The following is a 144,179-nucleotide window of genomic DNA, read 5'->3' as shown; positions in this document are numbered from 1 at the left end:
TAAATTTGAATCATTCACTGAGAACCGACCATGTATCACTGTTACATTTTCAACGCCATTCCTCTGGTGTCTTTTAGAGCATTTTGTCTTGTGATGCAGATCATAGCCTTCTTCCAGAAACATGCGACAGGTGACATTGCTGAGAATGAGTGAAAATGACTGTGTCTAAACTTAAAGCAAGTAGACAGTGTGTCCACAATCTCCATCTAGGAAAGTCACTTCAACAAAGGATCTTTTTTTTTTTTTTTAAAGATTTTATTTATTTATTTGACAGAGAGAGATCACAAGTAGGCAGAGAGGCAGACAGAGAGAGAGAGAGGGAGGGAAGCAGGCTCCCTGCTGAGCAGAGAGCCTGATGCAGGACTCGATCCCAGGACCCTGAGATCATGACCCGAGCCGAAGGCAATGGCTTAACCCACTGAGCCACCCAGGCATCCCAACAAAGGATCTTTTATGAAGAATGTAATCTGATGAGATTTTGAGAGTCTAGTGGAGCCTCTGGAAAAAATGGTCTTGGCATATTTCTTTTGTTCTGCTTGACTTGAGGCTTCCATCTTGATTTTGTGATTCCATATTTAATGTGTGAAAGGAAGCTGATTGGAGGTTGAAGGCTGATGCAAGTGGCTAAATCTTTGACTTCATTTCCCAGCATTTCCTTCTTCCTCTCCCTCCCTTCCTACCTATTGAGAAGGCAAAATAGAGAGGGTCTCCAGACTCCTCAGCGGTCACTTCCGCCAGGCAGCTCTTCCTCTGTTCCTCACGCAGTGTAAATCACGTGCCCTCCCACCTGCTTCCACAGTATCCTCTAAACATTGAGGTGCACTGCACTGTGCCTCTAGCTTAGCTGTCTGTGTGTTCGAACTTCTGTGAGGACAGAAAGTGTGCTGTTTCCTTGCTAAACCTAGGGTCTAGCTTGTGGCATATGATATTTATTAAATAAAAATATATCAAATAGGTCATGGGAGTGGTCATTTTGTTTGCAAAGATGGCTGTGATCATTTTTCCCATTCTTTGCACCTCCCATCAAGGGGTGGAGAATAATCCCTCATCCCTTGAAGCTGGGCTCAGCCAGTGGGACTTTCACAAATGTGATGCAAGCAGAGGCTTGAAAGGTGCTTGCACAAAAGTCTAGCCCCTTTTTGGCTGTGGCTGTATCCCTGAGACTGACATATGAACAAACCTGGGCTAGTTCAATTGAGAGGCCCTATGCAGGGGAACTGAGGATGCCCAGCGGGCAGCCTGCCTATATATAACTGGCCAACTGCCAGGCACGTGAATGAGGCCACCTTAGACCATCCAGCCCCATATAAGACCCCAGATGATTACAGACAGAGGAATGAGTCCAGATAAGACCAGCAGAAGAACTGCCCAGATGTCACTAGCCCAAAATACTGACCCGCCGAATCATGTACAAGCTGGTAAGTTTAGGGGTGGTTTACAATGCAGCGACAGTAACTGACATGCAAGTGATTTTATAAGGATGGTTCCTTTATACAGTTTCTCTTCCTACTTTACCCTTAATGGCTACATCTTGGTTTTGCTGTCCAGACTCTTCACTTTCTTCTTGTAAGCAAATGGATGTTTTCAGGAGGAAAAATTCTTAGAGATGAAAATTCTGAATCAAAGAGTAGTAGACAGGGGTGCCTGGGTGGCTCAGTGGGTTAAGCCGCTGCCTTCAGCTCAGGTCATGATCTCAGGGTCCTGGGATCGAGTCCCGCATCAGGCTTTCTGCTCAGCAGGGAGCCTGCTTCCTCCTCTCTCTCTGCCTGCCTCTCTGCCTACTTGTGATCTCTCTCTGTCAAATAAATAAATAAAATCTTAAAAAAAAAAAAAAAGAGTAGTAGACATTCAGATTTTCTTTCCAGCTCAAAGTTTGATAGGTTTGATGGTGGTCATATTTTCAGACACATATGTCAAAACTTACAAATACTGTATACTTTACATATGTGTATCTTATGAATGCCATTTATACCTCAATAAAACTGTCAAAATGGGAAATAAGTGTAAGCTTGGATTTTTCCAATTTGGGGCACTGGTGTGCTGGGACTGGCTTGTCCAGTTTTGGTATATAATGTAATAATTATTACATTCTTAATTATAGATTAAATATGTAATGGTGTGTTGTTGCACCTGTCTTCCCAAATCCATGTTCAGTGATGTCATGTTAGAAACCTAAAATTGGCCTTGATAGGAGTATTTACATCATGGATATTGGAAAATACTACAAGAGAGGCCTTTTTCTCCCCCAGAGAACCAACTGGAAAATATTTGCCAGCACTGTGCTGTTTAAGAGTAACCACAAGGAGAAAAAAAAGAGATGTATCTTTCAAATCAACAATAGAGAATTTAATCTATCCAACATAAGGCACGAAAGAAGAAGAAAGAAAGAAATATGATAAGAAGAAAACACAAATTAAGAGGCAGGAATAATTACAATAAATATAAATGTATTGGACTTATCTAGAGACTCTAGCTGTATTGAAAAACAAATCAAGTGAATGTTATCTACAAAGGACTTTTTTTTGAAAAACAAAAACGATACAGTAAAATTTAAAATAGAGGATTAGGAAAAGTTAACCATGGAAATATGAACCAAAGGGAAGCCATGGTAACAATTTTAACGTTAGAATAGACAAAACAGAGTTCGAGGGAAAAAATGATCATAAGAGGCAAAGAAGAACAGGAAGGGATAACAGATCCAGAAGGTACAATAACTACTAACATACACGTGCCTAATTATATAGTCTCAAGTTCTATAAAGTAATAACTGGCAGAACTACACTCACAAATAGATACATCACCACTTAGAAACTTTTAACTCAAAAGACAAGGATAAGCAAAGATACAAATGATTTGAATAACATAATTAATCAACTTAAACTAATACATGGGTTAAATGAATAAATAAGTGTGGTAATATATGCATTAATGCACAGCCTCTTCCCAAAATCCCCACAAAAGTACACATTGTTGTTTTAAAAGATTTTATTTATTTATTTATTTATTTCAAGAGTAGGGGGAGGGGCAGAGGGAGAAAGAGATACAGAGTCTCAAGGAGATTCTGCTGTGTGCAGAGCCCAGCTTCGGGTTCAGTCTCACACCCACAAGATCATGATCTGAGCTAAAAATTGAGAGTTGGGGGCGCCTGGGTGGCTCAGTGGGTTAAAGCCTCTGCCTTCGGCTCAGGTCATGATCTCAGGGTCCTGGGATCGAGCCCCGCATGGGGCTCTCTGCTCAGCGGGGAGCCTGCTTCCTCCTCTCTCTCTGTCTGCCTTTCTGCCTACTTGTGATCTCTGTCTGTAAAATGAATAAATAAAATCTTTAAAAAAAAATTTAAAAAAAAATCGAGAGTTGGAGTCTCAACCAACCGAGCCACCCAGTATATATTGTTTTTAAGCACATTAGGAACATTGAATACATTAATCGTGTATCATGTCTCTAAGAAAACTTCGATATTATATATACTAGGCTTTCTGGCCAGAATGCAATAAAAAGAAAATCAGCAAAAAGATACTATAAAAGGTGCTCATGTCTGAAAACTAGAATTTATGCTACTAAATACCTCTTGAGTCAAAGGGAAATTATAATGCATATTTATGAAATACTTCAATGCAATGCAAGTGGCTAGATCTTTGGGTCTAGAATGAAATGATCTAAAATGAAAAAGATCTTTGGATCTGGAATAAAAAAATATATATACATCAAAATACACAGTCATTGAGCCTCTGCCTTCGGCTCAGGTCATGATCCTAGAGTCCTGGGATGGAGTCTTGCATCAGGCTCCCTGCTTGGCGGGAAGCCTGATTCTCCCTCTCCCACTTCCCCTGCTGTGTTCCCTCTCTCGCTGTGTCTCTCACTGTCAAATAAATAAATAAAATCTTCAAAAAAAATAGGATAAAATCCTAGAAACAGGTTGTTCCAGAAATTAGAAAACAGATTGAAAGCTTCTTACCTCCTTTTAGAGTTAAATATCACTATGTGGGTGTGGGGTTTTTGTTTGTTTGTTTTTTAAGTAAACTCTACACTCAATGTGGGGCTCAAACTCATGACCCTGAGATCAAGAGTTGCATGTTCCACTGACTGAGCCAGCCAGGTGTCCACACTAAGCCCAGATGATGACAATAAAACAAACAAAAACCCCTTATTTATGTCACTTACAAACATAGATGTGAAACTCTTAGATAAAATATTAACTAATTGAATCCAATTATATATAAAGTAATAATACATCATGATCAAATAGGAATGTAAGTAAAGATGATTTGACATCAGAAAATCTAGCAAGGTAATTCATTAACAAACTAAAGAAAATAAAACATGGGATTATCTAAATAATGCAGAAAATAATTTGATAAACTTCAGTACCTATTATCAGAAGAATTCCCAGAGAATATAGAACAGAACTTCTGTAAATTTGATTATCCATCAAACATCTATTATGTATAAACATAATATTTAACAGAGAAACTTCAGGTAACTTTCCCCTTAAGATCAGGAATAAAACAAGGATAACTACTAATGCTATTGTTGTTCAACATTTATGTCATCACCAAAAAAACAGGGCAAATTTAAAAATTAGAAGTGTTGGGGTGCCTGGGTGGCTCAGTAGGTGAAGCCACTGCCTTCGGCTCAGGTCATGATCTCAGACTCCTGGGATTGAGCCCCGCATGGGGCTCTCTGCTCAGCGGGGAGCCTGCTTCCTCCTCTCTCTCTGCCTGCCTCTCTGCCTGCTTGTGATCTCTGTCTGTCAAATAAATAAATAAAATCTTTAAAAAAATAAAATAAAATAAAATAAATAAAAATAAAAATTAGAAGTGTAGGGGGTACCTGGGTGGCTCAGTCAGTTGGGCATCCAACTCTTTTTTTAAAAGATTTTATTTATTTATTTATTTATTCATTCATTCAACAGAGAATTAGAGAACACAAGTAGGCAGAGCAGCAGGCAGAGAGAGATAGGGGAAAGCAGGCTCCCCGCCTGACTCAGTCAGTCACCCAGGCGCTCTGGGTGTCCAACTCTTGATTTTTGGCTCAGGTCATGATCTCAGGGTCATGAGATCAAGGTCCCCATCAGGTTCAGGGTGTGCATGAAGTCCGCTTAAGAATCCTTCTCTCCTGGGGCGCCTGGGTGGCTCAGTGGGTTAAGCCGCTGCCTTCGGCTCAGGTCATGATCTCAGAGTCCTGGGATCAAGTCCCGCATCGGGTTCTCTGCTCAGCAGAGAGCCTGCTTCCCTCTCTCTCTCTCTGCCTGCCTCTCCATCTACTTGTGATTTCTCTCTGTCAAATAAATAAATAAAATCTTTAAAAAAAAAAAAAAAAAAAAAAAAAAAAAAGAATCCTTCTCTCCTCCCTCTGTTCCTCCCAGCCCCTTTCTCTGAAGAAGAAGAAAGAAGAAGAAGAAGAAAGAAGAAGAAGAAGAAGAAGAAGAAGAAGGAGAAGAAGGAGAAGAAGAAGTTGTTTAAGGATTTGAAAATGTGGTAGACAGAAGTATGACCCCCAAAGATGCCCATGCACTAATCCCCAGAATTCCGGACTGTTACCTTTCATGCCAAAGGGGACTTTGCAGACGTGATTACCAGAGGATTTTGAGATGAAACTATTCTGGATTATCTTGTAATCACAAGAGTACTTACAAGTCAAAGAAAAGGGGGGGTCAGAGTGATGGTATGTGTGAAAGGCTTGTTGATTTTGGAGATGAAAGGGACCACCAGCCAAGGAATGCAGGCAGCCACTAGAAAGCATAAAAGGCAAGGAAGGTCTCTTAGAGACCCTAGAAAAGAATGTAGGTTTGCCAGCACTTTGATTTTAGCCCAGTGAGAATAATTTTGGATTTCTTTTTCTTTTTTTTAAATATTAAAAAAAATATTTTTACTTATTTATTTGACACAGAGAGAGATCACAAGTAGGCAGAGAGGCAGGCAGAGGGGTAGGGGGAAGCAGGCTCCCTGCTGAGCAGGACTCCATCCCAGGACCCTGAGATCATGACCTGAGCCAAAGCCAGAGACTTAACCGACTGAGCCACCCAGGCACCACCCTTTTTTAAAAAGATTATTTATTTATTTATTTGACAGAGGGAGACAATAAGAGAGGGAACACAAAAAGGAGGAGTGGGAGAAGAAGAAGCAGGCTTCCTGCTGAACAGGGAGCCCAATGTGGGGCTCGATCCCAGGATCCTGAGCCAAAGGCAGATGCCTAACGACTCAGCCATGCAGGCACCCCATGGATTTCTGAGTAGTTGTAATAAGGTAATAAGTTTGTATTGTTCTGAACACTTAATCTGTAGTACTTTGTTACAGCAGCAACAGGAAATTAATACAGAAGGGAAAAGACAAAATTATCATTATTTATTGATGATATAAGTATCTACAGGTAAACCCCACAGATTTAGCAAGTTTCTAGAGATAAATAGAATTTAGCAATAGGGCCAGATAGAAGATCAATATATGGAACTCGGTAATAATAGAGAGATGTAGAGTTAAACAAAATGTGTTGTACACATAGAATGGGCTAATATCTAGCCTTGAAAAAGAGTGAAATTCTGACACACGCTACAACATGAATGAACCCTGAAAACAGTATGCAAAGTGAAATAAGCCAGACACAAAAAAGACAAATATTGTATGATATCACTTATATTAACTGCCTAGAATAGGCAATTTCACAGAAACAGAAGGTAGAATAGAGGTTATGGGGATCAGGAGGTGGAAGCAGACATGGAAACTTGTTGTTTAATGGATACAAAGTTTCTGTTTGGAATGATAAAAGTTCTGGAAATGAATAGTGGTGATGGTTGAACAACATTGTAAATATACTTAATGCCTCTGAATTACACACTTTAAAATGGTAAAAATCATAAGTTTTATGTATATTTTAACACATTTTAAAAAATAGAGTAAAAGGGGCACATGGGTGGCTCAGTGGGTTGAGCCTCTGCCTTCGGCTCTGGTGGTGATCTCAGGGTCCTGGGATCAGCCCCGTGTCGGGCTCTCTACTCAGCGGGGAGCCTGCTTTCCCCTCTTTCTCTGCCTGCCTCTCTGGCTACTTGTGATTTCTCTTTCCCTCTCTCTCTGTCAAATAAATAAATAAAATCTTTAAAAAAAAATAGAGTAAAAAACTCAGTCACCACTATTTGATTAATCATGCCAGCTGTTGGGACGCCTGGGTGGCTCAGTGGGTTGGGCCGCTGCCTTCGGCTCCGGTCATGATTCCAGGGTCCTGGGATCGAGTCCCACATCGGGCTCTCTGCTCAGCAGGGGGCCTGCTTCCCTTCCTCTCTCTCTGCCTGCCTCTCTGCCTACTTGTGATTTCTCTCTGTCAAATGAATAAATAAAATCTTAAAAAAAAAAATCATGCCAGCTGTATCTAAATGTGTGTTTAGTCTCTCCTGTTACCCAGTTAGAGTCAGAGTAAAAGACTACAAATATGATAAGCCCACAGATCAAAGGGAACAATGGGAAGAAAAACATATAAATGATGTCAACCTCATTTTGAAAGATGGAAAGAGGATGGATTAATGATTACTGATTTTGGTTTCAGCTGTTTCTTTTCTACTAAATCCTCTGGAGAAATAAGGCCCTGAGAAGGAAGACACAGTACACTTACTTTGAAGAATGTCTGTAGAAAGCCACAGTAGTTGGAAGATTGAATACCCCTCAGGGTAGGAGTGAAACTAATGTGAAAAACACAGGAGCATTAGCTGAAAGTTTGTGTAAGAAGTAGTTCTCTCGGGGCGCCTGGGTGGCTCAGTGGGTTAAGCTGCTGCCTTCGGCTCAGGTCATGATCCCAGGGTTCTGGGATCGAGTCCCGCATCGGGCTCTCTGCTCAGCAGGGAGCCTGCTTCCTCCTCTCTCTCTCTCTCTGCCTGTCTCTCTGCCTACTTGTGATCTCTCTCTGTCAAATGAATAATAAAAAATCTTAAAAAAAAAAAAAAAGAAGTAGTTCTCTCTCCAAGCCTGAAAAAGCAGGTAATTTCTCCAAGTAGGAGATGGGAGGTTCATTACCTGGAAAGAATGAAGAGGCTCTGGACCAGGAAAACCAAGCATAGCTATATTTTGGTACTTGACCAAAAGGAGGAAGAGAGCACAGAGGTCCGGTAACTCAAGACACACCTCCTTCTTTCTCTTGGATTCAGGAACACTGATTGCCAGGATGATTATTGCTTCTTACTAATCTCCAGTCTGGAATCAGAGGATTCTCTGTGGAGAAACTGACCACATGCATGAAAAGGTCTACAGATATTAGCGTGTGTGGGTCATTCAACCAAATGACAGAGTCACTCATCGACAGTGAGACTACAGATAATGAGCCTCACCATGCAGAGTTTCCAATTACCTTTTCTCTACCTTGCTCTTAAAAATAAATGGACAGGGGCGCCTGGGTGGCTCAGTGGGTTAAAGCCACTGCCTTCCGCTCAGGTCATGATCTCAGGGTCCTGGAATCGAGTCCCACATCGGGCTCTCTGCTCAGCAGGGAGCCTGCTTCCTCCTCTCTCTCTGCCTGCCTCTCTGCCTACTTGAGATCGATCTGTCAAATAAATAAATAAATAATCTTTAAAAAAAATAAATGAACAGATGAGGAACAGACATTCGATGGTGCTCAGGTGAAATATAGACAATGCAGACAAGAGAATATTAAAAAAAAAAAACAACAACTGTGATTAATATTCCCAGAGCACTCTGAGAGGTGTCATATTTATGAAATAACACAGGTTGATTAAAAAAAAATTAGCAAGGAAGAAGTACTCGTTTGACATAAAAGAATAAAAAGAGAGAAAGTTGGAAGATAAGGAAGATAAGGTTGATAAGGTTGAAGAAATCTCCTAAGATGTAGAATAAGAAAGAGAGAACGAAAGGGGCGCCTGGGCGGCTCAGTGGGTTAAGCCTCAGCCTTCGGCTCAGGTCATGATCCCGAGTGCTGGGATTGAGCCCCACATCGGGCTCTCTGCTCAGCGGGGAGCCTGCTTCCTCCTCTTTCTCTGCCTGCCTCTCTGCCTATTTGTGATCTCTCTCTCTCTGTCCAATAAATAAATAAAATCTTAAAAAAAAAAAAGAATCAGAATGACACTGGATTTCTCATCATAAATGTTGGCAGTTAATATACAAACATCAAATCATTATGCTGTTCACCTGAAACCTGTCCCATACCAATTATACTTTAAATAAATAAATAAATAAAATTTATATAAGCACAAAATAAAAACTTATAAGTATATACTGGCAGCTAGTAGACAATGGAGAAATGCCTCCAAATTCAGAGGAAAAACTTACTTCCAACCTAAAAATCTAGTCAAACTATAATTCAAGTTTGAAAGGTTAGTAAATACATATTTGAACACGTATGGTCTCCCAAAATTTATCTCCCTTGCAAATAAATTTCTCAGTAAGCTCCAGCAGTACAATTTCCACCACAATGAAGACATTAGAGGTCAATGAAACAGGAGCTCCAGCCTACATTAGGGATCAAGGGTGGACATGTGAGGAAGTCTGGGGTACTAGTGCTTCCTCAGGTCTTAGGAGTAATGGGCTTATGCTGGAGCAAGAGGATAGAAAGCTTCAGAGGCAGAGTTACAAAGACAGCTGTGTTTGACGAGATTGAGAGCAGTTTTAGAGGTATTCTGCAGACTTGGGAGTATGAGATGGGTACATAGAACAACAATCCAATATCATTTTTTAAAAAAAGATTTTATTTATTTGACAGAGAGAGACACAGTGAAAGAGGGAACACAAGCTGGGGGAGTGCGAAAGGGAGAAGCAGGCTTCCCATGGAGCAGGGAGCCCAATGCAGGTCTTGATCCCAGGACCCTGGGATCATGACCTGAGCTGAAGGCAGATGTTTAATCATCTGAACCACCCAGGTGCCCCAATGCAATGTCATTTTTAATGCCAGGGAAAGTAGAAAGTTGCCAAAGAAAGGACATAGGCTACTATATGGTTCAGCTGTGAATAATCTTACATGGTTATAACAAGAAAAGCGTTAAGTGTCAATTTTGTTAAAAGATCTTCTTTATTTCTTTATTTATTTATGAGAAAGCACATATGCATGGTGTGGGGAGGGGCAGAGGAGGAGGGAGAGAATCTCAAGCAGACTCTGTGCAGGGTGTGGAGCTGGACACAGGGCTCAGCTCACAACCCTGAGGTCATGACCTGAGCTGAAACTAAAAGTTGGATGCTTAAACAACTACACCATCCTGTTGCTGCCTGAGTGTCCTTTTTAAAAAAATGGTAATAATACTATATTGGGAAGATGAAAGATGTGTATGTGAGTGTGTTTCTGTATGTCTATGTCAGCTATAAAAGAGAGTAAAATGTTATTTCTATAGTAAGGGGGGGTCAGTAGATAATATCTAAAATAAGAATACATAAAAATGACAGTGTAAAGATTTTGTTTAGAGACATACCAGAAGAAAGCGCTAAGGGTACAAGCGAGGTGGCTTCTGCGGAGTGGGACTCGGGGTCAGGGAAGGATAGAGTGAAGGGCAGCTGAACTGTATTAGAAACCTCATCCTTTTATTTTACTTCAAATTTTATGGACTTTTACTACTTTAAAAAGTCAATTTCCCCAAAATTTAAATGTAAACTAAATGCAATTCCAACCACACCAAATGCCATTAGAATTTTTTGAGAAATTGAACAAACTTGCTCTTGCTAGAATACCTAAATTAATTTTGGAAACAAAAAGCAACAAGAGGGGACTGGCTCAACTAGATTTTATGATGTAATATGAAGCCATAGTCATAAAACCAGAATGGTGATGCTACAGGAATAGAAAGATCAACCAAAGGAATAGAGTAGAGAGCTCAGGAATAGGTCCATACATCTATAGAAATTTGATATAGGACAAAAATGACACCACAGGTCAATATGGAAAGGATGAATTATTCAGTAGATGTTGTCAGGAAAACTGTCTCACTTTTTGGAGGAAAATAAAGTATGATTCCCTATCACCTACTACTCCAAGGAATTGAATATGTGACAGATGAAAGAACACAAAAAAAGACAGGAAACCCACTACAAACTTGGACAAAGGCTATAAATAGGTTAACTTACAGCTGGGGAAATGCAAATGATTCCCAAGAATAAGAAGAGATGTTCAAACTCCCCGGTAATCAATAAAATGCAAATGAAAACAATGAGATGTCATTTTATACATTTCAGGGGCAAAAATTAGAGAGTTAGAAAGCAGTAAATGATGGGCAGATTCAGAGAAATGAACATCCTCTTATGTCATTCTGGGAGTGCAAACTGGTATGGATGTTCTGGAAGGAAATCTGGCAGAAATGAGGGCGTCAAGGATGCAGACTCATCAACCAGCAGCCCCAGTCTGGGCTGGCTCTATACTCCAGAGAGTTCTCAGGTGCATAAGAAACCACGTGCAAGGGGATTCGCTGCAGCTCTATTGTGAAAATGAGGAGCTGGGGATATCTGAGGTGTCTGTCACCAGTGAAACACTTGGGTGCGTCCTGTGCTTCTCCACAATGGACCTGTGAGCAGCACCAAGATGTCCTCAACACAGTCTTGAGCAACGAAAGAAAACAAAAAGATCCTTAGACCATTACTATCATGTAAATTTAAAACTTTTGCACAGAACAGCAGTATTATTTTACAAGAACACATACACATCCAAGGGTGCATTTCAAGCACGTGACTGTGGGTGTCTGTGTGGGAGGGGAAGGAGAATGTAGATCAAGAAGAAGGGAGGGCTAAAACATGCAGAAGCCCTTACACAGGAACTGAGGAATCTGATGAACTCTACTTTCAGCATGCCAGGCATCTCTAGCCCCCAATATTGTCAGCAAAAATCTCAGTGGAATTTCTTGGGGACTTAACCACATAATTCTAAAATTTTTCTGGAAGGATTAACAGTGAAGAAAAGATCAGAAAACTTTGGAAAAGAAGAGCGTCTAGCGATGACTTGGCCTACCAGATAGGAGAAGGTATGAATAATGCATCAGTCACTTGAACAGTAGGTTACTGGCGCAGGGATAGAAGGAAGAATCAATAGAACAAAAAATAAAGGGAAGAAATGGCCCCAAGAACTGAACAAGAACTACTTCCCATCAGTGAGGGAAATCCTGAATTTTACAACAAAATATATTTGAAAAATTGACTAAGGATTTTGAGGGGAAGTTAGAAAATACATACAGCGATAATTAAAACCTGGACTTACGATTTCTAAATGTCAGTTTTGGGGGTGCCTGGGTGGCTCAGTGTGTTAAGCCACTGCCTTCGGCTCAGGTCATGATCCCAGGGTCCTGGGATCGAGCCCCACATTGGGCTCTCTGGTTGGCAGGGAGCCTGCTTCCTCCTCCTCTCTCTCTCTCTCTGCCTACTTGTGATCTCTGTCAAATAAATAAATAAATCTTTTAAGAAATGTCAGTTTTGCCACTGTTTAGCTGTGTAATTGCAGACAAGATACTTAACCTCCCTAAGCTTCGTTCCTCCCATATTTAAAAACAAGGTAATAAAAATGACCATGTGATTGTGAGGACTGAAAAAGGTAATGGGTGGGGTGCCTGGGTGGCTCAGTTGGTTGAGCATCTGCCTTCAGCTCAGGTCGTGTTCCCAGAGTCCGGGGATTGAATCCTGCTTTGGGCTCCTTGCTCAGTGGGGAAACTGCTTCTCCCTCTCCCTCTGACCCTCTCCCCTGCTCATGCTCACACACTCTCTCTCTCTCAAATAAATAAATAAGATCTTTAAAAAAAATAAGTAGTGTGGGGGGGGTGCCTGGGTAGCTCAGTGAGTTAAAGCCTCTGCATTCAGCTCAGGTCATGATCCTGGGGTCCTGGGATTGAGCCCCGCATCGGGCTCTCTGCTCAGCAGGGAGCCTGCTTCCCCCTCCCTCTCTGCCTCCCTCTCTGCCTACTTGTGATCTCTGTCAAGTAAATAAATAAAATCTCTAAAAAATAGGTAGCAGGTGTTAAAAAATATTCTTTCTAAAAAAGAATAAAATAAAATAAGAGGAGCACCTGGGTGGCTCAGTCAGTTCAGCATCCAGCTCTTAATTTTGGCTCAGGTCATGATCTCAGGGTCATGGAGTTGAGGCCCATGTCAGGCTCTGTGCTCAACAGCGAGTCTTTCTCTCTCCCTTTTCCTCTGTCCACCCCACCTTGTTTGCACACACTCTGTCTCCCTCTTTCTAAATAAATAAATAAATAAATAAATAAAATTTAAAAAATGGTTTTTATCACACAAAATGTGCCTCATAAATGTTAGCTATTATTATTTCTACTCCATGCAGAGTAATGTACAAAATGAAACCATAAACATTCCAGAAAGAAAATAAATGAGTACTATTATTATCTTAGGGAGCAAGAAGACTTATTTTTTTAAGAATAGATATAAAGAGAGAAAGAGTGCAGGGAAAGGAACAGAGGGAGAGGGAGTCAGTTTTAATCAGGCTCCAAGCTAAGTGTGGACCCTGCCTTACGGCTCCATCTCCCAACCTTGAGGTCATGATCTGAGACCAAGCAAAGAGTCAGATGGTCAACTCACTGTGCCCCATCCAGGTGCACCAGGAAGACTTTCTAAATAAGACTCTAAGGGTAGAAAGAATGAAGGAAAAGATAACAGCTCTTTACAAAAAAAAAAAACCAAAAGATAAAACCAAAACCCAAAATGTAAAACTTCTTTATGCCAACTCCTACCACATACAAAGTTAATATATAAATGACGAACTGGGGGAAATATTTGCAATAGACGCAATAGACAAATGGTTAACAGCCTTTTACTAATAGATAAGGAAAAGGTAGAGGGGTGCCTGGGTGGCTCATTTGGTTAAACATCCCGCTCTTGATTTCAGCTCAGGTCATGATCTCAGTGTCCGGAGATAGAGCCCCGCCCCAGGAATCTCTACACCCAGCGGGGTGTCTGCTTGAGATTCTTTCTGTCTCCTTCTCCCTCTGCCCTTTCCCCTGTCTGCCCACACACATGCTCTCTAGGTTTAAGATAAGTAAATCTTAAAAAAAATTTTTTTTTTAGGGGCGCCCAGGTGGCTCAGTTGGTTAAGCGGCTGCCTTCCGCTCGGGTCTTGATTCCGGGGTCCTGGGATCCAGCCCCGCATCAGGCTCTCAGTGGAGAGCCTGCTTCTCTCTCTCCCCCTCTCCCTGCCACTCTGCTTACTTGTGCTCTCTCTCTAGCTCTCTGTCAAATAAACAAATAAAATATTAAAAAAGACTTTTTTTAAACAAAGAAAAGGTAGAAACAGCAGTAGAAAAATGCACCAAGAACATAGGCAAATAAACGGAAAAGAGATTACAAATAAAGGGGGAAATGTTCAGCTTCCCTAATAAAGAATGCAAATTAAAATGGAATACCATTTTTCATGTACTAAATTCACATGATAGATTTTTATGATAATATTCACTTTTTAAAAAAGATTTTATTTATTTATTTGACAGACAGAGATCACAGGTAGGCAGAGAATCAGGCAGAGAGAGAGGAGGAAGCAGGCTCCCCGCTGAGCAGAGAGCCCAATGTGGGGCTCCATCCCAGGATTCCGGGATCGTGACCTGAGCCGAAGGCAGAGGCTTTAATCCACTGAGCCACCCAGGCACCCCGATAATATTCACTTTCTAAAAGAAGATTTATTTATTCACCGGAGAGAGAGAGAATGCACGTGCAGGCACAAACAAGGCGGCGGTGCCCAGAGACAGAAGGAAAGAACTTCAAGCCCATTCCCCACTGAGTGCAGAGCCCTACACCAAGCTCCATTCCGTCACTGTGAGATCAGGACCCCAGCCGAAACCAAGAGTTGGATGCCCAACCAGCTGAGCCACCTGGGGGCCCTGATAATATTCACTTTTTACTAAGCATATTTTTGGATGCCTGTCTCACTCACCTCCTGTTTACAGATAGCCTTCCCCAATCATCAGTCTGCAAGCCACCTGACAGAACCGGGAAATGGGAAGAACCAAAGTTGATTTGTCAAGAGATAGAGACCTTATCTAAAGGGAGCCAGTTGGGGCGCCTGGGTGGCTCAGTGGGTTAAGCCGCTGCCTTCGGCTCAGGTCATGATCTCAGGGTCCTGGGATCGAGTCCCGCATCGGGCTCTCTGCTCAGCAGGGAGCCTGCTTCCTCCTCTCTCTCTGCCTGCCTCTCTGCCTACTTGTGATCTCTCTCTGTCAAATAAATAAATAAAAATCTTTAAAAAAAAACAAAAATAATAAAAAAATATAAAAACAAAACAAAAAAAACTAAGTTTTAAAAAAAAAATAAATAAAGGGAGCCAGTTCACCATAGGGTTAACTATTTGTGGTTTTCATGATCAAGTTGGAAAAGGTGAGTTTGACCTCACATGTTCCTCTCTCAGGAAATAACATAGAGGGAAGTAGCCAGTCCAAAGAAGCCAAATGAACGGAAACGCCAAGAAGAATCAAGGATGGGGTAGCAAGTTTGCGAGCATGCACGAACTAGAGTCAGGGAGAAATAAGACCCAGAGGAAGACAGTGGGGAGGGAGTTAGAGAAAAGCTAAGCAGGTAAACCAGAACACAGAGATTGAGAGGGTGGTTGGTTCCAGAATGATGACCTCCAGCCCTCCATGAGGCTCCTAGTTCGTTTTTGCTTTTCTCTGATTTCTTTATCTTTATCCTAACCTTCACTTTACTTGAGCTATCTGTCTCCATCAGGTTTCTTTTCCTTAAAACCCAAAGAGCTCTCAGTAGAGCACACACTGGTGAGAGAAGCAAATGGTTGCCTACAAACTTGTGGAGGCCAATAGCAGACACTTTATCAAGCAGATCCAGTAGTTCCACACCTTGCTCTTGAGCCTCAGGGTAAAATTATAAAGCTAGATGGAACATTAAATTTTTTATTTTTTATTTTATTTTTATTTTTATTTATTTTTTAAAAAGATTTTATTTATTTATTTGACAGACAAAGATCACAAGTAGGCAGAGAGGCAGGCAGAGAGAGAGGGGGAAGCAGGCTCCCCGCCAAGCAGGGAGCCCAATGTGGGGCTCGATCCCAAGACCCTGAGATCATGATGAGCCGAAGGCAGTGGCTTAACCCACTGAGCCACCCAGGTACCCTTATTTTTATTTTTATTTTTTTTAAAGATTTTATTTATTTATTTCACAGACAGAGATCACAAGTAGGCAGAGAGGCAGGCAGAGAGAGAGGGGGAAGCAGGCTCTCTGTTCAGCAGGGATGCTGAGGCAGATGCGGGGCTCTATCCCAAGACCCTGAGATCATGACCTGAACCGAAGGCAGCAGCTTAATCCACTGAGCCATCCATGCGCCCCGGAACATTACATTTTTTAAATTGAGATATAATTGACCTATAACATTGTGTAAGTTTAAGGTACACAACATACTTATTTTCATACATTTATAATGAAATGATTGCCATCATCGACTAACACTTCTATTGTGTGTAATTATTGTTTCCTCTAGTGGTGGAGACATTAAGATCTAGGCTCTTAGCAAATTTAGTGTTGATAATACAGTTTTGTGTATTTTACTGTATATTAGATCTCTGGGATTTATTTATCTGCTAATTGCAAGTATGTACCCTTAAACAACATCTCTCCCTTTTTGCTACTCCCGTCTTTGGTAATCACCATTCTATTCTGGGATTTGTTTTTGTTTTGGAGGGTTTTTTTGAGGGCTTTTGTTGTTTATATTTCCACAAGTAAAGGATATAATGCAGTACTTGTCTTTGTTTGGCATAATGTTCTTCTTTTTTTAAGATTTTATTTATTTATTTGAGAGAGAGAGAGAATGAGCAGTGGGGAGGGGCTGAGGGAGAGAGAGAGATAGAAGCAGACTCCCTGCTGAGCAGGAAGCCCCTTGAGGGTCTTGATCCCAGCACCCAGAGATCATGACCTGAGCTGGAGGGAGATGCTTAATCTATTGAACCACCCAGGTTCCCTGTTCTTTTTTTTTTTTTTTAAGATTATTTATTTATTTATTTGTCAAAGAGAGAGAGAGTGCACGCGCGCGTGCACACAAGCAGGGGGAGGGGCAGGCAGAGGGAGAAGCAGGCTCCCTGTTGAGCCAGGAGCCCAACTTGATCCTAGGATCCTGGGATCATGACCTGAGCCACAGGCAAATGCTTAACTGACTGAGCCATCCAGATGTCCCTGGTATAACATTCTTAAGCTTTCTCCTTCTCCATGTTGCTGCTGGTTTATCAAGATTTCTTTTTTTCTCATGGCTCAATAGTATGTCATTGTATAAATACACACCACATCTTTATCCATTCATCTGTAGATGGACACTCAAGTTGTTTGCAAATCTTGGCTATTGAGAATAATGCTGCAATGAACATGGGTGTGCAGATATCGTTTTGAATACCTGTTTTCATTTCCTTTAGATATATAGCCAGAAGTGGGAATCCTGGATTGTATGGTAGTTCTATTTCTTTTTTCTTTTTTTAAAGTAGGCTCCATGCCCAGTGTGGAGACCAACATGGGACCTGAACTCACGGCCCTAAGATCAAGACTTGAGCTGAGATCAAGAGTCGGATGCTTGACCGACTGAAGCACTCCGGAGCCCTGGTAGTTTTATTTTCAGTTTTTTTTTTTTAAACATAACATTTTAATGAATGTTCACTCCATGTACTAGGTGCTTTTAAACATATCATTTTATCCTCATGACAACCGGAGATTGGAAAGTTTCCTGTGGTTATACAAATATTGAGTCATTGTGTTGTTGTTTACCTGAAACTAATATAATATTGTGTGTCAATTATACCTCAATTTTTTTTTAAAAGATTCTATTTATTTACTTGACAGAGATCACAAGTAGACAGAGAGGCAGGCAGAGAGAGAGTGAGAGGAGGAAGCACGCTCCCTGCTGAGCAGAGAGCCCAATGCGGGGCTCTATCCCAGGACCCTGAGATCATGACCTGAGCCGAAGGCAGCGGCTTAACCCACTGAGCCACCCAGGCACCCCAGTTATACCTCAATTTTTAAAATTCCTATGCTTGTTTTTTGTTTTTTTTTTTTAAAGATTTTATTTATTTATTTGAGAGAGAGACAGTGAGAGAGAGCATGAGCGAGGAGAAGGTCAGAGGGAGAAGCAGACTCCCCATGGAGCTGGGAGCCCGATGCGGGACTCCATCCCAGGACTCCGGGATCATGACCTGAGCCAAAGGCAGTCGTCCAACCAACTGAGCCACCCAGGCGTCCCTCCTATGCTTGTTTTATAGATGAAGAAACTGAAGCCCCAAGTAGTATGGCAGAGACAGAGTGGCTCATCCAAAGTTCTACCCGCTCTCCCACATTTCCCAGCCCCTTGTAGTTGAGTGGAGACAGGAGTGCTGGCAAAGTAAAGCCTGTGGCTGACTCGCTCGCTCTTCTTCCCTGCATGTTGTCCAAAGGGCGGTGTCCAGAAGGGGTTAACGTACAGGGTGGTAAGAACCTCCATCAATCTGGTACTTTGAGAGCAGAGCCCCCCATATTCCCAACCACCCATACTGCATATTAGATATACACTGTGAATAACTAAATCTTTGTTGTGCTACCAAGATTTTGGTCTTTTGCTTCGTTGCTTTGTTTTAAGTGTAGCACAATCTGTCTGCTCTAACATATCCAAGTGGGCCTGCTTAGCTTATCCAAGGAATCACGCAGCTAGATGGCGAAACTAGAATTCAAACCCAGCTTCACCTGCATTCTTCTTTAGAAGTTGTGGTAAAATAGGGGCGCCTGGCTGGCTCAGTCAGTTAAGTATCCAATTCTGGATTTCAGCTCAGACATGATCTGAGTCATGAGATAGAGCCATATGTTGGGCTCCACACTGGGCATGGAGCCTGCTTAAGATTCTTTCTCCCCCCTCTGCCCCGCAACTACTTGTGTGCACTCTCTCTCTCTCTCTCTCTCAGAAGAAAAAAAAAAAAAAGAAGTTGTGGTAAAATAGAGATAACATGAGATTTACCATTTAAATCTTTTAAGTGGACAATTCAGTAGCATTACGTACATTCACAGAGTTGTGTAATTATCACTACTGTCCATTTCCATAACTTTTCATCACTCCAAACAGAAACCATGTACCCAGTAAACAATAACTCCTCGTTCCTCTCTCCCTTGGCCCCTGGTGACCTCTATTCTAGTTCCTGTCTCTATCAATTTGCCTATACTAGATACCTCATGTAAATGGAATCACGAAGTATTTGTCCTTTTGTGTGTAGCTAACTTTGCTTGCATGTTTTCAAGGCTCAAACATGTTGTAGCCTATATCAGAATTTCCTTCCTTTTTATGGTTGAGTGATATGCCATTGTACGTATATGCCACATTTTGTTAATCCATTCATCTTTTGATGGACATTGGGTTGTTTCCATCTATTAGCTACTGTGAGTATGCTGCTATGTCTGTTTGAGTCCCTGCCTTCATTTTTGGGGGCATATACCCACAAGTGGAACTACTAGACCATATGCTAATTGTATGTATAACTTTTTTAAAAAAATTATTTATTTTTATCTGTGAGAGAGAGAGTACGTGAGCAAGGGGAGGGGTAGAGGGAGAGAAGCAGACTCCCTGCCAAGCTCAGAGCCCCATGCAGGACTTGATCCCATGAACCTGAGATCATGATCTCAGCTGAAACTAAGAGTCAAACACTTGAGCAATTGAGCCACCCAGACACCCTGTGTTTGACTTTTTGAGAAACTGCCATACTTGTTCTTTTCTGGAAGTCAGGTTTATTAAGGAGTAATTTATATTCAGTAAAATTCAGTAATGTAAATTTTACTGAATGTAAATTGAATTTACATTCAGTAAAATTTTTTAGGCATATGGTTTTATGAGTTTTTTCCAAAACATGGATCATGTAACTACCACCACAATCAAGATATAGAACAGTTCCATTACCCCAAAAAGACTCCTTTGCAGTTCATCCCAAACTCACACACCTGGCAATTGCTGATCTGATTTCTATCCCTATACTTTTGACTATTCCAGAATGTCATACAAATGGAATCACTGGAATCTGGCTTCTTTCACTCAGCACAGTTTATTGGTGATTCATCTATTTCAAGGTATTAATAATTTGGTCTTTTTTTTTTTTTAAAGGATTTTATTTATTTGTTTGAAAGAGAGACAGTGAGAGAGAGCATGAGCGGGGAGAAAGTCAGAGGGAGAAGCAGATTCTCCATGGAGCAGGAAGCCTGATGCGGGACTCGATCCCAGGACTCTGGGATCATGACCTGAGCTGAAGGCAGTCACTTAACCAACTCAGCCACCCAGGTGCCCAGTAATTTGCTCTTTTTATTGGTGAATATTATTCCATTGTATGGATATACCACATGTATTTATTCATTCATTGATAGATGAACATTTTGTTTGTTTCCAAGTTTTGGCAATTATGAATGCTATAGACATTTGCATACAGATCTCTTTGCACACATGTGCTTTAATATCTCCAAATAAATAGTTCAGAGTGGGATTTCTGGGTTGGATGGTAATGTATTCTTAACTACTTTATTTATTTATTTTTTTAAAAAGATTTATTTATTTATTTGACAGAGAGAGAGAGAGAGACAGCAAGAGAGGGAACACAAGGTCGGGGAGTGGGAGAGGGAGAAGCAGGCTTTCCACAGAGAAGGGAGCCCGATGCAGAGATCGATCCCAGGACCCTGGGATCATGACCTGAGCCAAAGGCAGACGCTTAACGACTGAGCCACCCAGGCGCCCCGCTTAACTACTTTATTTTTTTTTTTTTAAAGATTTTATTTATTTATTTGACAGACAGAGATCACAAGTAGGCAGAGAGGCAGGCAGAGAGAGAGAGAGAGGGAAGCAGGCTCCCTGCTGAGCAGAGAGCCTGATGCGGGACTCGATCCCAGGACCCTGAGATCATGACCTGAGCCGAAGGCAGCGGCTTAACCCACTGAGCCACCCAGGCCCCCCCCCCCCCGCTTAACTACTTTAAATGTCCTATCTGTTTTGTAAGAAACTACCACTTTTGCATTCCCACCAGCGTGTTCAGTACCCTTTATAACATTTGGTATTGTCAATTTGTTTATTTTTATTTTAGCCATTTAATAGGTATGTGATATAGTATTTCATTATAGTTTTCATTTTTCATATTCCTAAAGGCTAATGATGTTGAAATCTTTTCTATATGCTCACTTACCATCTTACTTGGTGAAGTGTCTATTCAAATTTTTATCTGTTTTGGGGTTGTTTTCATATTATTAAGTACTGGAGTTCTTTATATATTCTGCATACATATCTTTTTTTTTTAAAGATTTTATTTATTTATTTTTTATAAAGATTGAGAGAGACAGAGAAGGAGTGAGCACAAGCAGGGGGAACAGCAGGCAGAGAAAGAAGCAGGCTTCCTGCTAAGCAGGAAGCCTGGTGCGGGACTTGATCCTAAGACTCTGGGATCATGACCTGAGCCTAAGCCAGACTTGTAACCGACTGAGCCACCCAGGTGTCCCTGGATATTTATCTTTTATCAGATGTGTGTTTTGCAAATATTTTCTTCCATTCTGTGTCTTTTCTTTTCAGTTTTTTTTTTTTTAAGATTTCATTTATTTATTTTGAGAGAGTAAGAGAGTGAGTGAGCACGAGCGAGGGTGAAGAGCAGAGGCAGAGGGAGCAGTAGACTGCCTGCTGAAGAGGGACCCCAACTCTGGTCTTGATCCTAGGACGCTGGGATCATGACCTGAGCCAAAGGTAGAGCCAAAGGTAGATGCTCAACCAACTGAGCCACCCAGGCGCCCTTTGTCTTTTCATTTTCTTAACAGTGTCTCTTCCAGAGTAGAAGTTTTCATTTTAATGAGTCTATTTATCAACTTTTTTCTTTTATAGTTCAAGATTTTGTTTTAAGATTTTATTTATTTATTCCATAAAGAGAGAGAGAGAAAGAGAGTGGGGACAGAGGGAGGAGCAGAGGGTGAGGGACAGACTCTACACTGAGCACGGAGCCCAATGTGGGGCTCAATCCCAGGACCCTGAGATCATGACCTGAGCCAAAACCAAGAGTTGTTTTTTAACCGACTCCCAAGTATTCCACATTTTGTTTTTTATCTACAAAATTTTGCCTAACCTTAAATCACAAATATTTTGTCCTTTATTTTATTCCAGAAGGCTTATAGTTTAAGGCTTACATTTAGGTCTATGACTTCTTTCTTTCTTTTTTTTAACATGTAGTGGTTTTTTTGTCGTGTTTTTTGTTTGTTTGTTTTTTAAGATTTTATTTATTTGAGAGAAAGTGCACGAGCAGGGGGTGGGGGGAGGGGAGCAGAGGAAGAAGCAGACTCTTCATTGAGCAGGGAGCCAGACGTGAGGCTCAATCCCAGGAAACTGGAGCATGACCTGAGCTGAAGGCAGATGCTTAACCAACTGAGCCACCCAGACACCCTTGTCTGTGATTCATTTCAAGTTCATTTTTGTATATGCTATAACATAAGTATCAAGTTTCTTTCTTTTTTTTTTTTTTTTTGGCATAATAATGTCCAATTGTTCCAGTACCATTTGTTGAAACTAACCTATTCTTTTTTTTTTTTTTTAAAAGAGAAAGAGAGGGAGAGTAGGAGCAGGGGGAGCAGCAGAGGGAGAAACAGACTCCCCACCAAGCAGCGAGCCCATGCGGGGCTCGATCCCAGGATTCCTGGGATCATGAGCCCATCGGAAGGCAGATGCTGAACCACCTGAGCCACTCAGGCGCCCGGAAATCAACCTATTCTTGACTTTCACATTACATTGTATATAAAAGCTCTTGTATTCATTTGTATTAAAGTCTGGTGAGGCTTGGGGATATAGAGGTGATACACTTGTACTATTCTTTTTTTTTTTTTAAAGATTTTATTTATCTACTTATTTGTCAGAGAGAGAGAGAGAGAGCGCACACAAGCAGGCAGAGGCAGAGATAGAAGCAGGCTTCCTGGCGAGCAAGGAGCCCGATTCGGGACTCGATTCCAAGACTCTGGGATGATGACCTGAGACGTAGGCAGCGGCTTAACTGACTGAGCTACCCAGGCATCCCACACTTGTATTATTCTTTATAGTTCATGAAGTACTTCTGGTTATGTAATCTTATTTTGACCCACAAACAACTCCACGAGGTAGAAATAATAATACTGTTCCTTCTATTTACAGTGAAGAGACCCAGAGGAGCTGAGTGTGTGGCCAAGATGACAAAGCTTTTGGTGCAATGTTCAATACATTATTAACAATCAATGAACACTGAGCTGCCTTTCCCAAGATGTAAGGCATTCCCATAATCTGCCCTGACTCAGAGCCCTAGAAGCAAAAGTCAATGCTCACTGCTTAATTTTGAGTTTATCAGTCCTTGGAAACTGGAAAGGCTAAGAGATTTGGTGCAAGGAGGTCATTTGGGTTGCCTATAAGAAGAGGTCACATATCTCAACCCTGCTATGTGAACTGGCCATAGTCATGCAAACTTTATTCTATAAAAATGCAATCAGAAATATTTTTTTTAGAATATTACTGAGCTTCAGCAAGAAAAAAATCAATTACCAAATAGTCCAAATATCAAAGCAACAAACTGATTTGGTTTATGGTTTTGGTCATTTCTTCAGCCCACTAGACATCCCCCTTTGTCACACCACTGGCATGGGCTCTTTGGAGCCATTTTGCTACCACCTGACTCTGCCTCCCCAGCCAGAGGTGGACACGTCACTCAGGGTGATGATTACATTGTTTCTTTGGGGAATGTAGGACTGAACTGAGTCTGTAGTTGGCTCGAATTTTAACCTGTGAACTGGGAGATAGATGCACAGCAGCCATATTCTGCCCATCAGGTGAATTGGAGGAGAAATAAAAACAGATAGGCAGAGAGAAAAACAGATAGAAAAAGAAGGAAGTAGGGAGAGAGAAGTAGGGACTCAAGATTGTTTTATGTTTCTGGTTTCAGACCATTTCAATGGCCTAATTGTCTTTGGCTCTGTGAGAGCACCTCTCTATCCTTTAAAAGTTGCCCCTTTTTCTTGAGCTACTTATAACCAAAGAGTCCTAACTAGTACCATAGAGGTAAATTGAGTTATCTTCGGGTAGAACGGACAACGACCTTGAACTGGTTTATGGATATTTAAAAATAGAGCTGACTTTTGGGGCAATGGTGCTGTAACTGGGAGACAAAATTTCCTCCCCTTTTTTCCTAAAATAAATTGCGTGAAAGGTTTGGGCCACTAAGTGAACATCAGCTTGTACAATGAGACAATGGAGAGTATTATCCACGTTGAACTATCATTTGTTTCCAACTGGGAAAGAGCAGGGAGAAGGAGCAAGAAAAAAAGGAGGATGGGAGGGAAGCCAGCAGAGGAAGGGAAAAAAAAAGGTGTGACATGATGTAGTGCCCAGGAAATCTGTATGCATTTACATTTGGAAACCCCTTTACCTTGGGATGAAAGATGCTGATCAGTTGCCAAGTATTATTTTGTAAATTAGATGTTCTCTGTGAAATTCGCTTTCTGACACATTTCCAGCCATTTTTCTGAAGCAGCCTTTGTGAAATTACTCTTTCTTTACAAGCAGAATTAAATACTGTGGCCTTGTGTTTTCCTCCTTGCCCAGAGTCTCAGGTTTTGTGTTTTTTTGTTTTGTTTTGTTTTTCCCATGTTCCTGCCTTTGCCATTAAGTTTGATGAACAGAATGAATGATGAAAAGGAGCGGGTGGGACAATGGGGCTGATTCATGGTTTGGGAAAACAGTGAATCGTCACAGAGCAAACAGTGGCCCTCCTTTTTGCTGGGGACATTGCAATGTTTGGCTGAAAGCATCTTGTTTGGATTCTTCCAACCAGTGGATAAGCATCTAAATGACCGGCGCAATATGGGGTTATGGGGTTCCCATGGGTTGCCAGTGTCCCCAGGGGCACTTAAAACAATCCTGAGATACCCTGACAGAGCTGATGATCTTTGTAAACAGAGAGAAGTTATTCAAATCACCTTTAATTTCATTAAGAAGTCTTGATGTAAGATCCCAGAATTGGTATTTATTATTATGTCAGGATTTTCTCTGAGTTTTGTATTCTGCATCCACTCCTGGTAACTTAAACGGGATGTCAAGTGTTAAGCTTACATTTGGATTGATGTTCATTTGGATTGATTGGATTTGACTTGGACTTCACAAATAATTTACCTTTAAACAGACTAAATTTGATCAAAATTAATTTGATGGGTAATTCAGAACTATCCATACATATCTGTATTGGTATTATATTGATATGCTGTTTTGTGACATTCACTGAGCAGTCTAATACAAAAATATGAAGTTGTCAACAAACTTGAATCTACCATACAACTACTAATGGATGTGTTGTGTGTGTCTGTAAGAATGAACCATCGTTTATTTAACTAGTCCCTTTTTGGACATTTAGGTTGTTTTCAATTTTTCATAGCTATAAACCATGCTTCAGTAAAAATTATTATAACTAAAACTTTGCATCTTTCCTTATTTCCATTGGAAAGAAATCCTGGATTTTGACTGCTGGGTCAAAAGTGATGCGTATTTTTATGGTTGACTCATACTGAAAAATTCCTTCCAGAATACAATGTATACATCCTCTGGGTATGAAAGGGTTTTCCTTCACACACACACACCTAGCTCTCCAGTCAAAACTTTACTTAGTTAAGGGGCACCTCATTGGCTCAGTTGGAAGAGCATGGGACTCTTGACCTCAGGGGTTGTGAGTTCCAGTCCCATGTTAGTTGTTGCGATTACTTAAATAAATAAAACTTAAAAATTTTTTTTAAAGATTTTATTTATTTATTTGACAGAGAGAGACACAGCAAGAGAGGGAACACAAGTAGGGGGAGTGGGAGAGGGAGAAGCAGGCTTCCCACTGAGGAAGGGAACCCAAATCGGGGCTCGATCCCAGGATCCTGGGTTCATGAACTGAGCCGAAGATAAGAGCTTAATGACTGAGCCGCCCAGGCAGGCACCCCTAAAAAAAATTTTTTTTAAAAAAACCCAAGCTTTGGGTGCCTGGGTGGCTCAGTTGGTTGAGCGACTGCCTTTAGCTCAGGTCATGATCCACTGAGTCCCAGGATCGAGTCCCGCATCAGTCTCCCAGCTCCATGGGGAGTCTGGTTCTCCCTCTGACCTTCTCCCCTCTCATGCTCTCTCTCACTGTCTCTCTTTCTCTCTCCCTCTCTCTGAAATAAATAAATAAAATCTAAAGAAAATTAAAAAACAAAAAAAAACCCCAAAAAACCCCCAAGCTTTACTTAGTTAATTTTCTTTCCAGGTAAATGATCATATAATCTACAAATAATGACTTCTTCTTCTTCTTTTTTTTTTTTTTCTTAAACAAAGCCTGACTGCTACATGCAGCACTCCATTTGGATATGCCGGGAGTCTTGGAAGCTTGACCACCCTAGATTCTCCCATAAATCAACTTTTGAGAGCTTGTTTAGAGGTTCTAGCAGAGGACTGCAGCTGCTCTTATACCCCAGACCGAAGAATGGTCCTCCTCTATCGGGTAAGCTCACAGCCTCGGGAGTGACACACATGGTGCGGTGAGGGTAGAGGGGAACCGAGCCTCCAGATCAGCTGAACCGACCCTGACGATCAATGGAGTGACAGATGTCTCACCAGATCACCTTCACATCCATGACTTTTTTCTTTTATCTACCAGATGGGCAAAAGTTGCAAGATTTCATAATATATATTTGTTGGTGACAATATGCATAGATGGATGCTCTAAAACTCCATAAACTGGTACATACTTTCGAAGAATAATTTGAGTATTTGCAAAAATCTTTTTTTTTCTTTTTTGTAAAGATTATTTATTTATTTATTTGACAGACAGATCACAAGTAGGCAGAGAGGCAGTCAGAGAGAGAGGAAGGGAAGCAGGCTCCAAGCGGAGAGTCCAATTGGGGGCTCGATCCCAGGACTCTGGGATCATGACCTGAGCCGAAGGCAGAGGCTTTAACCCACTGAGCCACCCAGGCGCCCCAGTATTTGCAAAAATCTTAAACTGCTATCTTTTGTCCAAGCAATTGCAATTCCCCCCCCCTTTTTTTTAGATTTTATTTCTTTATTTGACAGAAAGAGAGCGAGCACAAGTAGGCAGAGCAGTAGGCAGAGAGAGAGGGAGAAGCAGGCTCCCCGCTGAGCAGAGAGCCCAATGTGGGCTCGATCCCAGGACGCTGGGATCATGGCCTGAGCTGAAGGCAGAGGTTCAACCCACTGAGCCACCCAGGCGTCCCTGCAATTTCAATTCTTTTTTTTTTTTTTTAAGATTTTATTTATTTACTTGACAAAGATTACAAGTAGGCAGAGAGGCAGAGAAAGCGAGAGATAGAGAGAGAGAGGGAAGCAGGCTCACCGCTGAGCAGAGAGCCCGATGTGGGGCTCGATCCCAGGACCCTGAGATCATGACCTGAGCCGAAGGCAGAGGTTTAACCCACTGAGCCACCCAGGCGCCCCGCTGCAATTTCAATTCTAAAAGACTATCTTTCACAAGTGAACTAAGATGTATATATAAAGGTATTCATTGAAGTACTTTTTTTTTTTTAAAGATTTTATTTATTTTATTTGACAGAGAGAGATCACAAGTAGGCAGAGAGGCAGGCAGAGAGAGAGGAAGGGAAGCAGGCTCCCTGCTGAGCAGAGAGCCCGACACGGGACTCAATCCCAGGACCCTGAGATCATGACCTGAGCTGAAGGCAGCGGCTTAACCCACTGAGCCACCCAGGCGCCCTATTGAAGTACTTTTTAATGGTAAAAAAATTAAAACAACTTAAAATTCATCAGTAGGATATAGTTAGGTAAATTATGGCACATTTATACTATGAAATACTGTGCAGCCATTGAAAAGGATAAGGTCGATGGCTAATAGCAGCCATGAACTCAGTCCATACCATTTTGCTAAGTTTAGAAAACATGTTGCGGGATAATAATATACTATGATCCCAATTTTACTTTAAAAATGCATGTGTAGGGGCGCCTGGGTGGCTCAGTGGGTTAAAGCCTCTGCCTTTGGCTCAGGTCATGATCTGAGGGTCCTGGGATCAAGCCCCACATCGGGCTTTCTACTCAACAGGGACACTGCTTCCCTCTCTCTCTCTACCTGCCTCTCTGTCTACTTGTGATCTCTCTCTGTCAAATAAATAAAATCTTAAAAACAACAAAAAAAGAAATGCCCTGTTGTTCTTATTTAAGTAGGAGATTTTATCGGCTTAGTTTTTTGGATTTTATTAAAGACTTTTTTGTTCATCCACTAGGGTGATCATATAGATATTCTTTTTAGTTTAAATAATATTATGGGGGTGCCTGGGTGGCTCAGTCGTTAAGCGTCCGCCTTTGGCTCTGGTCATGATCCCAGGGTCCGGGGATCCAGCCCCACATCAGGATCCCTGCTCAGTGGGGAGTCTGCTTCTCTCCCTCCCTCTGTCCCTGCTCGTATTCCCTCTCTCACTGTCTCTCTCCCTGTCAAATAAATAAATAAAACCTTTTAAAAAATAATATTATGAATTATATTAATACATTTTCAAATGTCAAACAATCCTATATAGTTCCTTGACTAAATCATTCTTGGTCATAGTGTTATTATTTTAATGTACTTAAACATTTGATATGATCGGGCGCCTGGGTGGTTCAGTGGGTTAAAGCCGCTGCCTTCGGCTCAGGTCATGATCTCAGGGTCCTGGGATCGAGTCCCGCATCGGGCTCTCTGCTCAGCAGGGAGCCTGCTTCCTCCTCTCTCTCTCTCTCTGCCTGCCTCTCTGCCTACTTGTGATCTCTATCTGTCAAATAAATAAATAAAATCTTTAAAAAAAAAAAAAAGTGGTGTTCTAAAATAGATCTCCAGAACTTTTTCATCTTGCAAAACTGATATACCCTTTAAAGAACTATTCTGCTTTTTCTCCTTCTTCCCCATCCCTGGTAACCATCATTCTCCTTTCAGTTTTTACAAATGTGGCTACTTTAGATAGCTCATATAAGTGGAATCATACAGTGTTTGTGTTCTTGGGACTGGTTTATTTTACTTAGCAATGGCCTAAGTTTCATCCACGTTGTAGTATGTGACAGGATGTACTTCCTTTTTAAAACCTGAATAATATGTCATTGTATGTCTGTATCACATTCTCTTCACTCATCCATCCATCCATGGGCATTTGGGTTGCTTCCACCTCTTGGCTATTGTGAGTAGTGCTGCAATGAACATAGCAAATATCTCTTCAAGACCATACTTTCAATTCTTTTGGATACCCAAAAGAATACAGAAGGCCTATTTTTAATTTTTCAAAATATTTTATTTAATGAGGCACCTGAGTGGTTTTGTCTCAGTTAAGTGGTTGCCTTCTGCTCAGGTCATGATCTCAGTGTCCTGGGATTGAGCCCCGCATCAGGCTCCCTGCTCAGCAGGGAGTCTGCTTCTCCCACTGTCTCTCACCCCACTTTTGTGCCCTCTCTTTCTCTTTCTCAAGAAAAGAGAGGATGAGTTGGGGGAGGAACAAAGACAGAGGGAGATGGAGAAGCAGACTCCCCCGTTCAGCAGGGAGCCCGATGCCGGGCTCAATCCCAGGACCCTGGGTCATGACCCCAGCTGAGGGCAGACATTTAATGGACTGAGCCAACTACGTACTCTTATTTTTAATTTCTTTCTTTCTTTCTTTTTTTAAGATTATTTATTTATTTGTCAGAGAGAGAGAGAGAGGAGCAAGAGTGAACACAAGCAGACAGAGTGGTAGGCACAGGCAGAGGGAGAAGCAGGCTCCCTGCTGAGCAAGGAGACCAATGCGGGACTCGATCCCAGGACGCTGGGATCATGACCCGAGCTGAAGGCAGCCGCTTAACCAGCTGAGCCACCCAGGAGTCCCTTATTTTTAATTTCTTAAAGAGTCACCTCACTGTTTTCTACAGTGGTTGTACCATTTTACAACCCCTCACCAATAGGGTATAAGGGTTCCAGTTTCCCATTTCTCTACATTCTTGGCAACACTTATTATTTCCTATTTTTTAATATCAGCCATCATAAATATGAGATGATATCTCATTGGGTTTTGATTTGCATTTCTCTGATGATTAGTTATGTTGACTATCTTTTCATATGCTTCTTTACTATTTTTGCAGAAGTACAAAAACCCATTCTAAAATTCATGTGGCATCTTAAGGGATCCCAAGCAGCCAGAAAAGAAGAGCAAAGTTAGAGGACTTACATCATAATGTCAAAACTTAATACAAATTCACGGTAATCAAAACCCTGTGAAACAGGCATAAGGACAGACACATGGATCAGTGAAACAGAAGAAAGAACCCAGAAATAAACCTTTGCATGTATGGTCAGTTGCTCTTCAGTGTGGGTGCCAAGATCCTGCAATGTGGAAAGGACAGTCTTTTCAACAAATGGTGCTGGGAAAATTGAATATCCATGTGCAAAAGAATTAAATTGGACCCTTACCTTACACCATATACAAAAATCAACTCAAAATAGACCAGAGGCCACTTAGAATTGGAAGTCTGTAAAATATAAATTTAATATCCTTAATAGAGCTGTGTGAATTGTTTATTTCACAATGAGTAAATTGGAATAGTTCTGCTTTTAGAGGAATTGGATTCATCCAAGCTGTCAAATTTCTGTGTGTAGAGTCTTTCATAATATTCCTTTGTTATCTCTTTGGTGTCTGCAGAGTCTATAATTATATCCCCTTTTTCATTCCTGATATTGGTAAATTGTGTCTTCTCACTTTGTTAGAATTTTAAAGTCTCCAAGAGATAGAAATCAGACATTTAAAGAAAAATTAACACCAATCCTACATAATCTCTTCCAGGAAATAGAAGACAAGAGAACACTTCCCTCCTGGTATTTTCCTGGTCTCTGAACCAGAAAAGAGAGCCTAAGAAAAGATAATAAAACTATAGACCAATATCCCTCATGAGTACATACACAAAAATATTGAACAAAATGCTACCCAATAGATTTCAGGAACATATAAAAATAATTATGCATCATAACCAAGTGGCATTTATGCCAGGGATGCAAGGCCATCTCAATATGTGAAATTAATATAATCTGCTTTATTAACAGGTTAAAGAAGAAACAATCACATGGTTATAACAAGTGCTGCAGAAAAATCATCTGGAAAAAATCCAATACTCTCTCATGATAAAAACTCACAAATATAGGAATGGAGGAGAACTTCCTCAATTTCATAAAGAACATATGCAGAGTGGTGCCTGGGTGGCTCAGTCATTAAGCGTCTGCCTTTGGCCCAGATCATGACCCCAGGGTTCTGAGATAGAGCCCCGCATTGGGCTCCACGGGAAACCTGCTTCTCCCTCTCCCACTCCCCCTGCCGTGTCCCCTCTCTTGCTGTGTCTCTCCCTGTTAAATAAATAAATAAAATCTTAAGGGAAAAAAAAAAAAGAACATCTTCAGAAATTGTGAATGTTTTCTTCCAAAGATTGGGAACAGGTCAATGATACCCGCTCTTATCACACTTTTTTTTTTAATATTTTATTTATTTATTTGACAGGTAGAGATACAAGTAGGCAGAGAGGCAGGCAGAGAGAGAGAGGGAAGCAGGCTTCCCGCCAAGCAGAGAACCCGATGCGGGACTCGATCTCAGGACCCCAAGATCATGACCTGAGCCAAAGGCAGCGGCTCAACCCACTGAGCCACCCAGGCGCCCCCGCTCTTATCACTCTTAATCAACCTCATTCTGCAAATGCAATAGGCACAAGAAAGAAATAGACGACATTTACTCATAAAGGAAGAAATAAATATGTCCCTATTTCATATAACATAATAGTCTTCATAGAAAATCCCAAGGAATCTCCAAAGAAAACATCCAAACTCATCAGTGACTTTAGCAAAGTTTGAAGATAAAAGATAAACATACAAAAATCAGTTGCATTTATGTATACTAGCAATGAACAGTAGCCACCCAAATTAAAAATACAATGCATTTATAATCACTGAAAAAATGTGAATTACTTAGGTGCAAACCTAACAAAATGTGTATAGGACTTACATACTGAAATATGTAAACTGCTGATGGGAAAAGAACATAACGAAAAAGAGAGGCATATGGTATTCATGAATTGGAAGACTCAACATAGTAAAGATGTCAATTCTCTCCCAATTTATATATAGGTTTAACGAAATTACTGTTAAAATATCACCTAGGTTTTTTTTTTAGATACAGGCAAGGTTTTTCTACAATGTGTACGGCTGCAAAGGAACTTGAAGAGCTAAAACAATCTTGAAAAAGTAGAATAAAGTAGGAGGAATCACTTGTGTCAATGTTAAGTTTTATCATGTAGCTATAGTAACAAAGACTGTGTAGTATTGATGGACAAGTGAAGAGGTAGACACACAGATCAATGGGACAGAATAAAAACTTCAGATAGAGACCTACACAAATAAGCCTAATGGATTTTTGACAAAAGTGTAGGAAACAATTCAGTAGAGAAAAGATAGTCTTTCCAATAAATGGGGCTGGAGTAACTGGACATACATAGTAAAAAAAAAAAAAAAAAAAGCATCACCCTAATTTTCACACCTTATATAAAAAATAACCTGAAGTGGATCACAGACTTAAATATAAAACTATAGTAATATCAGAAAAAAATAAGAAGAAATCTTTGCAATCTAGGGCTAGGCAGAGGTCTTGAGACTGACACCAGATGACACAGTTTATAAGAGAGAAAATTGACAAACTGGGCTTTATCAAAATTAAAATCTTCTGTGAAAGACCCTGTTAAGAGCATGAAAAGTCAAGCTTACCAACTCTGAGAAACTGTTTGGAAATCACATATCCAACAAAGGAGTAGTATCTAGAATATATAAAGAAGTCTTAAATTTAACAGTAAGAGACAAACCAATTAGAAAGGGAGCCAAAGACACGAAGAACCAATTTACTGAGGAGAATATACAGATGGCAACGAAGCACAAGAAAAGATGTTCAGTATCATTAGCCATCAGGTAATCGTAAATTAAAATCACAGTGAGATATCACTACAAATTTATTAAAAATGGTCAAAATAAAAATTAGTGACAACACCAAATGTTGGCAAGGATTTGGAGAAACGGGATTACTCATATATTACTAGTGGGAATATAAAATAGTAGAGCCACTCTGGAAAATAGTCTGGCAGGTTTTTTTTTTTTTTAAAGATTTTATTTATTTATCCGACAGATAGAGATCACAAGTTGGCAGAAAGAGAGGAAGGGAAGCAGTCCCCCCGCCGAGCACAGAGACCGACACAGCTCCATCCCAGGACCCTGAGATCATGACCCGAGCCGAAGGCAGAGCCTTTAACCCACTGAGCCACCTAGGTGCTCCCCCTCTTTTTTTTTAAACTAAACATGCAACTATCACGTTATCCAGCAATTGTAGTCCTGTATGTTTATCCCAGAGAAATGAAAACTTAATGAATATTAAGAAAAATGAAAATGTTCACACAAAAACACTTACACAAATTTCAGAGCTCCTTAACTCATAATGGCATCAGACTGGAAACAACCAGATGCTCTTTAACAAGTGAGCTGTTAAACCGTGTTACATCCGTACTGTGGTGTAATACTCAGCAATAAAAAGGCATGAACTAGTGAACATACACAGTCTAGATCCAGCTCCAGAGAATTATGCTGAGTGAAACAAAAGCCAGTCTCAAAAAAACTGGCTTACATACTGCTGGATTCCATTTATAAAACATTCTTAAGTTAATAAAATTCTAGAAATAAAGAATGGATTAGTGGTTGTCAGGGGTTATGAAAGGGGTAGGAGGGAGGGAACTAGGTTTGGTTCTGAAAGGGCAATAGGAGGAATCCTTCTACAGATGGGAATGTTCTATATCTTGATTGTACAAATGTCAATATTACTACTTGTGATATTGTACTATAGTTTTGCAAGATGTTACTGTTGGGGTATTATCTAAGGGATCTGTATTATTTTTTACACCTGTGTACTCACCCATAATTGTCTTATAATAAAAAGCTGGCTTTTTTTTTTTTTTTTTAAGATTTTGTTTATTTGGGATGCCCGGATGTCTCAGTCAGTTAAGCGTCAGCTCAGGTCATGATCCCAGGGTCCTGGGATCGAGTACCATATTGGGATGCTTGCTCAGTGGGAAGTCTGTTTCTCCCGCTGCCTGCCGCTCCCCCTGCTTGTGCTTTCTCTGACAAATAAAGAAATAAAAAAATTTTTTTTTAAAGATTTTATTTATTTATTTGACAGACAGAGATCACAAGTAGGCAGAGAGGCAGGCAGAGAGAGAGGAGGAAGCAGGCTCCCCACTGAGCAGAGAGCCCGATGCGGGGCTCGATCCCAGGACCTGGGATCATGACCCGAGCCGAAGGCAGAGGCTTTAACCCACTGAGCCACCCAGGCGCCTCAAGAAATAAAAATTTTTAAAAAGATTTTATTTTTTTCTTTGAGAGAGAATGAGAGAGAGAGAGCATGCGCATGAGTGGGGTGTGAGGGCAGAGGGAGAGGGAGAAGCACACTCCCCACTGAACAGGGAGCCTGACATGGGACTCAATTCCAAGGCCCTGGGATCATGACCCGCACCAAAGGCAGATGTTTAACTAACTGAGCCACCCAGGTGCCCCTTAAAATAAAAAATTTAATTAAAAATATAAAGATAATAAAGAACTGTCCCATCTAATAGTGGTCCTGTGAGAGACACTAAAACAAAACAGAACAAAACAAAAACCCCTCCAGTTTTACAAGGAAGAAGTTTGGAACAAAATTTTCCATGCTTTTATTTTGTATATATTATAAGATTTTATTTTAAAGTTATCTCTGTACCCAATATGGGGCTCAAACTTACAATTCCGAGATCAAGAATGGTATGCTCTACCAACTGAGCCAGCCAGGTGCTTCAAAACGCTACATGCTTTTAAATATAGATGTGTCAAAAGTGATGATAAGGAAAAGAATATTGTACGTACTGTACACTGGAGTACAAAAGGAAATCATAAATTCTGGACATGCAGCCATATCAACTTACCTTTAAAAAAGGATTGAGTTAGTGCACTAATTTTTTTTAATGAAGAAATGAATGTGGTGTGAGTTGTGAATGCTGTTGAGGATGGACAGCGAGATGATAGAAACTTCCCTCTGTTGGCATAGGATGATGGAGGGGGTGTCAGTTTGTGTCCCCAGACCTTACTTCAAACAGAACAGAGAAGCTCTGGGGTTAAAAAAAAAAATATATATATATATATATATATATATATATATATATATATATATATATATACATTCTGTGTAATATTTTGTTCGAAAAAAATAAACTTGGGAGAAAAAGAAAATACAAAAACCATGATTTAGGGTATGTCTTGATGTAACTTAGCATTAGTGGTTTTTCTGGACCATCATTTGGAGATCCAAAATTCAGTCCTTCCTTTCTCTGTACAGTCAACAGGGGAGAGAGAAACAGTAGAAATAGCAACTGAGAGAGAAAAATTGTACTCTTATGGGAGTCAGAAACATTCTCTTTGGAAGATGAAGCCTCCTGGTTTATGGTCTTACACAAAGACAATGAAAGGAACTCCATAACCAATAGGACAGTCTAGCTCTCAAGATATTAAAACCTTCCAGTCCAAATTATCTTTACAGTCTTACAGCCCGTATATTTCTCCCTTCTTCCCTCTCCAGCCCTCCATCTACCTTCTGCTCCTCTCTCATATACACAAACATTCCTTTTCAGCTACCTTGGAGCCATTTCTTTCTTTCCTTTTTACATATTTATTTATTTATTTACTCGACAGACAGAGATCAGAAGCAGGCAGAGAGAGAGGGGAAAGCAGGCTCCCTGCCAAGCAGAGAGCCCCACGGGGGGCTTGAACCCAGGACCCTGGGATCATGACCTGAGCCGAAGGCAGAGGCTTTAACCCACTGAGCCACCCAGGCACCTCGTACCATTTCTTGTTTCCAGAACTTGCCTTCCACATTTACATCTCCATGTCTTTGCTCAAGCCATTCTTTCCACCTAGATTTCCTTTCCCCCGTATGGTAGCTGCTAGCTACACGGGATATTAAGAACTTGAAATGTGCCTAGTGTGGAATGAGATATACTATAGATATAAAATAAACACCAGATTTCAAAAAGTATGAGAAAAAAAAAAAACTAATTCCATCTCTTTTTACTTTTGAAAATGTAACTGCCACAAAACTTACATCTTTTTACTTTTGAAAATGTAACTTCCGGGGCGCCTGGGTGGCTCAGTTGGTTAAGCGACTGCCTTCGGCTCAGGTCATGATCCCGGAGTCCTGGGATCGAGTCCCACATCGGGCTCCCAGCTCCATGGGGAGTCTGCTTCTCCCTCTGACCTTCTCCCCTCTCATGCCCTCTCTCACTCTCTCTCTCAAATAAATAAATAAAAAATCTTTAAAAAAAAAAAAAGAAAGAAAATGTAACTGCCACAAAATTTACCATTACATATATGGTTTGTATTATATGTCTATAATATGCCTTAGAGCCAGGAAGTTTTGACCCTTATATATTGACCTTAAGGACATGATACCCCAACATTTGCAAATCCAAGTGCTTTAATCATAATTATAGCAACTTCAGTGCATTTTTAGGGAAAATGAAATTATCAGAGCAATCTCTATTAACCAATTTAATTATTTGATCAATTCTCTGTTTAGCAGAATTAAACCACTTCTGATTTTTATATTTTCACTTTTGATTTTAGTGAAATTATTTTCATTGGCATCAGTTCTTTCTTCTAATAATTTTTTAAAGGAAATTTGACTTATCAGAGTTTCTCATAGTTTCTCTATTTAATGTTTTTTTTTTCTCTTTTTCGTGTCTTCTATTACTGTATCCTTTGTGGTCATGATTTTGATCATATGCAATTTTCCTGGGTCAAATGTTATAGGTAAAAAATTTATTGTGTGCCATTTTATTTTTTTAAAGATCTATTTGTTTATTTGAGAAAGGGAGAGAGAGAGTGTGAGCATGAGAGTGCTACCATGAACAGGGGAGGGAGAGAGGGAGAGAGAGAATCTCCAGCAGACTCCCCACTGAGCAGGGAGCTTGACTCAAGAGTTCAATCTCATGACCTTAAGATCATGAGCCTGAGATCATGACCTGAGCCAAAACCAGGAATTTGCCACTCAACCAGCTGAGTTGTCCAGGTGCTCCTACTATGTACTGTTTTAGCCATTTCTACTAGTAATATTCACAGTAATTGGGTAAAAGACCAATTGTTTATATCAAATTTTAAATTTATGCCTGAAAAGTTGTGGGCGGATCTTAAGTAATCTAGGGTAGTTCTTTTGCCCAAGATCTCTTAACTGTATTGCTTGTCTGATTTCTCTATAACTTCTGATGACTCCATGCCTTTGGTAAGACAAAGATCAAAGGAGAGGGTCAGAATATCCTTAGGGAATAATTGTTATTCTTTTAAGTGTAATAATGGTATCATGATTATGTTTTTTAAAAGTTTTTTTTTAGACATACTAAACTATTAATGAGTGAAATAATATATCTAGAATGTGCTTCAAAATAATATGGTGGGTGCCTGGTTGGCTCAGATCACGGAGCGTGCAACTTTTGATCTCAGGATTATGAGTTCAGGCCCCACACTGAGCATAGAGCTTATATAATAAAAATAATAATAATATGGAGAGGGAAATGAACAGGAGTGTATGAAATAAGGTTAGCCATGAGTTTATAATAGTCAAATCTGCTGATGGGCATATGAGGGTTCATTATAACATTCTGTCTACTTCTGTATACATTTGAAATTTTACATATAAAAAGGTAAAATAGGGGTGCCTGGGTGGCTCAGTCATTAGGTGTCTGCCTTTGGCTTAGGTCATGATCCCTGAGTCCTAGGATCGAGGCCCGTATAGGGCTCCCAGCTCCACAGGAAGCCTACTTCTTCATCTCCCACTCCTCCTGCTTGTGTTCTGTCTCTCACTGTGTCTCTCTCTGTCAAATAAATGAATGGGGAAAAAAAGGTAAAATAATAACACAATTTTAAAAAAGATTTATCTGACAGAGAGTGTAGGGGGAGGGGAAGGTCAGAAGGAGAGGGAGAGAGAGTCTTTTCCTTTTTAAGCAGACTCTTTGCTGAGCTTGGAGCCCCATGCATGGCTCCATCTCACAACCCTGAGATCACGACCTGAGCTGAAACTAAGAGTCTGACACTCAACCAACTGAGCTTCCCAGACTCCCCAATAAAATAATTATTTTTAAGTCCTTGGGATCAAAAGAACAGGGTCAAAATATATTTTTTTGGTTTTTGTCTTTATCTTTATCCACAGCTATAAAATGAAATCCAGGGGTGTCAGTGTGGCTCAGTCTGTTGAGTGATTTTGACTCAGGTCAAAGTCATCTCAGGGTCCTGAGACTGAGCCCTGCATTGGGCTCCGTGCTGTGTGGAGCCTACTTGAGATTCTCTCTCTCCCTTTGGCCCTCCCCAACTCATGTTCTTGCATGCTCTCTCTCTCAAAAAAGAAAAATAAATAAATAATAATTAAAAAAATGAAATCCAAATTCTATACTGTGCTCTCAAGGTCCTGCATGATCTGATTTCTACTTGTCTTTCTGATCTTGTCTCCTACTTCTTTTCTTTGATGCGCTATTAGAGAATAAAATGTGAATGGTGTCCCCTGTACCAATGTAGTCAAGAAGCCTCCTTCCTCACCATCATTTCATTCTACCTACCAGGACCTTCTTTCATTTCCTGGGACCCAGCAAGCATTTTCCTGTCTCAGGGCCTTTCCACTTGTCCCTTAAACTGCAATCCCTTGGTTACTGTTAGCTTAAATGTCCTTCATTCAAAAATGTTTTCTCTTACTACCCTCACTAGTGCAGTCTCTCCTATTTTTTCACTTCAATATTGTTTATTGCCATCATAGTTTTGTCACCTTTTTTCCTGTGGCTTCTACTGGAATACGAACTCCATGACCTCAGGGATTCTATTTGTTCTCTTCATTGTGTCTGGTACATAGAAGGAACTCAATAAATATTTGGTGAATGAGTGAATTAAAATTCTAGCCATTTTTTAAAGGTCTGCTTTAAATCACCTCCCCCATAAAGCCTTCTTTGAGTCCTCTCAGAATCTTTTACTCTACTAGGTGTACACACAGACATAAAAAGAAGAAAGCTTGTTTTACTTTCCTCATGGTCTATGGTGGTGACATCTAGAATGAATTTGACATGTCCTTTTGTATTGTTTCTTTATGTTAGCATTTTACAAATTATTTTTCTCTATATATTTTAAAAGTTTTCAGATTACAAAGTGCAGCTTGTAAACATTTTTTCTATGTCTGGGTTGAGAGTTTCACCTTATAGTCTTTGTTTCTATGGCTTCCCAATGTTTGTGACACATGAGGATGTCATGATGCTGAGATGAAGAATGACTGGTTTAGTTGGACCTGCCCTCACTGACATGCCCATGCTTTGGAGAAACGCAGGTACACAAATTAATTAGCTAAAATCTCCTACAGTGAGTCTCTTGCCAGTTGGGTCATGGTTTTCTGATGGGACTTTGATTCACATAAATTGTATACCTGAAAGCTATCTTCTCACCATTTGCTAATTGCTTTCTATCAGATATGAACATACAACAATGTGTCTTTGCCTATAAACAAAGGGCAGTTTAATTCTCAAAACAAAGTTTTAACATTTGTGCTAATTGTTATAACTGAAACCAATATAACACTGTATGTTAACTATAGTGGAATTAAAAAGTGATAATACAAGTAATAATTTAAAAAAAGAAAAAAATTTGTGCTCATTGTAAACAGATTTTAGAAGACATTTTGTCCTCTCCCCAATAGTATTTTTGGAGTGTTTCTTCCAGTCAGCTTATTTGCAGAATTGTTTAAACTAACACTAATTTTACTGCAGCAATTGAAACAAATGTTTCCATTTTGAAAATGTCTGCTGAAAAAACAAAGATCTGCAATTCAAATGAATGGGGAGATTGTTAAATTGTGGTAAGTCAAATCGATGTTTATACTTACTCTTTTCTCAAGAAACATCATCCACAATATTCATTATTAAATGTTTTCTGGATAGATGTAGTAGATTCTAGTAATCCTTATGAATTATGATGGATGGCATAGATGTCCTGATTCTCCATTCTTAAAAGACAAGTGTTTATTAAGATGGATCTATCATTTGAGCAACTGAAAAGAAAGTGCACAGAACCATAACACATCACTCCACATCAAGTTAGGCATATAACACAGTTTCATTTCCATTTGGAAAAATTATAATCCAAGGAAAGTTTTTATACATTCCTCCCAAGGGGGTTTGTACTTTAAAGGAGTGCTACAGAAATAAAAGCTGATCTCAATTTATCGTGTAATCACATAAAAACAGATTTTAAAGATTCTAAATACATGAGTCCATGAGCTCAAGGTTTACAGCAATCACTACTACCTATTTGTCTTAAATCAGTGTTTATCAATGTGATTCTGATTTCTTTCTGGGTAATTCTGTTGGCTTTTGGAACATTCATTTTAAAAATAACTGATTTACTCAGCTGATTAAATACCAGGGAGTGTGATATCACACAACAATAAATTTTTTTTTAAAGATTTTATTTATTTACTTGAGAGAGAGACAGTGAGAGAGAGCATGAACGAGGAGAAGGTCAGAGAGAGAAGCAGACTTCCCATGGAGCTGGGAGCTCGATGCAGGACTCGATCCCGGGACTCCAGGATCATGACCTGAGCCGAAGGCAGTCGTCAAACCAACTGAGCCACCCAGGTGTCCCCAACAATAAATATTTTAAAAGGTAAAAATGAACCAAAGGTAGATTCTTAGAACAAGAAAGGTTAATTTATTTCATGTTTACTGACTGTTAGGGGACACAGCACAGACCAAACCTCTGTGCCTCCTCTTGTTGTCTTTGTCCAACTTAAGAATTCCAAAGCTGTAAACCTGAAAAAGACCTTCCAGAGACCTTTTGATTTCCTTCCCTGCCTTGGTAAAGAAAAACCCAAGCCCTCCAGACAACCATCCCTCACTCATGCTCCTCCTGAACACCTTCAGGGATAGAGACAATCTTTCTCTGGAAAAGGAAACTTGCTTTGGTATCAGGCAGCAGAAATGGTTACATGATTACCTAGGATTCCCCACTAAGGTACTATATATCACAAATGCAGCATCATCTCTCCATTTCTCACAGAAGCCTTGTAAGCTGGCTATTTATTAGGTCTGTTTTATGGAGAAACCTAGGTCAGAGAGTAATTTAGCCAAGGTTGCACTTCCGGTAAATGGCTGATCCAGGATTCATGCCCAAGTCCTCTCTTTCATTAACCCAGCTGCTTCTTAAGGTCAGTGTATGCATTTACCTACATAAAGGGAATTAATAAAATCAATAAACATAAGCCTAAACCTACGTTTTAGGAAACGAGTTTCCTTGGACAATATAAACTTAATAGATAGATAATCACACTAGATACCTTTTATTAAGGGACTGTTCCATATTGAAAAGTTCAGAACTTCAAATTAAGCCCATTTTATTTTATTTTCAATTTTAGTTAACATACAGTGCAATATAAATCTGGCCTGTTTTAAATCAAATAGCTCTGTGTGGAATAAATAGACTGCAAATCCGCAAGACTTATTCGTCATTAGTATATTAACCTATAATTTACCAAACACACACACACACACACACACACGCACACACACGAAGGCGTGAGCACCTTCTGAGATTACAGTTCCAGGTCTTTCTTTGGGGGTCAGTTTTGAGACTTCAAGTGTCTCAAACGTGTGTGTGACTAAGGAAAAGAATAGCTGAATCATGTCTAAAAGCGAATCCTCCAAATTAAAGATCTGTAATAAAAAATGAAACAATTGGGCTTTCCATCAGCCTTTTAACCTCAACAGCTCCTCTCTCCAAACCAATCCAATAGACTTCCCTCCTCTTCGCCCCCACCAAACTGGGAAATAAAGCCGAAGGCCGGACGTAGCTTGGCCCGAGCTCCACTTTATTCTGAAGCCCATCGGGGCCCGCAATCCACGGGTCCCAACGGGTCCCCGCTGTTGGCCGGGAGAAACGGGGACAGCTCTGTTTGTGGGCAAAAGCAGGGCGGGGAGGTGAACAGAGCCGGAATTCATGAGGTCCCTGAACCGTCAGACGCGAGTCTAGGAAAAAGGAACCCAAGATTACAGAGGCGAGCAGAACGCGAGAAGGCGCACCTCCTGCGCAAACTCGACAGACCGCCACTCTGTACCGCCAAACTGCATCGCACACCCGCCCGCTAAGCGGAAGGCTGCGCGGCTTAGGGCCCGGCCCAGGCCGGCGCATGCGCCGCAGCCCTCTCCGCTCCCGGCCCCCCCCCCCCCTCTCATCCCCGCGGGTTTGGGGCGGCGGCGGCGGCGGCGGCGGCAGCGGCGGCGCGGTGACGTCAGGGCGTTGGGGCAGCTCCTGTGACAGACGGAGCTGGAGCGGCGGGGCGGCGGCGGAGTCCGGCTACTGAGATAGCGAGTGAGCGAGCGAACGAGCAGCGATCCCGGAGCCCAAGGAGCGAGAAAGAGAAGGAGGAGAGCTCGGGCGCGAGCGAGAGAAACCGCGAGCGCCAAGCTTGGGCTCGAGCCCCGGAACGGCTGAGGAGCCCGCCCGCTCCCCTCCCCTCCCCCTTCCCGGGACCGGGCCCAGCGCGCCATCCTCCCCCTCCCTCCTTCCCTCCCTCCCTCCTTCCTCCCTTCCCTCTCCCTCTCCCCCTCCCCCGCCGGTGGATGGGAGTGAAGGACGGAAGAGGCCCTGCGGAGGCGGCGGTGCAGCGCTCCGGTAAGGCGGCGAGGGTCTGCGCCCTCCTCTCTGTCTTCTCCACAGCGCTCGGGCGGCTGCGGGCCGGGCCGGGCGGCCTGACGAGGTGGCTGCGCCGGTCCCCTCCCTCCCATTCTCCCCTCCCCCTGCCGCCGCCTCCTCCTTCTTCTTCTCTCCTCGCTCTCAAAATGGCGGCCGCGACGGCCGTTGAGTGAGAGACACGGGAGGAGGGGGGACAGGCCGGGGAGGGCGCTGCCCTTGCTCCCCTCCTTCCCCGGCCCGGGTTCGGGGGTGCCGGAGTCGCCGCGACTCCACCCGCGGCCCTCCCCGGGAAGAGATCGCCCTCCTCCCTCAGTGACTTAGCAAGAAAAGTATTCTTGGGTAGGAAGGGCGTGGAGAGCAGGTCGCTGTCTGATCTTGGGGAAAGGGTTTGGCCCTCTTCTCCCTGGCCGCGGAAGGCGAGCTCCGCAGTCCCCACCCCACCCGGAGTTGGCGGCTCGGGGACTGCGCTCAGCTCCGCGCGGCCTTGGCACCCACAGGCCTTCAGGCGTTCCGTCCCCCACCTGTCCTTAGGATGGGGTTGATCTGAGGAGGATGGCCCAGCCCTTCACTGGTCCCTCTGTGCGGTGGTCCAGGCTCTACACCCTCTCCAGAGGAGCGGCCGACCCACCGAACCATCCGCAGCATCCACCCACCGAATCTGGCAGGTTTTTCTTTTCTGCCACTGGCTCCTGAGACGGGAGTTGCCTTTTGACGTTGTAAGACAGCTTCGAGGCCCTCAGCCATTCCCCTTCATCTTATCTCCCCACTCCTTTAGGAAACGCAGTGCCTTCTTTAGTCTCCCAGGTGAAAAAAATAGAAAATGTCTTTGAGCTGGTGGGCAAATTTTAACTCTCTGTCTCTCTAAGCAGTAGAGAAGTGGAGTAGGTTTTCAGTATTATAGATAAGAGAGCAAGCAAGGTGCCTTGGCTTTATTTGTTTTTCTGCCTTTCTTCAGTGACTTAGCAAGAAACTCCCCGGGAGGAGGGCAGGAAATTTTCTTTTGGGGTTGGGGTTTGGGTCCAAATTACATCAACCTTTTGGTTAAGAATTTGTGCTTTTGAAGAGAAGAACCAGATTTGTGGTTTCATTCTCAGTGGGCGATGTCATGCCAAGGTACCCCCCCCCCCTTCCTTAGAGGCAATCGGGAGAGAATAAAGATATTACTGTTATCCCGACCTCTATTTCAGCACGTAGTCCTGGAGATTCATAACGTTTTAAAGGCTAAACAAAAAATATATGCCATTTTTGGTAATTCTGTTTTTATTGGGAAGTGGGTTGTTTTGTGTGAATTTCATCTTGAGACTAGGGCGGAGGAAAGAGCTTGGGCCTTTCATACCAGTAATGTCATCCCTCCTCTTTTGCCACAGTAGTATTTGCTTAAAAAATTTTTTTTTGTTTTGTTTTGTTTGTTTGTTTGTTTGTTTGTTTGTTTTTTTCTGCAGCAGGGCTTGATTGCTTTAAGGTTTCTTAATCTGGAAAATTTCCTGCCTGGATATTTTGGCAGTGATATAATATTGAATATATAAAAAGCTTTTACTTAAAAAATTCTGATTTGCTTCTAAGACATCAGCTAGCTTTTAATCTCTCATGGGTGTCTTTCAAGACACAGTTTTGCAAAATAACTGGCAATTGCAAATTGCAGTTTTTATTAAAGCATAAGTGTAATCTGTCTTTAGGGTGATTTATTCTTTCATGTCTTATTATAAATGATCATTGTTTGGATTGTTCAGAAGGGGAGGATCTCTTAAAACAAATTTGAAGCTGTTATTTTTAAATTTGTTTTATAATTTAGAGAAAGAAACCCAATTTTTTTATGAGATATTTCTGTATGTATTGATTTTGATAGAGATAACCCTATTTTGGTACCTATCCCCTCCCCTTTTAAAAATGGGCTAATATTTGTGGATGCTGTGAACAGCCATTGAGCTGAGGAGACTGGGTGGAGTAAGAGAGCAGAAGCTGTGAAATGCTAGATTGCCCTTTCATAGCATTTTTCTTCTGCTTATGTTTTGTAAGGTTATTTTATACTAATTGGTGCTACAACAAAGGCATTTCTCTGTAGTAAATTTTAAAATCTGATGCTTTTAGTTTCCACCATTTTTGCAAGGTGGGTATTGAATGATGGGGGTAAAAAGCAATGTCCCTGCCCTAAAACAGGGACACTTATTGTCTTTCTGTATTTGTGTATACATACACACATATATAGACAACCTGTGTTAATTTTTTTTTTATTATTTTAGTCAAGTTAAGTGTAAGTTAACGAATGCCGGAAATATTTGGCAAGAAATAGTAACTGAAAATATGGCAAAAATCTAAATGAGAATACTATAGTTGTTTTCTTTTACTTTAGTTTGGATTGAAACAGTAAATCTTATTTTTTAATAATATCAAAGATGAGTAAAAAAGATAAGATAATTTGTGTTAAAGGCTATTTATAAAGGTTTTCTTCTTGTGTTGTTCCTTGAAAGGGACCTTTTGTAAGGTTCTACCATAGAGAGGGTAGGTCACTTTAGTGTCTTGCATCAAGCATTCATGTAAATAGATATCTTCAAAAGAATGTCAGATTCACGTGGTAAATGTGATTTTGATGAGATTTAAGACTGTTTGTCAGTGTATGATATATTTTCACACTTTTTTTATTTTAATGTGATCAGAAGGTAGAAGAGTTCATATGTTGAGGAATGAGTGAGGTAGGGAATGGTAATTCACTACTTTATGTCACATATTTCCATCTTACTATTTTAAGGTATAAAAGTGCAGTAAGAGTGTTGATTTTTTTCAGTAGACTATTCATTGATCAGGAGCGTAAAATAATTTGGTTTAAGAGAGCTTTAGTTCCAAATATGTATATGTGGATGTTTCTGATACACATGACAGGATCTTTTGCTTAGTTTGGAGATCAGTTTTTAAAATTCTTCATAATCCTGTATTTATAATTTATTTTATTATTTTTTTTTTTTACAGAGATACAAGTAGGCAGAGAGGCAGGCAGAGAGAGAGATAGGAAGGGAAGCAGGCTCCCCGCTGTACAGAGAGCCCGATGCGGGGCGATCCCAGGACCCTGGGATCATGACCTGTGCCGAAGGCAGAGGCTTTAACCCACTGAGCCACCCAGGCACCCCTGTTTATAAAATTTTTAATGAGATTGGCATAGATTTCAATTTTTTAGTAGAATTATTTGGTATCCATTTTTCCAATTAAAATAATTTTAGTATATTGGAAATTTGGAGATGTTTCTGGAAGGAAAAAATCAGTATCATGACTTCTCTCTCTAGCTAGAACTTCCATGTTTCATTGTCTCTATTTTATTTTTTCAATGTAAATGTTTTTCTTTTATGTATTAAATAATATGAATGCCAATGTGTATTACACATATTTGCATATATACACCTTGTGGCTCGTATTTTAGGTACTCAAGAAAAAAATAGGACCTTACTTTTTGTTTTCATATGGCTCATCTTACTCACAACTTAGTCATCTTTATAAACAAGCCATAGAAACTATGGAAGTTGACAATGTTAGTATATGGAGGTGTCTTTAAAAAACAAACTCAAAGGAAAATCTTAGGGCAACCAGAATGAATTTTCCAATTCTTTCCATTGAGTTCTATAGTAGTGAGTCACATACTCTTTTGCCAAAGGGACATAAGGCTCAGTTGGTTTTAAACTGAGCTGGCCATGTCTGCTGTGGTCCTAAAAGAGATTTTTTAATTTGCTTCAAAGTCTCTGTTTGAAAATACTTCATTGTGACAGGTAGCCTGTTTTCATGTATGTTGGAAAGAGAGAAATAGTTAAAAGTGAAGTGGAAATTCTTTGTCACTGTTCTTAAGTCTTCTACAGTAGGACTGTAATTGTTTTGTTTTTACTTAAAATGTTGCTCTATTTAAAATTAAACTAATGGAATGCAATGAGTTCTGAAAAGATAAAGGAAAAAAAAAGGTGAAAACCTGTTTCCTTGAAGATGTTTAGCTGTAGAGTGAATCCTAGTTGCTAAAGGCCAAGTGTTTTGAGAAATCTGTACTTATTGAAAAAAGATGCTTTAATATGAGCCTAATAGTCAACTACTTAAATTAAGGCTTTTTGGATTGTTTTAGCTTTGTTGCTAGTTTGGCATGACATTTTCAGGTAGTTATTTAAATAGAATCTTGGTTTGTGTGTCTGAACTACTATTGTGTAATTTTTAACCTTGCCATGGCAGTTAGATTTAATTGGTATTTGTGAAATGCTTATACTCAGTGGATGCAGACATCATAAGTGCTTATTATTTTGATTTATTGTTTTCTCTTTAAAAGATGGTGGCTTTTGGTTGTTACATTCGTAGGTAGGATTGGTCTGTGCATTAAGGATACTTCTGGAAAGATATCCTCTAAAGTTACTGTCATTTAACATTGTCATAAACATTTCCCTGGAGCTTTGTAAATACATTGAACTTGTTATTCATTTTCATTTGTTCTGCTACCTTTTGGGGCAGATTGGTATTTTTATGGGTGACAAAACTAAAATTTAGAGACTGTCTTTTCCTGAGGTCATATGTTGGGATAGCAGCTAGATTGAAGTAAATCTAGGCGTTAAACCACTTAGGTATTGCCTTGCATGATTCCTCATTCTTTTGACAAAACGGACCCTTTTTATGACTATTCTTGTGTTTGTGAATTTCTTTCCTAAAATGGTGAAAATTGGGGCGCCTGGGTGGCTCAGTGGGTTAAAGCCTCTGCCTTCGGCTCAGGTCGTGATCCCGGGGTCTTGGGATCGAGCCCCGCATCAGGCTCTCTGCTCAGCAGGGAGCCTGCTTCCCTCTATCTCTCTGTCTGCCTCTTGTGATCTCTGTCTGTCAAATAAATAAAATCTTTAAAAAAATAAATGGTGAAAATCCATGAGCATTTATTGCCTGCATCATTTAAATTGGCATTTATTAACATACAGTCCTGTATTGTTAGCTGTTTTGCTTGAATAAGGCGTTAGGCATTTGAATACGGACTACCAGAGAGTTCCTAATACTGCTTTACAGTAGTATTAGTAAGTAAATAAATACTTGTTGCATACATACTGGTAGTATTAATAAGCAAGTGTTAATAGATTAATATTGAATATAAATATTTAAGCAAATCTGCATAAGTAGTATTGGTGAGTAAATAAATACTTGTTGTAATAGATTGAATCCAGGGTTATGTGAAAGAATATGTGCTATGCTATAGTTTTTTGTAATAGCTGACTTCCAGTGATCTTTCAGGAATTGAGGTGAAGGGAGAAGAAGTGTTCTTACTTTAAAGAGATTTTATGTTGGGGGCGCCTGGGTGGCTCAGTGGGTTAAAAGCCTCTGCTTTCGGCTCAGGTCGTGATCCCAGCATCCTGGGATCGAGCCCCGCATCGGGCTCTCTGCTCTGCAGGGAGCCTGCTTCCCTGCACCCCTCCCTACTTTCTCTCTGCCTGCCTCTCAGCCTACTTGTGAGCTCTGTCAAATAAACAAATAAAATCTTAAAAAAAAGAGAGAGATTTTATGTTGTTTGAGGGAATAGGGTCACACTGCTGACATACTTGCATCAGGGCCACAAAATTCTCATCCATAAGAAGTGAATTAATCCACCTGAATGCATTACATTTGCATCTTGTTTTATTTTTCATTGTGATTATCTGTTCTTGAACTCTTAACTTGTTGTCAAGAATTATTGACATTTAACTAAGGCTGTTAACAAATTTTCAGAGAGGGGCCCTTGGGTGGCTCAGTGGGTTAAGCCTCTGTCCTCGGCTCAGGTCATGATATCAGGGTCTGAGATTGAGTGCATTGGGCTCTCTGCTCAGCGGGGAGCCTGCTCCACCCCCCCATCTCCCCCCCCCCCCCCCCCCCCCCGCCTGTTGCTCTGCCTACTTGTGATTTCTCTCTCTCTCCCTGTCAAATAAATAAATAAAAATTTTTAAAAAGATTTTATTTATTTATTTGACATACAGAGATCACAAGTAGGCAGAGAGACAGAGAGAGAGGAAGAAGCAGTCTCCCTGTTGAGCAGATATCCTGATGTGGGGTTCAATCCCAGGACCCTGGGATTATGACCTGAGCCAAAGGTAGAGGCTTTAACCCACTGAGCCACCCAGGCGCCCCTAAATAAATAAAATTTTTAAAAAAAACTTTAAAAATTTTCAGAGAGACTGTCTTTTGGTAACAGTGAAGTTAAGAATCTGGGAAATTTTCAAGGTCTTCAATTTTTAAAGGCATACAGAATTTCATGTTTATTAAGATTTTGCATATTGATTAATCTACTTTATGTCTTTGGCAAAGATAGAAAGATATGTTTTGTGATATTAGTGCTCTGTATGCTTAAGGCATATTTTATTCATCTTTTTGTATTTGTTTTTATTTTCTCAAAAATATGCTGACTGCAGGAGGCTGGCTGGCTCAGTTACAAGAGTGTGTGAATCTTGATTTTGGTGTCATGAGTTTGAGCCCCACATTGGGTTGTAGAGATTACTTAAATAAATAAAAAAAATAAAAATTTGAAGAAAAAATACGCTTACTGTCAAAGAAGGGAAAGTGAAGATGAGTCAGTTTTATTGATTATTTGTTTTTTTTGTTGCTAATTTTTATTTTTTAAGCAGGGGAGTTACACATTCAGCATTATCACAGAAAACAAATTAAGCTATTGACTAAAACCATATATGACTACTTTAGTAGTCCTAATTCCACAATTTGCCCACTATGTTCTTTGAGCAGAAGCTTCAGCTTCCTTATCTGTAAATAGATAATGTTGGTAGTATCTAATTCAGAGAATAATGGCTACTACTGAATGATGAATGTCCTGTAAATCCTTCAGTAAATGATTTCTTTTTGTAAAAGATTTTATTTATTTATTTGACAGACAGAGATCTCAAGTAGGCAAAGAGGCAGGCAGAGAGAGAGGAGGAAGCAGGCTCCCTGCTGAACAGAGAGACTGATGCGGGGCTCGGGGCTCCATCCCAGGACCCTGGGATCATGACCCGAACCGAAGGCAGAGGCTTTAACCCACTGAGCCACCCAGGCGCGTCCCATTAAAGATTTTTTTAAGGAAAATTTAACGTACAGTTTAATCAAATAGTCATTACTATATTAACATAGTGGTTTTTTAAAAAGATTTTATTGATTTGAGAAAGAGAGAGCTTGCACACACATTGTGACCCCCCCCATGGAGTGGGGGGGAGGGGCAGAGGAACAAGCAGACTCCCAGCTGAGCAGGGAGCTGGATGCGAGGTTGATCCCAGGGCCCTGAAATCATGACCTGAGCCAAAGTCATGCTTAACCAACTGAGCCATCCAGGTGTGCCCCTTAATAGAGTAGCTTTTTAAATTTTTAAGTGTATTTCTTTTTTTTTTTTTTTTTGTAAGATTTATTTATTTTAGAGAGAGAGGGGGGTGTGTGTGGGGCAGGGGTGGGGAGGGACGGAGGGAGAAGAGAGAATCCCAAGCAGACTCCCACTGAGCAGAGAGCCTGATGCTAGGGTTGATCCCAGGACCCTAAGATCATGATCTGAGCCCAAATGACACTTAACTGATTGAGCCCTCCCTAGGTACCCCTTAAGTGTATTTTTTAAGAATTAGTATTAAGGGGGCACCTGCTTGGCAGGGAAACCTGCTTCTCCCTCTCCCACTTCCCCTGCTTGTATCCCCTCTATTGCTGTGTCATTGTCAAATAAATAAATAAAATCTTAAAAAAAAAAAAAAGAATTAGTATTAGGAATCCTCCCCGTGGGCCCCCCCACAATCCATTATGTGTATCTGAAACCAGTGATCTCTTCAGAGGTTTTTTTTGTTTTTGTTTTTGTTTTTTAAAAGACTTTCTTCCTTCCTTTCTTTCTTTCTTTATTTAGAGAGGCATGTGCAGAGGGAGAGGGAAAGAGAATCTGAAGCTGACGCCACACGGAGTTTGGAGCCTGACGAAGGCAGGCTTGATTTCACTACCCTGAGATCATGACCTGAGCCAAAATCAAGAGTCCCATGCTCAACTAGGCCACCCAGGCGCCCCTTGAATTTTCTTAATAGGCAAAGATGTAAACCAGTGCCAAATGGAATAATTCATTGTTTTAATATAAAAGTATGTTGCAAATAAGAATTTTTTAAAAAATTTTTATTTATTTGAGAGAGAAAGAGTAAGAGAGAGAGCACGAGAGGGGAGAAGGTCAGAGGGAGAGCTCCCCGTGGAGCTGGGAGCCCGATGTGAGACTTGATCCCGGGACTCCAGGATCATGACCTGAACTGAAGGCAGTTGCCCAACCAACTGAGCCACCCAGGCGCCCCACAAATAAGCATTTTATTTAAACTGTAATGTATGGTTTACATTTTTATTTTAACAATCAGAACATTTTTATACTTTTAAATATTACTAATTTAAATAATTCCACATTTTCCTTTTTTAAAAAAAATTATTTATTAGTTTTTATTTTGGAATCGTTTCAATTTACAGACAAGTTGTAAAGATAGTTCGGAGTACATACACCCTGAACCCAATTTTTCCCATTGTTAACATCTTATATTTTTGAGTTACATTTGTCTGTCTTGGTATTTACTGTTATCTATACTCCAGACATTATCTGTATTTGACTAGTTTTTCCATTAATGTCCTCTTTCTGTTCTAGATCCATCCCAGGGTACCATAATACATTTGGTTATACTTCTTTTTTTTTTTTTTTTTTAAGATTTTATTTATTTATTTGACAGAGAGAGATTACAAGTAGGCAGAGAGGCAGGCAGAGCGAGAGAGGAGGAAGCAGGCTCCCCGCTGAGCAGAGAGCCCGATGCGGGACTCGATCCCACGACCGTGAGATCATAACCTGAGCCGAAGGCAGCGGCCTAACCCACTGAGCCACCCAGGCACCCCAACATTTGGTTATACTTCTGTAGTCTTCTCTGGTTTGTGACAGTTTCTTGGTTCCTTGTTTTTTATTATCCTGACAGTCTTTTTTTTTTTTTTTCCTTTTTAGATTTTATTTATTAGAGAGAGACACAGCGAGAGAAGGAACACAAGCAGGGGGAGTGGGAGAGGGAGAAGCAGTATCCCCACGAGCAGGGAGCCCGATGTGGGGCTTGATCCCAGGACCCTTGGGAACATGATCTGAGCTGAAGGCAGAGGCTTAACGACTGAGTCACCCAGGCTCCCTACCCTGAGAGTCTTGAGTAGTACTCATCAGGTATCCAGTAAAATGTCTCCCAAACTGGGTTTGTGTGGTGTTTTTTTCAGTAGACTGGGGTGAAGGGTTTTGGGAAGAAATATCACAGGGTGAAGTGTACTTCTCATTCTATCATCTAGGGCTATATGATACACACAAAATATCATGGGTGGTGTTAACCTTCATCATTTAAGTTTACATAGTATGTTCCAGTTTTCTCTATACCCTAAGGTTACTGTTTTTCTTTCTCCTACTTTATCCTTTGGAAGCTAGTCAAGGTCAGTGTTTGGGGTGGGGGGCAGTGTTTACACATGTTAATTGGAGTTTTTCTGTAAAACAGATTAATCTCTCCCCCATTTATTTTTTTTTATTTTTTTAAAGATTTTATTTATTTATTTGACAGGCAGAGATTACAAGTAGGCTGAGAGGCAGGCAGAGAGAGAGAGAGGAGGAAGCAGGCTCCCTGCTGAGAGCCTGATGCTGAGCTTGATCCCAGGACCCTGGGATTATGACCTGAGCCGAAGGCAGAGGCTTTAACCCACTGAGCCACCCAGGCGCCCTCTCCCCCATTTATTAAAACAATTTATGTTTTTGACTATCAGAAAAATTTTGTTTAGGATATTTAAGATCCTTATGTTGTGACTATAATTTGGAAACCAAAGATCAAGGAAAGTTTTGTTTTTTGGTTTTTTTTAAAGAATTTATTTATTTATTTGACAGAGAGAGAGATCACAAAGTAGGCAGAGAGGCAGGCAGAGAGAGGGAGGAGGAAGCAGGCTCCCTGCTGAGCAGAGAGCCTGATGCGGGACTCGATCCCAGGACCCTGGAATCATGACCTGAGCCGAAGGCAGTGGCTTAACCCACTGAGCCACCCAGGCGCCCCTCAAGGAAAGCTTTTGAAGAAATGTATTTAAGTGAATTATATATCCCTTTAGAAATTATTCTAAGAGTAAAGTTCAGTGTTGGGATTTTAGGGAAGAGCTCTTCATTTCCCCATTTTGGAGCTTGTTTAGAGGGAGACTGCTGTGATCTGAGAAGCAAAACAAATAGGGTATCTGAGTCATTGATTCTTTTTTTTTTTTTTTTTTTAAAGATTTTATTTATTTATTTGACAGAGAGAAATTACAAGTACACTGAGAGGCAGGCAGAGAGAGAGAGAGAGAGAAGGAAGCAGGCTTCCTGCTGAGCAGAGAGCCCGATGCGGGACTCGATCCCAGGACCCTGAGATCATGACCTGAGCCGAAGGCAGCGGCTTAACCCACTGAGCCACCCAGGCGCCCCTGAGTCATTGATTCTTTACTAGTATTTGAATATACCAAATAATAAGTTTTAAATAGTACAGCAGAAAACAAAACATTTTGACTGATTAAACTCTTTCAAAACAGAACTGGTAGAACTATGTCTTGAAAGATTTATTTTACATTAAGGAGAATTTATAATTTGAGAATAGGATTATTTTTGAGAATTGCAGTTATTACAGTTCATTTTATATCTTGCCCTTCCATTGTAACACTTGTAAGAGATTTGCATTAGGTTTCTACTTAAAAACAAAAAACCAAAAAGCTCCTGGGGTGCCTGGGTGGCTTAGGCTCTTGATCTCAGCTCAGGTCTTGATGTCAGGGTTTGAGTTCAAGCCATGCAAAAAATAAAAATTAAAAATAAATAAAAATTTAAAAAACATTCAATACCACTACATGTATTTCTCTTCTAAATATTCATCAGTGTTTTGTTTTGTTTTGTTTTTAGGGGTGCCTGGGTGGCTCAGTCAGTTAAGTGTCTTTGACTCGATTTTGGCCTCAGGTCATGATCTCAGGGTTGTGGGATGGAGCCCTGCAATGGGCTCCATGCTCAGTGGCAGTCTATTTGGGATTCTTTTTCTCCCTCTCCCTTTGCACTCTTTTTCTCTCTAAAAACAAATCTTTTAAAAAAATAAACTTTCATCGAAGTTTCCAGCAAACATTTTTTAACAAATTTATATCCCAAGTACAGAGTATACAGACATGATTGTCATGTCTGCCCTTGAAGGTATGCTACCTTTGCATAACTTAATATGCAAAGGTAGCATAACACTGCTGTAATCAAAGTATGTACCTCATGTGATGAGGGCCCATACTGTTCAAAGAAGTCTTCACAAAGGTGCTGAACATTTTAAAAGAAATCCTTTCATATTGTTTGGGGTTCCAGGCAGAGAAAATGATTAGTTTCCAGTCTCATGAGTACACCTTGTTCGGTGAGGAAAGTTCCAAGTAGTTCAATATAGCTGGGGTCATGAGTTAGTATAGAGGAGTTGATCTGGTCTGATGACCTTGATCTGGCCTTTAAAGCAGGGCGTTAATGGACCATCCTCATCAGATGTAGGTTTTCATCTGTTGAAAATTTAAATTTCCAGGCTCCATCATAGACTTCAAGAGTTGAAGGAGGACCAAGGTTGGGGAAGGTTTTTTGGTTATTGTTGTTGGTGTGTGTGTGTGTGTGTGTGTGTGTGTGTGTGCGCGCATGTGTTTTTTAAGATTTTATTTATTTTTTGAGAGAAAGAGTGCATGAGAGTGGAGAAGGTCAGAGGGAGAAGCAGACTCCTGGTGGAACTGGGAGCCTGATGGTGGGACTCGATCCTGGGACTCCAGGATCATGACCTGAGCTGCAGGCAGTTGCTTAACCAACTGAGCTGGCCAGGCACCCTGTTTGTGTGTGTTTTAACTGGATAACCAGTTAGGTGTACTGGAGACTTGAGACCTGAAACATTTGGTGTTTTTGTATTTCATATGTCTGCCAGTGTAATTAAAATAGGGAATTTTTGTTTTTTATTGTTCACTAACCTTATGAAGCATTCAAAAATTGATTCTGTCATTGGGATGTATTCAGTGCAGTCTGTTGTAGGAACCAGGCTGAAGTACTAGAAGGTGCTCCAAACTGGGAACAGCAGAAGTAGAATCATAAAGGTCACAAAGTGGGGAGAAGGGAAGACTTGACACTACATTACATGATGCTCAGTGTTACTGGAGTGTGAGCAAAGTGGAACTTGATTAGAAATGAGACTTGAAACGTGGGCAGGGACCACCAGATACTCATCAAAGGCCATATGATCTATTTTAAAGCAGGTAGACTTTAGGAAGTAGGGAGGCAGCATGATTGAGTGATTAAGAGCCCCAACTGTGGAGCCCAGGTGCTGGGTTCAGCTTTTAGCTCTGCTGCTTACATAACTGTGTTATCTATATTTTACACACATATGCACACTATAAAGACTAGTTACTTAAGTTCTCATAAGCCGTTGTGAGGAGTAAATGAACACTTGTAAAACACCTAAAAGCAGGGACTAGTATATAGTAAGTGTTATATAAATAATTAAGTAAATAAAAAATAGGGAGCGGATAAAGGTTTTTCTTTTTTTTAAAGATTTTTATTTATTTATTTGACAGGCAGAGATTACAGGTAGGCAGAGAGGCAGGCAGAGAGAGAGAGGAGGAAGCAGACTCCCTGCTGAGCGGAGAGCCCGATGTGGGGCTCGATCCCCGGACTCTGGGATCATGACCTGAGCCAAAGACAGAGGCCTTAACCCACTGAACCACCCAGGCACCCCGAAGGTTTTGTTAAGGAGAATAGTGATATGGTCCAGATTGTATCTTAAATAGGTGGCCCTGCAAGCTGTGTAGAGGATAAATGTTAACAGGCCAAGAATGCATTTTGGCAGACCTGTTGAAATTAGTCCAAGTGAGAAATGATGGTGGTAAGGATAGACAAAAGGAGAATAATCAAACAAATGTTAAGGAGGTAAACTTTGTAAATCAAAATAATTGGTTATAGAGGAATAAAGAGTAAAAGTTGACTCCCACATAAAGTTTTATTTCTACTCTTTCTAAAGCAATACTTTTTAAAGTATTTTGGATTTTAGATATTCTCTGTGCTAGTGGTATTTGAAGCTTTGGGGGTATATTGTGATGCTTCCATAAAAATGAGAAGTAATGACCTAAGATACTTTGAAATTTCTCTAAAATAATAGGCTGTTGTTTTATTTCTAGTTAGAGAGAAATTTCTCTTTAAGGTTATACCCTTAGGCAGAATACTCTTATTTAGGTCAGTTCTAAAGAGCCAGAAAGCTTGAATAATAATTTTGTTATGTGTTTTTTATGTTATATCTTCATGTTGAGATTTGTGATTATAAAGATAATAACTAGCACCATCGTGTAATATTTTAAAAATTTTGAAGTGACGATTCAGTCATTTAAAACATTAAAATTTGTTAATTCTGTTATGTCCAATTGTCTATGAAAATATGGCCATAAAGTTTAATAGCCAGAATATTTAATCACTTGCTCATTTTTAAGGTAAATATCACCTCCCTGCTTCCCTTGCTATTTCTAGATTTGTTAGATTGGCAGGGGGCTATTTTTTAAATTATTATTATTATTGTTTTTATTATTCCAGTATTGTTAACATGCAGTGTTATATTAGCTTCAAGTGTAAGGATTTGTCAGATTTTATGAATTTTTTTTTTCTTGTTTTACCATTCAAATTGTTTTATAAAAGGGGGGCGGGACCTGACTGAAAATAGAACTTTTGGATTTGAATTTTCTTTGGATTCTTAGTGATATAATTAAATGGATAGGAAATTCAGTGTCCTTATATAGTTTGTGGGTTTTTTTTTTTTTCCTTCCTTATGTAGTATTTAAAATCTGGGTCCTGGATTATAGTGGTGTACATTGTGTATGATATCTGTCACCTAGGCTATTGCAGGGCCACCAGATCTCTGGCCACTAAAGACAGTTGAGAAGGATGTTACTTAAACAGACTCTTAAATGAATAATTGGAGTGGACATGGGGGAAGGTTATTTTAAGTAGAGAGAACAGCAACATACACAGCTACAAAAGCATAAAAAACTATTAATGTGTATGCTGGAAAGTAGTTCAGCAGAGGGGATTTGTAGGGTATGTATGGCTGTGAGAGTGTAAAGGTACATATGAGCCAGACTGATAGACTTTGTAAATAAATTATGGTCAGTCTCTCTCTCTCTCTCTCTCTCTCTCTCTCTCTATATATATATATATATATATATACATATGGTAGGCAGTTTGGAAGTCAACAAACAGTTCCAAACAAAGATGAGCATTATGATCAGATGTGTATGTTAGATAGTTTAAATGGGAGGCAGTGAGGGATATAGATTGGAGTTTAAAAGTTGGGAGACTTTCAGGAAAGAATGATTAGTGCTTGAAATAAGATCATAACAACGAAGGTTGCTGATGAGAGAAAGTTTTAGGAGGTAGACCTGTGAATGAGTAGTGCGATGGGGAGAGGGAAGTATTAGAAGACATCTCAGATTTGTAGCTTAGGTGTCTGGGTAAAATTGGGAAACTGGGTGTTAGCCATAGGAGAGAATAAGAGGAATTATGTTAGATACTACATAAAGCAGCCAGATTAATCTTCCTGAACCACAGTTCTGAAGTCACTTTGTCAAAAATCAGCTTTTTACTGTCTTTTTTTTTTTTAAGATTTTATTTATTTGACAGAGAAAGAGATCACAAGTAGGCAGAGAGGCAGGCAGAGAGAGAGGGGGAAGCTGCTGAGCAGAGAGCCCTATGTGGGGTTCGATCCCAGGACCTTGGGATCATGACCTGAGCCGAAGGCAGAGGCTTTAACCCACTGAGCCACCCAGGCTCCCCGCTTTTTACTGTCTTTAATGAGCAATACACAAAAATGCAAATGGTACATTGCTGGAAACATGCTATTTAATAGATGCCAGCTTAATCCTAATTAGGCACTCAAGGACTTTTCTTGTGTCCTGGCTCATCTTTTCATCCTTTTTCTTACTTCTTGCCATGTATCCTGTAATTCTGTCTTATGAAGATACTTCCTGTTCCTTAAGGTGTTTCCACTGTACCACTCCCTTCTCTTTTCCTCTATGTGTACCCTGACCTGTGAGTCTTTAGAATCTGCATACCAGATTTTCCTTTTCCAGGCAACTTTCCTAATTTTTTTCACCTCAAAGAGATTTTCTTCTCCCTTCAGTTCATAATCTTATGGTATCTGTTACTTTTTCTCTGTTTTAGCTTACATCAGATTTTATGTTATGTATCAAATGAGTTAATGCATTTGAAGAGCCTAGAACAGTACCTGGCACTCACTAAACATTCAGTAAACGTGTGTCATTGTAATTATGATGATGATGGAGATGATTAAGATGAGTTGATGATGGTTATAGGGCAGTCCACCTTTACTTTCTGCCATCTCGTGATGGCAAAACTGATTGTTCTTGACTTTGGACACTAGGAGAACAGCTTCTCTTTTACTTTGCTTATATATGTAAAAGTGCAAAAGGTACTATGCCATATTGCCATTTTTCAAATTGAAATTCTTATCTCCTCATTATTCCTGAGCTCTGTTAAGGGAAGTAAAATGGCAGACAGGCCCTTAACACTGATTATCTCACTAAGTTTCAACACAACTATTTGAGGTGGGTGGTAGAGCTCCCTTTATTAATGGGCAAATAGGCTTAGGAAATTGGAAAATTTGCCCAAGGTCACACAGTTTGTAAATGGCTAGGTTGGTATTTGAATCTCCACTATTTGACTCCAAAATTCTATAGGACCTCAAAAGTAAAGGATTTATTCCTTCAGTGCTTTCATATCATTTATATAATCATCTTGCTGTCGGGAGGCCCTATGATGGGATCTATGCTCAGAAGAAAGCTTTTTTAAAATTTTACATATTTCCAGTTTAACTTGCTATATAAGTAGGGAACGTGCTTAAAAACATGCAGGAAGGGGCGCCTGGGTGGCTCAGTGGGTTAGAGCCTCTGCCTTCGGCTCAGGTCATGATCCCAGGGTCCTGGGATCGAGCCCCATATCGGGCTCTCTGCTCAGCGGGAAGCCTGCTTCCTCCTCTCTCTCTCTCTGCCTGCCTCTCTTCCTACTTGTGACTCTGTCTATCAAATAAATAAAAGTCTTGCATTGGTGGTATAGTGGTGAGCATAGCTGCCTTCCAAATAAATAAAAATCTTAAAAAAAAAAAAAAAACCACATGCAGGAAAAGTACTTTGAGTAATGAAAAAAAAAATCCATGTAAACTATTACCAGAATTGAGAGGTGTTAACATTTTGTTATATTTGCTTTAGTTCAAGAAATAACCCATTATTATAGTTGATGTTGCTTTTATACCTCTAATCCCTTTCCCCTCACTGGGAAATAAAATTCCTCTTAAAGTTTGTACTACAACAGTAAAGTATATATGTATAATACATACATACATACTTAGTTTATACAATTATAAACTGTGTGTAAGAATGCTTAAAGAGGGGGCACCTGGGTGGCTCCTTTCATTAAGGTTAAGCGTCTCCTGGGATCCAGCCCCTCATGGGGCTCCCTGCTCAGCAGGGAACCACCTTCTCCCTCTCCCTTTGTCCCTCCCCCTCCTCTGTGCTTTCTCTCAAGTAAATAAAGTCTTTAAACAAAAGAAAACAAAAAATAATGCTTAAAGGGCACCTGGGTGGCTCAGTCAGTTAAGCGTCAGACTTTGGCTGGGGTTGTGATCTTGGTGTCCTGCGATCAATCCCCCACGTTAGGCTCCCAGTCAGCGGGGAGTCTGCTTGTCTCTCTCTCTCTTTTTATCTCAAATAGATGAATGGAATCTTTAAAAAAAAAAAAAATGCTTACAGGGCATCTGGGTGGCTCAATGGGTTAAGCCTCTGCCTTTGGCTCAGGTCATGATCCCAGGGTCCTGGATCGAGCCCCGTATCAGGCTTTCTCCTCAGTGGGGAGCCTGCTCCCCCCCCCCACTCTGCCTGCCTCTCTGCTTGCTTGTGATTTCTCTTTCTCTGTCAAATAAATTTTAAAAATCTTTAAAAAAACAAAAAAACTCCCCACAAAAACCCATATTAATCCAGTACTGTGCTAGGGTTTACACACTGGTAGGCAGCCTTTAGGCAGAACCAAATCTATAATTGCATTTCTCTTTGTATTGCATTGTTTTTTTTTTTTTTTTAAAGATTTTATTTATTTATTTGACAGAGAACACAAGTAGGCAGAGAGGCAGGCAGAGAGAGAGGAGGAAGCAGGCTCCCTGCTGAGCAGAGAGCCCGATGCGGGACTCGATCCCAGGACCCTGAGATCATGACCTGAGCCGAAGGCAGCGGCTTAACCCACTGAGCCACCCAGGCGCCCTTGTATTGCATTGTTAAAAGAATTCTTTTTAGTCAACATTTAAAAATTAGCTGTTTTGCATAAAGTCTCCATTTTTGGATTATCCTGAAAAATTACGAGCTCTTGGAACTATGAGGCTCACATGTTCCCATGGCAACAATTGGCCCAAGTGGAGTTGCAGCTGCCCTCCTATAGATGGGGATAAGCTCACCAGTGAAACAAGTTCCTACCACTTCATTACTATTTATTATTGCCTTTGCACTGTTTTTTTTTTATAGTGAAGAAATACTTCTTTGTTGATGTTTCTGTAAGAAATGGAAAAAAGTATAGTTGGGTGACTGCAGTAGCTAGCAAAAGTGGAACAGAGTATATTTCTCTGGAAGTGAAGAATACTGTAGTATAATTAATATGCAAACAAATGAGTCTAGTATGGAAAGATTACAACCTTGCCTGCTTTGCTCATTTGTATTACCTGCATTGTTCTCTGTGTGCGTGATCTCTGCATTTTTGTGTAAGTAGTTGTGAGGACACAGTGCAGTTGAAGATCAAAAAGATACTAAGACAGTTTGTAATTCATGAAGTTTGTGATGCAAGATATTCATCTTTTTTTTTTTTTTAAGATTTATCTATTCATTTGACAGACATCACAAGTAGGCAGAGAGGCAGGCAGAGAGAGAGAGGGAAGCAGGCTCCCTGCTGAGCAGAGAGCCAGATGGCGGGGCTTCATCCCAGGACCCTGAGATCATGACCCAACCCCAGCCGGAAGGCAGAGGCCCAACCCACTGAGCCACCCAGGCGCCCCACCTTTTTTTTTTTTTTTTTTTAAAGCTTTACATATACCCTTGTTCTAGAAAGGTTTTAAGCAGAGGGGTTGAAAACTGGTATAATCTCCTTAACCATCCCACTCTTATCAAGCCCTGTGTATCTATTAAGTACCTTATCCAGAGACTGCAAGTGGTGGATGGTCCAGGGTTTTCTTTTTCTTTTTTTTAGGTTTTTTTTTTTTTTAAGATTTTATTTATTTATTAGTCAGAGATCACAAGTAGGCAGACAGGCACGCAGAGAGAGGAGGGGGAAGCAGGCTCCTGCTGAGCAAAGAGCCCAATGTGGGGGCTTGATCCCAGGACCCTGGGACCATGACTTGAGCTGAAGGCAGAGGCTTTAACCTACTGAGCCACCCAGGCGCCCTGTTTGTTTGTTTTTAAGTTATCTCTACACCCAGCATAGGGATCGAACCCACAACCCTGTACACTCTAGCATGCGCCACTTATGGAGCCAGCCAGGTGCCCCAGGTAGTAGTTCAGGGTTTAGCTTGCAGTTGTGGTTTTTCTGATCATTTTATTTTTAATTGAACTTCTATTAAAAACCACGTTCTAGGGGTGCCTGGTTGGCTTAGCCTGGTGAGTGTCTGACTCTAAAATCTTTATTTAAAAAAAAACAAAACAGGGCGCCTGGGTGGCTCAGTGGGTTTAAAGCCCCTCTGCCTTCGGCTCGGGTCATGATCCCGGGGTCCTGGGATCAAGCTCCACGTCGGGCTTTCTGCTCCACCGGGAGCCTGCTTCCTCCCCTCTCTCTGCCTGCCTCTCTGCCTACTTGTGATCTCTGTCAAATAAATAAATATTTTTTAAAAAGAAAACAAAAAACAAAACCTTGGGGCGCCTGGGTGGCTCAGTGGGTTAAGCCTCTGCCTTCGGCTCAGGTTATGATCTCAGGGTCCTGGGATCAAGCCCCACATCAAGCTCTCTGCCCAGCCTGCCCCCCCCCCCCCCCACCGCCTGCCTTTCTGCCTACTTGTGATCTGTCAAATAAATAAATAAAATCTTAAAAAACCAAAAAAACCCAGTTCTATCACTGTTGTCTCTTTTCTTGGTGATTCACAGTTTTACCTCTCTAGTCTCTAAATTTGATTTGTAACCCTTTATTTAAGGCAGTTTATAAAGATGCACACACTATAAAATACCATAGATTAAAAGTGAAGAGAAAAGGGGTGCCTTGGTGGTTCAATGGGTTGAGCATCTGCTTTTGGCTCAGGTTCTGATCTCAGCCTGGGATGGAAGGCACACCCTGTACCCCCGCTGCCCCACTCAGCAGTAAGTCTGCTTCTCCCTCTCCCTCTGCCATTCCTCCTGCTTGGCTCTCTGGCTCTCTCTGTTTCTTTGTCAAATCAATAAAGTCTTCAAAAAGTGAAGAGAAAGATTTCTCTTGTCTTGGAATGGACTGCTTCAAGCTGACCAGAAATCAGCCTATGAAAAATGTACCTAGAATATACTCATTTCAGGTACCTGGGTGGCTCAGATGGTTAAGCCTCTGCCTTTAACTCAGGTCGTGATCCCAGGGTCCTGGGTTTGAGTCCCACATCGGGCCCCCGGCTCAGCAGGGAGTCTGCTTCTCCCTCTCCTTCTCCCACTGCTCATGCTCTCTCTCTCTCTGTCTCAAATGAATAAATAGAATCTGTAAATTTAAAAAAATACTCATTTCAGCAAAGTGCTGTTTGTTATTGTTCAAATCCATGAGTGGCTACCTTAAAAAAGGAGCAAATTTGGCAAATCAAAAAAAAAAAAAAAAAGTGAAGAGAAACAAGAAACAAATAAAGGATAAGGATAAAATGTAATCAGAATCTAGGCCAAAAAGGTATATCACAATGTACTTGCTACAGGCAGAGTACAAATTTAACTCTTAGCTTTTTATGAGCTATCAGAATAAAAAAACCTGTTACATTATTTTCACAGTGTTCTTATGATAAAAGTAAACTAGTTAATTCAGAAAGATAAGTAACCACTATCAGAGTAGAATTTTTCATGGAGGTCTTCATAACGGGGATTATGTACTATTGTCATTACCTTCATCAACATCTCTACGTTAGATGGATGTCTAGTATTTAATAACACTTAATATGGAAAGATCGACCATGTCATGGGAGAGGCAGTCTGAAAAAGTATGTAGATTGCCCTTTGTTGTCTGACCAAGGGATATAATTTCTTTTTTTTTTTTTTTTTTTTTTTAAAGATTTTATTTATTTATTTGACAGAGAGAAATCACAAGTAGATGGAGAGGCAGGCAGAGAGAGAAAGGGAAGCAGGCTCCCTGCTGAGCAGAGAGCCCGATGCGGGCCTTGATCCCAGGACCCTGAGATCATGACCTGAGCCGAAGGCAGCGGCTTAACCCACTGAGCCACCCAGGCGCCCTTCTTTCAACCAAGTTTTCCATACATATTGATATTGATATCTCTTTTTTTTTTTTTTAAAGATTTTATTTATTTTTTTGACACAGAGAGATCAGAAGTAGGCAGGAGGTAGGAGGAAAGAGAGAGAGAGAGGGAAGCAGGCTCCCTGCTGAGCAGAGAGCCTGATGCGGGGCTTGATCCCAGGACCCTCAGATCACGACCTGAGCCAAAGGCAGAGGCCTAACCCGCTGAGCCGCCCAGGCGCCCCTGATACTGATCTCTTTGGCAAGTATCTAAAGTGCAGATGTTCTGCACATGAAATACAGACCATTTATATGTAGGATTTAAATATTTTTGTGAAAACCTAGTGTACTCGGAATTTGTGCGAGTGCTAGTAGAAGATTCCTCTTAGAAAAAAATTTAAATCTGCTACATGACTCTCTTCTTTGAAGGTACACAGGTCATTATTTTTCCAGAGTATCCCTCGATAGTAAAATCATTAAGAAATAGACTTAAAAGAAAAAAGGGCCACAGCCCTATCTTATGTTGGTAGAACTTGCTTCAGCAGAAGACCATTCCTATAGATCAGGATTCATGATAATTTGTAGCACAGATTAAATGTAAGGAGGTACTGGTACTGTTTTTTATTTATGTCTGTAATAGAAATGTTCTCTACCCTCAAGAAACATATATGGCTCTGCCCCTTAAAAATAAGATTTTTTTTTTTCTTCATCCAAACTAGAACTATAAATCTTTTTAATTCGGAGTCGAAACCTATTTTTTGATGACTCTTATATTTCTTAGTTTGCCGTCTTTAGCCTCAACTTCTTAGCAATACTGTATGTTCCAGCTGCTTCAAATAATTTTGAATTTGGAAACTTTATTGTCATGTTTTATTCAACATAAGATTTTCCCTTCTTCCAAAACCTTCCTCAAAAATTTTCTAATCACTTCAGTTTTTTAAATTTTTTAGTTTGTAAAGCTGACTTAGTCTTCAGCTCACTTTATAGTCTCATTATTACCTTCTTTCCTGTCCCCTGCTTCCCACCTTAGTTTTAAACTAGATTGTACATTAATTTAGGGTTTGATTGCATTTTAATCATCTTTAATCTTAAAACCTGGTAGCACAGAGCCTAGCATAATAATCAATGAATGAATGAAAGGATATGTATAGCTCACATCTTCCAGTTATATTCAACATATATAAGTTCTTTATGGACAGGAACTATTTCTTAACATTGCTTTTATGTCATAGGTAGCTTTCCTGTGCGCTGAGCTACATGGTACACAGATCTGTATTGTTGGGTTTGAATATTGGGTACCTGGAAGATCCTCAGTAAGAAACACCAAGAATATAGTTCTCAATTATCTGTTTTAGTGGAGGCAAACACTGCAGTGGATAATAGTAAACTAGAAGAAATCAGTTCAGTTGAAAGACACTGCAGGTTTTCCAATTGTGTTGTCATAATACCTTGGCAGTTGTCCTTGGATGTAAACAAGGGATTTGTATTTAGGACTAGAGAATGTCATCCTCAAGACCAAGAGCAGTAGTGGTCTGTGTCCCAAAAAAAAAAAAAAAAAAAAAAAAAATCCACTTTTGCTTAATTGCGGTTTGACCATAAAAGCTCCTTTCTCAAATCATTCCCTTTGCTCCATCCCAGTCTTCTACTTCCAAATTTCCCTTGTTTTAATATCTCCTATGTATTTTCTCCAAAACAGTCACCATGAAATACCAACTTTAGAACATTACTCCATTGCTTAAGAATTGTAGTGATAGGGATGCCTGGGTGGCTCAGTTGGTTAAGTTGCTGCCTTCGGCTCGGGTCATGATCCCAAAGTCCTGGGATCAAGTTCCGAATTGGGCTCCTTGCTCGGCAGGGAGCCTGCTTTTCTCCCTGCCTCTGCCTGCCTCTCTGCCTGCTTGTGTGTACTCTCTCTCTCTCTCTCTCTCTGGCAAATAAATAAAATCTTAAAAAAAAAAAAAAAGAATTGTAGTGATACCTGCATTGTTATAATGGGCTATCTTCATTTGTATTCACCAAACCTTAGCTTTAAAAAAAAAGGTATCTTCGGGGCATTTGGGTGGCTCAGTCGGTTAAAGTGTCTGCCTTTGGTTGGGGTCATGATCCCAGGGTCCATGGATTGAGTCCCACATCAGGCTTCTCTGCTTCTCCCTCTCCTCTATTCTTGCTCTCTCTCTCTCGCAAATAAATAAATAAAATCTTAAAAAAAGAAAAGAAAGAATAGTATTATATTATGTGATTGGAAAGCATTAGAAAACTTTTTCTTGGTTATGGCATTGGATTTTTATGTGTGTGACTTAGTTTTAACTTAAAACATCAGGCTTAGAGGGCTTTTACAGCTATGTTTGTCTAACTGTCGCCCAAAAATGTAATATTTGTAAGCAGAAACCAGAAAAGTAATATGCATGTTAGAATGTAAAAAGGTCTTCAATTTTAAGTTTTTAGTATAATCAGTGTTTAGCCTTTTTTTTTTTTTAAGATTTTATTTATTCATTTGACAGAGAGAGGTCACAAGTAGGCAGAGAGGCAGGCAGAGAGAGAGAGAGAGGGAAGCAGGCTCCCTGCTGAGCAGAGAGCCCGATTCGGGACTCCATCCCAGGACCCTGAGATCATGACCTGAACCGAAGGCAGCGGCTTAACCCGCTGAGCCACCTAGGTGCCCCAGTGTTCAGCCTTTAAAAAGAAAAAAATTATAGGGGCGCCTGGGTGGCTCAGTGGGTTAAAGCCTCTGCCTTCGGCTCGGGTCATGATCCCAGGTCCCTGAGATTGAGCCCCATATCAGGCTTGCTGCTCGGCAGGGAGCCTGCTTCCCTTCCTCTCTCTGCCTGCCTCTCTGCCTTCTTGTGGTCTCTGTCTGTCAATAAATAAGTAAAAATCTTAAAAAATAAAAGAAAAAATTATATCGAAACCAGCCCCAGGGAACTGGGCTTTGATTTTTGCCTACATTTCAGAATTTGGATTTTTTTTTTGAATTTTAAAAGAGATGAGAGTAAAGTGATACAGTGCATCTTTAGTTCTGAGGACATAGTGGATTTTTTTTTTTTTTAAAGATTTTATTTATTTATTTGACAGAGAGAGCCCACAAGTAGGCAGAGAGGCAGGCAGAGAGAGAGGAGGAAGCAGGCTCCCTGCTGAGCAGAAAGCCCGATGCGGGACTCGATCCCAGGACCCTGAGATCATGACCTGAGCCGAAGGCAGGGCTTAACCCACTGAGCCACCCAGGCGCCCACATAGTGGATTTTTATCTCAGTTTTACTATGATGCCTGTAGAGGTTATTTAGAAGCACTTAACTAAGTACCAATTTTGTGTTAATTACCATGATTTTTTTCTTTTTTAAAAGAATTATCGTGATATTTGATGGAGATAGAAGAAGGAATATGTCAAGGTTGGAGGCTTTGGAGGAGTGTTGTTGAGATATCAAGGCAGATAATTGCAGCGTATTATGAGAATTGTTAAATTGTGTATGTATATACAAACAAGTATGAAATCACAAAGGAGGGAGTTCCTTTGCCTAATTTTTTTGTTAAAACTGTAAATAAATCCCTCAAGTTCTGGTGTTTATGCTAGCTGCTGAGAATTTTTCTTGTGCTCTTTAAATAGCATTGATAAGTATTAGGTTCAACCTGTGTAATATTGGCAGTTTAATATGGTTTAACCCCAATAGTATTTTGGTATGGCAATGAAAATAAAATACGGTAACTTCTGCCAATACTGTTTGGCAGTTGGCAGATAATTGATGCTTTATTAAAATAAAGCCTTGAATATTGAATAAATGTGCCATTTTGGAAAACGTTTTATTTAAAAATTTTTTTTTTAATTTTTTAAAAAAAGATTTTATTTATTTATTTGAGAGAGAGAGAGCATGAGAGGGGAGAAGGCCAGAGGGAGAAACAGACTCTCCTTGAAGCTGGGAGCCCAATGCGGGACTTGATCCTGGGAATCCGGGATCATCACCTGAGCCAGAGGCAGTCGCTTAACCAACTGAGCCCTTGGGAAACATTTTAAAAAGTTCAATTTGGTTTCTCTTTTTAAGATTATATATCCATATACACACGCACACATAGACACGAAAGAATTTCATTGAGTATAAATTGCCATGCAATTATAAATTATTTTATAATTGTCTGTAATTGTGGGAGTATAGTTAATTAATTTGGAGAGTTTTGCTATGAAAGCTTGATTCCCTACAAACATTTGTTGAGTGCCAAGACCCTATGCCTGGTTCTGGAGGCAAAGAAATTCAGTTCAGTGTTTGCCCCTAAGGAGGTCAGTGTGGTACTAGAGATGGCATGTTTATAGTTAACTTGCAAAGAATGTGCAGCACAATGTAGTATTAGTGATTTTTAAAATTTACTCTATATTTTGAAGATTTATTTATTTGAGAGAGAGGACACATGTGAAGGCAGTGCGGAGGGGGCAGAGAGAAAGGGAGAAGCAGACTCCCTGCTGAGCATGGATCAGGATGCAGGGCTCAATCCCAGGACCCTCGAGGTCGTGACCTGAACTGAAATCAAGAGTCAGACTGAGCCACTCAGGTGCTCCTCAAATTTATCTTAAGAGTGGAAACTTTAAAAAAAAAAAAAAGAGTGGAAATTTTTCCTGAAAAACTCGTATGCAGAAACTTGATATGTAAGTGGATAAAAAGAGAGTCTTGCCTGCTTGGCTTCCTTTCTGTTCACATTCCTGCTGTTTGAAACCATTGGTGTGGGAGTTGAAAGCAAACCTGGTTTGAATCCTGGCTCTGCCAGTATCCAGCTGTTTGACCTTGACTTCTTCATCTTCTTCATCATGTTAAATGAGAATATTCGTTTCTTTGCGGGTGTTGTGAGAATTAAACATTGCATTAAAGAAGCCAAGCATAAGGGCACCTGTGTGGCTCAGTTGTTGAGCGCCTGCCTTCAGCTCAGATCCCAGAACTCTGGGATTATGCCCCAAATCGGGCTTCCTGCTCCTTGGGAAGCCTGTTTTCCCTCTCCCACTTCCCCTGCTTGTATTCTCTCTCTCACTGTATCTCTATAAAAAATGTGTTTAAAAAAATGTGTGTGTGTTTAAAAATGAATAAAATGAATTTAAAAAAATCTTTTTAGGGCGGCCTGGATGGCTTAGTGTGCTAAGCTAAGTCTCTGCCTTTGGCTCAGGTCATGATCCCAAGGGTCGTGGGATTGAGCCCCGCATAGAACTCTCTGCTCAGCAGGGAGTCTGCTTTCCCCTTTCTCTCTCTGCCTGTCTCTCTGCCTACTTGTGATCTGTGAAATAAATAAATAAAATCTTTTTTAAAAAAATCTTTTAAAATGTGTGTGTGTGTGTGTGTGTGTGTGTGTGTTTAAAAAAAAAAGAAGAAGAAGAAAAAGAAGCCTAGCATGTAATGGCAGTAAATGGTTATTAGGATTATATGTACATGATAACAGTGAGACTAAAAAGAGGGAACCTACCTCTGCCAAGGGGAGTAGCCTAGCCAGGGTGGGCTTCACAGAGGTAGTGATAGACTGCTTTCAGGCTGAATCTTGAAGGGGAAAGGAAAATTGCAAAACATGGTAAGGGGAGTATACCCAAGATAAAACATTTTAGTAATGAAGGCTTGGGATATATGGAATGCTGCCTCATTATACCTTTCTGGAGATAACAGCCTCACCTGTGTTCTAGGTAGCTTTTCCTTACGTTCTTTGACTCACATTTTTAGTATTAGTCTGGACCAGGCCAGGATAAGAATCACTAACTTTCTTTGGCTAATTACATTGATTAACTAAAGGAAAAAAGTACTCTAAACCTTAATTTGTAAGCTGTGCCTTGGTTATCATGTAATGGTGTGTTGACAGGCAAGTCCTTCCTAAATACAATTAATTACATTAGTATGTTGGAAATTAGGAATCTTTATGTCCTCCTCTGACGTCTTAGTAGGTAGGTAAGATGTTTTGTTTTGTTTAGCTTTTTGGGGCTTTGTTTTGTTTTGCTTAATGGGACTACTGCTGTTGATAAATTGCAGGTAGATATTTACTTTAGATTATTGGGAAGGAGAGCTAGAAAGTCAGTTTCAAGGAAGAACTAGTGAATCATTGAAGACTTTCTCTCCCTCAACAGTGAAGGATTTTCCCTTTTAAAACCGATTTTTACAAAACATTTCAGTGTTACAGGCTAATAGGGGATATTAAAGTAGAGAAGATAAGGGGTGTGTGTGTGTGTGTGTGTGTGTGTGTGTCTGCGTGTATAAAATCATACAGCATTTCTAGTGTACTGGGCACTGTTGTAAGCACTTTATATGTAATCAGCTCATTTAATCTGCCTGACAGTTCTGTGAAATAGGTACTATTAGTAAAAGTGGCCTGTATCAGTTAACTTCATTTGTTTGATTAAGGGGATTTCAAAACTATGGCTGGCAAACCAGATCTTGCCTGCTACTTGTTTTTGTACAACCTGTGAGCTAAGCATGATTTTTAAAGTTTTTAGTGGTTGAAAAAAGCAAAAGAATATTCTGTATACTTTTATTTTGTAAAAAAAAAAAAATGTTAATTTTATAAATTGCCAATTTGTTTAAAAAAATGATTGCATGAAATTCAAAGTTCAGTGTCCATAAAGTTTAATTGAAACAGAGATACAGGGTGCCTGGGTGGCTCAGTGGGTTAAGCCGCTGCCTTCGGCTCAGGTCATGATCTCAGGGTCCTGGGATCAAGTCCCGCATCGGGCTCTCTGCTCAGCTGGGAGCCTGCTTCCCTCTCTCTCTCTCTGCCTGCCTCTCTGTCTACTGTGATCTCTCTTTGTCAAATAAATTAATAAAATATTTTTTAAAAAAGAAAAAAGAAACAGAGATACACCTGTTCCTTTACCATTCCTTACTGTTTTTTGTTTTGTTTTGTTTTGAGAGAGAGTGAGAGCACAAGGTCGTGGGCAGAGCAGGAGGGAAAAGAGGGGGGTTGGGACAGAGGGATAGGGAAAGAGACTACCAAGCAGGCTTCCACACTGAGCTTGGAGCCTGATGTGGGGCTCCATCTCACTTCCCTGAGATCATGACCTGAGCCAAAATCAAGAGTCAGATGCTTAACTCATTAGGCCACTCAGGTGCCCCTCATCTTTTTTTTTTTTTTTTTTTAAGATTTTATTTATTTATTTGACAGAGATCACAAGTAGGCAGAGAGGCAGGCAGAGAGAGAGGAGGAAGCAGGCTCCCCGCTGAGCAGAGAGCCCGATGCGGGGCTCGATCCCAGGACCCTGAGATCATGACCCGAGCCGAAGGCAGCAGCTTAACCCACTGAACCACCCAGGCGCCCCAGCCCCTCATCTTTTTTTAAGTTTTTATTTAAATTCTGGTTAATATGCAGTGTAATATTAGTTTCAGGTGTACAGTATAGTGATTCATCACTTACATACATCACCCTATCTCATCACAAGTATACTCCTTAATCCCCATCACCTATATAACGCATCCCCCCACACACTGTCCTTCAGTGTTCTGTTCTCTGTAGTTAAGAGTCTGCTTCTTGGTTTGCCCCCCCCCTTCCTTCTTCCCCCCCCCCTTCCTTCTTAACTTGTTTGTTTTGCTTCTTAAATTCCACATATGCATGAAATCATGGTACTTGTCTTTTTCTGACTTACTTCACTTAGAGAGTATTATGATAAGCAAAGTAAGTCAGAGAACGACAAATAGCATCTCTAGCTCCATTCATGTCATTGCAAATGGCTTTACATACTATTTATTATTTTCTTGCTATAGAAACTGTGAGGTTGGCACAACCTAAAATACTTTCTGGCTCTTTACATAAAGTTTGCTCTCCCCTGATCTAGATAAATAGGGGAGAAGACACAATCAGAATAAAAGGTAAAAAAGTTAATATAGTTGCAAAAGAATGTTGTCTGTTACAATATACCAGGAAGACTTAGTTATATAATGAAGAAGCCAGCTGTATTTTCATCTTGAAGTATTTTTTTTTAAGATTTTATTTATTTATTTGAGAGGTGGAGTAAGCAAAAGAGTGAACGAGCAAAGGGAGGGGCAGAGGAAGAAGCAGACTCCCCCGCTGAGTCAGGGGCCAGATGAGGGGCCCGATCCCCAAACCTCAAGATCATTACCCGAAGGCATGTTCTTAACAGACTGAGCCACCCAGGAGCCCCTTCTTGAAGTATTTTTTAAAAATCTTTAATGGGGGCACCTGGGTGGCTCAGTGGGTTAAGCCTCTGCCTTCAGTTCAGGTCATGATCTCGGGGTCCTGGGATCAAGCCCCATATCGGGCTCTCTGCTCAGCAGGGAGCTTGCTTCCCCCTCTTTCTCAGCCTGCTTCTCTGCCGACTTATGATCTCTGTCTGTCAAATAAGTAAATAAAATCTTAAAAAAAAAAAATCTTTAATGGGGGCCGTCTGGATTGCTTTAACTGGTTAAGCCTCTGACTTCTTGTTTCCACTCAGGTCATGATCTCAGGGTTGTGAGATCAACCCCCATGTCTTTCTACCTCTGCACTTGGCATGGAGTCTGTTTGGGATTTTCTCTCTCCCTCTGCCCTTCCCTCTGCTTGTGTGTTTGCACACATGTGCACACACACACTCTTAAAATGAATAAAATCTTTTTAAAAAATCTTAATAAAAGCTTTACTGTAATGAAAACTACGTATTTCAAAATGTTGGATTGGCCTTTTTTTCCTGTTAGTATCTCTTCAAGGTATATCTGAGGAGTCTTGTAAGTATATTTTTGAATTTGAGTGGCAGTTGGAATTACCATTGAAATCTGAGTAATTTGGCCTTGTAATTTGATTTTTTGACCTTGAAGCCCAGATACCATTTTCTGACACTGATGGTTTCTTAATGAAATAGTTATAATATTGCTTTTGACCCTTCAGGACTGGCTGTAGTTTATACTGTTGAGGGTATGGTTTTCTACTGAGGATGTGCATCAAAATCACTTGGAGACTAAAATTCAGATGCCTCCTAAGAATCTCTGAGGATAAGGCCCTTTACCATCATTATCTTCAGAAGTTCCTCAGGTGGTTCTAAGGTACACCTGGTTACTTCTTTCTCCAGGTATTTTAATGACTCCGATTTGACAAAAATACACGTGTGGCATTCACTGTTCTATTTCCCATAGCTGTTTTTCAACCTAACGAATCATTGCCTAAATGAATTTAAACTTGCAAAGGTCAGTGACATCAGTTGTTGAATTCATTTTCTTTTGGTGTCAGTAGTATGATAGAGTCTAAATTGAAAGTTAAATTAGAGAGCAATCAGTATAATTTAATATTCTTCATTTTTATATTTATTTGGCATCATGGAATCCCAGAGAATCTGGAAATAATGAATTTGAGAAAGTAAAACACAACATACAGGAAATTACATTTTTGGAAGGAATAGTTTATATTTGGAACCATTTTGTTTTGTCAGTGTTCTTATCAGGCTGTATGTAAAATTATCATAAAATAGATCTTTCCCTTTTGTTTTCATTTTACTGTGGTTTTTTTTTTTTAGACAGTTTTTTTTTTGTTTTGTTTTTTTTTTTTTTAGATTTTATTTATTTATTTGACAGAGATCACAAGTAGGCAGAGTCAGGCAGAGAGAGAAGGGGAAGCAGACTCCCTGCTGAGCAGAGAGCCCGATGCAGGGCTCGATCCCAGGACACTGAGATCATGACCTGAGCCAAAGGCAGCAGCTTAATCCACTGAGCCACCCAGTTGCCCCCATTTTACTGTGTTTTGACACTGCAGTAAATTTACAAGAAAAGAAATGGCCCACAATCTCTAAAATCATACTGGCTAGTTTTTATTTTATTTTATTTTATTTTATTTTATTTTATTTTATTTATTGACAGAGAGAGGGAACACAAGCAGGCGGAGTAGCAGGCAGAGGGAGAGGGAGAAGCAGGCTCCCTGCTGAGTATGGAGCCTGACACAGGGCCTGACCCCAGGACCCTGGGATCATTACCTGAGTGAAAGGCAGTTGCTTAACCAACTGAGCCACCCAGGTGCCCTCATAAGAAATGTTTGGGGTGTCTGGGTGGCTGAGTCGGTTAAGCATCTGCCTTCAGTTGGGGTCATGATCTCAGGGTCCTGGCATTAAGCCCCACATTGGTTCCTGATCAGCAGGGAGTCTGCTTCTCCCTCTCCTACTCCCCTCTGCTTGTGTTTCCTCTCTCGCTGTCTCTCTCTCAAAAAATAAATAAAATGTTAAAATAAGATGGCTCATGCCTTAAGTCAAAGAAGAGGAGGAAACTTTATTTTTTAATCAATGAAGAGGCAGTATTTGAGCACCCATCAAGTAAACACTGCTGGGATGACAGTTACATCTAACATGCTTGATGGGTGTGCCATGGGATTGTGTGGATGCACGCTGATTAATGTCTGTGTAAAGGGAGAGCAAAGAAATGATGAGGTAGGCAGGCCAAGAAACAAGGAGAAAAAAATAGGAAGAGAGGAAAGATCAGTAGTAATGAGATGGTGTTTATAAATTGTAATAGTAGTGAATATCAGAAACTTTGTGGAGAGAGTGGTGAAAACAGAATGGGTAGGGTGAGTTCTTAGTTACCTGTTTTGCATGTTAGTAGTCTTTGTTGAGGTTCTCTTTCTTGTTTGTTGTAGGTTGGAAGCAGTTTTGTGCGTTTTGTTTTTTTTTTTTAAGATTTTATTTTATTTATTTGACAGAGAGAGACACAGTGAGAGAGGGAACACAGCAGAAGGAGTGGGAGAGGGAGAAGCAGTCTCCCCGCGGAGCAGTGAGCCCTACACGGGCTTGATCCCAGGACCCTGAGATCACGACCCTGCCCAATGACTGAGCCACCCAGGTGCCCCGGAAGCAGTTTTTTATATTTGATAACCCTTGAAGGCATTAATTTGCCTGGAGGGTATCCAGGGAGTAGCGTTTTAAGTGCTATGAGGCGTGAAGAGTATTCCAGTAGGGTTTATTGAAATGCTAAGACTATAATAATAAAGGCTGCTATATTATTATAACAGAACTGAAGGTATGGGGTATATTAGAGTTCTACAGAGAAACAGAACCAATGAGTGTATGTATATATTTTTAGAAAGTACAGTCTCTCTCTCTCTGTCACTTAGGGGTTTGTGGGTTAGATTTTAAGTAATTGATTCACATCATTGTAAAGTTGGCAAGTCCAGAATTTACAGGGTAGGCTGCCTGGATGGAGATCCAGGGAAGAGTTGAGTTGCAGCTGGAGTCCAAAGGCATGCGGCTGTCAAAATTCCCTCTTCCTCAGGGTTTGTGTAAGTCTTTTCTTTCATGTCCATCAGTTGATTGCCTGAAACCCATCTACATTTTGGGGTATGGGGTTGGGGGTAATCTGCTTTACTCACTGTCAACTGATTTAAATGTTAACCTCATCTAAAAAATATCTTTATAGCAACATCTAAACAAGTGTTTGACAAGATATCCGGCTACTTAAAAAAAAAAAAAAAAATCTGGCTACTGTGTCCTGGCCAGGTTGACACATGAATTAACCATCACTGGAGGCATAATAGAAACCATCTCATAGCGTAGTTCCAGTGATAGGCAAAAGACAAAGCAAAAAAGATTGATTCTAAAAGAAAAAGTGGACATCTAGATATTTATATTGTGTCACTTGGAATCTATGTCTGTTCAGTTTCAAAGCCCAAAAACTTTCTGCTTTGTTTCTTCAGATTCATAATCTAGTTAAGGAACATCTATTTACAACACTTGCCTTTATTTATTTTAAACATATTTTATTTATTTATTTGACAGAGATCACAAGCAGACAGTCAGGCAGAGAGAGGGGAAGAAGCAGCCTCCCCACTGAGCAGAGAGCCCGACACAGGGCTCGATCCCACGACCCTCGGATCATGACCTGAGCCGAAGGCAGAGGCTTTAACCCACTGAGCCACCCAGGCACCCCACAACACTTGCCTTTAATATTAGAGTTACTAGACTTAAGATTGGTTAAGAATAATTCTCTGAGGACACCTGGGTGGCTCAGTGAGTTAAGCCGCTGCCTTCGGCTCAGGTCATGATCTCAGGGTCCTGGGATTGAGTCCCGCATCGGGCTCTCTGCTCAGCAGGGAGCCTGCTTCCTCCTCTCTCTCTCTGCCTGCCTCTCTGCCTACTTGTGATCTCTCTCTGTCAAATAAATAAATAAAATCTTAAAAAAAAAAAAAGAATAATTCTCTGAAAAAATGGTATCTTAATCCTTGGCATCCTTAATCCTTTCAATGAACTTTCAAAGTTCATTGAAAAATGCCAAATATTTTTATATGTACCCAAATATTGATTTGAATGAGATGTTGGCTATAACTAATAGGAAATGAGGAAATGGTGTAGCTGTTGGAAGAATTTTACTTTTTCAGGGAACTGTGCCTGAGCTTAGTCTATCTCTAATGGATCAATCTAGTCTTTTTTGGTCTTGTTACTGCCTACCAACAGCAAGTCCCAGTGAATCGTGGACCTCCAAGCTGGAGGAGAGTAAGAACAAGTATACATTAAAGCCTAGGTATTTGATTAAAAACTTACAGTGATCTAACATTTTCAAATTGTGGGCATGGGAGAAAACTTTTCTCATACTTAATCATTTACACAGAACACAGGATATTGCAAAGGAAAATTAATAGTTTGGGTAATTTGCTATCTTTATTTTTATTAGAAAGTGACTTCAGAACTCTAGAAACTTCTATCTGTAGATGGAAAAGTGAGGAAATCATAAAGATTGAATTCAGGAAATGAAGTTACTCTGAGGAAGTACTTTGTTGTCCTAGGTAATCTCATGGATTTAAACTATATATAGGGGTATTTTTCAGAATATTCATTTCATTGACTTCATAGGTTTTACTTTACTTATTTTTTTTTTTATTTGACTGCATTGCAGCATAGCATTAATGATGCAGTTTTAAATATTTTTACCTAGATTAATACTCAGAGTCAAATATGAGAGCTCAGAGACACCTATAACCTGCTGTTAGGTCTGATGTCATGTTTAAGGAACATCAAGTTAATAAAGTGATCAAGAATTTGCAGGAACACTTAAAATACCCACCACTAATTTCTTTCTTTCTTTTTTTTTAAAAAAGATTTCATTTATTTATTTGACAGAGAGAACAAGTAGGCAAAGCTGCCGGTAGAGGGAGAGGGAGAAGCAGTCTCAAGCAGTCTCTCCACCCATCAGGGAGCCTCACACAGGGCTCCATCCCAGGAGGATCATGATCTGAGCTGAAGGCAGCTGCTTAACCAACTGAGCCACCCACAGAGTCCTACCCACCACTAATGAGATGAGAGATGTTCCATACGATGGGGACTCTGGAAATCAAAATTGTGTGTGTGTGTGTAAGATTTTCTTCATTTGATGGGGGAGCGTGCATATGAGCTGGGGGGAGGGGAAGAGGGAGGAAGGAGAAGCACACTCCTTGCTGAGCAGGGAGCCTAATGTGGGGCTCCATTCCAGGACCCTGAGATCATGACCCGAGCCAAAGTCAGATGTTTAATCAATTGAGCCACCCAGTTGCCCCACATATGTATGCTCTGATAGGTTAGTTGTACAAAGATGAGAATGATTTGGATGGTGCAAACAATTAAAAGAAAGCAAGGGGGAAAGATGATGGCACAAGTGAAAAAAACATTTCGAGGGGAAAGACCATGTTTTGGAAGATGATTACTTCTGTTTTCATTTCTCAAAATTTATAGAATATCAGTCATGTGACACTACCCAGTTCATACACATTCTTTGTTATGCCTTATGAAAAAAGTATCAAAAATTGGAGTGCCTGGGTGGCTCAGTGGGTTAAGCCTCTGCCTTCAGCTCGGGTCATGGTCTCAGGGTCCTGGGATCGAGCCCCAGGCTGTTCCCCCCGACTCTCTGCTTGCCTCTCTGCCCACTTGTGATCTTAGTCAAATAAAAAAAAAAAGTGTCAAAAATTAAGTGAACAAGAACATTGGTAAGAGATCATATCCAAGGTTCACTGCAGGTGTTCATTGTACGTAAGCTGAGATTTTAAAAATACATTTAAAGGGAGCCTGGTAAGCCTCTGCCTTCAGCTCAGGTCTCGAGCTCAGGGTCATGGGATCAAGCCCAGCGGCGGGCTTTCTGCTCTTCCGGGAGCCTGCTTCCACCCCGCCCTCCACAGCCTGCCTCTTAGGCCTCCTGTGAACTCTGTTTGTCAAATAAATAAATAAAATCTTAAGAATATATACATTTAAAGTTCAAAACTGATGGCAGAGGTAACATGTATGGTATTACAGAATTTGTTTATATTATTATCCTGGTTAATCCTCACTAAATCCTAAGGTATATTTCACATTTAAGTCCATTTCATAGTTGAGAGAAGCTTAGAACTTTATTAGTATTTATATAATATAAATATAGTAATTTGATTATCTGAAAACAGTTAATAAGTAAGAACGTTATGACATGCAACATGAGTAGGCGGTCTTATGTCTTTTTTTTGTTGGATGCTGGTTGTCTGTGTTCTTTAAAAACCTTGGTCTGATTCCCCCCCCCCAAAGATTTATTTATTTATTTGATAGAGATCATAAGGAGGCAGAGAAGCAGGCAGAGAGAGAGGGGGAAGCAGGCACCCTGCCCAGAAGAGAGCTCAATGCGGGGCTCCATCCCAGGACCCTGGGACTATGACCTGAGCTGAAGGCAGAGCTGAGCCACCTAGGCGCCCTGTCTGTTTCTTTTTTAAGAGAAAGCCAGCAGGGAGGAGCAAAGGGAGAGAAGAATCTTAAGCGGGCTTCACACTCCACACCCACCTTGATCCCTGAGCCCTAGTGGGGCTCTGTCTCACAATCCTGAGATTATGACCTGAGCCAGAATCAAGAGTTGGAGGTGTAAACTGACGGAGCCACCCAGGCACCCCTTGGTCTGATTCTTTTGAAACAAAATGTATGGCCAGCATAACTAAGAAAGTAGCTTTTAGTTGTTTAAGTCAATTGAAGATCTTAATTCATTAAATTATACACAAGTATTTTTTCATCTTTTTTTACCACCTTGTGAAAAGAATAAAGGTTAGGGGCACCTGTGGACCTCAGCCAGTTGTGTCTGCCATTGGCTCAGGTCTTCATCCTAGAGTCCTGACTCCTTAGTGGGGAGTCGGCTTCTCACCTTTCTCTCTGCCCCTCCCCCCACTTGTGCTCTCGCTTTCTCACTCTCTCTCTCTCATAAATAAATAAATAATTTTTTAAAAAAGATCATCTTTATTTTTCTTTATTGAATTATTGTGTATAAAATCTATGTAAGGATAATAGGTAAAATAGTTGGAAGCACCAGGAGGGGTATATCTGTAATATGAATAGTCATGCAGATTAATAAAATATCTTACGTCCTGTTAGTGACTTCGAGAAAAATTCTGTTTTTTGCAATTGTGCTAAAAATGTAATCATTTGCAAAGTACCATGAAACATGCAGTTAATGGGAAACAGGTTTTATTTAACTTCTGAAAATTAGTGTGCAAAGGTACTCAGTAAATCTTGGTTAGCATTAGTTTTTGCCTTGCCTCATTGCTATATCTAGAAGATATTGTTTGGATTAGGATATCTGGAAGATATTGTTTGGATTAGGATTATGAGCTATAATATATGTACTTTTTAAGCAAGGTAGATAATCTGCTGATCTTTTTTTTTTTTTTTTTTTTTTGTAAGATTTTATTTATTTGAGAGAGGAGGTGAGAGAATGGGGAAGAGGGGCAGAGAGAAGCAGACTCCCTGCTGAGCAGGGAGCCTAATGCGTAGCTCCATCCCAAAGCCCTGGGATCATGACTGGAGCCAAAGGCAGACGTTTAACAACTGAGCCACCCAGGCACCCCTCTGCTGACTCTATTATTATTATTATTTTTTTTTTAACATACAATGCATTATTTATTTCAGGGGTACAGGTCTGTGATCATCAGTCTTAACACAATTCACAGCACTCACCATAGCACATACCCTCCCCAGTGTCCATCACCCAGCTACCCCATTCCTCCCACTCCACTCCAGCAACCCTCAGTTTGTTTCCTGAGATAAGAGTCTTTTATAGTTTGTCTCCCTCTCTGGTTTCATTTTGTTTCATTCTCCCTTCCTTTCCCTATTATCCTCTGTCTTGTTTCTCAAATTCCTCAGTATCAATGAGATTATAATTGTCTTTCTCTGACTGACTTATTTTGCTTAGCGTAATACCCTCTAGTTCCATCCATGTCATTGCAAATGGCAAAAAAGATTTCTTTTTGTTGTTGTTGGCTACATAATATTCCATCGTGTATGTATACCACATCACCTTTATCCATTCATTGATGAACATCTAGGCTCTTTTCATAGCTTTGCTGTTGTGGACATTGCTGCTATAAACATTCAGGTGCATGTGCCCTTTCGGATCACTATATTTGTTACCTTTGGGGTAAATACCCAGTAGGGCAATTGCTGGGTCGTAGGGTAGCTCTGTTTTCAACTTTTTGAGGAACCTCCTTACTCTTTTCAGAGTGGCTACGCCAACGTGCATTCCCACCAACAGTATAGGAGGACTCCCCTTTCTCTGCATCCTCGTCAACATCTGTCATTTTCTGACTTGTTAATTTTAGCCATTCTGACTGGTGTGAGGTGGTATCTCATTGAGATTTTGATTTGTATTTTCCTGATGCCGAGTAACGTTAAGTAGTTTTTCATGTGTCTTTTGGACATTTGGATGTCTTTGCAGAAATGTCTGTTCATTGCTGACTCTCTTTAAATAAAGCATTGTCAAGTGACAATTTCATGAGAGCGGGAGTCATTGGTAATAATCCAGTTACTATAGTATAGGTCTTTGGTGTCTCTCCTAAACTCTTAGGTCTGCATATATTAACAAATCTGATTATTTCCCTTTTATATTTGTTAATATCTACTGTTACCATATAATTAGTTGTTTGTTTTTCCCCTTACCACACGTCCTTTATTTTCTGTATATTCCCTATTTCATAAACTCATGGTTGGCAGGAACCCTTGTACAAAATAAATTATTAATGAAATATGTTATAAAGGTTGTTCGGTAAGTGTGAAACCTACAATAACTCATGGAAACTGGAAATGAAAAGAATTTAAATTAATAATTCACTCACCATCTAGTTTTATAAGATTTTTAAATGCTCTATTATTTATATTTTCTTTTTTACTTTTCCCCTTTCTCTTTCTTTGATGAGGTGCTTTTCCAAGCAGTAAACGTTGTTTAGGAGAGCTGCTGCATTTTTGTAGCAGCTAAACAGATACAGTATTAGAATGTAGAATGGTTAAGAATTCTGCATTCCAAAAAATACTGAAGCTTTTGTTTCTAGTGCTTAAGCAACGCAGATCTGATCTCTGAGAACGTCTGGATATTGACATGCAAATGAATAAATGAGACTCTTTTTTGAAATATGTTTGTAATATATATAAGTAGTTTAGGAGGGATTATTGAAGTGCTGCCAAAATACATTTCAGAAATGTTAAGTCTTCTCATTCATTATGTTGACTTTGGAAGAGTTTGTAAACCGCCTTGAAATGCGTATAGTTTTGTTTATATGTGTTTCTTTGAGGGAAGAGATCTTGATTTTCATTACTTTTCAGAGGAATCCAGTGACGCCCCAAAAAAGATTAAGAACTCCTTCACCAAGTGGTTTGAAAACATTGTCTGGTTTATTTGTACTGTTGGTTATAAATATAGATTGTTCATTGCAAAATATTCTAAACTATCTCTTTTGCTCTATTGGAGAACCATTTATTTTTGTGCCATGTGATATTTTACAGTTTTATGTTAAAATATTAACCAACCTAAAAGGTAAATCTGAGAAATACTGTACATTGTATTCTTAGATTCTTAGCCCCAAGATTTTATTTTTAAGTAAGCTTTACACTCAACATGGAGTTGAGATAAGAGCTACATTGGTCCACCAACTGAGCAAGCTAGGCGCCCCACTACACAAATTTTTTTGACACATATCCCAGACATACCATTTTACTGATAAATTTTTTTTTTTAATTTCTAAAAGTCTTAAAAATAACCACAGTATTGGGGCACCTGCGTGGCTCAGTTGGGTAAAGTGCCTGACTCTTGATTTCAGCTCAGATCATGATCTCAGGGTTGTGAGATACAGCCCTATGTCCATCTGGGCATGGAGCCTCTGTCCCCCACCCCCCGCAACCCCATGCACATGCGCTTGCTTGCTCTCTAAAATAAATAAATAACCACAATACCATTATGATTCTTGAAAAATTCAGTTATTCTTTAATATCATCAGACCTCCATCCATTGTTCATTTTCCCCAAATATTTGGTCGTTGATTTATTTTGCAGTTTATTTTTCAAACAGTTTTTTAAAATCCAGATCTAAATAAGGTCCGTAAACTGCAGTTGTTGATATGTCACTTGTGACTTTCAATCTGTAGGTTTCCCTTTCTGGCTCTTCTTCCTTTCCTTGAAATTTATTTGAAGAAACTGGGTCATTTATTTTATAAGGCTTTTCACAGTCTGGATATTGCTGGTTATATCCCCATGGTGTCTTTAACATACTCCTCTGCCCTTTGTACTTCTTGGAAATAGATAGTTGGAGCCAGAGACTTAAACAGATTCAAACTTGATTTTGTGGCAAGAATATTTTATAGATGGTGCAGTGTTACTCTGTCATGTCTGGTTGCCTTTGGTTGATTGGGGGTAAAAATGGTGGTATTAAAATTCTTTATTCCTTTCTTCATTTCTTCTGTATCTTTGGTTGAAAAAAACGTTTCAACATTTCCAACTATTTCTAAGATATTTATGGTACTGTCTTCATCTCTCTGCACTTAACAGCCCATTTATATATGGTTTCTGCATGTTAAATCACATCCTTATCATTTTACTGAAGCCATTCTCATCAGGGTTATCAGTGTGCTCTACATGGAATGGAGCAGACCCATTTCAGACCTTGTTTTGCTTAGTAGTTGGGTAATTTTGGATACTGTTGATTGCTGCTGCTTCTTGAAATACTCTCTTTGCTTCTGTGATGTACTCTCTCCTGTTTGTACTTTTATTTCTTTAACTGCTTTCTCTTGACTTCAATTGTAGACTTATTTATTTATTTATTTATTTATTTATTTATTTTTTAAGGCGTTGGTTTGTTCTGCCTGGCTCTAGCCTAGACCCTCTGCTTAGCTAGCTCTGCTCATTCTCCATGGGTCCTCCATTCTCATGGCTTCAGTTAACACCATCTCTAAACTGATAAGTACCAAACGATTTTTTGTTTTTTGATTTTTGGGGTTTTTTGATAGGTTGGTTCTCTTCAAAGCTGAGTTGTTTGTACTATTTCGTACTAAAAATCTCACAGGCCTTGGAATCAACATACCTGAAATGGAACAAACCATACTTTCCTCATCCCCTCACACATAGGAGTTTCCTATTCAACATAGTTTTAAGCCAGAAATCTTTGGAAGTTATCCTTGACTTCTTGCTTGACCTTTTTCTCACCTTTCTGCCTACATGTAGTTACCAATCACTTAAGACTTACCTGGTAAATAATTTAAATTCAACTAATTCTCTTCATGCATTGTTGCTGTATGCTAGTGTGAATCCCCATCATCTATTACCTTCATTATTGTGAGCCTCCTGTCTGGTCTGTTCCTTTCCTGTCTTTCTGGTCCATTTTTTGGTATTTGAGTAAGAGTGATTTTTCTGAAAAACATATCTAATGGATCCCCCTTGCCCCTAGGATAAATGTAAAGACCTGAGATTGTTTTATGATCTTCTTTCTTGAGTCATTGCCTCCTATGTAATACTTGTCCTGCTTTTGCACTGATGGTTGTTTTTTGTTTGGTTGGTTGGGTTTTTTTAGATTTAATTTATTTGAGAGAGAGCAGGGGGAGGGGCAGAGGGGGAGAATCTCAAGCAGACTCCACACCGAGCACAGAGCCTGATGGTGGGGCTTGATCTCATGACCCAAGCCAAAATCAAGTCGGATGCTTAGTCAACTGAGCCACCCAGATGCCTCTTTTTGCACTGTTTTAACTGACTGTTTCAGTAGGCTGTAAACTTCTCAAGCATAAAGACCAAGTATTTTCCTTCATTAGACCTTGTACCTGGGACATAGTAAGTGTTTTGTAAATGCTTGATGAATTAATAAATTGTGGAGGACACAGTTACATATTCAGTAATTTGTTTATGTCTTGGTTTTATTGTTCTTAGATCATCCTGCTATTCTAGTACTGCTATCACTCTTGTACACTGATTTAGTTTTTTAGCTAGAGGTAGTCTCTCCATAATTAAATTGGACACTGTGGATTACCATTGTCCCAGATAATAAATAGAAGACAGTTCAGATAGTCACCGTCCTCAAATAATCCTTACCCTAATGTGACCTTTATCAGGAGTCCCTAGATGCTTTTGCTTGGTGGCAGTTAAGAGTTAGAAAAGTGAGGGGTGCCTGGGTGGCATAATCAGTTAAGCGCCTGGCTCTTGGTTGCAGCTCAGGTCATGATCTTGGGCCATGAGATCAAATCCCACCTTGGGCTCCACACTCAGCACAAGTCTGCTTGAGACTCTCTCCCTTTCCCTCTGCCCCACCTCCCACACTCACAAGTGCTCTCTCTCTCTCTCTCAAATAAATAAGTCTTAAAAAAATAAAAAAGACTTAGAAAAGTGAATCTTAAATAATAGAAGTTGTTAAATACCAAAGAGAGATGGTTTTCTGGGTTGTCCATTGTGTTTGGTTCTCATTCCTCTTTTTATTACTGACATTTAGTCATATTTTTCTGAATTTAAAGAGATGTGGTGCTTTTCAGCTGTCATTTTGAGCCAGGTGGTCTCTAGATTGGAAGAATCATTAAAGATCATAAAATAAATCCCTGTTTGTATTTGCTGGAATTGCTAAACGGAAGGATCTTCATCAGGGTCGATAGCTACTATCAGGAACATCTGAGCACTCACTTTTTGACTTAGGGATCATATTTAAAACAAGAGTTTGCTCTCATTTTTTTTTTTCTTTTACTCTTTGACTGGCTTATTCATCACTGTGTCCCCCGTGCATACAACAGTGTGACTGGCATAGCACAAAAAGGGATTCAGTAGTCTTGGTCTTTTCTATCCCTGATATGTCTCTTAATAGGTGGCCCTACAGGCCCTTCATTAGATGTTAATTTCATTTTATTTAGAGGATGATTTCCTGTTTGTTTCAAGTGTCCCTGCCCACAAAATTTTGTATGTACCAGTAGTCTGTATTTTAAGTAAGACTATCTCAAATATATTTTCTAAACACAGTGGAAATTCTATCTAGCTAGTTTTGTACAGTGTGGCAAGACAAACTAAACTTCTTTTTTTTGTAAAATAGGAGATTTGAAGAATAATTCTTTAAGAAATAGTTTTTTATTTTTCTTAACTTCTACTTAAATTTACTCTGATTGAACTGATGACAGTACTTTTTAGATGTTATACAGAAATTGATTTTACAGGGTTAAAATGTAAAGAAAGGGCTCTGAAATACGATAATATTATCCAAAATGGGTTTAGAGGATTGGATTATTTTATGAACACATAGACTCTAGGGTAGCAGGTGCTTCTAAAGAACACAAAATATATTCAAAGAACATGAAATTGTTTCTTGATTAAATGCATTGGTTAAGAGAACATGTGTTTGGTGAATAGTTTATCTGCATAATATCAACTATTCTGAGGTTGTTACTCCCTATATTCAGTCTTGAAGATTATATCACGGGCACCTGGGTGGCTCAGTCATTAAGCCTTCGGCTGAGGACATGATCCCAGCCCAGGTCCTGGGATCCAGCCTGGTCTGTCCAGCAGGAAGCCTTGTTTCTCCCTCTCTCACTTCCCCTGCTTGTGTTCCCTCTCTCACTGTCTATCTCTCTGTCAAGTAAATGTATAAAATCTTAAAAAAAAAAAAAAAAAAGATTACTTCAGTTATGGGTTTTTTGTTTGTTTGTTTTAAAGATTTTATTTATTTATTTGACACACAGAGATCACAAATAGGCAGAGAGGCAGACAGAGAGAGGGGGAAGCAGGCTCTCCGCCGAGCAGAGAGCCTGATGCAGGGCTCGATCCCAGGACTCTGAGATCATGACCCGAGCTGAAGGCAGGCTTAACCCACTGAGCCACCCAGGCGCCCCTAAAGATTTCAGTTTTAAGTAATCTCTGTACCCACCATTGGGCTTGAACCCACAACCCTGAGATCAAGAGTTGCACGCACCACCAACTGAACTAGCCAGGTGCCCCGCCCCCTTTTTTAACTTTGAGGGAGAGCTAATAATCTAGAGAAATTATATGTTAGTATTTGAAATTTAATAAAATTGATACCAGTATTTTTCTGGCAGGTGACATGGTTGGGCATGGGTAAACTTAAAAATAGTACTGTTTCGGTTCAGTAAAACTATAAGGTAGTTTAAAAAATACTAATATTATGGCATTGATTATAACAGAAAACATAATAAATTCATGTTAGCGTTAAGTAAACCTCGAAGGAGTATACTGCAAGTAATAGAAATTACCTTCTCTCTCTCTCTCTCTCTCTCTCCTCCCTTAGGTGGAATGAACCTTACTCGTTGACTATCTCCTGATTGCTGGTTGGATTCACTTGTAAAAGAATCGTCTTCCCCCTTGTGGACGCCACTTAGTGGCATATTTAATTATAAATCCAGGGATCACAAAGCTTTTTGATTTCCCAAAGGAGGGACATACCACTATATCAAAGAAGCTTGATATTACAGCCAAAATGGTGCTGTCCCAGAGACAACGAGATGAACTGTAAGTTTCTCTCTTTTGTGTGATTTTTTAAAAATCCTCTCCTAAAAGACAAAGTAGTAAATTAAAATACAGCTTTGGGAGAGCTATTCTTAGATTAAAACTATTACTGTAAGTGTTCAGATATTGTTTGGGGCAGTTTGGTCTGATTTTAAAACTGGATCTTTGAAGTAGTGTTACACCCTTGTGACTTTATTGTATATAAATTTAAAGCAGAACATATAAGTTAGTTGGGATAAGTTTTACTCTGAGCTTGTCTTAAATATATTACGTTCAGTAGGAAAATAGATCATTCAGAGTTCTAAATTTTTTTGTGTGAAATGTGTGCATTAGAAAAATGGAGGCCTTTATGTTGTTATTGTTAATTCCTTTCCTTTGCCTTATTGTATTTTTTTATCTTTATCATCCAGGGGCTGTTAGAGGATTTGAAATTTATGAGGTGGATAACATAATAGTTAATGTAAATACATTAATGACAGAGGCATAAAATGATTTGACCACTGATATTTTATAGTATCTTGTTGCATCCCATATATTATAGCATTCTGTTTTTGTAGGTAAGGAATAAGAGGAATAATTTAGCTTCATGTTCTAGATTTTTAAATTTTATGTGGCTTTTTACAAAACTATTTGGGAATAATTTCAAATTTATAGGTAAGTTGTAAGATTGGTACAAAGAATACTTAATATACATTTTATGCACTTCACCTGTTTTGTAACATTTTTATACCATTTTGTACCATTTTCTTTATCATTTTTACTTTGTACCTGTGTGTGTGTGTGTGTGTGTGTGTGTGTGTGTGTGTGTACCTGCAGTATTTTTTCCTGAACCATTTGAGAATAAGTTGCATATACAAAAGTTCTTAAGGATATTCTTCTGTAAAACCATAGGACAGTTGGCAGTTCAGCAAATTTAACATTGACATGATAGGTTTATTGAATCTACTTTCCATATTGCAATTTTTTCAGTTGACCTGATAATGTCCTTCATTGCAGGGTTCTTGGTTTGTTTGTTTGTTTTCTCTCTCTCTCCTTTCTAGTACACTGTCCATACAAGATTAGGTAATATATTTAGTTGTCATTTCTCTTTAGTCTTTGTTATTTTTAAAGATTTATTCCTTTATTTCAGAGAGGGAGAGAGAGAAAGAATCTCCAGCAGACTCCCCACTGAGCATGTTGCCCTGTGGGGGCTTTACTTTTTTTTTTTTTTTTTAAGATTTTATTTATTTATTTGACAGAGATCGCAAGTAGGCAGAGAGGCAGGCAGAGAAAGAGGGGGAAGCAGGCTCCCTGCTGAGTAGAGAGCCCGATGTGGGCTCCATCCCACGACCTGGGATCATGACCTGAGCCCAAGGCAGAGGCTTAACCCACTGAGCCACCCAGGTACCCCGGGGGCTTTACTATTTTGGACAGAGAGAGAGAGTACAAGTGAGAGGGGAAGAGGGAGGAGGAAGAATTTAAAGTAGATCCTGTGCAGAGCCTGACATGGGGCTCCCATCTCAGGACCCTGAGATCACAACCTGACCCACAACCAAAAGTTGTGTGTCAGCCTTGTGCCACCCAGGCATGCCTAGGACAGTAATATTTTTGAGGAATAGTCGGTTTGGGTTTTATTTAATAGTATATTCCTTATTTTGTAGCTGTCGAATGTTTCTTCATGATTAGATTCAGATTATGTATTCTTGACCAGAATACTATGTAAGTAATTTGTATTCTTAACAGGATATCATGTCTAGAGACACAAAATGTTTATCTACCTCTCAGTGGTGATGCTAATTTTGATCCCTCAGTGGATTTCTCCACTGTCTAGTTATATTAATTTTCTTTTTAACACATAAAAAGACATTTTAAGACCATGCAAAACATTTTTTTTTTTAAGGTGTATTTATTTGAGAGAAATAAAGCTAGTGCGGTGAGTAGAGGGAGAATACCTCAAGCAGACTCTTCACTGAGCTCAGAGCCTGTTGGGGGCTTAGTCCCACAACCCTGAGATCATGACCGGAGCTGAAATCAAGAGATAGCCACTTGGGGTGCCTGGGTGGCTCAGTGGATTGGGCCTCTGCCTTCGGCTCAGGTCATGATCTCAGAGTCCTATGATTGAGCCAGCATGGGGCTCTTTGTTCAGCGGGGAGCCTGCTTCCTCCCCCTCCCTCTGCCTGCCTATTTGTGATCTATCTCTCTCTCTTAAATAAATAAATAAAATCTTAAAAAAAAAAAAAAAAGAGAGCTGCTTAACTGACTGAGCCACCCAGTGCCCCCATGCAAAACATTCTTATTTCCATCAAATTTTCCCACTAAATTTAACATCCATTGATAATTCTTGCCTGAACCATTCTTTACTACAGTGGTTGCAAAGTGATGATTTTCATACACAACCACTCATTCCACATTACTAGTCATTACTCAGCCTTTTGCTGTAATCAAGGGACTTTTCTGCATTTCTTCTTATTTAGTTGGAGTTTTTTTTTTTTTTCATTATTGGTATGAACTCCTAAGTTCTCATATTTTCAATAGTTTTTTTCATTCATTACTTTTCTTATACTTTTGCTGTTTGACTATTCCAGACTGGCCCATGGGAACCTCTTCAGTTGGCTCTTACTTATGGCCTTATTTGTGGACACTTTCTTACTTTCTAGCATAACAAGGTGGTCCATGCTTATGTGTACCCATCCTGCCTTAATCCTAGAATCAGTCATTGGTGCAATAAGCCGTGGTTCCTCTTAGTGGGGAGTGGCATTAGACATCAAGGTATGGGTACTAAGTGTATTTATTGCTGTGGGGTGTCTGCTTCTGGGCTCTTTAAGTAGACAGAAACAAATGTGTACGTATAAATATTACAGATGCCCTGGTACATATGTATACTAAGGTTATCTCAGTCTTGGCATTATTGACATCTTGGGCTAAATAATTCTTTACTGTGGGATCTGTCCTATACACTGCCAGTTGTTTAGCAACATCCCTGGCCTCTACTCACTAGATGCCACAATAAAAAATGTCTCCAGATGGGGCGCCTGGGTGGCTCAGTGGGTTAAAGCCTCTGCCTTCGGCTCAGGTCGTGATCCCAGGGTCCTGGGATCGAGCCCCACATCGGGTTCTCTGCTCAGCAGGGAACCTGCTTCCTCCTCTTTCTCTGCCTGCCTCTCTGCCTACTTGTGATCTCTGTCTGTCAAATAAGTAAATTAAAAAAAAAAAAATTAAAAAAAAAATGTCTCCAGATATTGCTGGCTCTCCTTGGGATGGGGCATGTGCAAAATCTCCCTGAGTTGAGACCCACTAATACACATAACACATTTACAGGTACTTAATTTTATTTTTTTAAAGATTTATTTATTTATTTGACAGAGAAAGATCACAAGTGGGCAGAGAGGCAGGCAGGGTGGGGGGAGCTGAGCAGAGAGCAGAGAGCCCGATACGGGGCTCAGTCCCAGGACCCTGAGATCATGAGCCGAAGGCAGAGGCTTAACCCTCTGAACCACCCAGGCACCCCTACAGGTACTTATTTTAGAAATCTTTAGGCTATCCCAATACTTCTAAGTCCAGTCTATTCTGAAAAGGACTGTTTTCCTCCCCACTGTCTCTTTCTTCTTCTGTAGCAAGACCTGACCCCCAGTAATATCAAGACATTGACTCATTTGCTCAATCCTATAATACTTAAAAAATAGTTTCAGATTGTTAAAATTTTACCACTTCAGAAAAGAAAGCTTCCTAGAAGGGTTTAAAATTTATATGCAGTTTTCCTCCCATCTATTCCCTAGATTGAAAATACATAATTGAATACTGTGTCTGTAAGTTACTTGGATTATTTTCATTTTGTTTCTCTCCCTCTTCCTGTGGTTATATTATTCATTTGAGATATAGTTGGGTTCATCTGTTCCAGTTGTTCAGTTTTGTGTGTTTTGCATTTTCTCTTCTTTCCCATCCTTGTTAATTTAATATTTTGAATATGTAGAACATTATCTATACAAAAATGGATACTCGAGAATATTACTCTCTCCTGAATCCTTTCTATGAAGTTACTCCCTCCTTGCCCCCTGTAAGACCCAACTTCATTCACTGTTTAATAGAGAGAGGGATGCCTGGGTGGATCAGTCAGTTAAGTATCTGCCTTCGGCTCATGATCTCAGGGTCCTGGGATTTTGATTTTTGATTTTGGCTCAGGTTATGATCTCAATGTCATGGGATATAGCTCCACATTGCTGGGCTTGAGCTGGGCATGGAACCTGCTTAAGACTTTCTCTCTCCGGGCACCTAGGTGGCTGAGTCAGTTAAGCATCTGCCTTCAGCTCAGGTCATGATCCCAGGGTCCTAGGATTGAGTTCCGCATTGGGTTCCCTGCTCCTTGGTGAGCCTGCTTCTCTCTCTGCCTCTACCTTTCTCTCTCTCTGTCTCTCATGAATAAATTTTAAAAATCTTTTAAAAAAAAGATTCTCCCTCTGCCCTTCCCCTTCTCTCCCTCTATAAAAGGAAAAAAATAAAGAGAGATACATGTATGTTTTATGTTTTATTGTTTCTCCCTTTTTTTTTTTTTTAAAGATTTATTTATTAGAGATAGAGCAAGAGAAAGAGCACCACTGGTGGGAGGGGCAGTGGGAGAGGGAGAAGCAGGCTTTCCACTGAGCTGGGAGCCCTATGTGGGGCTTGATCTCAGGACGTCTGGTCATGACCTGACCGACTGAGCCCCCCAGGCATCCCTTGTTTGTCCTTTCTTAAGTAAAAGGTGGCACATGATATGTGCTCTTTTGTGCTTTGCTTTTTTTCCATTAGCAGGATCTCCCAGAAGTCCATATCAGTTTATTTATTTATTTTTAACAACTTTTTTTTTCTTTTTCTTTTTTTTTTTATTAACAACTAGATACTACTCTACTGTGTATATACCATGTTTCTTCAACCATTCTCCCATGTTGGAACATTTAGGTTGTTTCCACTATTTTGTAACTATAAATATTGTAATTAATAACTCTACTTATGTACTTTTATGTTAATGAAGATATATCTGGTTTTTAATCATTCTTGTTTCTAAATCCAGATCTTGGGGCACGTGGGTGGCTCCCTGGGTTAAGCTTCTGCCTTCGGCTCAGGTCATGATCTCGGGGTCCTGGGATCAAGCCCCGCATCGGGCTCTCTACTCAGTGGGGAGCCTGCTTCCTTCTCTCTCTCTGCCTGCTTCTCTGCCTACTTGTGATCTGTCTTTCTGTCAAATAAATAAATAAAATCTTTATAAAAAAAAAAATCCAGATCTTTTTTTTCTAGATACCTGTGCACTGACTGTAAGTCATCCTTACTACCCTCATAACCAACATTAATATTTAAATATTGTGGCCCAAAATAGAGATTTATTATTTTTATTATTATTATTAATTTATTTGCTAGAATTGCATAAGCTGTGGGAGGGTCAGAGGGAGAAATAGACTCCATGCCAAGTAGGAAGCCTGATGTGGGGCTCGAGTCCCAGGACCCTGAGACTGTGATCTAAGCTGAAGTCAGATGCCCAACCGACTGAGCCACCCAGGTGCCCCAAAATAGAGCTTTTAATTTGAATAAAAATCAGTTGAGGAGAGAACCTAATTTCAGGTGGCTAAATTTGTAGGGGATTTTAGGTAAGAATGACATGAGAGTGCTCTTTCAGCAAAGAAAATTGGTTTACATCTAAATGTAAACTTGGGGAATAGAAAAATCTGGAGAGGGGCGCTTGGGTGACTCAGTGGTTTGAGCCTCTGCCTTTGGCTGGCTTGGGTCATGATCTCAAGGTCCTGGGATCAAGCCCCTTATCGGCCTCTCTGCTCAGTGGGGAGCCTGCTTCCCCCCCTTTCTCTGCCTGCCTCTCTGCCTACTTGTGATCTCTCTCTCTCTTTTTCTCTCTCTCTCTCTGTCAAATAAATAGATAAATGAATCTTTTTAAAAAAAAAAAGAAAAATCTTGGGGAGTTTTTAGTAAGGAGATAAAGTAAGGAGATAAAATATATATTATTTTTGAAAATAATATATATTTACTAAGAGGAAGAAACAAATGTTTATGTACCTCTTATATTTAAGATACATTTTGGCACTTAAGTTTGCCTTTGCAGCATTTTAGCATTTCTAGAATGTTGGATACCATTTAGCTTGTAAAATACTTTGAGGTGTTTTGGGGGTTGAAATGCAATGAATTTTGACATACTGGAAACCCATCATTTGAGCAGTGCTACTAAGTATGATTCAGCTCAGCAAATGTATATTGCCTGCCTTCTTTGTTTTTACTTTGCTGTGGCATACAAATATTGAGTAATAACAAATTCATTTATGTGAATATGACTGATATCTTTATTTTACAGATAAATTGAGGATGGGAAAAATTAAGATGACCAATTTCATGACTAGTAATAGAGGCAGAACAAGTTTCCCAATTTTAAGTTCACTATTCATTAAATATTACAATTCTATTACCAAAATTAATATAAAATTAATATGGCAGAAGGAGAGCCAAGAGAAACCTATCCATGTCAATATTTAAAAATGTACTTCTAGGGGTGCCTGGGTCACTCAGTTAAGTGTCGGCCTTTGCCTCAGATCATGATCTCAGGGTCTTGGGATTGAGCCCCAGATTGCGTTCCCTGCTCAATGGGGAATCTGCTTCTCCCTCTGCCCCTCCTTGCCTGTTCTCTTTCTCTCCCCCTCCCTCCCTTTCAAATAAATAAAATCTTCAAAATACAGTAAAAAATGAAAATGTACTTGTAAATGTTTTGGAGTTAAGAGAACAAAATGAAACTTAGGAAACGAAATAAATAATAATGAGGTTACTTAGGATAAAAACCAGTGTACATAAAGTTAGATTGTCTAATGAGTCTTTTAAAAAACCAACGGTCAGGGGCACCTGGGTGGCTCAGTCATTAAGCATCTGCCTTCGGCTCAGGTCATAATCCCAGGGTCCTGGGAACGAGCCCCACATTGGGCTCCCTGCCCTGCGGGGGGCCTGCTTCTTCTCCCACTCCCCCTACTTCTGTTCCCTCTCTCACTGTGTCTCTCTGTCAAATAAATAAATAAAATCTTTTAAAAACAGCAACAACAACAAAAACCAAAAACCAAAGGTCAGGGTCAGGGATGGCACCTGGGTGGCTCAGTGAGTTGAGCGTCTGCCTTCTACTCTGGTCATGATCTCAGAGTCCTGGGATCGAGCCCTGAATCAGGCTCTCTGCTCGGCAGGGAGCCTGCTTCCCCCTCTCCCTCTGCCTGCCTCTCTGTCTGCTTGTGATCTCTCTCTGTCAAATAAATAAATAAAGTCTTAAAAAAAACCAAAACCCAAAGGTCAGGTGGGGCCTGGGTGGCTCAGTGGGTTATAAAGCCTCTGCCTTTGGCTCAGGTCATGATCTCGGGTCCTGGCATCGAGCCCTGCTTCCCCCTCTCTGCCTGCCTCTCTACCTATTGTGATCTCTGCCTGTAATCTCTGAAATAAAAAAATAAAAAAACAAAGGTCAGAAATGAGATACACATTCAATTCAAGAATAAGAACAACGGGGGCACCTAGGTGGCTTAGTTGGTTAACTGACCAACTCTTGAGTTTGACTCATGATCAGAAGTTTGTGAGATTGAGCCCCACTTCTTTGGGCTCTGCTTTCAGTGACCAGTCTGCTGGGAATTCTCTTTCTCCTTCTGCCCTTCCCCCCACTTGTGCTTGCTTTCTCTCTCTAAGACAAATACGTCTTTTTAAAAAAAGAATAAGAACAATGAAATAAGCCCAAAGGAAACAAAGAGAAAGAATTTTTTTAAAAAGCAGAAATTAATAAAATAGAAAATATAACCTGGTAAACTTGATTATTAACAAAATTAAAAACTAGCTTTTAAGAAAGACCATTAAAAAAACTGATGAATAAAGAAAATAGACACAGATGAATAATACAGTAATGAGAAAGGAGACATAAAATGAACTCCGAGGTGATTTTCAAAATTATGAAAATGTTCTAGCCTATTAAATTAGAAAATCTGAGTAACCAGGTGATTTTCTAGGAATATATATGTAATAAAATTGGTTCAGAAAGTAGATAAGGGGCGCCTGGGTGGCTCAGTGGGTTAAGCCGCTGCCTTCGGCTCGGGTCATGATCGCAGGGTCCTGGGATCGAGCCCCGAATCGGGCTCTCTGCTCATCCGGGAGCCTGCTTCCTTCTCTCTTTCTCTGCCTGCCTCTCTGCCTGCTTGTGATCTCTCTCTGTCAAATAAATAAATAAAATCTTCTAAAAAAAAAAAAAAAAAAAGAAAGTAGATAACTTGAATAGGTTACTATAGAGGAAATTTTAAGTATAGTTAGAGACATCAAGTCCAGATGGTTTCTAAGCCTAGACTCTTAATTCTGTTGAGTCTTTAAGGACCAGTAACTTTCCAGATTATATTGCATTCCACAACATAGAAATGGGGTAAAACTTTTTTTTTTAAGATTTTATTTTTTTATTTGACAGGGAGAAACAGAGTAAGAGAGGGAACACAAGCATGACCTAAGCTGAAGGCAGACGCCTAATGTCTGAGCCACCCAGGTGCTCCAAAAGGTGGAAAACTTAAGAGCTCATTTTCTGAGGCTAGAATAGCCCCTTTAGTAGCACTAGGCAAGGGGAAAATAATAAACATTACAGGTTAATTTTTTACATGAAGTTAGATAATAAAAGATAATAAACGACCGTTGAGTATAGTAGCATATAAAAAAGTTCATGTGGCCAAGTATGAGATATACCAAGAATACAAGTTTCTAACATTAAGATACCTATTAATGTAATTACTATATTAATAATAGAAAACTCATATCAGTCCTAAAGATATAGAAACATTTTTTTTTTAAATTTACTGTGTTGTGTTAGTCACCATACATCATTAATTTTTGATGTAGTATTCCAATATTCACTGTTGTTTTTTTTTAAAGATTTTTTTAAAAAGTTTTTAAAAGATTTTATTTATTTATTTGACAGACAGAGATCACAAGTAGGCAGAGAGGCAGGCAGAGATTGGGGGTGGGAAGCAGGCTCCCTGCTGAGGAGAGAGCCTGATGTCGGGCTCCATGCCAGGACCCTGGGATCATGACCTGAGCCAAAGGCAGAGGCTTTAACCCACTGAGCCACCCAGGCGCCCCAGCCAAAATTCATTTTTTACATATAACACCCAGTGCTCTGTGCAATAACGTGTCCTCCTTAATAACCACCGCCAGGCTCACCCAACCCCCAGAAATAATTTTAATACCCATTTTTAATTGTTAATTTTTTTTGGTTCTGTTTATGTAGGCTCCACATTGAGTATGAAGCAGCCCTGAGATCAAGACTTGAGCTGAGATCAAGAGTCAGACTCTTAGGGCGCCTGGGTGGCTCAGTGGGTTAAAGCCTCTGACTTTAGCTCAGGTCATGATCTCAGGGTCCTGGGATCGAGCCCTGCATTGGGCGCTCTGCTCATCAGGGAGCCTGCTTCCTCTTCTCTCTCTCTCCCTGCCTCTCTGCCTACTTGTGATCTCTGTCTAAATAAATAAATAAAATCTTAAAAAAAAAAAAAAAGAGAGAGATTCTTAACTGACTGAGCTGTCCAGGTGCCCCAAGATTGTTAAAAATTTCTAAAAGGGCTGCTTGACTGGCTCAGTAGAGCATGTGACTCTTGATTTCAAGGTTGTAAGTTCAAGCCTCACATTTCGTATAGAGATTACTTAAAATATTTTTAAAATACTGTTTTCTCTTAGAAAATGAGGAAGCGTATATTTTCTTAATTTGATTGAGGCACTCTGCCTGAAATTTGCAGCAAATGCTGGAGGTAGTAAGTACATTCCCAAGAAATAAAAACAGGTTCAGAGTTCCCATGTTTCTGCTACCATTTAAACTTAGATTTTACATTCTAACCAATGCAGTAAGGCAACAGAAAGAACTAGATAGAACTATTGGAAAGGAAGAAAGCAAACTTATTTGTAGGTGCTAACGTCTATATAGAAAATCAAGGTGGGGGAGTGGGCACTTAAGTTTCTTGGTTAAGAGTCTGCCCTTTAGCTTAGGTCATGATCCCCGGTCCCAGGATCAGTCCCTGTGTCAGACTCCCTGCTCAGGGGGAGTCTGCTTCTCCCTCTCCTTCTGCCCCCTGCTGTGGTGCTTTCTCTCTCTCTCAAATAAATAAATAAATAAATAAATAAATAAATAAATAAATAAATAAATTTTTTTAAAGATATTTGACAGACCACAAGTCGGCAGAGAGAGAGAGGAGGAAGCAGTCTCCCCACCAAGCAGAGAGCCCGACGCGGGGCTCGATCCCAGGACGCTGGGATCATGACCTGAGCTGAAGGCAGAGGCCTTAATCCACTGAGCCACCCAGGCGCCCCTAAATAAATAAAATCTTAAAGAAAAGGGCGCCTGGGTGGCTTAGTGGGTTAAGCCTCTGCCTTCGGCTCAGCCCCACATCTGGCTTTCTGCTCAGCGGGGAGCCTGCTTCCCCCTCTCTTTCTGGCTGCCTCTTTGCCTACTTGTGATCTCTCTCTCTGTCAAATAAATAAATAAAATCTTTTAAAAAAAATTCAAAAGAAGAAAAGAAAGAGAATCAATAGTTAAAATTACTGGGTTTAGTATATTGTCCAGAAATAAGATGGCATACAAAAGTGAATTGTTTTTGTTACTGGATAATATTGTAAAAAAGATTTATTTGCCCTGTTTCTGGGCAAAGAACTTCTGAAAAAAGAAGTTAATAATGGAAAAATGTCAGAGCTCCCAAATTATTAATAAAATTGAATACAGTCCCAATTAAAATCCAAACAGAATTTTGCATGAATTTGACCAGCTTAATTCTGAAATTCTTTTGGAAGAAGAAAATGCTGAAAGATACAGCAGTAAGAAAAAGATGTAGTGTTCAGTAAATAGTATCACTACCATAGTTTGTACTAAATAAAATAAATTTGAATTCAAATTAAGTAAAAGCCCAAATGTTAAGCACATACAAAGTAACAATGTCAAAGAAGTTGGAAAAAATACAGCCTTTAGTAGGAAAGGACTTTGTACAGATTCCAAATATGGAAACTAAAAGATAAATGGTATGTGTGACTATATCAGAATATAAAATTTTCATATGAAAAAAGACAAAATAATAAATAATAATAATAATAATAATAAAAGTGACCCAGCCGAGAATGTGTTGCAACATATGTAACAGAAATTGCATCTAGAATATATTTAAAAATCATAAAAATTGATAAAAATTATCACAGCCAGTAGAAAAACGAGATAAAGATAATACTAAGGCCATTAACAAACAAAACAAATTTAAAATTGGCCGGTAAACATGTGAAATAATGTTTAAGATGTGTAAACAAAACAACAGTTTGTTCTTCAGGCAGTTGAATGAAATAAAAAAATTCTGATCATAGACAGCTTTCACCAGCAAGGATGTGGGGAACTAGGTTCTTTTCAGACACTGGTGGTGGGAATGTATACATTGTTACAATTTCTTTTTTTTTTTTTTTTAAAGATTTTATTTATTTATTTGTCATAGAGAGAGAAGCGAGAGCAAGCACAGGCAGACAGAGTGGCAGGCAGAGGCAGAGGGAGAAGCAGGCTCCCCGCCAAGCAAGGAGCCCGATGTGGGACTCGATCCCAGGACGCTGGGATCATGACCTGAGCCGAAGGCAGCCGCTCAACAAACTGAGCCACCCAGGCGTCCCGTTACAATTTCTTTAAACGTCATTTTAACAGTATCTTTTAAAGTATGTCCTTTGATTTAAGGTTTTATTTATAAGGAGCTTTTTTAGCACATGTGCAAGTGTTTTTCTAGGCGATAGCTATGTAAAAGGAAGTTTGTTGCATTGTTGTTTATCTTAAGAAACTTATAACAATCTAAAATGTTGATCTGTCGGGGCGCCTGGGTGGCTCAGTGGGTTAAAGCCTCTGCCTTCGGCTCGGGTCATGATCCCGGGGTCCTGGGATCAAGCCGCACATCGGGCTCTCTGCTCAGCAGGGAGCCTGCTTCCTCCTCTCTCTCTGTCTGCCTCTCTGCCTGCTTGTGATCTCTTTCTGTCAAATAAATAAATAAAATATTAAAAAAATAAATAAATGTTGATCTGTCAATAAGAGTTTATTAAATATGGTGCATTCAGGGGCTCCTGGGTCTCTCAGTCAGTTAGGCGTCTGTCTTAGGATCAGGTCGTGATCTTAGGGTTCTGGGATTGAGCCCTGTGTTGAGCTCCACACTCAGCAGGAATTCTCCTCCCACTTCCTCTCCCTATGTGATTTCTCTCACTCTTGCTCTCTCTCAGGTCAATAAATGAAATTTTTAAATAAATAAATGTGTGTGTGTGGGTGTGTGTACAGTACTTCCAATCTGTGGGATACCTTATAGCAGTTTAGGAATGTAGTATATTCATGTTTATAAGCAGAGAGCTTTAAAATCTATTGTCGAGTGAAATAGCTTGCTAAATAACATGCTCTGATATATTTATATTGAACACCCCCTCAGATACGCATACTCAACTCTATGTTTCTTCTGTACCTGTATATCTTTTAACAGCGGTTGCCTGTGAAGAGAAGAATAAGATTTGGATAGAGTGGAACAAAGATTTGTGACAGTATTGTTTGAATATTTTATAAGGCAATACTTATTATTTTTTTGTGTAATAAGAATAATATTTTAGGGGTGCCTGGATAGCTCAGTGGGCTAAGCCTCTGTCTTCGGCTCAGGTCATGATCCCAGGGTCTTGGGATTGAGCCCCACATCAGGCTCTCTGCTTGGTGGGGGCCTGCTTCCCCCTCCCCCACTCTCTGCTTCTCTGCCTACTTGTGATCTCTGTCTGTCAAATAAATAAATAAAATCTTTAAAAAAAAAAAGAAGTAAAATTTTAGTGAATTTTCTTTTAAACAAAGGAAGTACAGATGACAAGTTGCGGTCATGTTTTAGGTCAGCTTGATATTCCTCTTTACTTTTCTGCCTCTGTATCCAAAGTGGTTTTTTCCCACCTCTCTTCATATTCACCAATCTTGATTTTATTTTTTATTTTAGAAATGTTTTCTTGGGGCACCTGGGTGGCTCAGTGGGTTAAGCCTCTGCCTTTTACTCAGGTCATGATCTCAGAGTCCTGGGATGGAGCCCCACCGACATCGGGCTCTCTGCTCGGGGAGCCTGCTCCCCCACCCCACCCCACCCCCGCCTCTCTGCCTACTTGTGATCTCTGCCAAATAAATAAATAAAATCTTTTTTTTTTTTTAAGATTTTATTTATTTATTCAACAGACAAAGATCACAAGTAGACAGAGAGGCAGGCAGAGAGAGGAGGAAACAGGCTCCCCGCAGAGCAGAGAACCTGATGCGGGGCTCGATCCCAGGACCCTGAGATCATGACCTGAGCTGAAAGCAGAGGCTTTAGCCCACTGAGCCACCCAGGCGCCCCAATAAATAAAATCTTTAAAAAAAAAAAAAAGAAATGTTTTCTTTTACTCTACTTGATTATATCATATCACATCTTTTTTGTTTGTTTTTAGTTTTATGTTACCATAGATTTTTTTTTTTTTGAGTATGGAGTTATCTAATTTTCCATTTCTTCCTGGGATTTTTCTTCCTCTCTGAAACATTCTTTCCTCTAGTTTATTTGCTTTATTACTTTTCCGCTTCTCTCTCTCTCACTTTTTTTTTTTTAAGATTTTAAGTAATCTTTACACCCAGTATGGGGCTTGAATTTATAACCTTGAGGTAAGTTGTTGCGTGCTCTACCAAGTCAGCCACACGTACTTTTTCCCCTTCTGTTAAGAAAATATTCATGAGTTCTGTGTTGCTTCCTTCCTTCCTTCTTAGTCACCTTTGAGGATAGTTCTGTTTGTGGGAAAGAGTGAGTTGGGATAGCTTGAAACTAAGTGTGTTGTCTTAGAACACCTTTCTATCATATTATTACAGTCCCATGCCCTGGGGCATGTTGCCTCTCAACTTTCCAGATCCTATTCAGCTGAGCTGGCAACCTTCCTAAAGTGATCTGAAAACCCTTTTTATTTTTATTTATTTATAAATAAGTCTCCTTTTTAAATTCTTTTAAAAAGATTTTATTTATTTATTTTACAGAGATCACAAGTAGGCAGAGAGGCAGGCAGAGAGAGAGAGAGAGAGGGAGAGAGAGAGAGAGGAGGAAGCAGGCTCCCTGCAGAGCAGAGAGTCCACTGTGGGACTTGATCCCAGGACCCCGTGATCATGACCTGAGCTGAAGGCAGAGGCTTTAACCCATTGAGCTGCCCAGGTGCCCCTGAAACCCTTTTTAGATAATTTATTGTGTTTATCTCTGTTAGTTAATTTTGGCCAACACATTAAAACTAATTCTTTACCCTTCTCTTCAGTTCTGCTTTACCTATATATAGCTTCACTGCCCTAAAAACCCCAGTGCTTCATCTATTTGTCCATCCCTTGGCAACAACTAATCTTTTTACTGTCTACATAATTTGCCATCTCCATAAAGTTGGACTCGTATATAGCCTTTTCAGAATGACTTTGATTTGATGATATGCATCTAAGGTTCCTCCCTGTCTTTTCATGACTATAATGTATTTTTAAGCTGTATTTTGCTTTTAAAAAGTAACCTCTGCTGTTAATTGAGGTGTTCAAGTTTCTTCTGTGCATATATTTGAATGTTATCTATATTTATATTTATATTTATATTTATATTTATATTTATATTTATATTTATATTTATATTTATATTTATATGTTCTGCCCTGGTCTTTAAAAAAAGTAAAGATATGCCCTTACCTGTACATGTAAAATTGTACATGAGAATACACTACAGCAGGGCACCTGTGTGGCTCAGTGGGTTAAGCCGCTGCCTTTGGCTTGGGTCATGATCTCAGGGTCCTGAGATCGAGCCCTGCATCAGGCTCTCTCCTCAGCAGGGAGCCTGCTTCCCTTCCTCTCTCTCTCTGCCTGCCTCTCTGCCTACTTATGATCTGCCTGTCAAATAAATAAATATCTTTTTTTAAAAAATACACTACAGCTACACATGTTCATGGAATTGAGTTAGATGCCAGACAAGGCTCTGGCACAGGTGCACATTGTCATCCTGTTGGAAATAGTTGTGAAGACAAGTGTAGGCACAACAGTTTGCATCGTGGTAGTATCCTATTACTGGTAGTTTTAGGGTTTAATGTTTTGAGCACTTCTCGTCTGGCTTTAGGATCTATGATAGGAATGAGAGCAATGTTTAGATCTTGTTAGTGGTTCAGTTTTCAAAGTTATTTCCCATTCCTTTTAAAATCTTTTGGTTCAGGGATGCCTTGGTGGCTCAGTGGATTAAAGCCTCTGCCTTCGGCTCAGGTCATGATCTGAGGGTCCTGGGATTGAGCCCCACGTCAGGCTCTCTGCTCAGCGGAGAGGCTGCTTCCCCCTCTCGCTCTGCCTGCCTCTCTGCCTACTTGTGATCTCTCTCTCTCTGTCAAATAAATAAATAAAATATTAAAAAATAAAATCTTTGGGGGCGCCTGGGTGGCTCAGTGGGTTAAGCCGCTGCCTTCGGCTCAGGTCATGATCTCAGGGTCCTGGGATCGAGTCCCGCATCAGATTCTCTGCTCAGCAGGGAGCCTGCTTCCTCCTCTCTCTATCTCTCTGCCTGCCTCTCTGCCTACTTGTGATCTCTGTCTGTCAAATAAATAAATAAAATCTTTAAAAAAAAAAAACTTTTGGTTCAGTTTAATTGAAGAATACTCTGAGACTGCATTTGAGTTCTTTAAGTCCAGTTTGTACTACTTAATCTTTGTGAATTAGAATTTTCTTCATACTGGGCAACAAAAGCAAAATAATGAATGCTGGGACTGAAATAAGACTGTGACTGTAATTCATATCCTCTCAATTTCAGGTCTTTATATTTATAAAAATAGCTATATATTTTCATCAACTTTAAAGTAAATACAGTTGACCCTTGAACAATGTGAGGGTTGGGGTTCTGACCCTTTGCTTAGTTGGAAATCAACATGTAACCTTTGACTCCTCCCAAAACCTAACTGCTATTAAACAGCAGCCTTACTGATAACAAAAACAGTTGGTTAACACATACTTTGTATGTTGCATGTATTAAATACTGTATCTTACAATAAAGTAAACTTAGAGGAAAATGTTACTAAGAAATTCGTAAGGAGGGGCACCTGGGTGGCTCAGTCATTTGGGTATCTGACTCTTGATCTCAGGGTTGTGAAATTGAGCCCTAAGTCGGAGTGTGCTGGGTGGGAGGCTGATTGGATTCCCTCTCTCCCCCTTCCTTGCTTGTGAATTCTTTCTCTCTTTCTGAAAGAAAGAAAAGGAAGGAAGGGAGGGAGGGAGGGAAGGGAAAAAAAATCACAAGGAAGAGAAAATGTATTTATAGGACTGTACTGTATATATTGGGGGAAAAAAATCCCACAATATATGTAGATTCACACAGTTCAAAACCCCTGTTGTTTAGAGGGTCAGCTGTATATTTAAACATAAACTAGTTAATGTTTTAACTATAGCTTTAACAGTAAACTATTGCTTTTATCCAGCTTATGCTTTGAGAATCTACTGCTTTTTAAACTTTAAAAAGTTGATAATCGTGGAGCTTATAACCATATTGCCTGTGTTATCACATCCTATAAAATGATCACTAAAGTTTCTAATGCCTTGCTGTAAAATATTACAAGCTTCTGAGTCTTCAAAGGGAAATTTAAGTATTCTGTTTGTATTATGTGTAGTATTTTTATTACTTTATTTTTTAAAAGATTTTATTCATTAGAAAGAAGCAGAGAGAGCACAAACAGGGGGAAACATAGGGGGAGAGGGAGAAGCAGACTAGACTCCTTGCTGAGCTTGGAGCCCCATGTGGGGCTCCATCCCAAGGCCCAGGGTGGAGATCATGACCGGAGCCAAAGGTAGATGCTAACCATATGAGCAACCCAGGCACCCCCAGTCTTCTAATTTTTTAAATAGGTTTTTGTTGTTGTTGTTTAAGATTTGATTGATTGATTGATTGATTGATTTGAAACAGAGAGAGTACAAGCAGGGGGAGGGAGAGGGACAAGGACACTACCCCTGCAGGGTTCAATCCCACCACCCTGAGACCATGACCTGAGTCAAAATTGGGAGTTGGACTCTTAGGAGTTGGACTCATAATAAACTGAGTTACCCAAGTGCCCCAGTCCTTTCATTTTTTGAAAATTGATTTTTATTTTATTTTTTGTTAAAGATTTTATTTATTTATTTGAGAGAGAGAAAGAATGGGGAGGGAGAGAAGCAGACTTCGTGCTGAGCAGGGAGCCTGATGCGGGACTTGATCCTGGACTCCAGGATCATGACCTGAGCAGAAGGCAGTTACTTTTCCAACTGAGCCACCCATACACCCCGAAAATTGATTTTTAATTGAAATATTTCATTCGGTAGAATGCATCATATTCTGATCATTCCATATAAGAAGTATTGCCACCCTATACTGTAGGAGTACTGGTATTTTTTCCCTTTTGTTCATGTTAGATTTGTCAAAATAGTAAGCCAATAAACTAAAACATATACTTCATTTGTGAATTTAAACCAAAATTTATGAAATTGTTGATTGTTTCAAAAACATTTGTTAACAAAAATGAAGTGTAAGCAACCCTAAAGATAAGCAAGGGGCACCGGGGTGGCTCAGTCAGTTAGGCATCTGACTGGTTTTGGCTCAGGTCAGGTCAGGGTCTCGTGGTTGTAGGATCAAGCTCCATGTTGGGCTCTCTGCTCAGCACAGAGTCTGCTTCAGATTCTACCTCTCCCTCCTGGTCACTCTTTCTTTCTCTCTCTCAAATAAATAAATAAAATCTTTAAAAAAAAAAAAGATACGGTCATCGAGACTAAAATTGTTGACTTTACGTAGAACTCATACAGAGTCCTTTTATTGTGCTTATATATCACATTTTATTTCACTGAAAGATTTGTTGGTCTTATTCTGTGTATTAGAAAAAGAAACATTGTATGAGAGAAAGGCAGTGCCACAAATAATAAGTTGAGGAAGTTACATACTGAGTAGCTCCTATTTCTTGTATGAGGTTGGAGGTCAACCCAAGGAATACAGTTAGATAATTGAGAAATGAGGCAAGGGGACAAGGGACAAGTAAATGATCAGGCAGCGGTGGAATGACAGCCATGTATTAGGACTTGACCCATTTTTTTTTTTTTTAAGGTTTTTAAAATTTCTTTGATAGGGAACATAAGCAGGGGGAGTGGGAGCGGGAAAGCAGGCTTTCTGCTGAGCAGGGAGCTGATGCGGAGCTCAGTCCCGGGACTCTGGGGTCATGACCTGGGCCGAAAGCAGATGCTTTTTATAAGGACTGAGCCACTCAGGCGCCCCAGGACTTGACCCATTCTGACTCTAAAAATTTAAGTCCATTATTAGCAGTATTGTAGATTATTGACAGTCTTCCTGTTTGATGCAGGGTAAAAACTATGATCCATCAACAAATGAAACCTGTATTTAGCAAGGTAATTCTGGAGATGCTTATGATCATGCAGTTTATGATTATCTGATTTTAAAGGATCTTCACTTATTCTTTAGGGCTTGACTTATTATATGATGATCTTCCTTTGGTTGCACTCCCATCTAATCCTCCACTATACTTCTGATAAATAGGTCTTTTTATTTATTTATTTATTTATTTATTTATTAAGATTTTATTTATATATTTGACAGAGAGAAATCACAAGTAGACGGAGAGGCAGGCAGAGAGAGAGGGAAGCAGGCTCCCTGCTGAGCAGAGCCCGATGCGGGACTCGATCCTAGGACCCTAAGATCATGACCTGAGCCGAAGGCAGCGGCTTAACCCACTGAGCCACCCAGGCGCCCCTAAATAGGTCTTTTTAAAATACCACTTTCATTAAACTGGCTTTTCTTGCCTTGCATGTCCTTCATAATTTTCTTCTGTCCTGTCTTTTCAGCCATTTCTCTCATTATCTTAATCGCATTTCAGTATTTATAGCTATTAGATGGATTACTTTTGAACCGTTTAAAATAATAGTAGTGATTATAGGCATCCTTGTCCTTGTTCTTGACTTGGGTGGAAATATTTTTAGTGTTTTGTCATTAAGTATTCTATTTACTGGTTGAAGGTTTGAGATTTCTTTCATTCATTTAGTTTTTTTATTTAGGAAGGGAGGGAGTGGGCAGAGGGAAAGGGAGAGAGTGAATCTTACTTAAGCAGGCTTCATACCCCTGTGTGAAGCATGATGGCAGGCAGGCCTCGATCCCTGAGATATCCTGACTTGAGCCGAAATAGGAGTCAGAGGCTTAACTGACTGAGCCATCCAGGCACCCCTGAGAGATTTCTATTAAAAAATAATAATGAGGGCGCCTGGGTGGCTCAGTGGGTTAAGCCGCTGCCTTCGGCTCAGGTCATGATCTCAGGGTCCTGGGATCGAGTCCCGCATCGGGCTCTTTGCTCAGCAGGGAGCCTGCTTCCCTTCCTCTCTCTCTGCCTGCCTCTCTGCCTACTTGTGATTTCTGTCAAATAAATAAATAAAATCCTTAAAAAAAAAAAATAATAATAATAATGAGGGGTGCCAGAGTGGCTCAGTGGGTTAAAGCCTCTGCTTTCAGCTCAGGTCATGATCTCAGGGTCCTGGGATCGAGCCCCGCATCAGGTTCTCTGCTCAGTAGGGAGCCTGCTTCCCCCTCTCTCTATGCCTCTCTGCCTACTTGTAGTCTCTGTCTGTCAAATAAATAAATAAAATCTTTAAAAAAAAAAAAAAAAGTCAAGAATGTTGAGGTGTGCCTGGGTGGCACAGAAGATAAGTGCCAGAGTCTCGTTTTTGGCTGGGGACCATGACCTTGGTGTTGTAGGATCAAGCCCCAGGTCCAGCTCCCCCCTTAGCACAGAGTTTGCTAAGATTTCTCTCTTCTCCCTATGCCTGCCCCCCCTGCACTCACTCACTCACTCTCTCTCAAATATGTAAGTCAGTCTTTTTTCTTAAAAATCAAGAATGTTGGGGCGCTTGGGTGGCTCAGTGGGTTAAAGCCTCTGCATGATTCCAGGGTCCTGGAATAGAGCCCCACATAGGGCTCTCTGCTCAGTAGGGAGCCTGCTTCCCTTCCTCTCTCTCTGCCTGCCTCTCTGCCTACTTGTGATCTCTGTCTGTCAAATAAATTTTTAAAAATAATTAAATAAAAATCAAGAACGTTGAATGATTTGATTAAATATACATTGAGATCTTCATTTTATACCATTCTCATTCCTTTTTCCCCCTTGATTCCCCTCCTTATAATGGATGCTTTATCTTTTTCCTTAAATTCTCAGCTCACATCTTACCTTTATAAAAAGTTCTTCATTTACTCTTATTTATCTCTTTTTTTAACTAGGTTTCACATATTTCGGTAACTTTGGTTTTGTTCCTTAGATTTCTAAATTCTTGGAAGACAAGGTACCATAACCTAATCTTCCTTTATATTCTGTAGTATGAAGCTGGGAATATAACAGACACTCATCATCCTTTCCCCATCTCTTCCCTTTTTTATTTTTCTTCCTTGTTCTATAGTGAAAATTTGCTTTATATTTTACAAATGTAAATGTTTCAAATTTCCCAATATATGACAGCTGTATTCTCTGTCCTTGTTGCAGAACCTGACTTACTTTATGGGTTTCTTAAGTATGCAAAATAATTTCTCACAGAAATACATTCTAAGTGCATCTCATAATTAAGTAAAATAAATATCTTTTTAAATTACTGTAAACTTTATATTAAAGCCAGAAAAAAGTGGAGAAAATGTCTTTTTTTTTTTTTTAAGCTTTTATTTATTTATTTGACAGACAGAGATCACAAGTAGACAGAGAGGCAGGCAGAGAAAGGGGAGGAAGCAGGCAGGGCTCAGTCCCACGACCCTGAGATCATGACCTGAGCTGAAGGCAGAGGCTTTAACCCACTGAGCCACCCAGGTGCCCTGAGAAAATGTCTTGAAAGTTGTATTGAGGAATTGAGGCAAAATCTCCATCTTTTGTTGACATCACTGGCTTTTTTTTTTTTTTTAAGATTTTATTTATTTGACAAACAGAGATCACAAGTAGGCAGAGAGGCAGGCAGGTGGTGGGCAGAAGCAGGCTCCCCGCTGAGCAGGGAGCCCCATGAGGGTCTCGATCCCAGGACCTGGAAACCATGACCCGAGCTGAAGGCAGAGGCTTAACCCACTGACCCACCAAGGCGCCCTGACATCACTGACTTTTGATTATAGTAGTGCATGCAGCTTTTCAAATGTCAGTTGGTAACATATGTATCATTAATTTTAAACAGCATAATCAGAAGTATAGCCTAGTTAGTGTGAAGTCATATGATAATCATACCTTCATTTACCTTAGTTTTCAGTAAGGTTCTTTTTCTTAACAGGTTAAAAGAGTATAAAGACGAAAACATAAGGGAGAAGATCAAAACTGATCTGTTCAATAGTGACTTCTGCTTTGTGGTTCCATAACTCAAAAATTACTATCTAAATATGAGCATTAACAGTTATGCATATTTTTGTGGGGTTTTTTTTTCCCCCTTTAAAAAAAAAAAATCCAGGCGCCTGGGTGGCTCAGTTGGGTTAAGCCTCTGACTTGGCTCGGGTCATGATCTCAGGGTCCTGGGGTCAAGTTCCGCATCGGGCTTTCTGCACAGCGGGGAGCTTGCTTCCCTCTCTCTCTCTGCCTGACTCTCTGCCTACTTGTGATCTCTGTCTGTCAAATAAATAAAGAAAAATCTTAAAAAAAAAAAAAAATCCAACATGGTGTACTTACTTGGTAGATAGTTTTGTTGCTCCTGTGGTGTGGAGAAAGAGAGGTGGATGTTACCTCAGACCCAGAGCTCTACTGAAGAGAAATGGTAACTAAAAGGCCAGTATACCAGATATATGTTCTTTTGCTTAATGGTAAAAATGAGGGTCCACTCATACTGACTCACCCACATTGCATTTTCTTTTACTTCATCACAGCCAAGATAAGGTCTCTTGGTGACCTCTTGCTGTGCTTGTACTTGTCCCAAGATTGGTAGTTGTTGAATCCTGATCTACCTTACAAAGTAGGTACATTTTTTCAATTGTAGTAGTGAAGGATGATCATTGTAACTCTTCATTGGGGTGTATGTGGTTGGAGAGGTATAAGACTTATGACCAGTGGGCACTGTAGCATATTTAAGAAGTCATGTTACGGGGCACCTGGGTGGCTCAGTGGGTTGAGCCTCTGCCTTCGGCTCAGGTTATGATCTCAGGTTCCTGGGATTGAGCCCCACATCGGGCTCTCTGCTCAGCAGGGAACCTGCTTCCTCCTCTCTCTCTCTGCCTGCCTCTCTGCCTACTTATGATCTCTGTCTGTCAAATAGATAAATAAAATCCTAAAAAAAAAAAAAAAGAAGTCATGTTACCTGTCTTAGTTGATGTCCTATGGTGGCGGCAGCTTATGGAAAGACCCTCAGTAGTGTCTTTTCTTGAAATGAACTTTATTCATATCTTCCCCTAGGACTTTGTAGTTCATCTTGATATTTGTCCATAATGATGAGGGTCATTTGTTGCAGGGCACTAAAGGGTGACAGTGTCCTCATGGTGCTGTGAACTGGCATTCTTGGTCCTCATGGTCGTCTCTGTTATCTTAACAGTGTGCCCTCATAACGCTGCAGACATCCCAGATTTATTGGGCCACTGCAACCTTTTAGAACAAAGAGCATTAACTCCATTGCTTTCCTAATTCCTGAATATGTGAACTCAGCCTTTTCAGTGTGTCTGTTTAATGGGCTCCGTAAGAAACATCTTACTCTCAGCTTTTGATTTACACTTGTTTCTCCTCATAGAAACAATGAATTTACAGTAAGATACTTATAGAATTCATGGAACATTTTTTTCATCCATAGAATGCTAGAGTACAGGGTTTGAAAAACACTGTTACTGTCACATTGGCTTCAAAAGACTCAAGTTTGATTCCTAGCTTTATTGCTTGCTAGCCGGAAGGCCAGTTAAATTCACTGAGCCTCTTTTTCTTTATCTGTGAAAAACAGCTTCCACCTCATTCTCTTCTAATGCATGCTCTGGAATTCCCTCTGCTCTGTTTTAAATTTAGAGGAGATACTGGGGACCCTGAAGTATTTCGCTTTTATTGTTGGTGCTGTCTAGTCTTTCTAGAGTTGATACTGTTTAGCAGTTCACAGCATTTGGAGTAACTTTTTTTTTGTTTTAAAGATTTTATTTATTTGAAAGAGAGAGAGAAAGAGAACACAAGCAGGGAGAAAGAGTAGAGGAAGAGGGAGCAGCAGACTCCCCAGTGAACAGGGAGCTGATTCTGGTTCATGACCTGAGCTGAAGGCAGACGCTTAACTGACTTGCAGACTGAGCCACACAGGCGCCCCACATTTGGAGTAACTTTTTAAAACTCTTACCTCCTTTATAAGGGTTGGCGTAATAGTGGGGTGTTAGAAATGGTATTACAGCTACAAAAATTATCCTGGGGGATAAACGAATAATGAAGAGAATGTAGGAAGTCAGCTAAAATGCTTTAAAATCTAACCCTGGCATTTGAATAAATGGAATCGTTTAGAAGGCAAACATCGATCTTACTGGTGATCGTTTCAAAGGATAACAGTATTTCTGTATGTAAGCCTAAGCTCTATGTAGCCATTTCTCTTTGTTCATGGGTAAAAGTCCTTCATCTCAGTTCTATTTTAACGGTTTTCTTTGCTTTGTATATAGGGTTACTAGTTTGGTTCTACTAAGCATGATCTGTTCCACTTATGTAGGAATTTTGCTTTGATTCCAGTAATTGGTTGCTTTTTTTCATCTCCTGAGACTTAATAGATTAATTTAAATCATATGTGTGAAGTTTCTTGGAAAAATGATTACAGACTTGTGCCTAGATGTCCACTTGTTTCAGAAGAGATTAAGTCTTCCATTTTTAATAAAACTGATGAAAATTGGGGTGCCTGGGTGGCTCAGTGGGTTAAGCCTCTGCCTTCAGCTCAGGCCATGATCTCAGGGTCCTGGGATCGAGCCCCACAATGGGCCCTCTGCTCAGTGGGGAGCCTGCTTCCCCCCCACCACCACCTCTCTCTGCCTGCCTCTCTCTGCCTTCTTGTGATGCCTGTCTGTCAAATAAATAAATAAAATCTTTAAAAAAAAAAACTGGTGAAAATTAACTCTAGATTAACAACTGAAATTAGTAGCTAACTCTAGAAGCACTGTTAGACTCTTAGATCCAAGAGATTCTTCCGTCTTAACTTAGTACTCTTAACTTTGATAGTGGTACAGCTTCCCTGGTAGAGGTTCCACATCACTGGACTCAGTTATCCTTAATGGCATTAGACTCATTTAAAAACTTAAGTTCTAATTTGTTTTCTGTATTTTTGTATATGTATCTTGCTCTTTGGTTGTTCTGTGTTACGATAATATTAATGCCATGTGGTATCTCTTCTGTTTGTTTGTTTGTTTGTTTGTTTATTTATTTATTTTTAAATTTACTTGACAGACAGAGAACACAGGTAGGCAGAGAGGCAGGCAGAGAGAGAGTGGGAAGCAGGCTCTCTGCTGAGCCTATCCCAGGACCCTGGGATCATGACCTGAGCTGAAGGCAGAGGCTTTAACCCACTGAGCCACCCAGGTGCCCCGTGGTATCTCTTTTAAAACTCTCATATATCATAGTGTTTACCAAACATATATCCTCATCTAAAAAAAGAATATATCCCTGATACTCTCAGAACTCGTTGATGTTCCCCAGCCCCAGTGATTTACAGTGCTCACTTGAAATCTTACTGTGGAATGGAATACTGAGGCCACTTGAAGTACTGAAACTGCGCTTGCTAAAGTTGACAGGGATCTCTTAGTGCCAGGTTGCTTGGGCACTTTTTAGACTTACTTTGACCTCTCTTTTGTGTTGTCACTGCTGTCCATCTCCATTGCCTTGCTGACATCTCTCTTGATCGTCTTACTTCTTTTTATTTTTACTTTTTAAGATTTATTTAGAGAGATTGCATGTGCATGAGTGCGGGGAGTGGTAGAGGGAGACAGAAAACGAGAGAGAATCTCCAGCAGACTACCTGTTGAGGGCGGAGAGCATGATGTGGGCTTGATCTCCAGTCTCTGAGCTCATGACCTGAGCTGAAGCCCAGGAGTTGGACACTTAACTGACTGAGCCACCCAGGCGCCCCTGTCTTAGTTCTTAAATATTGGTATCTGTCAAGGTTCCATCAGTTACGTTCTGGTCTCCTTTTTTTTTGCCCTCATTATATACCTTCTTGTGAATTGTCTTTCATCACTTATGTGGTTTGAATTACTACTCCCTGATTGCTAATTTTCCCAAATGCTTTTCTTACATCAAGTCTCTCTCTCAAGCCATGACCTGTATATCTAATTACCACTTACATCGTGTATCTTTTTTTTTTTAAGATTTTATTTATTTATTTGACAGAGATCACAGGTAGGCAGAGAGGTAGGCAGAGAGAGAGCGAGAGAGAGGAGGAAGCAGATTCCCTGCTGAGCAGAGAGCCCGATGCAGGGCTAGATCCCAGGACTCTGGGATCATGACCTGAGCCGAAGGCAGAGGCTTAACCCACTGAGCCACCCAGGTACCCCTATCATGTATCTTTACTTAAGTATCTTATAGCTACTTAAAGTCAGAAGGTTTAAAACTGAACTTACTGTATTCTGCCTCTCTTTTTTCTTCCTCTTTTCCCCCTGTGTTTTCTATCCAAGTGAATGGTATTAAACTCACTAGAAACTTGGGAATTAACTGTGTTGTCCCATCTCTTAAATCTAGTCAGTTACTAAAACAAAAGTCTAGTGGTTAAAAGTGTGAATCATTTTTGGCTTTAAGGATTTTGGGGTAGGTGTAGGGCTTTTTAAAGAGCAGTGTAAGTCCTTTTTCTTTTTCTTCTTCTTCTTTTTTTTTTTAAAGAGTTACTTAACGTATTTTAGAGAGCGTGTGTGCACAGGGGCTGGGGATGCAGAGGGAAAGGGAGAGAGTCTTAAGCAGACTCCGCACTGAGCACAGAGTCTAATGCAGCGCTTGATCTCATGACCCTGAGATCACAACCTGAACTGAAACCAAGAGTTGGACGCTTAACTGACAGTGGCTCCCAGGAGCCCCATTATAAGTCCATTTTTAAAGCATATATGAAGAAAATGCAGTATATGGGTATATATAAAAATGGAACTCCTCTGATTAAAGGGAGGTGCAGAGTTTAGCCAGTTTCTTCCCCATCCACTCAGTAAATGTTTTTTGGAATTATTATCCTAGATTATTTCACTACTTTCTAGTTTTATTTCCTCAGTGAATTAGTCTGCCAATATATAATGCGGGGGTAATACACTTTTTTACCTACTTTAGCAGGATTGTTTTAGGATCAAAAGAGACAGTGAGGGGCGCCTGGGTGGCTCAGTTGGTTGGACAACTGCCTTCGGCTCAGGTCATGATCCTGGAGTTCCGGGATCGAGTCCCACATCGGGCTCCCAGCTCCATGGGGAGTCTGCTTCTCCCTCTGACCTTCTCCTCGCTCATGTTCTCTCTCACTGTCTCTCTCTCAAATAAATAAATAAAATCCTGGGACGCCTGGGTGGCTCAGTTGGTTAAGCAGCTGCCTTCGGCTCAGGTCATGATCCCAGCGTCCTGGGATCGAGTCCCACATCGGGCTCCTTGCTCAGCAGGGAGCCTGCTTCTCCCTCTGCCTGCCATTCTGTCTGCCTGTGCTCGCTCTCTCCCCCTCTCTCTCTCTGATACATAAATAAAATCTTTAAAAAACAAACAAATAAATAAAATAAAATCTTTTAAAAAAAAAGACAGTGAATGTCGTTTTGTTTTGTTTTAAAGATTTTTTATTTTATTTATTTGAGAGACATCACAAGTAGGCAGAGAGGCAGGCAGAGAGAGAGAGAGGAGGAAGCAGGCTCCCTGCTGAGCAGAGAGCCCGACTCGGGACTCGATCCCAGGACCCTGAGATCATGACCTGAGCCGAAGGCAGCGGCCTAACCCACTGAGCCACCCAGGCCCCCGTGAATGTTGTTTTTTTAATTGGATTTAACATTTTATAAAAAGTATAAATGTGACATACAACTATAATGAGGTGCTGCTTTATGCACATTTGTAATCAACTACATCTTTCTTTCTTTCATCTATTCATTGCTTTTGCCACAAAACATCTTTTTAAGTTGCAGATGTCGAGGAGCGCCTAGGTAGCTCAATCTGTTGAGCATCTGTCCCTTTATTTCAACTCAGGTTAGGGTTAGACCTGTGTTGGCTGTGTTGGGCTTCACACTCATCGTGAGTCTGCTTGAGGTTCTTGCCCTCTGCCCCTCCCCGTGTCATGTATGCTCTGTCTCAAAAAAGTAAATAGATCTTTTTTTTTTTTTTTTAAGATTTTATTTATTTACTTGACAGAAATCACAAGTAGGCAGAGAGAGAGAGAGGAGGAAGTAGACTCCCCGCTGAGTAGAGAGCCTGATTCGGGGCTTGATCCCAGGATACCGGGATTATGACCTGAGCTGAAGGCAGAGGCTTTAACCCACTGAGCCACCCAGGTGCCCCAAAAGTAAATAAATCTTAAAAAAAAAAAAAAATGCAGATGTTGGGTTAAGTTACATAGGATATAGAAATATTGCAGATGTTTTAAAAATTTAACATCTTGGGGTGCCTGGGTGTCTCAGTCATGAAGCATTTGCCTTTGGCTGAGGTCATGATTCCAGGTCCTGGCATTAAGCCCAACATCAGGCTCCCTGCTCAGTGGGAAGCCTACTTCTCCCTCTCCTACTCCCCCTGCTTGTGTTCCCTCTCTTGCTGTCTCTCTCTGTCAAATAAAGAAAATCTAAGAAAAAAAAATAATAACTTCTAGTCCACATTTTATAAAAGTTACATAAGCAGAATCAAAGGATAAAAACAAGGTTTTTTTTTTTTTTAAAGTCAGTAAATGCTAATCCAGTATTTGAAAAGTAAAGATGGTAAAGAGATAAATAACTATTGATAGAAATATAAACTGGTACAACTCTGGGGAGCAGTTTTCAGTAGCTATCAAAATGTCCTAAAAGTGCATATAATTTTTGCCTTTGTTCAGGCTTCTGTAATAAAATACTGTAAACTGGGTGGCTTATAAACCACAGAGATTTATTTCTTAGGGTTCTAGAAGCTGGGAGTCCAAGATCAAAGTACTAACAGATTCAGTGTCTCGTGGTGCTTACCTCCTAGTTCACAGTCTCTTTTTGTAAGTGCATTAATCCCATTCGTGAGGGCTCTGCCCTCAAGAAGCTAATAAGCACCTCCGAAGGCCCCATCTCCAGATACTATCATATTATGTTTCAGTGAAAGAATTGGTGGGGGGAGGAGGATGACACACATAAACATTCAATCTGTAGCACCTTTTGACTCTAATGTAAAGATATGAGAAAGACTTCACATTGAATGTTTATTTGCAACATTATTTAAAATTAGAAACAACCTGTAAGTCCAACAGTAGGTAATTGCTTAAATAAAATTTGGTACATCTATGTCATAGAATATTGTGTTTGAAATATTAATAACTATAATGTTGTAGATTAATATTTACTGACAAGGGAAGAGTTTCATGACATGGTGAACAAGACTAACAGATTAAGTTACTTGATTAAAAGCCATACGGGAAGGTTCCTGGGTGTCTCAGTTGGTTGGGCAGTTGTCCGTGGCTCAGATCATAATCCCAGTGGTCCTGGGATTGAGGCTCCTTGCTCTCCAGCGGGAAGTCCAGTTCTTCCTCTCCTTCTGTCCCTCCCCCTTCTTATGCTCTGTCTCTGTCTGTCTCTCAAATAAATAAATAAAATCTTTTTTTTTTTTTAATGAGCTATACATAATGCATCCACGGTGATGTGAATTTATTTGCAAAGAACATGGTATGAGACAACCAGACTGAAGGGTTGGCAGTGATAATCTGAAAATGTTGGGACTTTTTTTTTTTAATTTTTTATAAACATACAATATATTTTTATCCCCAGGGGTACAGGTCTGTGAATCGCCAGGTTTACACACTTCACAGCACTCACCAAAACACATACCCTCCCCAATGTCCATAACCCCACCCCCCTTCTCCCAACCCCCCTCCCCCCAGCAAACCTCAGTTTGTTTTGTGAGATTAAGAGTCACTTATGGTTTGGCTCCCTCCCAATCCCATCTTGTTTCATTTATTCTTCTCCTACCCACTTAAGCCCCCATGTTGCATCACCATTTCCTCATATCAGGAAGATCATATGATAGTTGTCTTTCTCCACTTGACTTATTTCGCTAAGCATGATACACTCTAGTTCCATCCACATTGTCGCAAATGGCAAGATTTCATTTCTTTTGATGGCTGCATAGTATTCCATTGTGTATATATACCACATCATCTTTATCCATTCATCTGTTGATGGACATCTAGGTTCTTTCCATAGTTTGGCTATTGTGGACATTGCTGCTATAAACATTCGGGTGCACATGCCCCTTCGGATCACTGGGACTTTTTTTTTTTTTTAAATAAGGAAAAGGAATAGTTGGTTTCCATTTTTCTCCTTTTACTATTCTTTCCTGGAAAAGTACCATCATTTATTAATCTCTTTAAAAAATAAGTCCATTAAGATCATAATTTTTATAACTTGCACACATATTACATATATATGTATGTATTATTTATTATGTGAGCCTCAGAGTTTCAGGCTATGTGCTGTGTCTTCAAAGTTTCAGCATTACGGCTTGACCCTGAGGTGAGAATGGAGCTAGGTAGGAACTTTAAATATTTACAAGAACTATATATGATTTGTTTACCCTTGACATTTTTAAAGAACAAAATAAAGCTAAGAAATAGGTATGTTTTTTAACTTCTTTATTTCTCTTATTATTTGGGATATTCTAACCAAGGGAAATTTACTTTTGTTGAAGGTACATGTAACACAGGCTTTGACAACACAGTATTTGATGAACTATTTTAAGAGATCCATTGCCTTCCTATTTTGTATTGTTTTGGAAGGCCCAAGTAGAACTACTTGAAAATTAAGACGAAGTAGGTTTCAGCTCCATGTACAGAAGGTACTTCTTATGAAGCAAGTTATCCATTAGTAGAACAGGCCAAAAGGTACAGGCTGTGTAATACGAACAGCACACAGACACAGACTCAATAATAGTAAGATTTATCTTTCCTCAGCCCCCATGTTCTTGAATGTGATGTGCTTGACCCTGTCTTCTACTAGTTATTATGCTTTAATCTTTGGTATGCTAATAATTACCTGGAATATGAAGTGTTTATAATTTCCTATTATCTTTCTCCACTGTTTTAGTTTTAACATGCCATTAAATTAAAACTTGATTCCACCAATTCTACAATACTGTTAGAGTGTTTTTATTTCCTAAAGCGTTAGGTGGGCAGTGGCTTTGATATGGTGGTCATAGGAAAATTGTCTGTGGTCGTAAAAGCATATGTCCGTAATGGAATATAATTTTTTTTTTTTTTTAGATTTTATTTACTTATTTGACAGATAGAAATCACAAGTAGGCAGAGAGGCAGGCAGAGAGAGAGGAAGGGATGCAGGCTCCCTGCCAAGCAGAGAGCCCAATGTGGGGCTCAATCCCAGGACCCCGGCATCATGACTGGAGCCAAAGGCAGAGGCTTTAACCCACTGAGCCACCCAGGTGCCCCATAGAATTGTTTTTTTAAAGGCAGATTTCTGTCTGCTGGTAAAGAATGATGGCTAAGATTGAGTTTATGTGACTGTGTAAGAAACAAATATTCATTATCTCTAGAAGACTATGCACGAATGTGTGTGTATAGATTTGTCTCTGAATATACAAAACTCTCATTAAGTGGTTACCCCAGGAACAGAATATTGGGGTCAGAAGTAAAAAGGATATTTTACTGTATAGTTATATATTTAAATTTTGTTTAACCTTGCATATATGTTAACTTTAAAATTATTTAAATTACAGTGTGGTTTCTTTTTTAAGATTTTATTTATTTGACAGACAGAGATCACAAGTAGGCAGAGAAGCAGGCAGAGGTGGGGGGGAAAACAGGCTCCCTGTCGAGCAGAGAGCCCAATGCGGGGCTCAATCCTAGGACCCTGGGACCATGACCTGAGCCAAAGGCAGATGCTTAATGACTGAGCCACCCAGGCGCCCCAGATTTTCTAATTCTAAATGAATGTCTCATTCTGTGATTCTGTGATATTATACTAAGTTTAGAGCTTGTGCCCTTTTATTCACCCATTTTAATGGTTAAAATTTTCTCTGATATTAAATACTTATTAATTATAATTTATCAGAACAATTTTCTATGCAAAACTAAATTTCAGTTGCTAGTCCTTGAGTATCTGCTAGCGTAACAGTTAGTAAAGGAAGGCTGAATATAAACATGAACAAAATTGATGATTACTGTCACAAATCGATAACTGTTCTATAAGCTATATCTTGACTCAGGAGTCTCTGCATCTTGCAAGCAATACATTAGAAACTTACAACTAAAAGCTCAAGAATAATGTTTTAATAGTTTGGATGTACTGTGACAGAATGAAATGTGTTAGAAGCTTCTGTTCCCTTTTTTTGTGAAATACTTGTATGATTTGGAAGGGAATACTTTTTAAGAGTGTCTTAAGATTTATGAGATTTTAAATAAAATATTTAAAATAGAAATCAGATTTTGTGGGGCACCTGGGTAGTCCAGTTGGTTGAGCATCCGGCTCTTGATTTTCCTCATGTCATGATCTCAGGGTTGCAGAATCGAGCCCCACGTAGAGCTGCATGCCCACTCTGCGCAAGTCTGCTTGTCCCTCTCCTTTCCCCTCTACCTCTCCACCTGCTTGCACATCTTATTCTCTCTCTTAAATAAATGAATAAATAAAATCTTATTTAAAAATGAGGTTTTGGGGGGTGCTTGGGTGGCTCAGTAGGTTAAAACCTTTGCCTTCGGCTCAGGTCATTATCCCAGGGTCCTGGGATGGAGCCCCACATTGGGCTCTTTGCTCGGCAGGGAGCCTGCTTCCCCGCCTCCACCTGCCTCTTTCCCTACTTGTGATCTCTGTCTGTCAAATAAATAAATAAAATCTTTAAAAAAAAAAAAATCAGGTTTTGTTAGAAGTCTTTTGAATTTGTTTTCTTTCAGAAATCGAGCTATAGCAGATTATCTTCGTTCAAATGGCTACGAAGAGGCATATTCAGTTTTTAAAAAGGAAGCTGAATTAGATATGGTATGTTTTCCTTTTTACAATTATTCATGATATAGTTAATAGGTGGATTTAACTCAAGTATCAGTATTGAACAATCATGTCATTTATTCACAAATGTTACCACTTGTTACATGGTTCACTTTGACCCTAGATTTTCATCTCCCCTTTTTTTGTATAATCAGATACTTAGTAACATTTGGGCTAAGGAGAATGGTCTGTATGCCTTGAAAAATGTAGTTGAGCCATTTTTAAAAAGATTTTCATTTTTTTCTCTAGAATGAAGAATTAGATAAGAAATATGCTGGTCTTTTGGAAAAAAAATGGACATCCGTTATTAGATTACAAAAGAAGGTATCTATGTCTTCTTTCTTTAAAGTCACTTGTATTCTGTGTTCTTATATAAACTTTCTGAAAATATTAACATCAGTTACTCTGCATTAATTAATAATTATATTTACTCTTGAAAGGCAAGTAAAAATCATTTTTATGCATTAAAAAATACTTTGACCTAGATAGGTCTTTGCTGATACATGCTCACTTACACAATCCAGGTGTTGGCTCCAGTGAATCTACCTAACCCTGACTTGAAAGAATTGATACTGAAAGAACTCATTTGTGCATTTAAATTGGAATAAAGCATGTAGCCAGTATGATGGGGAAGAAGCACTAAAGTGTGTACTTAGAGAAGTCATTTTCATCTCTGAGGTTTTACTTTTATCTGTAAAGTGAAGGCAGCAAATAATACTCTGGTCCTAAAATTTATACTTTCAGTAGGCAAAGTTAGTATAAATAAATAACGTTCTCATAACATGAGTTAATCCATAAAAAGCTCTTAGAAAAGTTACCTAGCACGTACATGCTCAATAAATGTCTGCTTTTATTTTCACTGCTTTTCCTCTAATTAGTAGATAAAAATTGAAATTTTCTTTTTAGTTAAGTAAGTTTCGGTTTTGTCGCAGTAATGAAATTTTGAGGAGTATATAGATCATTTTCAATTAAAATTGATGAATGCTTTGTAAATTACTGAAATTTTTTCAAGTATCCTGCATAAATAGATACAAACTAAAGGCAATTTTTAAAAACATCAAATACATTATTTTTATTGGAATCTATCTGTATATAACTGTTGCTTCTCAAGGTTATGGAATTAGAATCAAAACTAAATGAAGCAAAAGAAGAATTTACGTCGGGTGGACCCCTTGGTCAGAAACGAGACCCAAAAGAATGGATTCCCCGTCCACCAGAAAAGTACGCGTTGAGTGGTCATAGGAGTCCAGTCACTCGAGTAATTTTCCATCCTGTGTTCAGTGTTATGGTCTCTGCTTCAGAGGATGCTACAATTAAGGTAATTTTTTCAAAATTAAAGATGTACAATAAGGTAACTATTAAAAGCAGATTTTAAAGTTAATTGAGTAAAAGAGGTAAAGAGATCCTGAAAATGAAGACCTGTGCAAGACAGGAAAAGATAAGAGCTTGGAGCTCCTGAGAGGCAAGCTGCCAGATAAGTTTACTGATGAATTTGAGAAAATTAGGTGTCACTGATTTAGTGTTGAGCCATGGGTCATGTAGTACTTGAATAACATTTTGTTCTTAGAATGAAAATATGAGTGTACCTTGCTTTTAAGCAGAGATGATAGATGAAAATATAAGATTACAATATTCATACTTCACGGGGTGAATATTTTGCAAAAGAATTCAGTAGGGGACTTAACTTGAATTGGACTCTCCTTGATGTATTTTAAATACTGCCTTTGATTCCAAACAGTAGTTCTCTCTGGGGTTGTGGTGTTACAAAAGGTTTTCACTTTATAAGTTATGTATTTCTCTCATTTTTATATTTTTTACAGTAAGTATATACATTTTGATATTTCATCTTTTAATCCAGAAAAAAAGTTATTTTTGTAATTCTCTTTGATCCAGACACACTACAGTAACAGTTGTATAAACTACCTGCAGAAAGATAAGTAAAATATAATTAAAAGGTTTAGGTAGGTTTTTCTCCTCTAAGGCTTTTTCCAGATTAAGTTCTAGATTTTTAAGTTTCTTTTATAAAGGTATAATTAAGAAAACTTAAGTAGATTGTTAATATTGTATATATCACCTAGCAGCAGTCCAGTGTAAAAATACCATAATGACTTAATTGTGACTCTACTTAAAGTAATTTGTTCAAATTAGACATTGTTTTATATGTTCCTTACATGATTTCTTTCTTTAGTTTCTAAACCAGTGGCTTCCTTACATCCCATGGACTGGTCGTCCATAGGGTGGGCAGCAGAGTTACTGGAAGAGAGTCTTAAATCATATGTGTACCATGTAGTCTGAAATGATTGTATACCTAATACATTAACTGTTGCTGTTTTTCAAGAATATGGAGACATGTATTTAAATTACTGATTTTATGATAGTCTTGTGTACTGTGAAACTCTACTGGTATCATGAGGCATAAGGACGAATAGGTTAAAAACCTGGTCTTAATTATTGATTTTGCAGCAGTGATATAAAAGCATAAACAAAACTATCCATGTGCCATCTTAAACTATACTTACTGAGTAAACTTTAAAATATTACAAATCCAGGGGCGCCTGGGTGGCTCAGTGGGTCATGATCTCAGGGTCCTGGGATCGAGCCCCACATCGGGCTCTCTGCTCTGTGGGAAGCCTGCTTCCTCCTTTCTGCCTGCCTCTCTGCCTACTTGTGATCTCTGTCTGTCAAATAAATAAATAAAATCTTTAAAAAAAATAAAATAAAATATTACAAATCCGGGCGCCTTGGCTGGCTTTCTTGGTAGAACATGCAACTCTTGATCTCAGGGTGGTGAATTCAAGCCCCATGTTGGGGCTTCATTATTAAAAAAATAAAATAAAAGGTTACAATTCGAAGTGTTAAAATTTCTATGTATAATGATCATGCCATGTATCTTAGCAACTACTTAATAGTTCTCCCTTCCATTTACTCTTTATTTATTATGTGTACACGTCGTTTCATTAATGAAAAACATTTGTGTTTAGGTTTTATTCTTTTTTAATTAAATTATTTTAGAAATAGGTTTCTTTGTTTCTGATTAATCATTTTTAATGATTTTAAGCCAGTTGTTTAGTTTATATGTGGAGGATTTATAGAATAGTTAATGCTCTTGGTTCAAGTCCTGACCCCATCACTCAAAATTAATGTGATCAAGGGCAGATTAACTTTTTGCGCTTCTCTTTCTTCAGATGTAAAATGAAGATAATTAATACTAACCTCTTAGGGCTTTTGGTAGGATTAAATGAGTTAATATGTGGAAACTACTTAAAACAGTACTGGCCAGATACTAAAGGAATACTTACTTGTTGCCAGCAGTGTTTCAGTATGGTGAACAAATTTTCTTCCTTTGGACTTCTTTTTTTTTTTTTTTTTTAAGATTTTATTTATATATTTGACAGAGATCACAAGTAGGCAGAGAGGCAGGCAGAGAGAGAGGAGGAAGCAGGCTCCCTGCTGAGCAGAGAGCCCAATGCGGGGCTCTATCCCAGGACCCTGAGATCATGACCTGAGCCGAAGGCAGAGGCTTTAACCCACTGAACCACCCTGGCGCCCCCCTTTAGACTTTTTATACCATTTCCAGTCATCTACTGTCATAAATAATGTTCTGTTTAGTCTTACACATAAAGCTTTATTTCTCATTAAATTACTTCTGTGTATATTTTTTGGAATGAGAAGAATGGTTTTCTACTCTCCTTCCATACTTTTATTATTCAGTTTCAGTAAAACCTAGGTGATGGGGGCGCCTGGGTGTCTCAGGTCATGATCCCAGGGTCCTGGGATCAAGCCCCACATTGGGCTCTCTGCTCAGCAGGGAGCCTGCTTCCTCCTCTCTCTCTGCCTGCCTTTCTGCCTACTTGTGATCTCTCTGTCAAATAAATAAATAAATAAAATATTTTTTTTAAAAAAAGAGCTGCAAAACCTAGGTGATGACTAAATGAGGATTGTGATAGAGCTACTTTTCCCAAAACTCAAAGGATTAATACAAACAGATTTTTTTGTAATTTTTTGACTGTCATGGACAAAGTGCTTGATATGTTTAAGGCTCAGTTTTCTCATTTATTGGGAAGACAGTTCTTTGGCTTAAAATTATATACAACATATAGCAGTATAGTGCCTGGCAGATTTAGGTAGATGGTAAGGGCTCAGTAAAATGTAGTTAATGTTATAATTATTGATAACAGAAATTTTTATTATTTCCCTTGTGCATTTGGTAAATACAACAGATAGAGTAATTCATTTATATCATCAACCTTTAAACTTTAATTAATAATTTGGGGAATATATAGGATAGCTCTGTGAAAGAGTTCATAACAGTATTTTGAATTGTGCATCATTTAAATTTTTGAAATTTTTTCCCTTTTTTTTCTTAAAGAATTTAAGATTTTATTTTTTAAGTAGTCTCCAAACCCATAACCCCAAGATTCAAGAGTCACACGTTCCACCAACTTAGCCAGCCAGGCATCCCTTGAAATGTTATTCCTGATTGTCATGTAGAACTGTTCTTAAGTATTTTAAAAAATAAACAGGAAATAAAACTGAAAAATAATTCAGCTAATGAAGCAGATGAAGGAGTGCCAACATTTAAAAAAAAATTTTTTTAAAGATTTATATATTTGACCGATAAAGAGAGCAGAAGCAGGCGGAATGGAATGGGAGAGGGGGAAGCAGGCTCCCCACTGAGCAGGGAGAACGACTTGAGGAACGTGACCTAAGCTAAAGGCAAACACTTAACTGACTGAGCCACCCAGGCACCTCAGGACTGCCAACTTTTTATAGAGTTCAAAACAAATATGAAAAACTGTAATCATGTCAGTAGAAAATTGAACTGTGGGACATGAACAGACAATTCATAGGAGAAGAAAAAAATGGCTAACCAAAGGAGCAGAAGTTTTGGGTTTGCTACTAATAGTAGAAGAATGCATATTAATATGACTATATATCTCAAATCTGTCAGTATATTTTGCTTTTTAAATGTGAATTCCCAGTGGTGATAAGAATTTAATGAAGCAGGCATTCTCATTACATTTCACAAAATCTTATGAGAGAACAATTCAGCAGAATATATAAAGGGCTTAAAGTCTGTATTTTTTTTTTTTTAAGATTTTATTTATTTGACAGACAGAGATCACAAGTAGGCAGAGAGGCAGGCAGAGAGAGAGAAGAAGGGAATGCGGGGCGGGGCTCGATCCCAGGACCCTGAGACCATTACCTGAGCTGAAGGCAGAGGCTTAACCCACTGAGCCACCCAGGTGCCCCTAAAGTCTGAATTTTTTGACCCAAAATGGTTTTTCACTAGCTGACCTAATATTGCAAAATGAGAAGAGATATTCTTTAATATTCAAAGATTTTTGTTTATATAATGTTTTCTCTAATAATGAAAAATTTTAGAGGTACCTGGATGGCTTGGTCAAGTTGTCTGACTTCTGATTTTTGGCTAAGGTAATCATGATCTCAGGGTTGTAAGATTGAGGCCCCTCTTGGGCTCTGTGCTAGGCATGGAGCCTGCTTAAGATTCTCTCTCTCTCTGCCCTTCTGCTCTCTGCCAAAAAATTAGCTAACAGTAGGAATTCCTTTAAAAAAAGATGTTTGCCCTAAAAAGGCAGGGGGGTGGGGTGCATAGCACGTTGTTGGCTCAGTGGGTGCAACATGCAATATTTGAGCCCCCCATTGGGCGTAGAGATTACTTAAAAATAAAATCTTTTAAAAAAAAAAAAAGTTTGCCAAATCTCGAATGGCATGGAAAAATACTTGTGAAAAGCAAAGAAAAAATGAGCATTTATTTTTATAATCATACAAAAGGTCAATATCAAAAGAATAATAAAATTAATTCTTGTTCTTGATACTTACAGACATTAAAATGCTTTGTTCACCATTTATGAAGAGACAGTTCATTTTCTGGGTGTATTTTAGAGAAAATGCTATAGTGTTCTTTGATAAATGCATGGAAAGTTAACTGAAACTGAACTGCAAGATGATATCTTATTTGTAATATGTAAAATTTTCATCTGAACTCTTGGTATCGTTAGATACTAAATGGGACAAAAATCTTACAAAAAGGAAAACTACTAACCAGTATTATTCATGAACACATATGCAAAATTAATAAATTGTAAGCAAATTAAGTTAAACAGTTTATGAAAAGGTTAATTAATACAACCCAAGTAGGATTTATCCCAGAATGAAAGATTGGTTCCACAATCAGTGTGATACACCACATCAATGAAAAACATAATGGGTTCCGAAAAAGCATCTGACAAAATTCCAACATTCATTCATGATAATAGCTGTCAGCAAGCTAGGAATGGAGCTTCATTAAGTTGATAAAAGCTTAAAAGGTGTCTGGCATAATAATTAATGGTGGAAAACAATGCTTTTCCTCCTGAGATAGAAACCAAAGACGTGGTGTTCAGTCTCAACTACTTACATTTCATGTTTGCAAAAGAGTGCCTTGTCAGTGCAGTAAGGCAGAAAAAGAAGTTAAAGGCATACAGATTGGAAAGGAAGAAATGAAACTGTCTTTACTTGTAGACAACATGGTCATCTATGTAGAAAGCCCAAAGAATCTACAAAAAAGCTACTAGAACTGTGGCTGAATTTAACAGAATCTCTGGATACAGGGTTACCATACAAAAGGTCATTGTATTTCTATAAAGTAGCAATGAATAATTTGAAAATTGAGATTTTAAAATGCCACAGAGTAGTATCAAAAACCCCAGGATACTTAAGGATAAATCTAACAAAATATGTGCAAAATTAGAAATCACTTTTATATAGAAGTAGTTGAATATATGGTTAAAAAAAAAAATCTTGTTTATATTGAGAAGGGTATGTACGTTTTCTTTAAAAGAAAGTTTTTAGGGGTGCCTGGGTGGCTCAGTGGGTTAAAGCCTCTGCCTTCGGCTCAGGTCATGATCCCGGGGTCCTGGGATCGAGCCCCGCGTCAGGCTCTCTGCTCAGCAGGAAGCCTGCTTCTTCCTCTCTCTCTCTCTCCCTACCTCCCTCTCTGCCTACTTGTGATCTCTGTCTGTCAAATAAATAAAAAAATAAACATTTTTAAAAACTTTTTTAGAAGATAGTTTATTTTTCTTAGTTGAGGTTTTTATGTAGTTGTGATCACGTGTAATTTTGTGTTCTTTTTAACTTAACATTATTTTATTACATCACAAGTTCCTTATAATCCCAGGTTTTATATCTACTTAGCCATTCCCCTAATGTTGGATATTTAGATTGTTTCCAAGTTTTCAAAATGCATTTTCTAAGTTTCTTTAAATTGGTTGATATATACCCTCCTACAAGTAAATTTGAACCTACTATAGGAAGAATGGAATCAATCTGATTTTAGAGAATGTAATTGGTGTCGGGTAAAGACTGAACTTTAGACTAGCATTTGACCACCAGTTGTTCTTGAGGTCTGTTTCTTGAGGTCTGTTTCTAATATTTATTCTTTTTTAATAAAGATTTTATTTACCTATTTATTTATTTATTTATTTGAAAGAGAGAGAGAGAATGAGAGAGAGCACGATCGAGGGGAAGAGCAGAGGGAGAGAGACAAGCAGACTCCCCAGTGGGGGCTCAGTTCCACAACCCTGATATCAGGACCTGAGCCGAAATCAAGAATCGGATGCTTAACCAGCTGAGCCACCCAGGCACCCCTAATATTTATTCTTAATAGATTATTATGTCTGTTATCTTAGGAGAATTATCTTTAAAAAATGTGTTAATGACTTGGCCATTTTTGCATCAGAATGATATATGCTTTTGTTAATCTACTCGTGGACAGTAGCCTCTTGTGAAGTCTTTCCTTCCTCTTAGATGTCTGAGCTCTGCTTGTCTGTTAGGATTGAGCACTCTTTATTGTGCTCTAATACTCTGCCTATAGATGCCTATCAACTGCCCCCAAAACTTTTGTCTTTAAATTTATTTGTTTACGTGTGTGTTGTCTCCTGTCAGACTGGAAAGAGACTTTGTCTTTTGGCTTCATATACCTACTCACTAGCATAAAGTGTGTGGTAGATGATATGGTACTAGAAGTCTGTTTTAATAATTATAACTTCAGTTTTCTCTAGAGAAAAGACCAGTCTGTACTTGAAGATGTGCTGTTTCTAAGTCTCTCATTTGCTCGTACTGGTCTGCTGAGTGACTAATGTAAAATGAGAAAGAAGGGATGGGTTGATGTTAACTAAGTTTCTGGTCACTTGACAGGTGTGGGATTATGAGACTGGAGATTTTGAGCGAACTCTTAAGGGACATACAGACTCTGTACAGGATATTTCATTTGACCACAGTGGCAAGCTTCTGGCTTCCTGTTCTGCAGATATGACCATTAAACTATGGGATTTTCAGGGCTTTGAATGCATCAGAACCATGCACGGTAAGGGTAGTGGATAGTACTTTGATATTGATTTGTAACGTGACATTCCAGAGAAAAGAATATTAAACAATATTCTTTTTAATAGCGTGCAGGTCCCTTACATTTAATTCTTAATTGTATCAGTGGAAGAGTGTATGATGTAAATAACCCACGGAGAAACCACAGTAGTTGAATTGTTTCAGTTAAGAGGTTTTAAGTATCTCCTAGTACTGGTTTACATAAAATACTTAATTCGTTTTCAGGAATATTTTTGCATAAGAAAAACTCCTGGGACTTCTGTCTTCAAGAAAGAAAGAGAATGAAGTTATTGGGGATTTGTTTTGTTTTGTTTTGTTTTTCATTTTTCTCACTTGGGAAACTGAAGTCCAGAGCAAATACGTATAGTAAAAGCTGGAACCTGGTATTTCTTGCTCACTCTAATTTTCCACATATACGATAGTCTCAATGTTAGGTTTTCCTGAGTCTTGTCCTAGAGACTATTCTCTGAGGCTGTTTGGCCTTGTGGAAAGAGCATGGGCTTTGGAATCTCATATCTGGGTTCAAATTCCTACTTGTTTACTTTTGACATTGGGAAGTTTCAGCTTCTTTCATCTGCAAGACAGAGATAATAATACCTGTCATAGGATTGTTGTAAGGATAAAATGAAATCATATACGTGAATCATCTTGGTTTAGTACCTGGCACATAGAAGGTGCCCACTTAAGGGTTTTTGTTTCTTTAAATATGATAAAATTTGAATATTTGGATTTTACATAAAGAACACATACTATGTTGGTAATAAAAGAGGTTTTTTTTTAAATAGATAATCGTGATGTGATTACATAGAGTATAATTTGAAGGGTGTTTTTCCCCCAAATTAAGTGGGAAGCTTACCAGTTAAAGGAATTCTTTCATAAAAGAATGGAATCCTTTAGTAAAATCTAGTGTTTATGTTTCTTTGAGTAGCCTGGATCTTGTTGCTATGACTTTTTTTTTTTTTTTTTTTTTTTTTTTGCTGTGACTTTAATGAAGAAGGGGAGTGGGAGTTACAGGCTTCCAGTTATGGAATGAAGAAGTCAAGGGAATAAAAGGCTCAGCATAAGGAATAGAGTTAATGATATTATACCGGTGTATGGTGGCAAATGGCAGGTACACTTGCAGTGAACATAGTAGCATTGTGTATAAACTTGCCAAATCACTGTATTGTACAACTGACACTAATGTAATGTGTGTCAACTATACTTAAATTTAAAATATTTTTTATAAAGGAGTTTTTTCCAATCATTGTATATTCTTTAAGCTAATGATATTTATGAGGATTCTCTCGAATTTTTTCCACAAAGGATAGCTGATTAGGAATGTGAATAATGCATATAAGATAATGCATTTTTATCCCCAGGGACATCAGCAACAAAAAAGGAAATTTTCAACCATTGTTTTAAATATGGAACCAAATCTCCATTTTTATTCTTCTTTCTCTTTAGCTTTGTAAGTCTTATTTCTAACATACATCTTAGGATATCAACCATGGAAATTTTTGTGTGTATCTAGTGTTCATATATAAATATACAGCATGTTAGTATATTCAGATGCTGATGATACTGATTCCTTGTAGTGTTAAAACAGTTGTACAGGTTGAAATTTAATAATAAATTGAGCTAGCTACTTAATTCATTATGAATTATTTTATTAAGTTGCTAATTCCTTGACTTGTGTATGTAAATCCAGCTTTCTTATCAAATTTATATAAAGCCCAGTGTATTTAAAGTTGCTGCGATATTTGAAATCCCACAGTGAAATCCCACAGTAAACTGAGGTTTAATTGCTCTTGGTGATATATTCTTAATACGTTGCTGTGTTCTGTGTTTTAGGCCATGACCACAATGTTTCTTCAGTAGCCATCATGCCCAATGGAGATCATATAGTGTCTGCCTCAAGGGATAAAACTATAAAAATGTGGGAAGTGCAAACTGGGTGAGTAGGTTTGGTTGAAAAGGTATCAGCTGAAGAGATATAAAACAAATAGCCAAAATGTGTTCTGAACCAATTATTTTGACTTTAACCCCAAATGATCATGGTGCTGGTTGTGTTTATATACTTTTATGAGGTTTTAATCTCTTAAATGTTTCCAATAAAGGAACAGGAAAATTAGAAACTTCCATGTCCTTGAGACCCATTTTCTATGCAATGGCTTTTTTTTTTTTTTTTTTTTTTTTTTTTTGTTTTATTTATTTATTTGAGAGTGCAGAGTGTGAGAAAACAAGCATGGTTGGGGCGGGGCAGGGGGTGGACAGAGCGCAGGAGAGGGGCAAGCAGGCTCCTCACTGAGCAGGTAGCCAGACAAGACACAAGGATCCACCCCAGGACCCTGGGATCATGACGTGAGCCGAAGGCAGACGCTTAATCAGCTGAACCACCCAGGTGCCCCTAGTGGCTTATTTCTCTGTGGTCTTTTTTTAGGTGATTTCTCTGTGGGTTGAAATAAAACATAATAACATTTGTGGAGGTATTCCCTTATTAGGCTGAATTTGGTTGTGCTTAGAATGACACATGATTGTTACCATAAAACCTTAACGTACTACTAGTTTTACCCAGATTAGTAGAGAGTGTCTTTTTCCCAACAAGGCTATAAATATTTTTGTTAGGTTTATTGTGTGTGTTTCATTTTAGAAGATTTTATTTCTCTCTGTAATGTGTTGTAGCTTCTTCTATAATGTGTTGATTGGTTGTTTACCTTCTATAATGTGTTGATTGGTTACCTCCTTGATAATTCTCCCATCAGCACATTTTAATTGATAGTTTGATTTTCTGTCCTGTCTCCATCTTTTATTAACCATGAATATACATTTATTCTCTTGACTTGCCTGTGGTTACTCTAACTTGGTGCCAACCTCTTCATTCTAGTGCATGGCTAGTTTTATATTGCTTCTGGAAATTGTCCCAATAATTGCCATTCATGTAAATTATTACTTATTTTGACAGCTACTGTGTGAAGACATTCACGGGACACAGAGAATGGGTACGTATGGTGCGGCCAAATCAAGACGGCACTCTGATAGCCAGCTGTTCCAATGATCAGACGGTGCGCGTATGGGTTGTAGCAACAAAGGAATGCAAGGCTGAGCTTCGAGAACATGAGCATGTGGTAGAATGTATTTCCTGGGCTCCAGAAAGCTCATACTCTTCCATCTCTGAAGCAACAGGATCTGAGGTATTTGATTTATATGTCATTTCATTATTTTATATAGCTGATATCAGAATCTTAGATAACTTTTTTGATTCTCAGATACAGGGCAGTTAATGCATTGACAAATCTGCATCCCATAATTCTGTATCTTGAAAGTCTTTACTCTTTCGGACATGTGGAAGTTATTTATATTTTTAACCAGTGTTTATTGTTGTCAGCTGACCCTTGACTTGTGCTGGGGATGATAGATTCTCCTGTAAAAGTGGTCATTAAATTGATCAGAAATGCCATTGTTAGTATACCAATGCAAAGTAGAACTTTCGGGAGAGGTTAAAGTTATCTTTTAGAAGAATAACCTTTAATGAACATAATTATTTTATTTATAAATTTATGGTGGAATGCAGTTCAGTCTTTAAATACTAATTTTAAAGAATATTTCATGTGAAGGCCTCCTGATACTCTTAATAGAAGCACTAACTGAGTCTGGAGGTTTTTTTTTAATCACCTTGTGCTCATCACAAGTGCATTCCTTAATACCCATTACTTATTTCATCTATCCTCCCACCTTCCTCCCCTCTGATAACCCATCGGTTTGTTCTCTAGAGTTAAGAGTCTGTTTCTTGGTTTGTTGCTTTCTCTCCCCCCCACCTTTGCTTGTTTGTTTTGTTTCTTAAATTAAATCATACGGTATTTGTCTTTCTCTGACTTATTTCCTTATAGTGTTCTGACTTACATTCTGACTTATTTCATTATTCTCTCTAGTTCCATCCATATCATTACAAATGGCAAGATTTCATCCCCCCGCCATTTTTTAGGGATGAATAATACTCCATTGTGTGTGTGTGAGCATCACATCTTGAGCCATTCATCAGTTGATGGACACTTGGGTTGCTTCCATATCTTGGTTGTTCTAAATAATGCCACTATAAATAAAAGGGTGCATGTATCCTTTTGAGTTAGTGGGGTTTTTAAACTCTTGCAGTAAATACCCAGTAGTGCAATTGCTGGGTCGTAGGGTAGTTCTATTTTTAACTTTTTGAGGAAGCTCCATACTGTTTTCCAGAGTGGCTGCACCAGTTTGCCTTCCCACCAACAGTGCAGGAGGGTTCACCTTTCTCCACATCCTCATGAACACCTGTTGTTTCTTGTATTAATTAATTTTAGCCATTCTGACAGGTGTGAGGCGATATCTCATTGTAGTTTTGATTTGCATTTCCCTGATGATGAGTAATGTTGAGCATCATGTGTTTCTTGGCCATGTGAATGTCTTCTTTGGAAAAATGTCTTTTCCTGTTTTCTGCCCATTTTTTAATTGGATTTCTTTTTGGATATTGAGTTATGGAAGTTCTTTATATATTTTCAATACTATCAGGTATGTCATTTATAAATACCTTCTCTCATGCTATGGGGTGCCTCTTTGTTTTGATTGTTTTCTTTGCTGTGCAGGAGGTTTTTACTTTGATGTATGTAGTCTCAGTAGTTTATTTTTGCTTTTGTTTCCTTACCTCAGGGAACCTATCTAGAGAAAAGTTGATAGAGCCAATGGCAGAGAAATTACTGCCAGTGCTCTCTTCCAAGATTTTTATGGTTTCAGGTCTCACACTTAGGTCTTCAGTCTAAGTGTGTGTGGTATAAGAAAGTAGTCCAGTTTCATTCTTTTGTATGTTGCTGTCCAGTTTGCCCAACACCATTTATGGAAAAGACTGACTTTCCCATTGGATATTCTTCCCTGCTTTATCAAAGATTAATTGACCATATAACTGTGGTTTTATTTCTGGATTTTCTGTTCAATTCCATTGATCTATGTGTCTACTTTTGTGCCAGTACTATACTATTTCTTATTACTACAGCTTTGTAATGTAACTTGAAGTCTGAAATTGTGATGCTTCCAGCTTTGCTTTTCTTTTTCAAGATTGCTTTGGCTATTTGGGGTCTATTGTGGTTCCATACAAATTTTAGGATTGTTTGTTGTAGTTCTGTGAAAAATGCTGTTAGTATTTTTATAGGGATTGCATTAAATGTGTAAATTGCTTTGGGTAGTATAGGCATTTTACCAGTATTTGTTCTTCCAATCTGTGAGCATGGAATGTCTTTCCATTTCTTTGTGTGTTGTCTTCATTTCTTTCATCAGTGTTTTATAGTTTTCAGAGTATAGATCTTCCACTTCTTTGGTATCTTACTATTTTTGGTGCCTTTATAAATGGGATTGTTTTCTTAATTTCCCCTTCTGTAGCTTCATTATTGAATGCAGCAGATTTATGTATGGTGGCTTTGTATCCTGAGACTTTACTAATCTGCTTATTAATTATAGCAATTTTTTGGAGTCTTTTGGGTTTTCTAGTCTGTAGTTTCATTGTATTCATGGTTCTTAATTGGTACTTTTCATTATTTCAGTCTTCATGATTAATATCTTAAAAATAAGTTACAGAATATTATTTCTTTGAATAAATTGCAGAGCCAGAATTGACCACGTCTTTTATATAGACAGCCCTATGGGGAGTTTTGCTTTTGTTATCATACAGTGCAGTATTGGTTTCTAGGGTATAATTCAGTGATTCCTCACTTACATACAATACCCAGTGCTCCTCACAACAAGTACTTATTCCCATCATCCATGTGGCCCATCCCCTCCCCCACCTCCCTCCTTCCCATCAACCCTATTTGTTCTCTATCACTGAGTCACTTAAGGCTTGTTTCCCTCTATTGTGGATATTTTTTAATTACCTTCTAATAAAGGAAGGAGGAGAATCTTCCTCCTCAGTCCCCATCTCCCCACCTCCCATCCCCAAAAATTATTTTTACAAAATGAGGCTTCTATAGTAACTTTGTATTTTGGCTGAATGGTTGCATTTTCAGATTCTTTTTACTGCCCTCTGGTGGTGGCTACTTACCATGTCACAAATTTGATTCTGGCTGGACTTTGTATAGACTGTAGCTTTAAATTTTTTCTTGATTACAGGAGTCTTGAACAGAAACTGAATCGTAATCTTAGTAGAGATATTCTGTTTTCATATTATCTGTGTCTTTCCTATGTAAGAGCCTATGTATGTCAAAAGACCTGTGTATTTCAATACAGAAAAATAAGAAGAGTAAGTCCTAGAGATCTAAAATACAGCATGGTGACTACAGTTAATAATACTGTGTCATATACTTGAAATTTGCTAAGAGGGTAAATCTTAAGTATTCTTACCTTAAAGAAAAATGTGTTCTCACTGCCTAAAAGGGGGGGGGGATATTTATACAATGTGGTGGATATATTAATTAACCTGATTATGATCATTTTATTATTTATATATATCTCAGAACATCAGATTGTTTGTAATAAACATACACAATATTTGTCCCCCAAAATCGCATTTTTATAAAAACTGGAAATGTAGATCATTTAAAGTCCTCACTCAACTTCTTACGTGGGAAACTTATTTTTGTATGTTTTCTATAGACTAAAAAAAGTGGCAAGCCTGGGCCATTCTTACTGTCTGGATCCAGAGACAAGACTATTAAGATGTGGGACGTCAGTACTGGCATGTGCCTTATGACCCTTGTAAGTTTGCATAATCTTACTGCTTCTTTTGTATCTTAACTATATTTATATATTTTCGGTTAGATGCCTTGTGATATCTTATTAAATAATCTGAATTATTACAAGCTTTATTTTTTTTTTAAGATTTTATTTATTTGACAGACAGAGATCACAAGTAGGCAGAGAGAGAGGGGAGAAAGCAGACTCCCTGCTGAGCAGAGAGCCCAATGCGGGGCTAGATCCCAGGACCCTGGGATCATGACCTGAGTCGAAGGCGGAAGCTTTAACCCACTGAGCCACCCAGGTGCCCCTTATTACAAGCTTTAAAAGAACTTCTTTATAAACACTATTTTTCTTTTTTCTTTTTTTTTTTTTAAAGATTTTATTCATTTATTTGAAAGATGGAAGTCACAAGTAGTCAGAGAAGCAGGCAGAGAGAGAGAGGGGAGGAAGCAGGTTCTCTGCTGAGCAGAGAGCCTGACATGGGGCTTGATCCCAGGACCTTGGGATCATGACCTGAGGCAAAGGCAGAGGCTTAACCCACTGAGCCACCCAGATGCCCCTAAACACGATTTTTCTTAAACTTTTTTAATTCTGTTGTTACAGTGATAGGAAAATTATTCCTGTAAAATGTCATGTTTATATAAAGGAATCTACAAAGCCAGTTAATGCCAGGAGGGAGAGCCTAGCTCACCGTATCTTTATAATTATATATTTCCTATAGGAGATTATAATACACTCTTTTCTTATTTTTTTGAGAGAGAGCAAGCACAATTTGGAGGAGGGGAAGAGAGGGAGGGAGAAGTAGACTCCCTGCTCAGCAGGGAGCCTTAGCATGGGGCTGGATCCCAGGACCCCAAGATCATGACCTGAGCTGAAGGCAGGCACTTAACCATGGTACCCCTAGATTCATTCATTTTTTAAAAAAACTGTTTCTATATTTCATGGTATTTAATTTTAATATGAGTCCACTTAACTATTATCTGTTTGTTCACATGATCCAATTTATTTGGTTTATTTTACCTTTTTTTTTTTCTTTTAAGATTTTATTTATTGGGCGCCTGGGTGGCTCAGTGGGTTAAGCCGCTGCCTTCGGCTCAGGTCATGATCTCAGGGTCCTGGGATCGAGTCCCGCATCGGGCTCTCTGCTCAGCGGGGAGCCTGCTTCCTCCTCTCTCTCTCTCTCTCTGCCTGCCTCTCTGCCTACTTGTGATTTCTCTCTGTCAAATAAATAAATAAAGTCTTTAAAAAAAAAAAAAGATTTTATTTATTTATTTGACAGATCACAAGTAGACAGAGAGGCAGGCAGAGAGAGAGAGGAGGAAGCAGGCTCCCCGCTGAGCAGAGAGCCTGATGCGGGGCTCGATCCCAGGTCCTGGGATCTTGACCCGAGATGAAGGCAGAGGCTTTACCCACTGAGCCACTCAGGTGCTCCTATTTTACCATTCTGATGTTACTGTTGTTACCTAGCTTTATGACTTGGAAATGCTTGTTTCAATTTAGGAGCACCTAGAATTTGGTATTAGGATACCTAAATGAGGACACCTGGGTGGCTCAGTCGGTTTAGTGTCTGCCTCCTGCTCATGTCATGATGCTAGAGTCCTGAGATCGAGTCCATAGTGGATTCCCTGCTTAGTGGGGAGTCTGCTTCTCTCTCTCACTCTGCCCCTTCCCCTTGCTCATGCTCTCTCTCTCTCAAATAAATACAGTCTTTTTTTAAAAAGTATATATAGAGGCGCCTGGGTGGCTCAGTGGGTTAAGGCCTCTGCCTTCTGCTCAGGTCATGATCTCAGGGTCCTGGGATCGAGCCCCGCATCGTGCTCTCTGCTCAGCAGGGAGCCTGCTTCCTCCTTTCTCTCTCTGCCTGCCTCTCTGCCTACTTGTGATCTCTCTTTCTCTGTCAAATAAATAAATAAAATATTTTTTAAAAAAATAAAAAATAAATAAAAATTAAAAGTATATATAAATGATAGTAAGCATTGTGAAGATTCTTCTTTGCCTAAGGAAGTTCTAAGGGAATCTATGGGCATTAATTCAGTAGCACCTTTTGTAATTGGGCATCCATGTTTGTTTTAGAGGTTTTTTTAGGTTGAAGTGATTGTCTCTCTGTAGGATACAATAGACACTTTGGAATTATCATCAAGAATTGATCAGAGGGACACTTGGATGGCTTAGTTGGTTAAGTGTCTGACCCTTGATCTCAGCTCAGGTCTTGATTTCCCAGTTGTGAGTTCAAGCCCCACACTGGGCTCCAAAAACAAAAATAAAAGGTTAGAAAGTTAAACTCTCCTGTAGTAGTACTCGGAGCTCAGATATGCTATATCACTATTTAGAAAGGTCATCTACATTTTTTTTTTTTTTAAGATTTTATTTATTTGACAGAGATTACAAGTAGGCAGAGAGGCATTCAGAGAGAGGAGGAAGCAGGTTCCCTGGTGAGCAGAGAGCCTGATGTGGGGCTCGATCCCAGGACCCTGGGATCATGACCTGAGCCGAAAGCAGAGGCTTTAACCCACTGAGCCACCCAGGCGCCCCGGTCATCTACATTTAAAATGAGAATGTGTGTATGGGACACCTGACTGGCTCACTCAGTGGATCGTGGGGGCTCTTGATCTCAGGGTTGTGAGTTTGGGCCCCATATCGGATATAAAGATTGCTTGAAAAGAAAATCTTTTTAAAAAGAAAGAAGAAGGGGCTCCTGGGTGGCTCCGTGTGTTAAGCCTCTGCCTTTGGCTCAGGTCATGATCCCAAGGTCCTGGGATCAAGCCCTACATTGGGCCTTCTGCTTGGCAGGGAGCCTGCTTCCCCCGCTCCCTGCCTGCCTCTATCTCTGTTTATGATCTCTCTCTCTCTGTCAAAAAAATAAATCTTTAAGAAGGGAAAAAAAAAAAAAAAAGCATGTGCTGCACTCTCCTGTAATAACAGGTCACCTTAATTTCCCCAAAGGTTTCTGGCTTCTATTTTTTCAGCTGAAGGAGGATACTTTTTTTTTTTTTTTTTAATTTAAGATTTTATTTATTTATTTGACACAGATCACAAGTAAGCAGAGGCAGGCCGGGGAGGGGGGGTGGGGGGAGCATGCCCCCTGCTGAGCAGAGAGCCCAATGTGGGATTCAATCCCAAGACCCTGAGATGACCTGAGCCGAAGGCAGAGGCTTAACCCACGAGCCACCCAGGTGCCCCTGAAGGAGAGTACTTCTTACTGCTTTATTTTGGTGTAGCCCACGAAAATGTGATTCTTTTGTTGAGGTTTCTTTTCTTTTTTTTTAAGATTATTTATTTATTTATTTGACAGGCAGAGATGACAAGTAAGCAGAAAGGCAAGCAAAGAGAGTGAGGGGGAAGAAGGCTCCCTGCCAAGCAGGGAACCCGATGGGGAGCTTGATCCCAGGACCCTGGGACCATGACCTGAGCCGAAGGCAGAGGCTTAACCCACGAGCCACCCCGGCGCCCCTTGTTGAGGTTTCTGTGTCTAGTGATAGGTGACTTTTTTATAGGTCACATTAATAGAAAAAGGTATTTTTTTTTTTTTAAAGATTTTATTTATTTATTTGACAGAGAGAAATCACAAGTAGATGGAGAGGCAGGCAGAGAGAGAGAGGGAAGCAGGCTCCCTGCTGAGCAGAGAGCCCGATACGGGCCTTGATCCCAGGACCCTGAGATCATGACCTGAGCCGAAGGCAGCGGCTTAACCCACTGAGCCACCCAGGCGCCCCTTGTTGAGGTTTCTGTGTCTAGTGATAGGTGACTTTTTTATAGGTCACATTAATAGAAAAAGGTATTTTTTTAAAGATTTTTTTTATTTGAGAGAGGGAGCACACACATGAGCCAGGGGTGGGAGGGCAAATGGGGAGGGAGAAGCAGATTCCCCCTCAGCAGGGAGCCCAATTCAGGGTTTGATCCCAGGACCCTGAGATCATGACCTGAGCCAAAGGCACCTGCTTAACCAGCTGAGCCACCCAGGCATCCCTAGAACAAAGGGTATATCACCTTGCTCATCTTTTTTTTTATTTTGTTAACTCCCCTTTATTTGGTTCTTTTACAAAAGCAATATGGTTATTTATGTTGTAGAAAGATTAGAAATATACAGAAAAGGTAAAAAAAGAAAATAAATATCTCCCTTATATCACTTATAATACCTATTAAGGGTATTTTCTAGTCTAGGGCTGTCCAGTAAAACTTTCTGTGATGATGTTCTCTATCTCTAATATCCAGATTTGTGGCTACCGGCCACATGCAGCTGTTGAGCTCTTGAAATGTGGCTAGTGAGATGGAAGGACTGAATTGCTAATAGTGTTAATGTTCGTTAGGTTTTTTTTTTTTTTTTTTTTTTTAAGGTTTCATTTATTTGACAGGGAGAGAAAGATCACAAGTAGGCAGAGCTGCTGAGCAAAGAGCCTGGTGTGGGGCTCAGTCCCAGGACCTTGGGATCATGACCTGAGCCAAGGGCAGATGGATAACCCACTGAGCCACCCAGGCGCCCTGGTGTTAGTTAGTTTATATTTGAAAAGCTACATGTGACTAAATGGCTACCCTGTTGGACTGTGTAGTTCTAAGCTGTTTTCTTTAATTCCTGTGTAGATGAATATGGTAGAGATTTTATATGTAAAATTGGTAATCATATTGTACATATTTGTGGCAAACCTTTAACTTAGGCATGTGACTCTGTTCATGTTATTAGATATTTTATCACTGATTACATACAGTGCTTTGATGAACATCTTTGTTGAATAAATCTCTGGGCCATTCTTAATTATTTCTTAGGGTAAATAGCAAGAACTGGAACTCCTAGGGTAGGTGATGTAGGTAGATGAATGGATGGATGGATATGCAGTAAATACCTGTGTATCCTTCACCTAGAGTCACCAGTTGCCAATGTTTTCTTTTCTGTTTGTGTGTATGTGTGTACATTTTGCTGAACAATTTGGGAGTTACTTGTAGATTCCATGACAGTAGTATCTCCTAAAAGTAAAGGTATTCGGTGTAACCACAATAACATGATCATACTCAAGAAACTTAACATTGGGGCACCTGGCTAACTCAGTCCGTAGAGCATCTGATTCTTGATCTCAGGGTCCTGAGTTCAAGCCCCACATTGGGCGTACATTTTACATACATAATGGATAGTATGTATGTACAATTTACATACATAAAGATTCCTTTAAAAAAAAAGATTAAAAAACAAAAAGAGAGAGAGATTTGACATTATTCAGTTTCTCCAGTAATCCCAGTGGCTCTTTTTTGGCATTGACATTTTTTATTGTGCTTTGAGTAAAGACTATTTTTCTAGATGCTACTTAAATACTTTATCCCTTTATTAAATCAAATACCTTTTGTTTTTAAGGTGGGTCATGATAACTGGGTACGTGGAGTTCTGTTCCATTCTGGGGGGAAGTTTATTTTGAGTTGTGCTGATGACAAGACCCTACGTGTGTGGGATTACAAGAACAAGCGATGCATGAAGACCCTCAATGCGCATGAACACTTTGTTACCTCCTTGGGTATGTATGAGTAATGAGGTTTCTAAGCAATTAGATTTTTGGAGTGCCAGATGTAAACAGTTTTATGTAATCATGTGGAATTTTCCAGGTAAGAAATGACTGTGCTTTCAGGACAGACTAGAGAAGACAGTTTAAAAACTTTGTGGATTCCTACCATTTGTTTTAAATTCTCCTTTCCTTAACTCTCTCTCTCCATCATCAGCCTTATAATAAAAAAAATTACTTTCTCCATGCACAACATTGGTTTTGGAAACTAGGATTGTGAAGAGGATGCTTACTAACCACTCTGATGGGTAATTTTCCTCCCCTACTAGTTTGTAAGTTTCTCAAAGTAAATTTTATTCCGCCTTTTTTCCTCTGACCAGGTGTATACTACCATGTACTGGGAACTCAGAATCGTATTTAAGTTAAATAAATATCCTCAGTGTTATCTGGACCTGAATCTAGAATTTAAAGTAGTGAATACAGTGAAATAAAATACACCTAGGGTTTGATGGATCTAATGATAAAAATAAAGCTAATGCCCACCTCGTAGGATTGTTAGAAGAATTAAACATGAATATAAAGCATTAGTACCAAGCTTTAGTACTAATGGGGAACGTAGTAAGTTAATAGATACATTGAGGGTGCCCTTATTGTTTTCAGATTTGAGTGTTTATTCATCTTTAGTTGGGAGGGGGGTTTAATGAGGGAGGTATTTTTATCGAAGTTATTAACATAGGACTTAATCATTACATCTCAGCTTCCCTAAACCAGGGGTGGGTGTGTGGGTGTACATAGGAAAAAAAATGAGTATCACTGGCACTTGGACTTGCTTATTTTGTGGCTTGTTGAAAATTTTATCTAGATTTAAAATAAGCTTTTTCTTTTTCTTTCAGATTTCCATAAGACGGCACCGTACGTGGTTACTGGCAGTGTAGATCAAACAGTAAAGGTGTGGGAGTGCCGTTGATTGAGTCTCATTTGGCCCCTCCTCCCATTTTCCTCTGGATGCACTCTGATGATACCATGGTTACCCCATTGAGCTCTGTTTAAATAAATATTGTCCTTTCATGTAAATTATTCTGGATGTAGATTGAGCTTATTAAATGTTACACACAAAGTATTCATGCATGGTGAATCCAAATTGTATACTGTAAATTTACATACGTTGTCTAGAAGTACCATAGGGTTTAAAAACCTGGGCTGGCATTGGTCACACCAGGCCTAAGAAGGCAGAAGTTGAATAAATTGAACTAGGGCACTAAACTGAATAGTTGACAGTGTCATTTTATGTTGGATTATTAATTCCTGTTTTTCTTTCTGCTATCTGTTGGTGCCTGACTTGATGGCCTCATTTGGGGAAAAGTGGTGATTATTAGGGCTTTTTCTGAAATGTGTATCTATGTAACATCACTTAAGTGTGCTTAATAAATCTTCTTTAAGGATGTTAGATGATAAGGCTACAATTCAAAATTTTCTGAACCATCTATGTAATTAATGGGGATTACACATTGGAATTTTTGTCATGACACATTTGCCAAATCAATAGGATACATATGTTTTGGCAGCCTATGAAGCAGAGGCTAGTGGTATATTTATGTAAGAAAATGACTGTAAATCTCAAATAAGAAAAATCTCAGCAGCTAATAGCAAATCATTTATTTCATTTGGGTCTTAATGCTTTGTAAACAGGTTAACAAAACACTGTAATACTCTAAGCTTCTATTTTTCACACTAGACACACTTCTAGTTGTATTCTCCATACTATTAGACTGTATAGTGATGTGACTTCCAAGTAGAATTTAATCTTCCCATCGAGTGTGTCATGGTACAAATCACTATTTGTTTTGATGTTTTTTAGGGATGTGCAATGTGCATTACATAATGACAAATATTGAAAAGGTTATGTTTGCCCATTTTAAAGAAATGGGAGAAATACAGCAGTTTGTTTTTTCAACATGAATCTGTTATTGATTTGAACTGTATTTAACTTACAAGTTAAAAAAAAGACAGGGTTTAATGGAGCATGCATAAAAAATGTACTGTGTTTTCACCTTTTGTTTATATATAAACGTTTATATGGGCCTATCTGTAAGTGGATAAGTCTGTATATGTATATCACACATACAACCTCCATGTCTTTGGGTCCTGGATTTTTGAAGAAGTGCTAAAACATACAAGTAGAATAAATTTTGCTGTGGAATACCATGCTTTAGAACAAGCCCTTTTTGATCCTGATGCTTCTGAAAACTAGGTCTGACTCTGTGGGAATTTTTCCCAGTTAAGAGGAAAATCACACACGCACACATACCCCACAGTTTGGCTGTTCTGCATTTTACACATCCTGATATATGGTATATTGTGATCCAAAGTTACTACAAGTAAGTCTAAGAGAATTTTTATCCATGACTTTGGAAACAATATTTCATTGCAGATTATTAAGTAAATAATTCCATTGCTTAGCTTAACCAACAGCTTTTTTTTTTTTTTTAAGGTCCTTTGAAAAGTTAACAGAACAAAGAAATAACAAAGTTTAACAAAGAAACTCTGAATTGCATTTTATTCATTTGCATAATATGTGATTTTTTTTTTTAGATGTCCCTTTTAATATTTAATGGAAATTTGGTTCCTGAAAAAGACAAAGGGTTAGAGTTAGTGTCCTCTAGGTACACAAACACAGAGACTAGGCCTTATGTTTACTAGAAGCAGCTTTATGTCTAACTTGTGTCTTTTTGTTTGTTTGCTTTGTTTTTAATAATTCCTGAGCGACGTCTCTGGAAGGAAAAGTGTTCTGAGAACTAATGGCTATTTTTGAAGACAAAAATTACAACTTAAGCTAATTCCTTAAATACAGTAGAATAACTTTCAGGACAATATTGCCTCACAACCCTTCTCACGTTCCTAAGTCTTTTTGTTTGTTTCCCTTTAGCTGTTCTGACTGGAGTTTTCTACAAAAGCTATGGAAAATATCTTTGTTCTCGTTTGCTGCTATTTCCTGTCCTATTTTAAGAAATATAAAAACATAGAAATGGTGCATCTTAACATTTGTTTGTACATGTATAAATGTCTTGTATTTTAATTGATTTTTAGCATGTAGCAACATGAATTGTTTAAGGGTAAGCCACAACATCTAGAAATCACTCATAGATATGAACAATAAAGGGAAAAAATGGTACCGATTTAGGAGGAAACAAAGCTGCTGTCCGCTGGGTTTCCCCCCCTGCAGCATACAGTGACTTCCGTTGACAAAGGAGGAGAAACAATATTACTCTGTAAACAAAGTTATCCTTACTTGGGAGATTGCCACAGCCTGCTGCTTAGTTGAGCTACCAGACATCCTCCATTTAAGAAGCAGCAAACACTGAATCTCAGGGATGGTCCTCAACTGGATCCAAATGTAACGAGCCCTGTTTGAATAATGATGGGGGTGGGGAAGAGCGATCCATCCACAGTCCGGAATCAGAGGTGCACAGTTTCCTGCACTGTTGTTTGACACTGCCCTGTTGATGCCCTTTCTTCCTGTTGCCTCCGTTTTCTCTGTCTGCTGTCTAACCCTGTGCCTTGCCTGGGATAAGTACAATGATGAGGTTACTGGTTTGGATTGTAAGTGGAGGAATTTATGAATTGGTTTAGAGGTTCACTGCTGCTTTGTCACTTTCTCAATCAAATTGGCCACTTATTTAAGAAATAAAAAGCTGGTAGAATTGCATCCTCAGATGATTATTTGACTTTGTGTGTGTGAAAACAGACATTCCAGTGCCACCCTTAATGTGCCCAAGAAGTCCTAGCTGCACTCTAGAAAGTGCAAGCCATGGAAGCTGTGGTGTAGACATTGCCCGGAGAATAGTTGCTTTTTGACTTGGCATCTTGCACTTTAGGAGACTAAGACCGTCCTGTTTTGTCTATGTGTGGTGTGACCAATGGTGTGCCCTGCGCACTGCTCTAAAAATCACTAGTGTTAGGAAGTCGTCCAGGCTGTGGAGCGCTCGCTGTCGTCTTTGGAAGCTTTGGCTCTAGATCACCAAGCGCAGTCTCCTTACTGTCAGTGCCCTGCTCTCCTGTTTGCCTCTTCCTGTTTCTCTGTGAACTTCCAGGTAAAATCACTCACTAAATAGTTTTCTTTTAAATTTATTTAAAGAAAAACTATTTAAAATTAAAGGATATTTTGTTGACATTGGTGGCTTGATAATCCTTAAGCAACTGAAATTAAAATTGTTGAAGGAAAAGGCACTTAAAATGGTTACTCTTTCTGTCCAGCTGTATATAAGTCCAATGTGTTAATTAATCTAGATGATGCAAAGAAGAATCTCCCAGTTAGAGAAGCGACATGTACAAAATCGGTGAAAAAGGTTTTGGGTTTTGTTTTTTTGTTTTTTGTTCTTTTCAGTAGGGTGGGGGGAGGGCAAGCTGGATTTACAAGTCACAACTGGACTGAACTGGCCTTTTTATCTTTCCACTATATCATGTAAGTAGCTGCTTTCTTGTCCTGCCTATCCTTCAGGCATCCTAAAGCTCACTGAAGATGATAGAAACAAACACAAATCTTCGGGTTAGAAGTTGATCCTGACACTGACATGAAGGCAAGCATTGATTTCATATGAATGTTGCAGAGGTGGTGGTGATTGGAGAAAACAGTTCCCAGATTGTAAGAGTTAACTGAAGATATTGACACAATTTAAAAAAAAAAAATCAGTAAAGGAATGTATATAATATTGCTCTTGTGTTTTACAGTAAGATTTGTTGCTCTCAGACTGTGTAAAACAAAATTTATTCATGTTTTCTGCATATTAAAAAATCCTATTGTACCAATTGGTAAACTATTAAATGCCTATAAAACTAGATGTGATTTATTTTTATTTTTTGGTGTCCTGGTGCAGAGATTTAAAGCCTTTAAATTGATTCCTAATAGGAGATGGGACTGCGTTCAACACCAGTCATAGAGTAAGCTGCAGATTGGTAGCAGGGCCTCAATGGAAGGCTTTTCTCCAGGGCAGTGCTGGCACTGCCTTTGCTCTCTACATCCACCTTATTAGGAGGTCAGTAACTAGGCTGCAGGGGCTCTTGCTATGGTGCTGGGCGCTGGGTGGGCTTGCCCAAACCGGACTTCTATAAAGCACCACCCTCCCTCCAGCAGCCTGTTCCGACAGTGACCGGCTCATTGGCCCAAGAACTGGAGAGCTGGTGCCAGGAATGACCTATTGTAAATGCTCCTGTGTCCCCACACACCCCAACAAAGACTTGGCCGTCTCGTAATGGTCAGGGTCCAGAGAGAAGGATCATGCCCTCTTTGTTCTATTAATGAATGAGACTCTCATTCTGTCCAGTGGTCTTGGATTCTTGAGGATTTTTTTTTTTTAAGATTTATTTATTTATTTATTTGACAGAGATCACAAGTAGGCAGAGAGGCAGGCAGAGAGTGCGCCTCTCGGGGAGCGGGGGGGAAGCAGGCTCCCCCTGAGCGGAGAGCAGGAAGAGGGTTTCCATCCCAGGACTCTTGAGACCATGACCTGAGCCAAAGGCAGAGGCTTCAACCCACTGAGCCACCCAGGCGCCCAGATTCTTGAGGATTCAATTTTGGTTGAAATGTACCAAAATCTTCCGCTCTTGCCCCAGAAGCCGCATGGCTTTCCCTCTGCTTTGCACATGTTGGCTATGTCCTACCTCCCATCCCTACTACTTCTCAGCCAGCACCTGTAGTTTCCAGAGCACCCAGCAAGTCTCCAGCATTTTTCATGTATAAAAGACGAAGCTGAATGATACAGCGCTTTACTTAACAGCCCAGTTGTCTTCCTGCCTCCCCCATCCCAAAACGGGAATC

The 144,179-nt window shown here is 39.5% G+C and overlaps 1 protein-coding gene across 1 annotated transcript; it reads left to right on the top strand.

Moving 5' to 3' along the window:
* Nucleotides 1-42,537: 42,537 nt before the first annotated feature.
* On the top strand, nucleotides 42,538-143,200 carry PAFAH1B1 (platelet activating factor acetylhydrolase 1b regulatory subunit 1). The gene is made up of 11 exons (XM_032319412.1): nucleotides 42,538-42,631; nucleotides 85,514-85,734; nucleotides 117,731-117,815; nucleotides 118,071-118,145; nucleotides 118,933-119,139; nucleotides 126,021-126,189; nucleotides 128,040-128,142; nucleotides 129,151-129,379; nucleotides 132,798-132,899; nucleotides 138,223-138,379; nucleotides 139,258-143,200. Exons 2-11 carry the CDS (start codon nucleotides 85,703-85,705, stop codon nucleotides 139,329-139,331), a joined length of 1,233 nt encoding a protein of 410 aa, XP_032175303.1. The 5' UTR covers nucleotides 42,538-42,631; nucleotides 85,514-85,702; the 3' UTR covers nucleotides 139,332-143,200.
* The last annotated feature ends 979 nt before the right edge of the window (nucleotides 143,201-144,179 follow it).

The sequence above is a fragment of the Mustela erminea genome, chromosome 18, assembly GCF_009829155.1.
Source record: "Mustela erminea isolate mMusErm1 chromosome 18, mMusErm1.Pri, whole genome shotgun sequence".
Classification (NCBI taxonomy): domain Eukaryota; kingdom Metazoa; phylum Chordata; class Mammalia; order Carnivora; family Mustelidae; genus Mustela; species Mustela erminea.
The sequence above is the reverse complement of the archived record's forward strand: the minus strand, read 5'-3'. Positions and strand labels throughout refer to the sequence as shown.

What these genes read in the sequence shown, in the direction of transcription:
- PAFAH1B1 (XM_032319412.1), top strand. Translation starts at nt 85,703, where the DNA reads ATGGTGCTGTCCCAGAGACAACGAGATGAACT. An exon ending in GCATGTGCCTTATGACCCTT is followed by an intron (nt 132,900 to 138,222) that starts GTAAGTTTGCAT and finishes TTTGTTTTTAAG; the next exon opens with GTGGGTCATGATAACTGGGT. An exon ending in ACACTTTGTTACCTCCTTGG is followed by an intron (nt 138,380 to 139,257) that starts GTATGTATGAGT and finishes TTTTTCTTTCAG; the next exon opens with ATTTCCATAAGACGGCACCG.